This window comes from Monodelphis domestica, chromosome 8 (assembly GCF_027887165.1).
Source record: "Monodelphis domestica isolate mMonDom1 chromosome 8, mMonDom1.pri, whole genome shotgun sequence".
NCBI lineage: Eukaryota > Metazoa > Chordata > Mammalia > Didelphimorphia > Didelphidae > Monodelphis > Monodelphis domestica.
The window spans coordinates 185,802,661-185,916,203 of NC_077234.1; the positions used below are offsets into that span (position 1 = coordinate 185,802,661).

The 113,543-nt window shown below is 37.9% G+C and overlaps 2 protein-coding genes across 9 annotated transcripts; both read right to left on the reverse strand.

Annotated features, from left to right (window-relative positions):
- Positions 1–2,706: 2,706 nt before the first annotated feature.
- On the reverse strand, positions 2,707–64,921 carry LOC100016373 (inactive ADP-ribosyltransferase ARH2). 2 transcript variants are annotated; one of them, XM_001364760.4, is made up of 7 exons: positions 64,618–64,921; positions 41,197–41,361; positions 35,610–35,735; positions 23,897–24,037; positions 13,699–13,826; positions 11,716–11,848; positions 2,707–3,538 (listed from the first exon to the last, which is right to left on the reverse strand). In XM_001364760.4, the coding sequence occupies exons 1-7, from the start codon at positions 64,829–64,831 to the stop codon at positions 3,381–3,383; spliced, it is 1,065 nt and encodes a 354-aa protein (XP_001364797.1). In that variant the 5' UTR covers positions 64,832–64,921; the 3' UTR covers positions 2,707–3,380. The 2 variants fall into 2 exon arrangements, with proteins under 2 accessions (XP_001364797.1, XP_007501308.1); XM_007501246.3 differs by lacking the exon at positions 2,707–3,538 and adding an exon at positions 8,455–11,292.
- A 4,242-nt stretch (positions 64,922–69,163) lies between these two features.
- DCUN1D2 (defective in cullin neddylation 1 domain containing 2) lies at positions 69,164–98,789 on the reverse strand. Of its 7 annotated transcripts, none has more exons than XM_007501241.2 (7): positions 98,461–98,789; positions 94,939–95,155; positions 91,196–91,364; positions 88,779–88,909; positions 76,337–76,419; positions 73,471–73,567; positions 69,164–71,922 (listed from the first exon to the last, which is right to left on the reverse strand). In XM_007501241.2, exons 1-7 carry the CDS (start codon positions 98,488–98,490, stop codon positions 71,843–71,845), a joined length of 807 nt encoding a protein of 268 aa, XP_007501303.1. In that variant the 5' UTR covers positions 98,491–98,789; the 3' UTR covers positions 69,164–71,842. The 7 variants fall into 7 exon arrangements, with proteins under 7 accessions (XP_007501303.1, XP_007501305.1, XP_056663215.1 ...); XM_007501243.3 differs by having other exon boundaries at positions 94,939–95,339; positions 98,461–98,556; XM_056807237.1 differs by having other exon boundaries at positions 94,939–95,339; positions 98,340–98,488.
- Positions 98,790–113,543: the final 14,754 nt, after the last annotated feature.

The window sequence follows — 113,543 nt, forward strand, 5'->3', positions numbered from 1 at the left end:
TGCCATAGCTGCTTCATAGCCTGCCCTCTCATTCAGTTTCAGGATTTCCAGCCTCATTTTTTTATTCTAATATGAAATTAAACTCTAAATACAAAGAGTATCCTCTTAAAACCACCAAACCACCTAGAGCATTGGGCCTGGAGTCAGGAAGACCTGAGTTAAAATGTGGCCTTTGACACTTACTGCCTGTGTGACCTTGGCCAGATCACTTAACTTCTATAACTACTAACATTTTAGGACATTAGAGGGAGATTGCTTGCTCTTTCAAACACCGATTTTGCCTTTGATGCTGTTTGTTCGAGTTCTACATTTCACAGAATTAGGAGCTTGAAGGGCCCTCAGAGATCATCTCATGTGGTGGTTCTCAGTGTGGCCAAGGATCTCAAGGTGTCCCTCAAAGTCTTTCTGAGGGACCATAAGACCAAAACTATTTTCATAATAATACTCAGCAAAAAGAAGTCTTTTTTACATTTGGTTTATAATTAGTAAATTTTCTGGTCCACACAAATCATGAAGTTTAAGATTCAAAGACTTCAGCAGGAACATTTTCCTAAAACTGAAAGCCAATTGCTAATGATAATTTTAATTCTGCTCATTTCCATTTGCTTAAGACCTATCTTTGCATCACAATTTCATAAAGAAATACTCTATTTAGCACCAGATGATCAAATATAACATTTCCAAATTCTGAGCAAAAATATTTTTTATAAATCTAGGTTGTTTCTCTCTGTCCTCTCCTATCCTCCCTTCTCCCCTCCCCTCCACTTCCCTCCCCTCTTCTTCTCTGTCTCTCTCCTCTCTCTGTTTCTCTCTGTCCTCTCCTCTCCTCTCTTCCCTTCTCCCCTCCACTTCCCTCCCCTCCTCTCCTCTCTGTCTGTCTGTCTCTGTCTGTCCTCTCTTCTCTCTTCCCTCCTCTCCTTCACTTCCCTCCTCTTCTTTCTGTCTCTCTCTCCTCTGTCTCTCTCTGTCTTCTCCTCTCCTCTCTTCCCTTCTCTCCTCCACTTCCCTCCTCTCTTCTCTCTGTCTGTCTCTCTCTCCTCTCTGTCTCTCTCTCTTCTCTCTGTCCTCTCCTCTCTTCTCCTCCCTTCTCCCCTCCACCCTCCACTTCCTCCCCTTCTCTTCTCTCTCTCTCTGCCTGTCTCTCTCTCTTCTCTCTGTCTGTCTCTGTCTCTCTCATCCAGGCTTATGATTTCATAGGTCTAAAGAGCACCCATTAAGGAACTTTCTTTGCCAAGACAAACTGGTACCCTCTCTGAAACATAGTCAGGATGTATGATTACATTTTACCTGGCTGCCTACTATTAACTCTTCCTAAGTGGTTTTCCTCCATAATCTTAAGTGATTTGTGTACTTAAGAAAATTATTCTGGGGGCAGGTAGGTGGCTCAGTGGACAGAGAACTGGTCCTAGAGACAGGAAGTCTTGGGCCTGGCCTCAGACACTTCCTAGCTCTGTGACCCTGGCCAAGTCACTTAACCCCAATTGCCTAACCAGTACCACTCTTCTGCCTTGGAACCAATACTTAGCGTAGATTCTAAGACAGAACAACAACATGATTCTGAAAAGAGACCCATAGGCTTCATCATGCAGCCAAAGGCGATTATAACACAAAAATGATTAAGACCCCCTGATTTAAAATACAAACTGACTGTACTTACAATTATATTCATTTTACAGTTCTAAAATACTAGACTCAAATGTCGCTTTGCTTGGATAGCTGTAGGTTTCCAAAGGTGATTTTGAACCCATTTATCATAATTAATCATCATCCCTCTACATTTGTCTACTGACATAAAACAAAACCTAAGGAGAAAAATATGAGTAAGGGGCACTTCTTCTCCCAAGAAAACAATCTTAAACACAGAGACTCTAGAAGGGGTGCGTGACTGCTTTGTGGTATTAGACTGGAAGCCATTTGAAAGTCAGAATCATGCCGGGAGTACCTTCCATGCGCATGCTTAGGTAGGTGCAGCTTTTGATCCCCATATTTCCGGAGGTGATCTGGAACCCCTATTATAATCAATCAATAACTCTCTTCATTGGTCTCCTGACATAAAATAAAGCTCAGAGGGAAACTATGAGTAAAGGGCACTTCTCCCAAGAAAACAATCTCATAGCAGAAAAGTCTAGCCTACGTGTAGGATTGGACCGGAAGCCATCTGAAGGTAGGAGTCGTGCCTGGAGAACTTTGGGGGCTCCACGAATGAATTAAGCAGTGCTTTCTGTGCCTGCCCTACTTTAACTGGAGGGGTGCTATCCCTCTGTCTATGGATCCCGGCTTACAGCTCCTATTCTATTCTGTCTGGAATGCCCACTGGACCACATTCGGTGGGGCAGGCACTTTTAGAGAACCTCCACAGAGTACAGAAAAAGGAACAAGAAAGTACTCAGCCAAGCTGCCCAGGGGAGACGGTGCCAAAGCGAACGTAGCATTAAACATGAAACTGTCTTTTGCTTGTTTTATTCACACCAGATGCTACTTTTTCCCCCTCCTTTTATGTTGTCCAGAGCACAGTTATTTTTAGCCAGGGAGCAACTGCTTTCTTTTCTGGGTCTCTCAGAAAGAGAAATCTCAGTCACGGGGAAGACCTCACTTCCGGCTCAGTGAGCCTGAATGGGGAAAAGCTGCAGAAGACCTAGCCTGCAGATTCTCACGCTGACCTCATCACACGTGACAAGCCCAGACCAAGGAAAAAGAGAAAGAGGCTCGTGAGCAAGGCGAGTCATTTATTTCCTAGTTTGCTTAGGAAGTCGCTTAGAAAAGAGTTTATTCTAGAGATCTAGTGTGATTAAAAACACAGGCGGAAAAGGCTAGCCACGTGTCCTCTGGGCCCAAGGTTTCAGAAACCGGTTTCCCCAGCAGACATCTCCAGCACACCAACAGGGGTGGGCATCTTAGCGGGGAGTACGGCAGAGCGTCAGTTCGCTTGTGTGTGCCTCATCACAATACACATTTAAATGGGCAAAGCCAATGACGGGTCGGACAAAGGCGCGGCGGCTAGCCACGGACGTTAGCAAGGTCGGGCAGAGAGCGTTAGTTTCGCAGTACAAATAAAATACACGGTTGTCCGGGAGTGGGCTGCTTTCTTTGGAGGTTCGAGTGGGGCACGTGATTCATAATCGCCACCATGAGCTCCTTTAAATGGAAGATATTCTCACAGGACAAAGATGTATTTCACACAGCAATCAAGCTGCTGGGACATCCTTGGAGTCGGGCTGGGGGGCAGTGCTGGGGGCCAGTTACGCGCCATCTCTGCTAGCTGAAGGCGGCACGCACACAGTATTACATCTAGAAAAGCTCCTTTAGCCTGCGCGGGAGAACTAAGGGTTACCCATAGGACTTGGAAAGAGGCTACGGAAAGGGGAAGTGCCAAACGCGCTTTACTTTTCTTCTGAGGATAGGCGGTAAAGTGCTTCGCCCAGATGCTCGAGCTTGTCCTTGTGTTCCAGGTCCTGGTACAAGCCTTTGGGGATGGTGGTCAGGCCGTAGAGCAAGCCGTACAAAGAGCCAGCGATGGACCCAGTGGCGCCGCTCTCACCTGAAACGGGAAACGAGAGAGGGCTGAGCCCAGGCGGAAACCAAAGCTGGAGGCAAACCGGAGCGCCTCGCTGCCCGCCCACCGCCCAGTCATTTTTTACAGAGAAGGAAACCGAACTGTCATCAATCGATTACTCCACAAGTGATTACAAAGTACTTATTACAGGTTGAGATCAAGGATACGTGTTAAACCCGGCGGAATGGCGTCTCAGCTACGGTGAGGGTGGGCGAGGGAGGGAGGGAGAGAGTATGATCTTGTAACCAAGGAATAATGCTCTAAACGGACTCCTTACATAAAACTAAAAAAGACAGCCAATTCGTTATTGCGTATCAGGTACTGCCCTAGACGGAGCAAACGCATGGACTGAAGTGAGAATCTGCGCCCCGAAGGAAGATACAAAGAGCACAGACGGCAGTAAACAAAGTAAAGCACATTTTGAGGGCCAGCGTTAGCCACTGGGGTTGTGGTGCGGGATTTTAACAGGGTAATAAGTAAGCTGCCCCGGGGCTCCAAGAGTTCGGTGCGGAATGTTGGCTTGCAGGATCTCTTGTTGTCTGCGTACCCTGTTAAAATCCCTTCCCACAGGGACAGCCGGGTGGCTCCATAGATGGTGCCCCATACCTGGAGTCAGAAAGGCCGGACATGTGCCGTGTGACCTGGGGAAGCCCCCTAACCTCTATTTGCCTTGACTCATTGGAGAAGGAAATGGCAAACCACTCCGGGCTCTGTGCCAAGAAAACCCCACGGACGGCGGGGTCCACTGGGTCAAGAAGAGTCACACGCGAATGGACCACAAATGGGCTGCTAGGGGTCTCAGGAGAGGCTGACTTGCCCCGGAAGGCCTTCCCAAGCCGAAACCTTGGATACGGGCTCCTTAGGCTTGGCAAATGCCCCCGGAGAATGACAACACAGACTCGCCCGGCGGCAGGACTGAGAAATCTGCGGTGTTTGCCCCCCCCCCCCTTTTCTAGCGCTACCCCCTTCACCGCCCCGTCCAAACCTGCCCTCCCTCCAGGAGGACTGCTCGCCCTCCTGGCCGGTTTGGTGCGCCTTTAAAGGCTGAGCGTCTCGTCTTCCCGGGGAATTTCCATTTCTATTTGGATCTTTGGCCGTAGAGCGGCTGCTTCAGAGAGCCCCCGGGAGCCCGGGGTCCTGTTACAGGAGGTGTGTGATGGAGCACCAATGCATTTGCCCTCGGAGTAATATTAGAGCGGGGGATCGGGCAGAGCAAACCCGTGTGTTGTGTTTCCTTCTTGGGAATAAACTATTCTTTCCGGCTCTCCGAGCTCCCTCGGAGTCCGTCTGGCAGCGGCCGCCATATTTGGGAGCGCGCCAGATTTGGCCTCTCCCGTCTCTTTGCTCGTTCCATCTCTTCTCTGGCTGATGTCAACACCTCGGGATCACCTTCCACTTGAGCCGCTGCAGGCCGCTTCTGTCCTCCAGCTCAACTGTTCTCCAGGATTAAGCAGGAGAGCAAGCTGCTGGCATTGTTCCCTGCTTCGATTCCTCGTCTTCTTCCAGTTACTTGCAGAGACCGTCTCTGACAGAAATTTTAGCATTCAGGCTTTGTCCGGTCTCTCCCCACCTCCCCGAGGCCTGAAGAGTCCCACACAGCCATTCCTGTATTTTCAGGTAATACCTATTTCCATAGTGCCCAGTCGTGACTGAAGACACGGATCACACTCCAGGCCTGGAACTCCATCTACTGCACCCCTAACTGCCCTAGAGGTTTTATTCTCTTCCAGGATTCAGTTTTATCTTAACTACTTGTTGGGCTATTCACTTCTTCATCTGCTCTTGCCCTATTAAACAACAGGCCAGATGTCAAAAGCATCTTACCTTCTGTCTTAGAATTAATACTATATTGGCTCCAAGGCAGAAGAGCAATAAGGGCTAGGCAATGGGGGTTAAGTGACTTGCCCGGGGTCCTACAACTAGGAAGTGTTCAAATTTGAATCCAGAACTTCCTGTCTCTCAAACCATTGAGTCACCCAGCTGCCCTCTCAAAAAGCATAATATTAAAAGAGATTTATAGTTTTTCTCTTCCTCTTAGGGGAACCATGATAGACTCTTTTTAATTAATTAATTAATTTAGAATTTTTTTTCCATGGTTACATGATTTAGCGTGATATATGATTGACTGCACCTGTGTTGGCAACACCTTTAAGTGCTACAAACTCATCTAATTTCAAAGAATCAGAGCATCTTGGAATTGTAGAAGGAAGCTCAAAGGTCTTAATATAATTTTTTCTCTATCAAATGTAATTGACTTTGCTACTAGTAGCAATGCAACGATTCAAGACGATCCTGAGGGACTTATAAAAAGGAATACTCTCCACCTCTAGATAAAGAACTGTGGGAGCAGAAACAGAAGAAAACGCTATGATTTATTACTTGTTTATATGGGTATAGGATTTGAGGTTTCAATTTTAAAAGATTATTACAAAAATGAATAATATGGAAATAGGTATCAAATGATAACACATGTATAACACAGTGAAATTGCTTGTCAGCTCCAGGAAGGAGGAGAGAAGAGGGAAGGGAAAGAACATGAATCATGTAACTGTGGAAAAATATTTAAAAATAAATTTTAAAACAAAGTTAGAAAATTTTTAATCTTATGAAAATCTAAAAAATAATAATCATTTCCTGACTTTGTATACCATTCACCTAGATGAAGGACAAGTAATATTGTAATAGGTGATACCACAAAAGTTCAGCTATTGGCCTAAGTCAACTCGAATAAATCTTGCCATAGTTCTGGGTTAGCACTCATAATGATTTCCCACCTGCTCACACATAATACATTTGAGGGGCCTCTGTGTGACCCTGGGCAAGTCACAAACTTTGCCTAGCGCTTGCCCTTCTCTTTTAGAGATGCTATAAGCACAGGAGGTAAGAAATGAAAACAAAAAAATAGTACATTTGATTTTTTTTTCCTACTCAAATTGGAGAAAAGAAGTCAGTATGAAGCCATGTAAGAAAGCATGCCAGCCTTTGGTGTCTCTGATTATTTGAAACCAACAACACCAAAGGAGATAGAATAAGGAACAGTGTATGATTGAAAATCTGTTACTCTAAAAAAAGAACTATATATCCCAAGAGCCCACTGACTTCCTGTCACTACGTACTTCCTGTAGACAGAGGATAAAGGGTGTAGACTTTGGAGGCTCCTCCTCTCGAATGTAGAATCAGCGATGATGGTGAGTGGGAAATGGCTAACCAGCCATGGGCATGTGATCTTTTTTTTGTATCTTCTTTATTTCTTGATTTCTAATGATCATTAATAAATCTCTTAAATATAATATTACTATTAGAGATTTAATTTTTACAACAGGACATAATTATTTACTTTGCTCCAAATTGCTTATTTTGCAGAATATGCAACTTAAGTCACACTAAGACTTTTGGGACATTAAGGACAGACCCACATTTTTTTTTCTATTATGAATCTGTTTTATATTACCAATTACATCTAATAAATTTCCATATAGATTTTCTAAAGTTATATAATCCAAATAGTCTCGCTCTCTCCCTTCCTTTCCTCCCTCTTCCCAGAGATGTCAAGTAATTCGATCTGGGTAATACCATGCAAAACATATTTCCATATTGGTGATTTCTGTAAGAGAATAATCATATAAAACTCCAACCCCCAAATAAACTAAAGTGAACAATTGCATGCTTTGATTGACATTCTGATTCCAACAGTGCTTTATCTGGAGGTGGAGAGCATTCTTGGTCCTAAGTCCCTCGCCACTGTCCTGGATTGTTGTATTGCTGAGAGTAGCTAAGTCTATCATGGTGGATCCTTCCACCATATTGTTGTTACTGTAGACAATGGTCTACTGGTTCTGACTCTTCCACTCAATAGATACATATCTGATGTAGTCAGTGCACCCATATTTTTGCAAGTTCTAAGTTTTTCATTTAATGTGATTTCATGGATAGAAATCGCATACTCATAATTTTAAAGAGTTCCCTAGTATCCTGGCATATTAAATCACCACACTTTACTTTGTTATTCCCTTATTCCTGGACATTGTAGCTGTTTTGTTGTGTGGCTTTTTTATAAAACTGTCAATTCCTCTCTAAACACAGGTATGGCTGGTCTTGGGTGCCTTTGTGTTTGCAAGGGTTTTAAAAAAATTATATAATTACAAAGAAGAGCAGAGTCCCCCCCCCCCCCTTAATAACCATTCCCTTCCATCTTAGAATCAATATTGTGTATTGGTTTCAAGATAGAAGAGTGGTAAATGCTAGGAAATGGGGTTAAGTGACTTGCTCAGGGTCACACAGCTAGGAAGTATCTAAGGTCAGACTTCTCATCTCTAGACCTGACTCTCAATCCACTGAGTCACTTAGCTTCCCCTAAAGAGCAGGTTTTAATGGAGGGATGTAAATATTGAGTTTGAGATGCCAGCATGGTATCCATATAGAGCAGTTTAGGACTCACTTGCAAGCACAGATATGTCCAGTGGTCATTTGCAAACCCAGATCAAGGAGCTCTGGGAAAAGGTATGGAGCTGGAGCTAGAGATTGGGAGTCAGATGCATGAAGGTTAGAGTTGAATGAGTCATTTGTATAAAGGAAGGCTGTTTAGGGCAGGATTGGCAGAGCCAAGAAATATTTTCCAAAAATGGGGAATGGACAGGAAAGGAGGGAGCATACATTTGAAGTGCATTTGATGAATCTAGCTCCTCAAACCTTTGGCAGTATGGATTCTATTGGGTAGAAATCTGGGTCGCTGAGATTGGTGACTCTGGGAGAAGAGTGGAGAAAGGGGCTGTAGGCAGGTGAGGCAGTCTCTGCAAATGCCTCAAGGAGAGAGAGAAAGAAAAGATAGTAGATTGGATTCCGCGGGGGGCGTGACGGAGCCAGGTATGAGATGGCAGAAATGAGTCAGAAACCAGGCCGAATTGATTACAATGGAGCCACAGCAGAACTCCGATCTTTCTGGACAACACAAAGGCATGAACCATCCAGTGATCCAAAATTAACCACCACTCAGGTCGGAGACATGATAGAGAAAAGAAAGTGCCTGGCCGAAGGCCAGGTCCCAGGTGAGAGAGATAGAGAAGGAAAAGAATTAAAGATGGAGTTTGGCCAGAGGCCAAGTTCCAGCAAAGACAGACATAGGCGAGAGGTAAGATCCTAGAGAGGGAGGAGACCGCTGTGGCTGCTTTTAATGTCTTTGATATGCAAATATATACAATACATAGGGATGATTATCATTGGTTAACGACAAGGTATAGGTGTGGTTTTTCTTAGCCAGGTGAACACAAAGAAACCTGTTTTCCGCCTAACCTGGAGGAAGCTGGGATCAAGGGTCAGAGGCTTTCCTAGCCATGAGCAAGACTGAGCATGCTCTCTTCTAAACCACTCTGTACATTCTAACTGTCTGCCTTGTCCATAGCTAGGTGTGGACTGCTACAGCAGGATTCTTCACCATTTCTTGAGCCCTTTGGCAATTTGGTGAAGCCAAAAGTCTCCCTTTTCAGAATATTTTTTTAAAGCATATAATAAAATACTCAAAACTACAAAGGAAGCCAATTATATTGAAGTATTAACATAAATTGTTCATTTGGTCAGCTCAGTTCATTATGTATCAATTCATATGTCTTTTGGAGATAGTCTTATTTCTTATGTTTTATGTGATAATGCAGGTATAACCTAGACTGAATTGCTTGCTAGCTGTGGGAGGGGGAGAGGAAGGGAGGGAGGGAAACAGTTTGGATCATATAACTTTGGAAAGCTTATGTGGAAATTCATTTCATGTAACTGGTAAAATAAATAAATAAAAAGAAATAAATCAAATAACCTATTTCTTTTTTCTCACTACAATAGTACTGCCTATTTCTCCCAGTACAATATTATTCCATAACATTCATATACAACCCATTTAGCCATTCCTTAATTGATACAGGTATCGCCTTCATTTTCCAGGGTTTTTTTTGGGGGGGGTACCACAAAATAAGTAAAATTTATTATTGGTCCTCTAGAATCATGAATGGTTGTATTGTTTGTAGCTCTTACTGCTGTTTTTTTTTTAATAGTGCTATTGTTATTTTTTTTAAAACCCTTACCTTCCGTCTTGGAGTCAATACTGTGTATTGGGCTCCAAGGCAGGAGAGTGGTAAGGGCTAGACAATGGGGGTCAAGTGACTTGCCCAGGGTCACACAGCTGGGAAGTATCTGAGGCCAGATCTGAACCCAGGACCTTCTGTCTCTAGGCCTGACCCTCAATCCACTGAGCTACCCAGCTGCCCCCTTAGTGCTATTGTTATATTGCTATAAATAAAAAATCATCCATATAGAACTTTTTTCTTTTTAGTTGGTTCCTTTTTGGGTAGAGATCTAGCAGTAGTATACCCAGGTCAAAAGTCAGGCACTGTTTAGTGTATATAGTGCACTTTTTATGTATAAATCCAAATTGCTTTCTACATTAGTTGTATACATTCATAGGTCCACTATTGCTGTGTTTGTTTTCCCACAGCCCTCACATTTATCATTTTCCTTTCATGTCATCTTTGCCACTCTGATGGGTACGAGTGGATTCAAAGAATTGCCTTAAATTACATTTTTCTAATTAGTCATGATTTGGAATGTTTGTTTTATTATGACTAGATAGCCTGGGTTTCTTCCCTTGAGAACTGCTTGCTCATGTCCTTAGGTCATTTAACAAATGGGGAATGGCTCTTAATGTTATGAATTTCAGTTAATTCCTTACATATCTTAGAAATGAAACCTTATCAGAGAAATTTGCTGTGAATAATTTTTCAGTTATTTTTCTTTTTCCTTTTAGCTTTATTAGATTTATTTGTGCAAAAAATTTAAATAGTATTTAATCAAAATTATCTATTTTATCCTCTGTGATCCTTTCTATTCCTTATTAGGTCATGAACATTTCTTCTCTTTTTTGATCTGACTGGTGATTTTTTTCCCCCCATGTTTCTCTAATTTGCTTTTGATGTGACCTTTTACATCGAGATCATCTACTATTTAGAACTTATCTTTGCACAATCTATACTAAAACATCAATATTATAAGAATAGACAATTTTGAGGACTTTTACAGACTGATGAAGAATGAAAAGAGTTGAATGAAGAGGGAGGGAACCATTTATTAAGCAACTTCTTTGGGTCAAGCACTGTGCTAAGAGCTTTTACAAAAATATTCTTATGTGGTCCAATAACCTTGGGAGGCAGTGCTATTATTTGTGACCAGTAAGTGTTTGTTTATCGTGACTAGTCAATATTATTTTAATTAGGAAGCATCTGAGGCTGAATTAGAATTCTGGTCATTTCAATTTTAGATCTAGTTTTCTATTTACTGTGTCACCTATCCATTACTTTATACACTAAACACAGCTGTAAGAGCTATGAACAGCTCAGTGACCATTCATGATTCTGGATGACCAACAATGAAATATGCTGTCCTTTGCACAGAGGAGATAAAGACATCACAGTCTATAGTCATTCAGGAAATTTGTTTTGCTTGACTGCATATTTGTTACAAAGTAATTTATCTTTCTTCTTTCTTTCTTTCTTTCTTTCTTTCTTTCTTTCTTTCTTTCTTTCTTTCTTTCTTTCTTTCTTTCTTTCTTTCTTTCTTTCTTTCTTTCTTTCTTTCTTTCTTTCTTTCTTTCTTTCTTTCTTTCTTTCTTTCTTTCTTTCTTTCTTTCTTTCTTTCTTTCTTTCTTTCTTTCTTTCTTTTTCCCAGTGAGGTCAGGGATAGGATGGAGAGAAACTAGATTTCTGTTCATTTTAAAAAGAAAAGGATGAGTGCTACAGATGTGAAGTGTTACATACATTACTTTCAGATGAGTATATCATATTATTATTATTATTTAAACCCTCACCATCCATCTTAGAATCAATTCTGTGCATTGGTTCCAAGGCAGAAGAGTGGTAAGGACTAGGCATTGGGGGTCAAGTGACTTGCCCAGGGTCACCCAGCTGGGAAGTGTCTGAGACCAGGTTAGAACCCAGGACCTCCCATCCCCAAGGCTGGATATCTATCCACTGAGTCATCTAGCTGCCCCTAGCAGGAAATTTCTTGACAAGTAGGAAAAAAGGCACTGGCCATTGGGAAGCTTAGAACCAGAGAATCAGAGAACGCTGAGACCTCGAAGGTCTCAGAGCACCCAAACCCCCAAATATAAAGAAGGAGAAACTGACCTCCGTGGAACATGGCCCGGTTGCAGAGTTCTGTCCAGTTGTCACCTGCTCCCAGAAGAGCATCGTAAGCAATCATCGGTGCATCGTGGCCCCTTCTTCCGCCTCGACCTTCTGAACTCCATTTTCTGTAAGTCTGATGAAATGACCAACATCAGTTATTTGAGCTTTAAAAAAATCATGAAAAAGGTTTAATAGTTTTACTCTGTTTGTTTGTTTGTTTGTTTGTTTGTTTAACTTGAAATGTGAACTTGGCATCTTTTGGAAAGTCATAGTTGGGTATGTCCATAGTGTTTAACTCATGATCAGCATTTGAATAGGTGGGGAAAACTCAACTGGTAAAAACAACGTGGATGATGCTGTAACTAAAAAAATTAAAATCAATTTGATTTAATTGTGGCATTCATGAAATGCAGTCATAGCAGTACCATCTGTCTTTCCTGCATCAGCCTGTGATTTTATTAGGAAAGGGACTAAACCTGTATTTTTTACTGATAATAAGGAATTCCTAGCAAGGAAATTTCCTTTATTAATGCCAGATGGAATCTTTTCCGGAACTTAACTGAGAAGTTAAGTGACTTAGCGAGGGACACAAGGCCAATAAGTGTCGGAGGCAGAACTTAGAGCCAGGCCATCCTGACTTTGAGGCCAGTTCTTTATCCTCCTGGGCACAATACCATATTGCCTTTCGCATTGGCAGCTACTCCTAATTCTATGCCTTTATGCCTATGGATTCTTAATTCTTCCCTAAGTCAGAGACACCACATTTTTAACCTCAGAGCGTCTCTTGGATGGCACACAGATGTAACATCCACAACTTGCAGATGGAACCCTCAAGGGCAGAACTGTATTGGGGAATTTTTGCATCTGGGCAAATACCAGGAATTGTGTCCTTGGGAAAGTAGTGGGAAACAAGACTTCCTTTAAGGAATAGTTAGCGATGATTAGGGCCAAGTAAGTTCGGAAAGGAGCTTACTCCGGCCCATCATCTGGTAGCTTCCTATTTTACCTAATTATTCTCACTAACTAGGTGCTAAGCTCAGTTGTCTCTACACAGCTGAAGGACTGCAAATTCTATCAGCACCCGCTAAATTTAGTACCATGGGGCAAAGCACTCATTCCCCAACTCAGAGTTATGGCTCTGACCAAAGGGCAGAAAAGGTAATAGATGATGATACTGGAAGAAGCTAGGACTAAAATTTAAGTTTCCTGACTTGCCAATGTGCTGTGATGTTCACACCAGACAATTTATCATTTTTCTGATTATTAGTTGAGCAATCTAGGCAGCTAGCAGGTTCAATGGATAAAATGCTGGGTTTGGAGACAGGAAAACTCATCTCCCCAACTTCAAATCTGGCTTCAGACACATAATGGCTGTGTGACCCTGGGCAAGTCACTTAATCCTGTTTGCCTCAGTTTCCTTATATGTAACATGAGTGGGAGAAGGAACTGGCAAATTACTCCTGTGTCTTTGCCAAGAAAACCCTAAAAGGAGTCACAAAAAGTTTGACATGACTAAGCAATAATGATTGAGTGATCTGAACCTGTGGTTATGGTACAGATTTAAAAAAAAAAAGGAAAAGGTAGCTAGAAGGACTGCTGGGATAGTACAACTACACTTGAAGTAGAGTTTGACTATCCAGGGTCTTTTGTTTTGGAAAGAATTCATGTTGAATGAAACTATATTAAAACCATAAAAGGAAATAAACATTTTGTAGACTGCAAGTGTGCGTCTAAAATACTTGATACGTAGTTTGTTTGTTTGTTTGAGTGGGGGAGAGGGGGACTTGTCTGGGACCTAACGTGTTGTTATAAGAGGACAAAAAGCCAGAATTCTCATCCTTGAACCCTTTACCCAGGCTAACAATCTACTCCCTGAAAACCACAGGGTGAGACTTCAGGAATTCTTTCTAGAATGCCATGAAGAAATTTAATATTCTAGGGGTTGTTTATTTTTTTTTCCTAAAGGAGAATCATTAAGGTTACCTTGTCTCTTTCCTCTGCATCATAGCGATCAGGAAAAATGGCTTTATTATCTTGGTCTTCAGCAATTTTTCTCTCCTCCAAATAAAACTGCCACTTGGCTTCAAAGTAAAACCAGTGCTCCTGGTACTCTAAATGTAAAGGAAATCAGCGGTGATATTCAGTCTTGGCAGAGGAATCCTTGTAATATTCATCCTGGTTCATTCAAGGAGCCCTAAGAATAGCTTTGCAGAGCTGTCTTTGGTTCTTACCTCTTCTATACCTGCCAGGACGATCATTTGCCAAATCTCATGGATTCACACTTTGCAATACCTCTTGCCTCCATCCCTTCCCCTCCACTCCCACCATGGACATTGTAAACCTTAAAATTTCTTAGACTTATAAATGTTGGAAATTTCACCATTGGGAAATTTCATACTTGAAAAATTTCCTACTGATAGTCTATTGGAATGTTAACCCCCTTGGCATGGGAGGGTCTTTCTCCTCCCTACTTAAGATTACTTTAGGACAGAAACCTTTTGCTGAACAATGGAAAGGGCTTTGACCTATACTTAAGCATAGAACAGGAAGTTCTTTGAGTCATGATTGATTTTAGAATTGATACAATAGAGATACTTGGAATGACAGAACCAGGTCTTGGAACTTACAATCTCCACCCTACTTAGAGTAACAGGATTTAGGAAGGGCTGCAGCATAGATCAAGATTTAATTATTTGAGAATATGACCTTCAACAGACATGTGCAAAGGGGCAGACCTCTGGGCGGTCCTGGGTTAAGCTAGAGCCACCATTGGCACAGGGAAGACATGGACAGTGATTGGTAGATGTGAGAACTGAGGGGAGGGAACTTAGATGGTTTCCTTAAAGATAGTGGGGTCTGAGGACTGAGGAGGAGGGTTTGGCTCTGAGCGAGGTGGCTCTGAAGGAGGTTGGAGAGGTTTTGCTCTGAGAGGTTTTGCTCTGAGAGGCTTGCTCTGAAGGAAGCTGGAGGTGGAGGCCCCTGAGACTGTTTCTCCATTTTGGTCACGTGAGTGATAGGGACTGATATCTTTTCTTTGCCTCAGCTATCTAAGGGCTTGGGCCTTTTGGCCCAGCCTAAACAGAGGGGGTATTTAAGCCCTATTCCCTTCTCTCTCTCTCTCTCTCTCTCTCTCTCTCTCTCTCTCTCTCTCTCTCTCTCTCTCTGTAATACCTTTCTTCCTCCTGTTTGTAATTACAAATTTGTAATTTGTAATCCATAAAAGGTTGACTGCTGACTTGAGTTTTCATTAAGGATTTACATAGCTGAATTCCTTGGCGACCTTAAATTAATATATTTCAGTCTTTTAAAGTGATTTCCATGTCACACACTGTGGTGTGGCTATTTCTTACTACCTGACTGGACTATTACAAGAGCTTCCTTACTGGTCTTCTAGCTTCAAAACTCTGACTCAGCAACTTGAAGAGGGTGAGGAAGAGAGGGGAAACCCTTATTTTATTTTCTCAGTCTCTTAGATTTTGCTTTTACCTGCTTCTCACTTGAGAAGAATTTGAGGATTCTAATTCCTGCTCATCATTGCCTCTTCTTACCCTAGCCCTTTTTTTCCCTTCTACATTTAAAAAAATTAATATTTCTTGTTTTTATATCACATTCATCTTCTTTTTTAAAAACTTTTACATTCTGTCTTAGAATCAATAGTGTGTATTAGTTCCAAGGCAGAAGAGTGGTAAGGGTTAAACAAGTGGGGGTGAAGTGACTTGCCCAGGGTTGCTCAGCTAGGAAGTATCTGAGGCCAAATTTGAACCCAGGAGCTCCCCTCTCTCTGGCTCTCAATGCACTGAGCCACCTTGCTGTCCCCTATCATATTCATTTTAAAATATATCCTCTTTCTTCTCCCCAGTGAGGCTTGCTTGAAACAAATATTTCAAAAGATAAAATAAAAGCAATTTTTACAAAACCAACAAATATATTGACCAGAACTAACAGCATGTGAGATATAAAATTTCAGATCCCAAATCTCTCACGTTCATATGGGAATAAGTACATTTTCTTAACTATTCTCCATATCTTCTCACATTCACTCTTCATCCCCCCACCCCAGCCCTCAACCTTTACTGAGGTATATCCTTCCACCAACTCTTAGTTGTCTCTGCCATCTCCCCAATTCATCTTCTCCATTTCCCCTAAACTTTGTTTCTTTTATAGTACTTAACCCAGCTAGGTAACTCAGTGGACAGAGTGACAAGCCTGGAGTCAAGAAGATTCAACTTCTTAAATTCAAATATAGCCTCAGACACTTACTAGCTGTGTGACTTTAAGCAAGCTACTTAACTCTGCCTCAGTTTCCTCATCTGTAAATAATCTGGAGAAGGAAATGGCAAACCACCGTATAGGATCTCTGCCGATAAAACACCAAGGGGGTCATGAAGAGTCAGACACAACTGAAAAATGATTGAATAATAATGGCAACACCACCCATTCTCAGTTCCTTCATCTCAGTTCCTTATCTCTTGTCCTTCATCCAGCTCCTTAGCCGATATTCTAATGTTAGCCTTCTTCTCCATCAAATCACTGACCATTAGAGGAAGTGGCCCTTCTAATTAGGCATATTCTGCTCCTGCTGGATTTTATGAATCTACTTACTCTATTCAAAACCCTTTGATGACTTTGTATTGCCTACTGACTACTCTCCAAATTTTCTCACCTGGCATTCAAGATCCATCACAATCTGTTATTACCATAACCTTCTAAGCCTTATCTCAGTTTCCCTTCATTTAAGCCCCAGACACAGAATCATTGGCAATGTTCTATGCCAAGGGTCAACAAACTTCTATCCATAGACCAACTGCACCACTAAGAATGGCTTTTCCTTTTTAAAAGACACTAAATTTTTATTTAAAAAGGTCAAAACCATTTTTAGCTGGGGCCATACAACATCAGACTATGGGAGGACTAAAGTATGCCAACCCTTATTACACTTGCCACTCTGTCCCTCTTCTTTGCTCATTTTGCTTCCCATTCTTGAAATGCTTTTTTCATCCTCTCTGTTGCCCCCTTCTCTGCCCCATGAAATTCTATCCATCTTTCAAGCTCCAGTTCAAAGGCAGCATCCTATGGGTCTTGCCAATTGAAAATGATCTTGTCCCTTCAGTCCTCATGTAACCTTGTTTAAGCCTCTCACATACTCATGTTCCATTTTGTATTAAAATTATTGATGCATGTTGAATTTAGGAGATTGTAAGACCCAAGAGGCTAGTGTTGTTCATGAGGACAAACCTCAAAATCTGAAGTAGTTTTAAACAATTTCTTTTTTCTTTCCAGCTTACCCTTCTCTATCAAACAACCTAATAAATTTATTTCTAGCTGACCCCTTTCTGGCACCCCGCATAATGTTCTGCACATAGCAGATACTTAAATAGATGTTTTTGAAAGGCATGTAGTCACAATTCTGCTTCTTCAATACAGTAAGTCCAGTTCCCAAGAGACATCATGGTTGGGTGAGAAAAAACATTAGATTTGGAAAGAGAAGACCTAGGATTGAACCTTCCCTCTGTTCCTTGTTTAGGTTCTATGACCTTGGGCAAGATCCTTAATCTAGGATTCAGTTCCTCATCTGGAACAGGACATTGAGATTTGTACTAGTTACTTCAGACAGTTTGGTATTGAGAGAACTAAATAAAGTCACATGTGTTAAAGCTCTTTGTTGTATAAAGTGCTATGTAAATAATAACTATATGCTTCTTATTGTTGTTCAGTCTTTTTTTCATCACATCCAGTTCTTAATGACCCCAGTTGGGATTTTCTTGGCAAAGATACTGGAACAGTTTGCCATTTCCTTCTGCAGGTCATTTTATAGATGAGGAAACTGAGGCAAACAGTAGTAAGAGAGTAAGAGTAAGTGTCTGAGACCAGATTTGAACTCAGGAAGGCAAGTCTTCTTGACTGTAGGCCCAGCTCTCTATCCACTGTAGCACCACTATCAATGACAATAATAATAATTACATTACTCTAATTCCAATAAGATCTATCAAACTGGAAAGTCATCAATTATGGACCCAGCAATAGTCTGTTATCCATGTCTAGCTAACTACAGAGGGGTAATCGTAAGATTGGTCATGAGGTGATCAATATTTGATGAACCAAGATGGTAGAACTGAGAAAATACTGGTCATAGAATTCAAGGAGATATGGATTATGATCTTATTTCTGATGTAATTCAAGGAGACATAGATTACAATCTTATTTCTGACGTTTGCTAGTTTTCTGTCTACCACAAATAAATCACTTGTACAAAACTTGTCAGTTTCTTCACCTGCAAAATGGGGATAATAGTATTTTGGTCTCATCAGGCTGTCAGGATTAAATAAGATGATATACTTACAGTGGTGGTTGGCAAACTTTAAAGTGCTATGGAATTTTTAAATATTAATGACGATTTTAATATTCTTGATAATGGCATTGAAAAGCCTCTTTTGGGTTTTGCTGTTTCCAGTTTTAGTGGCTACCTCCTTCGAGAAGTCTTCTCTCATTCCCTCCCTGAGTGATTGCTTTCTCCTTGTCCAAATTGCTGTTATTTATCAGTGCCCACATGACCGTCTCTCAACAGAATATAAACTCCTCATGGACAGCTGTTTTCTTAGTTGTATACTGGCACCAAGCATGTAATATATACAGATAGACTGAATTCAGTTGAGTTTTAGTCATAAAGACAATGTTTTGCTAAGGACATAAACAGGTATACTTTCACTGAAGAAATGACAAATCTTATAAATAAGTAAAAATAATAATATAATGGCACCAAATGGTAGTTAGACTCCTAGGTTAGCCTAGAAAAAAATCTTTTTTTAATGAAAAATAACTGCTACCTTCTGTAATACTAAGTATTAGTTCCAACGTAGAAGAGCAGTAAGAATTAAAAAATTAAGCCCCAGAAAGCTATTGCACTAATAGTACTATAGACTTTTCTCTGGGAACATATATTGAGTCCTAAACTGCAGTATAAGTCAATAAACATTTACTAATTGCCTTCCAGGTCCCAGGCACTATGTAAAGTGCTGGAGAAGAAAGGCAAGACAGTCCCTGCCATTGAAGAGTTACCCGAGTCCCCTCCATATTCCTCTGCAGGTCAATGGGAGCTATGATTTGATGGAGGAGAGAGCTGTCGGTGGATAGGTTCAGGAGCTGAGAAGGAGGATCTAAGAGTAAGTTTAAAAAGCTGGAAAATGAGTGAGGTGGTGGGGCATGGAGCTGGATAGAGATGGGAAAGTGAAAATGGGGAGGTGGAGTAGGGACAGAAGATGGAGATCTGCGATGGGGTGGGATTGGGGATTGAAGAACTGGAATGAGGATCCCGAAAGGGAGGAAGAATGGACAAAGACTAAGGAACTTGGGAAGGACAGTAATAAAGGTCCTCCCTTCCTCCCTCCCCACCTACCATCTTGATGTTGCCAAGAAAGGAAGATGGAACTTTGAAGGGATGGGCTGAGAAGAGTGGCAGTTCCAGAATATAGTAAGGCAGAATCAACAGTGGCTTTTGGCCCCTGGTACACTAGAAACCCTTGGGAAAGCATCAGTTGCAGAAAGGGAGGACTCAAATTCAAATCTTGCCTCTAACTCTTTACTGTGTATCATTGGCCAAACTACATTAACTTCTGAACCTCACTTTCTCATCTGTAAAATGAGGAGATTGGAATAAAGGACTTTCTAAATCTATGACTACAAGAGATGGAGTTCCTTGGACCCTTCTCAACTGGGGCAGTATCGGTATGCCAGAACTATTTATAAATACTAGGTTAATAAATTCAGAGCTGCTTGCATATTTTAATATGATCATATTGTATTTGTAAAATGTGATTGTTATCTGTGTCTACTAAGAAAAAAAGTGGAAAAAATAAAGTCAAAAAGGAAGAAAAGGTGGTAAGAAGGAAAAGGGGAGAAAAACATTACTTCAGAACTGCTTGACTGAATTTTGAAAATAGAAGCATTAGTATATCTTTGCTTAAAAATTTTGCAACATGTTTTCATCAGTGTAATAGAGATAGTAAGAGTCAGATTAGTTGTGAATCCACTAATAGCAGGCTTACAAATCAGAGACAGGAAGTCTCATTTAGCCTGGTTAATCGTCTAAAACATTTTCCCAGAAATGCTTAAGTATCTATTCTAAGATCACTCTACCAAGTGGGAGCAGACTTGGAAAATGAACTGTATATTCCATCTCTTTAAGAAAATCAAACTGGAAGTATGTGTGTGGAGGGGGTGAGAATTCTGTAGTGAAATTTACTTTGCCATCTACTAGCATCCTTAGCATTCCAAATTTGCAATAAGCTCTTTTTGTCATCATTATCCTTTATTATCACCCAAGATTGGATGGCTTCTCTAATACCATTTTTTAGGGTTGAAAAAAGTGAGAAACATGTTAAGCCACTTGTCCAAGGCCATATAAAAAATTAATAGTAGACTCAGAATTCAAAGTTCTTAAATCTATAAAATGTGGAAAATAATAGTGCCAGCACCAATTGCCAAGGGTTATTGTGAGGATGAAATGAGATAACACACATAAATGATTTTGTAATCCTTTTTTGTAATTTTTTTGGTAATTTTGTAAATCTTAAAGACCTGTAAAATGTTATTTATTTATTTATTTCAAACCCTTATAATCAATAATATGTATTGGTTCCAAGGCAGAAGAGTGGTAAGGGCTAGGCAATGGGGGTTAAGTGCCTTGCCCAGGGTCACACAGCTAGGAAGTGTCAAAGTCCAGATTTGAACCTAGGACATCTCATCTTTAAGTATAGCTCTCAATTCACCGAGCCTGCCCCAAGTGCTATTATTATTGCCCAATGTCATACATGTAGTATTAGAAGCACACAAAGTTGAACACATGGTTCATAAGTCAACAGAGTAGCAAGAAAGAAGAGGTGGCAGAAAGAGGGACTGGTGCCACAAGTCCTGGCTGCCTCAAATGAGTAAAACAGTTTTGGGGATGCTTGATTGGTGGGAAAAATTGACAAAAAGAACTGAACTGAACTTCAAGAACTTAAACTGTCTTTAGATGTTATGGATTTGGGAAGCACCAATATGTTGGGTAAGGATTTCCTGGATTTGGGAGAAGTCACTGTTTTAGTATATTTTATTTTATTGCTTTTGCTTCTAGGAGCATGAATAAAGAATCAATTAAACATAACTAATTTATTCAATCAAACATAACTAATTTGTGCAATCAATTCCATTAAAGTATGTCAGTTTGAATGAATGAAAATGCAGCATCAAAGGAAGACAGAAGAATTTTTCTGATGGGTGGGGGCTGAGCCAAGAGACCAATCCAAGCCTAATGAGAAAAACACTGACACTCACAAAAGCAGTCAAGGGATAGAAGTAGTCAGTTTCTGAGAAGCAGAGCATCTGGGTGCTGCAGCTAAGTTATATAATGGATAGAATCCCAGTCTTTGAGATGGAAAGATCTGATTTTGAATTCTGTCTCATGCACTTTGTAGCTTGGTGACTGGCTACTGGCAAGATGCTTAACCTTTCTCAATCTCTTCTACCAAATAGGGATAATAATAGCATCTATTTCATAGAGTTGTAACAAAGATCAAATTAGATGACATATGTAAAGTTTTCCACAAACCTTAAAGAATTATATGAGTATTTGCTACTGAAGCTTAAATACTTTGACCAGATGATGAGAAAACAGGGAAAGATTGAAGGCAAAAGAAGGGGATGACATGGATAGATTGTTATGGGAACAATGAACATGAACTTGGACAGACTTCAAGAGATAATGGTGGCCCCTTCTGGGCCTGGTGTGCCATGGTCCACAGGGTCACAAAGAGTCAGACACAACTGAACAACAACGCCAGGGAGGACCTGATCTTCTAACTGAGTGCTCTCTGATGTTGGGCAGAAGGAATAACATATTGAGTGAGGGTGGAACTACCAGTCCCTGATCCTTATTAGCAAATAAGGTCAGGTATTTTGGCAGCTATGCCTTATGGTACTTGAAAAGATAAATAGTGGCGAAAAGTATAAGCCACTGTGGGGAGAGAGACAAGTTCTTCACAATTCCAAATACATATCAGAAAAACAAGAGTTCAAGACTGAGTAGGTTGTTTTGTTTGTTTGAGTTTTTAATTTTTTTTTTTACTTAGAGGCCACTTAAGAAGGGACTCCTGGTACAACAAAATAAGACTAAAAGAAGAGATTTTGAGGTGATAGAACACAGGATAGTTAGGTAGCAAAGTAGATTGGGAGCCAGGAGCCAGGAGGTCCTGGGTTCAAAATCTGACCTCAGAAGCTAGATTCTTCCTAGCTGTGTGATTTGGGCAAATTATTTAATCCCCATTGCCTAGCCCTTCCCGCTCTTCTGCCTTGGAACCAAAATACAATATTGATTCCAAGGTGAAAGGTAAGAGTATAAAAAAAGGAGGGGGATGGGACAAATACTATAAGGAAGAGGAGGAACTTCATGAATGCTTGTTGAGATGCACTGAATTAATCAAACTAAAGGGTGCTTCATTAGCATTAAAGATAGTATTATTTTAGTTTTTAACTAGGTGTGTAATAAGAAACCAAAATGCAATGTTACTTAGTAAAGGCCAAAATTCAAACAGAACTTCTCACTTAATTAGCTTTAAGTACAACCACAAAAGTAATCAGTAAATTTGTTAATTCTTCATCCCTTTTGCAGACATTGCAATATATGTGTACATTTACGAAAAGAATCCCAAGTTCTCTCTCCTCCTCTTCTTTCTCTTTTTTCCCTCTTTCTCTTCTACCCTCTTTTCTCCCTTCCCTCCTGTTTTTCTTTTTCTTTTCCTCCATTTCTCCTTACATCTTCCTTCCATTCCTTTCTCCTTTTTTTCTCTATATTTCTCTTTCCTTCTATCTTTTGATCTCTCATTCCTTCCCTTTCGCATTCTTTCTCTCTACTTTCCTCCTTCCCTCTCTCTCTGTCTTTTTTGTCTATATATGATACACAAACAAATATACTTCCTTTGAAATTTAGTCACGTCTCCATATTAACAATATTCTGGGCTTTAGCATTTAAAATAAGTCCTGTGATTTTGTCAGAGTACATATTCATTCCACCAATGCATACTGTGACCCTTCTACTCCTTATGAACGAGTCTTCATGAGTTGCTGTAACTGAAAAAAAATTTCATTTGGCTCAACTTATGGCAATACTCCCCTAGATATTTAACTAGGATGGTCCTTAGACAACAAACACCCACTCTGTCACTGGCTGTACTTGAAGCCATTTCAGTGTGGTAGGACCAGATCTTATAGAGGACACTGGAGAATACAGAATCACCTCCATCATATGACGACATGTTAAACTGGCTTTAGGGAAATCTACCCATAGCTATGGAGGCAAAGAAGAGGAATTGCATGAACACAGTGCTAACAAGGACCTCAGGAAATTATCTATGCTCCGACTTCATGGCAGAATCTAGCATGAGTCATATGAGAAAGACCACTAAAAGGGAAAAAAAACACTCATGAAAAAATAATTTAAAATAAACATCAATAAGACTTGTCAATCTTAATACTTCATCTTAGGTATACTGAAATTAGGACAATTTTATTAAATGAAGATTGCCCTGTAATTTTATATGAAGATGTAGCAAACCCATTGAAAGACAGTTTTTCCACAAAAGAAGACTCATTGGATTGAAAGCCAGGTCTGGAGATGGGAGGTCCTGGGTTCAAATCTGTCCTCAGACATTTCCTAGCTGTGTGACCCTGGGCAAATCACTTAACCCCAATGGCAGAGCCCTTACCACTCTTCTGCCTTGGAACCAATCCATTGTATTGATTCTAAGATGGGAGGCAAAAGCTTAAAAAAATGAAAGGTATTGAAATCATATTTGAAACTTGATTGGATCAGAGGAGCTAATGACTCAGACTCTTGTCATCACTTCCTGATCACCCACATACAGCCTCAATGCTCTGTCTGATGCTTGGCAGAAGATGGATAACTCAGAGGGAGGGAGCTTTGTTCCTTCCAATCAATCTGGAGCATTTGCAATGCATGTATTCTCGAATATCCTTCTCCTGCTGTCTGCTAAGCAAATCTCCTTTTGTTAACAGTTGAACAACTTGTAGGTATCTCAGTTCAATCCGGCATGGAACATAAAACTCCAGAAGAGTGCCCAAAGTCATGTCTTGCCCAGCACAATATGAACTATGGTTACAATACAACGGAAAAATAAATCATTCTTACCTGCCATGTGCCGAATCGTTTTTTTACAGAATTCTTCAGCCATTGGTACCACCTTCATCATATCTCTCCCCCACTGCACAAGGGGTTTTCCTTGGATGGCATAAGAAACAAAGAGAGCTGTGCATAGGGAGCCCAGGAAACCTAGACATAGGAAAGTACAGCAATGGGAAGGAGAAAGGGTGACCATTTTGGCATCTAATTAGGAAGTCATAACTAAATGGCATCCTCTTTTGGACATCTCTGAGCTTATTTAACCAAGTTGGCCAACACACATTTATTAAATGCCCAATATTTGTATCCAAATCAGTTCCTAGAAATGTAACCCTATTTGCCTCAGTTTCCTCATCTGTAAAATGAATTGGTGAAAGAAATGGCAAACCACTCCAGGATCCCTGCCTAGAAAACACCAAATGGGTCATAAAGAGTGGGACATAATGAATGGACCAAAAAAAAAAAAGATAGGTGCTGGAGATACAAAGGCAAAAGTGAAACAGTCCCTGGCCTCAAGAGGCTTACATTCTTGTGGAGGAAACAACATATACACATATAAGTATACAAAGAAGAGAAAAGTTGGTTCTGGCAGGGAAGGCATTAATACAAGTGGGAGGATCAGGAAACAAGATGATGTTTGAGCTAAACCTTTTTTTGTTGTTATTTATTTAATTAATTAATTTAAAATATTTTTTCATGGTTACATGATTCATGTTCTTTCCCTTCCCTCCTCCCACCCTCCCACACAATTCCACTGGGTTTTACATGTGTCATTGATCAAGATCTATTTCCATATTATTAATATTTACATTAAGGTGATCATTTACAGTCTATATCTCCAATCCTATCCCCATTGACCCATGTGAACAAGAGTCATGTGTTTCTACTCCCACAGTTCTTCCTCTGGATGTGGAGAGTGTTCTTTTTGTTTGAGCTAAATCTTGAAGGAAACAAAGAAATTCGAAGAGAGATATATAGAGAGAAGAGAGTATATCTTGTCCTAGAGAAGAGTCCCTAAATAGGGAATGTCTAAAGAAGCAGGATGATTTTTCATGCGGTGGGCAGATGCTCCCCGGGCTACTCCTCTTGGATTCATAATAGATGTTGCTTTCCACCCTTATTTCCCAACACTCCACCACATGACTGACTCTATGCTAGGCAGACTAGTGTATTTGCCCTCCCATTTATGTTCTTCCTCTGAGCCTCAGCTGATCCTTGTCCTTGAAATGCTTTACTTACCGCTGAGGGGATTCTTGGCTAGACACAGACTGGACTGGATGTCCTCTAAGATCCCTTCAAACCCTGAGACTCAATGAGACTTTGAAATCCTGCCCATCCCTCAGGGACCATATCAAATGCCCCTGCTGTAATGGACTTGTCCTGGCTCCTTGCCCCATAGCCTGCCCATAAAGATCCTTCCTCTCCAAGACTTTATCTTTACCCTTTGTTTGCATCTCTCATACATGTCTCAAGCTTAAATCCATATTTTAGTTATCTGTGTATTTGACATATCTGTCTTACCAAATTATATATTATATATATACAATAACCCTAAATTATATACCTTTACAGGCAGAACAGTTGGAACAGTGGAGAGAGCAGTAGACCTGGAGTCAGGAAAACCTGAGATCAAATCCAACCTTACTTACTTACTAGCTATGGAGCCCTGGGAAAGTCACGAAACCTCTGTCTGCCTCAGTTTCCTCATCTGTAATGTTAGAATAATAAGAGCACTTGCCTCCCAGTGTTGTTTTGAGGATTAAATAAAATAATAATTATAAAGTACTTATCACAGTGTCTGGCACATAGTAAGTATTATTATTAATGTTAGCTATTATTAGTATTTGACTTGTCTCTCCCCCAGTGCCTAGAACGGTGCTCTACATGCAGCCAGATAAGTGTTTAGAAATCTGTACTACTGGTGGAATAAGGACCATTACTTTACATATATGCTACCTTCTGCACATTGGTTTAATAAGACCAACTGCAATGTAAAATGGCTTTATTCAAATTCTCATAAATAAATATGGTGCTGAAAAGCCAGAAACTATAAATATATAGAATGGTTTGATTCATCTACATCTGATTTAATGTGCATCACCACCATTTGGGTTGGTAAATTAGGCTTTAAGGTGGGATGTTATCGTGTGTGTGTGTGTGTGTGTGTGTGTGTGTGTGTGTAGGGAGAGAGAGAGATCTATAGATATTTATATATATTGCCCTGTGTGAACCCAACTTGTACTAAATTTATCACCTTTGATTTGGACAGGTTCCTGGTCATAAATCAGGAACTTCACAAATGTTCCCTTGTTCTAGTGGAGTTCCTATCTTAGACTTGGTGCTCTAGTCTTTTTTTCTTCTAACTTTCTTGGCTAAATGCTGGGTCACAGTTGGTGAGGTCAATTCTTTTCCTCCATCTGTTGGGATTAAAACTCACGTAAATGTGTGCTTACACAAAATCCATCACATTTATGAAGCATTAATAAGAAATGATAAAAAGTCACTTGGACCAAGAAAAATGTTATTCTCCATCAGATCTATGTGGAGAGGACAAGAGAATGACTAGAAATAGCAAGAAGGTCTGAATTCATGAAAATATGCTTTAAAAAGGATTATTTTTTGCTCTATTGCAAAAATGAATAATATGGAAATAGGTATGAAGTGACAACATTTGTACAAATCAGTGGAATTGCTTGTCAGCTCCGGGAGGGGGGAGGGAAGAGGGGAGAGAAAGAAAATGAATTGTGTAAACATGTAAAAATATTGTAAAAAATAAATTAAAATTTTAAAGGTATTATCTTTCACCAATGTACCGTTTATAGAGTTCTGAATTGATCCAACAATTTTGAAGAGCAATTTGAGATTATGCCCCAAAGGCTATAAAACCATGTTTCACTTTTGACCCAGCAATACCACTTCTAGGTCTATATTCCAAAGAGATTTATAAAACAAAAAAAGGGGGGGACATTATTAACAATAGGCAAGTCACTTAACCCTGTTTGCCTCAGTTTCCTCATCTGTAAAATAAGCTAGAGAAATAAAAGACAAACCACTCCAATATCTTTGCCAAGGAAACCCCCAATGGAGTCATGAGGTGTTAGACATGACTGAAAAACAACTGAACACTTACAATTTAATTTCATTAAGTATTTCTGGCATTGAGTTGGAACAGAAGATAAGAGTGCTAGGCCCGAAGTCAGAAAATTTGGCTTCAGACACTTACTAGCTATGTGACGAGTCACTGAACCCTGTTTGCCTCAGTTTCATCATCTGTAAAATGAGCTGGTCAGGGAAATGGCAAACCACTCCAGTGTCTTTGCCAAGAAATCCCCAAATGGGGTCAGGAAGAGTCAGACGTGCCTGAACAACAACGAGAGAAATTTAATGGAGCAATCAAGAAAGAGCAGACTGATGAATTACAGCCTTACTTGCTAGGTGTTCATACATTCCATTTACTTCTTTATTTCTTGGTTTGTTTTAAAACCCTTCCCTTATGCCTTAAACTTAATACTAAGTATTGGTTCCAAGGCAGGAGATTGGTAAGGGCTAGGAAATTGGGGTTCAATAACCTGTCTGTGGTCACACAGCTAGGAAGTGCCCAAGATTTGCTCTGGATCTTTCAGTCTAGCCCACTGTCTGCTGCACCACCTATGTGCCCAGCTAGAACTAAGGGCAATGGGCTAATGGAGCAAAGAATAGATTATATCTGGGAAAGAACTTTCCAACAGTTATAGGTGACAAAAAAGGGAATGACTTATTTGAGGAAGTAGTGAGTTCCCTGTCATGAGAGGTTTTCAAGCAGAGGCTGGATGACCACATGGTCAAAATGTGTAAAAGAGCATTTCTGCTCAGGTTCAAGTACAAGACTACACGACCTCTATGGTCCCTTCCCATCCTGAAGTTTTAGTATCCTGTTTGTGTAGGTGACAGTATGGATGCCCACTTCTCCTCAGGGGCAAGTGTTTTGAATTGTTTTGCCAAGAGGGGTAATGGATTTACCCAAATTTATCACCAGACTTCTATATTTATAAGATGGGTGTCAGGATTAGTCAATAGTATAGCCAAAGCAGTACTCAAGGGAAAATTTATTTCTCTGAATGCCTTTACCAACAAAATAGAGAGGGAGGAGATCAATGAATTAGAGAACAAATTAAAAATTCCCCCCAAAAAACTAAATTGGAAATCCTAAAAATTAAAGGAGAAATTAATAAAATTGAAAGTAAAAGAACCTTTGAATTAATGACTAGGAGCTGGTCCTTTGAAAAAACAAATAAAATAGAGTACTGCTAAATCTAATTTAAAAAGAAAGAAGAGAATCAAATTAATAGTATCAAAAATAGTATCAAAATAATAGTATCAAAAATAGTATCAAAACAATAGTATCAAAAATTAAAAGGGCAATCTCACCTCTGACAAAGAAGAAATTAAGACAATTATTAAGAGCTACTATGCCCAATTATATGGTAATAAAGATGATAATCTAGGTGAAATGTATGAATATTTACAAAAATATAAAAATGCCTCAATTAACAAAAGAGGAAATCAAATACTTAAATAATTCCATCTCAGAAAAAAGAAATTGAACAAGCCATCAAGGAACTCCCCAAGAAAAAATCCCCAGGGCCAGATGGATTCACAAGTGAATTCTATCAAACAATTAATCCCAATACTACATAAATTTATTACATAAATTTGTCAAATACTACATATTTGACAAAATAAGCAAAGGAGTTCTACCAAATTCATTTTTATGACACAAATATGGTACTAACTCCCAAATTAGGGAGACCCAAAGCAGAGAAAGAAAACTACAGACCAATCTCTGAGATTAACCAGTTGTCATGGATCATAGAGAAGATAATGTCAATGAAGGAATCAAACCTGCAACTTAGGCCTTTGCTTATGTGCAAAGGCATCAGAAATATCCTGTAAGGTTATACCAATTTAAATGAGTCATTCTCAGCCCATTAATAACAAAATCAGTTCTTAATACTATTGGTGCATTTCCCTTAGAAACATACTTATAATTCCATCCAATAAGCATTTATTAAGTACCTTCTATTTGCTGGGTGGCAGGCAGCTAGGTGGCACAGAGGGTAGTGTGCCAGACTTGGAGTAAGGAAGACTCATCTTCCTGAGTTCAAATTTGGCTTTAGACACTTACTAATTGGTCAGCCCTGGGAAAGTCACTTAAATCTGTTTGCCTCAATTTCCTCACTTGTCAAAGGAGCTGGAAAAGGAAATGGTAAACCACTCTAGTATCTTTGCAAAGAAAAGCCCAAATGGGGTCATGATGATTAAAAAAATGCCTGAATAACAACAATTCAATTTCTTTTTTTTTAATTCAAAGATATTTTATTTTTCCAATTACACATAATAACAATTTTCACCACACATTTTCCAAAATTATAAGATCTAGATTGTCTCCCTTCCTCCCTTCCTTCTCCCCCCCACCCCCTTCTCAGAGATGGTAAGTAATATGATTTGGGTTATACATGTAAACAATTCAATTTCAGTAAGTATTTTTGGCAGCTGGTTGGCACAATGGATAGAATGTTGGACCTGGAGTCAGAAAGACCTGAGTTCAGATTTGATCTCTGATACTTACTAGCTGTGTGACAAGTCACTTAACCTTGTTTGCCTCAGTTTCTCAATTTGTAAAATGAGCTGGAGAAGGAAATGGCAAGCCACTTCAGTAGCTTTGTCAAGAAAATTCCAACTGGGGCCACAAATAGTTGGACACAAACTGAAATGACTCAACAATAACAACAAATTTTTTAGGCAAAGGGAATACAAAAAGCGCTTATGCTCTACTGGGATTATCATTCTTCTAGAGAGATTCTTACTAGTTGGGAAAAGTCATTTAATTGGATGGATTTTGTCCAACTGCTTTGGAAAAATGAAACTCTTAGATGACAATAACAGGTTGGTTAAAAGACTCAAATCCCCAAGCACACTGGAGAGCTCTCCTAGGGGGAATTTAAGGGAGGCTATGAATGAGTCTCAGAAGATGAAAAATGAATAACTAGAGTATGATCTGCACTTTTGGACATATGGGAACATAGATCTGCTGAAGTACTGATGTCTGTTGGTATGGCCAATGGAAGGCAAATTTGATAAATACAAACCAGAAATATAGTTTATAACTGGTACGTGGTAGGTACTAGTCAGTCAATAAGCATTTTTTTTTAGTGCCTACTATGTGCCAAGTCCTAGGCTAAGCACTGAAGAGATAAAGAAAGGGAAAAGATTGTCCCTGCTCTCAAGGATTCCACCATCTTGTGAGGGAGATAACACACAAAGAACTAAGTAGAAACAAGCTATAAGAGGTTAAACAGGAAATAACCAACAGAGGAACCATACTAGAAGTAAGAGGGATTGGCTAAGGCTTCCTTTAGAAAGTACTACATACTTGGCTAGGAGACTTTCCTAACTGTTTGTCCTTTCACAAAAGCATGAATTATGGACCATTTCAAGAGACTGGGGTATTATGATCTACTTTGCTTTGTATATCCACCATTCATAATTGTTCTTTTGACTACTGTGATATCACTCTGCTTCCTCTCATGGAATGTCCTAGCTTTAGTGTCTTGTAAGAACATATGTCAATAATGAAAATAGCGACCCTTCTTGCTCAAGTCCATTTTTAAAAAAATTTAAGGGAATCAAAGTTTTAAAAAATGCATAACTGCTCCAATGTCAAACCATAGCATTTCTTTAGAATATTGTCATAAGTGCTGATACAAAATATTAGCTAGTTAAATATATTGGAATGTAAATTCTCTTGAAAAAGAAGAGTTTATAAGATATTAGCAAAATGCTGTAGGAATTTTATTTTGCCCACCAAATTATATTGCCAATTTCTTTCTTTTTTAAAATAGTATTTAGGGGGCAGCTGGGTGACTCAGTGGACTGAGAGCCAGACCTAGAGATGGGAGGTTCTAGGTTCAAATCTGGCCTCAGACACTTCCTAGATGGTGAACCTGGGCAAGTCACTTAACCCCCATTGCCTATCCCTTACCACTCTTCTGCCTCAGAACAAATACACAGTATTTATTCTAAGACAGAAGGTAAGGGTTTTAATTAAAAAAAAAACTTAAATAAAATAAAATAGTATTTAATTTTTAAAAAATGTTTTTAGTAGTTGGACCAATAAGAATGTATACAGCTTCAGAAAAGAAAGAAAAATTTGAATGCTCATCAACTGAAGAATTGAAATTGAGGCTGAAAAAAATCTATGGTATACAAATTCAGTGGAATAGTGTCAAAAGATAAGAAATGATGAATATGAAGATTTTGGAAAAATGTGAAAAGATTTACATGAACTAATATAGGATGAAATAAGCTGAACCAAGAGAACAATATATTCAGTAACTACAAAATGCAAATGAAAAGCTCAGTCAGAAGATTCTGAACTTTGAGAAATGGAAAAAACAAATGAAGGAACTATAGAAGATTTAATAAAATATGGCTTATCTCTCATAGCAGGATCCTGTATATTCTTTCAGACAAGGTTTTCATATGGGATGTTTTTGCTTAAACGTTAAAAGGTTTAATATGTTGGTTAGACATGGAAAGTGACTAGTATTAAGACAAACGGTATCCAACTACAAAACACAAAACACTTTCTACACAATTAAAACTAGATCCAAATAATTGGAAAAAACATGAATTGTTCATGGGTAGGACAAGCTAACATAATAAAAATGACAATCCTATCCAAATTAATTTACTTATTTGGTGCCATACCTATCAAACTACCAAGAAACATTTTTTATTGAATTAGAAAAAAATAACAAAATTCATTTGGAAGAAAAAAAATCAAGAATATTAAGGGAAATAATGAAAAAAAAGAAGTGAAAGATGGGGGCCTAGCAGTACCAGTTCTTAAAGTGTACTATAAAGCAGTGGTCATCAAAACAAAAACTGCTGGGAAAATTGGAAAATAGTATGGTAGAGATTAGGTCTAGATCAACATCTCACACCCTATACCAAGATAAATTAAGAACAGGTAAATGACTTAAATATAAAGAAGGAAATATAAGTAAATTAGGTGAACATAGAATAGTATTCCTGTCAGATCTATGGGAAAGAAAAGAATTTAAAAGCAAGTAAGAGACAGAGAATATTACAAAATGTAAAATGAATAATTTTGATTACATTAAATTTAAAAGGATTTGTACAAACAAAACCAATGCATCCAAAATTAGAAGGGAAGCAAAAAATTAGGAAAAAATCTTTATAACAAAAACCTCTAACAAAGATCTAATTTCTCAAATACATAAGGAACTAAATCAATTGTACAAAAAAAAAATCAAGCCATTCCCCAATTGATAAATGGGCAAGGGACATGAATAGGCAGTTTTCAAATAAAGAAATCAAAACTATCAATAAGCACATGAAAAAGTGTTCTAAATCTCTTATAATCAGAGAGATGCAAATCAAAACAACTCTGAGGTATCACCTCACACCTAGTAGACTGGCTAATATGACAGCAATGGAAAGTAGTGAATGTTGGAGGGGATGTGGGAAAATTGGGACCTTAATACATTGCTGGTGGAGTTGTGAATTGATCCAGCCATTCTGGAGGGCAATTTGGAACTATGCCCAAAGGGTGATAAAAGACTGTCTACCCTTTGATCCAGCTATAGCACTGCTGGGTTTGTACCCCAAAGAGATAATAAGGGAAAAGACTTGTACAAGAATATTCATAGCTGCACTCTTTGTGGTGGCAAAAAATTGGAAAATGAGGGGATGCTCTTCAATTGGGGAATGGCTGAACACATTGTGGTATATGTTGGTGATGGAATACTATTGTGCTAAAAAGAATAATGAACTGGAGGAATTCCATGTGAACTGGAATGACCTCCAGGAATTGATACAGAGTGAGAGGAGCAGAAGCAGGAGAACATTGTATACAGAGATGGATATACTATGGCACAATCAAACATAATGGACTTCTCTACTAGCAGCATTGCAACGGCCCAGGACAATTCTGAGGGATGTATAAGGAACACTATCCAGAGAAAGAACTTTGGGGTTAGAAACACAGAAGAAAAAAACATTTCCTTGATCACATGGTTTGTTGGGGATATGATTGGGGATGTAGACTCTAAATGATCACTCTATTGCAAATATCAATAATATGGAAATAGGTCTTGATCAATGGTACATGTAAAACCCAGTTGAATTTCTCACTGACTACAGGAGGGGGAAAGGAGGAGGGGAGAGAAAGAGTATGAATCATGTAACCTTGGAAAAGTATTCTCAATTAATTAAATAAATAATTTCTTAAAAATTAAAATAAATGAAAGAAAAACAGTATCAATGAAACTTTTTAAAAACTGTAATAAAATGTTATTTAAAATGAAAAAATAAGAGTATGCAAAATGATTGCACCATGTACTTTTATTTTAATTTGGAGAACTTTAGAAACTGGTTTGTTGAGTTCATTATTTAGGTTAACATGAGCAGAAGTGACACATTTAATATTCTGGAATTTGTCTCTATATTTCCTACAGTATTCAATGAATAGAAGTTTTATTGAATGCCATTTCAAATCTTTCTATTTAAATCTGCTGAATGGTATTTTTCAGTCACAACCCCTGTTAATATTATTTTATACAAGTGAAACAAGGTTAAAATGAACATCAAGACTAACTTGGCTCCAAAAAAGAGATATGAGAAGATATCTCTTTCCACTGCTTGACAGAGACAATGGACTGGCCAATCCAAGGTAGAGGAGATGAGTGCAGGCAGAGTCCACTACTGTTGAGCATTATATATATTGTAAGAGTTTTTTTTAATGTGTTGATTGGCTTTCTATTTCTTCCTCCTTTTCTTTTTTTAGAAAGATTCTTTGTTCTAGAGGATGGCTTATTATTATATGAGTAAGATGAGTAGATAAAAGAGAAAATTTAGATTATGTAGAAATGAAATCTATCAGTAAAAATTTAGTTTAAAATGAACATCTAGAGCAATCTTGATTATTAAATAAGAAATAAGTAAATAATTATATAATAAAAATTAAAATTAAAGCTCAGTGACTCACTGGATTGAGAGTCAGGCCTAGAGATAGGAGGTCAAGTCTTGGTTCAAATCTGAAACACTTCCTATCTGGGTAACCCAAAGCAAATCACTCAACCCCATTGCCTTGTTTGATTCCAAGTCAGAAAGTAAGTATTAAAAAAAAACAAACCTGTTAGATACTCAGATGGATTTGCAGTTTGATCAATGTGGCTATTCCCACAATTAACGCAGAATGCATTGCAAACACAACATTTTTGCTATTGATCAGATCTATCCAAGACACATATCTTGGCCAGTTCTTCTGAATCTTTTAGATGAGTGAAAATAAAGAGTCTCTTTACTATTCAAATTGTAAATTAAAAGAGAGGTTGATGATAGATGAGGGAGAAAATGGCAATATAAATTAACCATTCTGTCAGGTGATTAAGAAATAAGTTCTCTCTCTCTTTCTCTCCCTCTTTCTTTCTCTCTTTCTCTCTTTCTTTCTTTCCTTCTTTCTTTCCTTCTTTCTCTCTTTTTTCTTTTGTTCTTTCTTTCTTCCTGCTTCTGTCTTGGAATTAATACTACGAATTGGTTCCAAGACAGAAGAGTAATAAGGGCTAATCAATGAAGGTTAAATGACTTGCCTGGGGGGTCACAGTAAAGAAGTGACTGAGGCCATATTTGACCCCAGGACTTCCTATTTCTCAATCCACTGAGTCACCTAACTGCCCCCAGAAATAATCCTTTTCTAGCTACTAAATAGGTACCAAATTATTCTTTTCTTCCTTTTATACTGTAAGGGTTAAAATAGGGGTTTGACAAAAATTAAAGAGCAGTTTTTAATAATTAATAATTTAGTATTATTGATATATAGATAGAAAAGTAAAGGAGGGAAATATAGGAAAGAGGTAGAGAAAGAAAATTTCCTAATGTCTATACTAGTTATCCTATAACTACCTATAATTACTACCTAAAACTGCCTGTATCTACCTATAACTGCCTATTACTATCGCTAATAACAACCACCCCACAAAGTTCCAACCCAATCCACCCCAATCAAAACCCACCCAATCAGTATTAATCCAACCCTAATTAGATCTGTCAATGAAGACCAACCACCTCCCAAAAAAGTCCAAGAAAGAAAAAAGCCTAACAGCCCAAACCAAAAACCAAAAACCAAAAACCCAACAGCCAAAAAGCCCTCTAAAGGGTAAAGCCAAAAGCTCTTTAAAAGCTAAAGCCAAAAAGCCCTATCAGTAAGCTCAGGCTCACCTTTTACATTCCAGTAACTAAACGCCAACCACCAACCCAACACACTCCCAGCAGCCAACTTCCCTGCAACTACCAGCACCCTAACTGTCAGCAACTGACAGATCGACCAACTGATGCTGGCCCCTTTTATACACTTTTTCTACTTCATGTCCTGTCTCTATGGTTTCTACTTCCTGTCACAGTGGGCTGGTTAATCCCTACACATCTCTATGGTAAGAGGACCTCCAGGTCCCCTGTTAATTTTTTTTTTTAATTCCTTTTTACAACAGAGACTTCAGATTAGGTAAAGTATGATGGTACAGAATTTCTGACCAAATTATGAGGAAGACCTAGAAAATGGGCTCTTTATTAACCTGAATTTAGAAGGTTGTATTTTTTAAAGAATATTTAGCAACATTTAGGCCAATAGATCAGCAATTCATTGTCATACAATCCTTACCTGTCGGGTGATTGTGGGTCATTCGCCCACACTCAATGCTCACTTCGATGAGGGTCTCCAACCTCTCAGGCTTCCAATATCTCATACCGATGCACATGGCTTTGGTAGCAGCTCCAAACCCGGAACCTGCAAAAATACATCATTAAAAAGACTTTATGGCTCCAGAAAAAGAACTGTTGGAGTTGTCTTTCATATCAGTGTATTTATGGTTTTATTTTTGGGTTTTGGTTCTGTATGAGTTTGCTCTTAAAACAATGACCAATATGGAAGTGTGTGTTGCATGATAATAAAAATAAAATTGAAAAAAATGTTGAAGTCTTTATGCATCCACATTGTTTTTATTTCATTTTCCTTATGTCTGTGACTTTGTTCAATCCTGCCTTTATTTCCAAGTGCTGCTCAAAGGCTGACTCAGCTCCTTCATGACCCTTCACAAAAATAGTCTCTCCATTCTCTGAACTTTACCATCCCTTTTTCTACTGTCCATCCCTCCTGGTGCTCTAGCATTCTGTCTTGGTTTATACATGTTTGTTGAATTGAATCTGTGTACATCTTATTTCTCATGCTAGATTCTAAGCTCCAATTCAAAGGGACAGGCACAATATCTTTCGCATATTCTCTCTATCATACATGACATAGTGCCTTGTCCATTTGTAGGCACTCAGGAGCATTCTAGAGTAAATTCTAACTTTAATTTTCACTGTGAGCCTTTACACTTCAGAAATCAGCAATTGTTAAAAACAAACAAACAAACAAACAATAACTAGGTTCTGATATATTGTTTTATTGATTGTCTAGACTTAAAAAAATGTAGAGACAGCTAAGTGGCTCAGCAGATAGAGATGGAGACAGGAAGTCTTGGGTTCAAATCTGTCCTCAGATACATCCTAACTGTGTGACCCTGGGAAAGTCACTTAACTCCAATTGCCTAGCCTTTACTGTTCTTATGCCTTGGAACTTATACTTAGTGTGGACTCTAAGAAGGAAGGTAAGATTTTTTTTTTAAAACAACTAAATAAATAAAGGGAACTGATGCCTGGTATTGTTAGAAATAAAAATATCTGGCCCATCATCCCAAGTTGGAGATCCAACTTTAATTGTGGGAAAACAGAGCTGGAGGTCTCATCATGTCTAGCCTGTGGCAAAGACCTCATTTAGATATAAACAACTTGTTTTAAGGGCTTTTGACAGCCAATTAAGTGATTAATAAGACAAAATGTTCAGAGTATATTAAGACATGTTACAATGTAACAATGTAGAATTTGGTAGCATTTGATAATACTTAATAAATTATTAATTAATTAATAATAAATAAAATTAATAAAATCTTATCTAGTAAGATAAGATCCATCACAAAGCATTTTAATTCATCTTAAAACTACTAGTCCAGAACCATCTTACTAACTCTGGGAGGGGATAAGTCAGAGGAGCCTATCTTTGGTCAGAAGACTCTGAGGAGCCTGCGGCGGGTGGAAATCTTCACAGGATCAAATGACACTTGGGCATGCCAAGGGTATTTTCCCGTTATCTCATTAGGACAACAACTCCAGCTGTGCTCTCACCATTCCTGGTGCACCAGTTACTGCTTCCCTAGATAACTACACAGACCTGAAGTTTTTATTCTTCCTACCGAAGTTCTTAACGTTTTTATAATAGTCTAATCAGCCAAACGATCGCCTTTCTAATTCTATGGCTAATATTATATCATCATAATTTATACCATATATACAGTTGGTTTAATAATTGGCTCTAACTTTTCATGGAAATCACAGTAGCAGTTACCTACCTAAGGGATAATTTGTGATTACTTGATTTAGGATTAATACTATAAAACTAATAAAGGCAATTTCCTTTCGGTATTGATCCTTAGGTGGAAGGTAAGGGTTTTTTAAAAAATGTTAATAGTGCAGATTAAACTTCAAAGCATGTGAATAATATATTTTTCCACCAGAGCCTGGTTGTTAAGGGCAGCCAGGTGGCCCAGTGGATAGAGTAGGGAGTTTAGGGCTTGAAGTCAGGAACACCTGAATTCAAACCTGGCCCTGAAATTTATTATTCTTATACATTTATTAGCTGTGTAAACCTGGACAAGTCACTTAACCCTGTTTCCTTCAATTTTCCCATCTGTAAAATGAGAGCTGGAGATGGAAACAGCAAAGCAGTCTAGTGTTTTTGCCAAGAAAACAACAAATGGGGTCAGAAAGAGTCAGACATGACTAAAACCACTCAACAACAGCACATAAAAAAATGCTTCCTAACAATTCAAGCTATTGCAAAGTGGTATGGGTCCTCCCAACAACAGTTCTTAAACGTTTCCCAGCACATTCCTCTATTGCTCTATAAATATAGCCTGAGCTCAGCAAAAGCTCAATACAAGGCTCAGGGAATGAAGCCCTTAGCAGACTGGAGGCCTGGTGACTGTAGAACAAATAATCATAATAATGACAATAATAATACCTGGTGTTTATAGTTTTAAAGTTCCCAAAATGATTTACATACTTTACAAATATCTGTTAAAGTTAGTCAAATAAGAGTTCATTCATTTATCCCAAGCGTGAAAAAACGAAGAATTTAGGGAACGCATTTCAAGAAACACTGAAGCTATGATTCCAATATGCCTTCCAATCAGCAGCTTGGTAGCACATTGGATAGAGTGATTGGCCTAGAGTAAGGAAAATCCATTTTCCTCAATTCAAGTCTTTCTAGCTGTGTGATCCTGGACAAGTCACTTAACCCAGTTTACCTTGGTTCCCTCATTTGTAAAATGAGTTGGAGAAGGAAGTGGCAAACCACTCTAGAACCTTTGCCTGGAAAATCCCAATTGGGGTCACAAGGAATCAGATATGATTGAAACGACTCAACGACATACACTTGTGTGCTTGGGAGGCTCCAACATGGGAGAGAAGAGGTATTAGGCTGCCTACCTAAGTGAAGGTCCACAGAGTTGTTGGGCAGACCTTGTTGTTATATGCCTGTGAAATCCGAACAATATGCCAGGGCCATGCCAAAAAGCTGAATCTCTTCCGTGTAACTTGGGAAGAATCAGAAGATCACCTGGCCAGAGAAGATGCTGGACACTGAGGTCCTTTCTCTAACTGAATTGCCAACCGTTCAGACTCTACAGCAGAGAGTGCAACTCTGATGGGCTGGCCATGCATGCTATTCAAATGCCAGACATATGTTTGCCTAAAAGATTATTTTATAGAGAATTCAGACAAGACCAGAAATCATGGTAGTCATGGAGAAGCCATGCAAGGACACCCTCAAGGTCTTTCTGAAGAGCATGAGCGATTATTGTGAGACATGGAAGACTCTGGCACAGGATGTCCTGCAAGGTGTGCCCACAGCAAGAAGGCTCTGTGCCCTTTGAGCAAAGCAGAATTGCAGTGGCTCAAAAGAAACCTGTGAAGTGTAGATTTAGAGACATTTCCAACCTAAACGTCCATACAAAAATACCTGATCTGTGGTAGAGTCTTCCAGAGCTCATACTGGTCCAATCACCAGTCAGACACGCTATATATTAATGCCAACAGAGTGGTGTCATTTTGGTCCTCTTTGAGTTGGAAAGGCAACAACCACAAATATTTATGCAAGGATCCCTCTAAAGATCAGAGAGATTCTGGATGCATGGTTTGAAGAATGAACATCCCCATATTATATTGTGAAAACTATTGCTCATTCTTCGTTTTCAAAGACAACCAATGACATCACAGGATGATGTCTTCATCGACCTCACTTGCTCTTCCAGAGTCATCCAAGTCCAGTGACAAGTCAAAAGTCAGGATGCCTGGCCATGGCCTGGGATGCAGGGGTTGACCTTCATGTTGTCAATGTTTCACCAAGCTCCAAGTGCTCCACAGCTCTGTTTCTGCCACTTTCATGGTCATTGGAATGAATTGTTGGAACGAATTTTTCTCATCTGCCCATTCTAGGGAGAAGGAGTCTTCCAATGTGTACACAATAGAATGCAAGTTTCTTTGAGACTCAAATACCCATACAGCACAGAAAAAGCACAAATTGGTGGAAAATGGATATTTACCAGTATTTTTTTAAACCCTTATCTTCTGTCTTAAAATAGATACTAAGAATTGATTCTAAGGCAGCAGAACGGCAAAGGCAATGGGAGTTAAGTGACTTGCACAGCTTCACATAGCTAGGAAGTGTCTGAGGTCACATTTGAATTCAGGAACTCCTGTCTCCAGGCCCAGTTCTTTCTCCATTGAACCACCCAGCTGCTCCATATTTACTAGTATTTTTACAGTGATCTAGAAGCTGCACAGTTGTATAGAAATATTTATTTTCTTCCCTTTCCCCCCATTCATCTGCATATTACTTTATATAATTTCTTTTTTTTAAACCCTCATCTCCATCTTAGAATCAGTACTTTGTATTGGTTCCAAGGCAAAAGAGCCATATATGGTCTAGGCAATGGGGGTTAAGTGACTTGCCCAGGTCAAACAATTAGGAAATCTTAACTTGATGTAATTTCTAAAGAACTTTTGTGGACATATCTGATGTTAGAGCTTCACAATAATTCTCAGAGATAGACAGAGCATGTAGACATTATTATATCCTTTTCAGAGATACAGAACTGCAAAATTTAAGTGACTTGCTCATGGTCACAGAACTAATTAGTGACAGCTGAGACTAGAATCTGTCTCCTGGATGAAGAAGTTTCATAAGGCATTAGAATAGGTAGACTTGAGCTCAGTGTTCTAGTCCAAGCCCCCAAGAACACACGCACAAAATGTTCCCTTCAGAATATCTAACAGCTTTTTTAAAATTATCTCCTATCTGGATGCCACCTTGACTAGGCTATATAAAGCCTAACCTATGGTATTGAAGAGTCAGTCAGAAAAGTCCTAAATAATTTTTATTCCATCCATCTGGGTAGTTTTTTTTTTCTTCCTAAGAAAATCTGGTTCAAGTCTTGTAGGCTGAGAATTCCATTGGAGTGTGGTGGAGAAAATGGAGGGAGGGAAGAGACAACTGCAGCTGTCTTTTTTTAAAATTGCAAGCATCATAAGAATTGCTGCTGCTATTTAACCTTCTATATAAAACCCAGAAGGTGCAAGCCTGCGATCTTTGGAAAGACATATTTAAGAGCACCAAGTCCTTGACCACCTGAGCAATGAATGGTATCTGCTTTCTGCCTCCTGCTAGGAAGAGCTTCTATGGTAGCAAATGCTAAGGGTCAGAGGGAGATTTATGAAGCATGTGCCTTACTGGGGACACAGATAAAAGTGTGAACCTATAGGAACTTCAATGGAAAGGGGTGGAAAACATTCCTTAAAATAAACTGGGGACCCAGTGACAAAAATCTTGTTGGAGATGCCTAGTGCCAAGCAAGAAGACTTTCTTTAAATAGATGCCAAAGAGGGTAGGGTTGACTTACCAAAGGACATACTGCCCTACAAAAGGAATTTTTGGCAGCCTCCTCTCCACCTTCAGGCAAACCTGGAACTATTTTATGGGGCAAGAGAGGAAAGAAGAGATGGGCTGGTGTTTATCATATCCTGAAAATAAGAAACACCCTACTTTGCACATCACAGCAGTCCTGAAATGAGAAGAGATGATTCTTACTCACCCTTTTCATTAAAGGGAGTGTGCCAAGCGAGCAAGTAGTTATCTGGCTTCAGCTGTAAGCAACCTTCAGCAGTGGCTGGATCTGGCCTCCTCCCAGGAAGTTTCTCGACAATTTCCACATAACGTTTTACCATTTCACGGTATAGATCATCCAGGCACCAGTAGTCTGTGGAGGAGAAAGAGGAGGGGAAAGAGTGTCAGGAAAGTTAGCAAAAGAAAATTAAAAAATTCCCAAAGGGCAATCAGGGATGGATATGATTATGTACACATGTTTGGGGATGGGTGTGTGGCACAGGACACAGAATATGTGGCCATTAGGATTATAGACTTAGAGATATAGGACATTAGAGTCATCTGGTCCCCCTCCTTCATGTCCTGGGAAGTTAAAGTGACTTCTCCAAGGCCACACAGCTAGATACAGATGGGATTCCAACCCAAGTTTTCTTACTACAGAGTTGGTGCTTTCCCTTCTGTACCACATCTTTGGGATCTCATCTCCTGGGAAGTACATGTTGCTGGTGCCTAATAAATAACAGGGCAGCCATCTGGTACAGTGGATAGAGGACAAGACATGGAGACAAGAAGACTCATCGTTCTGAGTTCAAATCTAGCCTCAGACATTTAGTAGCTAGATGACCCTGAGCAAGTCACTTAATCTACAATATACTGTCTACAAGAAACACATTTAAAGCAGGATGACACACACACAGAGTAAAGGTAAAGGACTAGAGCAGAATCTATTATGCATCAGCTAAAATTTAAAAAGCAGGGGTAGTCTCCCATCTAACAGATTGGCTAACATGACAGCAATGGAAAGTAATGAATGCTGGAGGGGATGTGGCAAAGTTGAAATATTAATGCATTGCTGGTGGAGTTGTGAACTGATCCAACCATTCTGGAGGGCAATTTGGAACTATGCCCAAAGGGCGATAAAAGACTGTCTGCCCTTTGATTCAGCCATAGCATTGCTGTGTTTATACTCCAAAGAGATAATAAGGAAAAAGACTTGTACGAGAATATTCATAGCTGCCCTCTTTGTGGTGGCAAAAAATTGGAAAATGAGGGGATGTCCTTCAATTGGGGAATAGCTGAACAAATTGTGGTATATGTTGGTGATGGAATACTATTGTGCTCAAAGGAATAATAAAGTGGAGGAATTCCATGTGAACTGGAATGACCTCCAGGAATTGATGCAGAGAGAAAGGAGCAGAACCAGGAGAACATTGTACACAGAGTCTGATACACTGTATAATGTAATGGACTTCTCCATTAGTGGCAATGCAGTGACCCTGAACAACCCAGAGGGATCTATGAGAAAGAACACTATCCACATTCAGAGGAAAAACTGTGGGAGTAGAAACACAGAAGAAAAACAACTACTTGATTACATGGGATGAGGGGATGTGATTGGAGATGTAGACTCTAAAAGATTATCCTAATGCAAACATCAACAACATGGAAATAGGTTCTGATCAAGGACACATGTAATACCCAGTGGAATTGGGTAATACCCAGTGGAATTGGAATCAGCTATGGGAAGGGTGAGTATAGAGGGGAGGGAGGGAAATAATGATTCTTGTAACCAAGGAATAATGTTCTAAATTGACTAAATAAAATTAGAAAAATTTTTTTTATTTTTAACATTATTTTATTTGGTCATTTCCAAACATTATTCACTGGAAACAAAGATCATTTTCTTTTCCTCCCCGCCCCCCCTCCCAGCACCTTTCCCTCTCCCATAGCCGACGGCACGATTCCACTGGTTATCACATGTGTTCTTGACTCGAACCCATTTCCCTGTTGTTGGTATTTGCATTAGAGTGTTCATTTAGAGTCTCTCCTCAGTCATATCCCCTCAACCCCTGTAGTCAAGCAGTTGCTTTTCATCGGTGTTTTCACTCCCACAGTTTATCCTCTGCTTGTGGATAGTATTTTTTAGATTCCTACAGATTGTTCAAGGACACTGCATTGACACTAATGGAGAAGTCCATTACTTTCGATTGTACCACAGTGTTTCAGTCTCTGTGTACAATAATTTTCCTGGTTCTGCTCCTTTCGCTCTGCATCACTTCCTGGAGGTTGTTCCAGTCTCCATGGAATTCCTCCACTTTATTATTCTTTTTAGCACAATAGTATTCCATCACCAACATATACCACAATTTGTTCAGTCATTCCCCAATTGATGGGCATCCCCTCGTTTTCCAATTTTTGGCCACCACAAAGAGTGCAGCTATGAATATTCTTGTACAAGTCTTTTTCCTTATTATCTCTTTGGGGTACAAGCCCAGCAGTGCTATAGCTGGATCAAAGGGCAGACAGTCTTTTAGTGCCCTTTGGGCATAGTTCCAAATTGCCCTCCAGAATGACTGGATCAATTCACAATTCCACCAGCAATGAAAAAAAAATTTTTTAAAGCAGGGGTAGCAATTATGATTTCAGACAAAGCAAAGTGAAAATTGATCTAATTAAAAGGGGTAAGGAAGGAAATTACATCTTTTAAAAAAACGTTTTGTTTTATTTTTAAGATCATGAAAAATACACTTCCATATTGGTCATTGTTGGAAGAGCACACGCATACAGAACCAAAATCCCCCAATAAAACCATAAACACACTGATGTGAAAGATAATATGCTTTGATAGTGTTGATTTCTAAATCAAGGATAAAAAAAAAACAGAAAAAGAAAGGTATAGACCTTCATTCCAGAAGAGGACTGATGACATCAAGGACTGATGTCTTGACTTTTGTGTGAGATGGATGTAAATAAGGCACCATTTCTCAAAGTCATCAGACTCACTCTCTCTTCTAGTGTCATCAAAGTCCAGTGGCAAGAAGAAAGTCAAGATGATTGGCTGTCCAGATGTCCAGAATGCAATGGATGACCTTAGTGTCTTCAGTGTCTGACCAAGCTCTAGGAGATCCACAACCCCTACTTAAATGGCCTAGAACAAACTGTTCTCATTCACCCATTTCCACTGGGGAAAATCTTCACAGGTTTGAGGTACACAAACTCCCCCCACCCCCTACAACTTGCTTGTTGATCAATCTCAATCTGGGTTTAATATATCTACTGGGACAATTTTACTGCTGTGTGTGGAGGGTTCAGGGAGGACTAGCACCTCTGGTGTGAGGTCTTACCAAGTCTTTTTCAGGGTTACTCACTCCCCTTTTCAGTGCAATGCCAATTTTTCAAAATTTACACATATAGAGATAATATATTTTTAAATATATTAAATCACATAAAGAGGAAAAACTGTGGGAGTAGAAACATGGAAGAAAAACAACTGCTTGAAAACATGGGATGAGGGGATATGGCTGGGGATGTAGACTCTAAATGAACATCCTAGTGCAAACATCAACAACATGGAAATAAGTTCTGATCAAGGACACATTGAATACCCAATGAAATTGCGCGTTGGCTGTGGAAAGGGTGGGTGGAGGGGAGGGAGGGAAATAATGTAATTATTGTAACCAAGGAATAATGTTCTAAATTGACTAAATAAATTAATTCAAATAAAAAATATATTAAATCCCTTCTCTTCTGTTTTAGAATCAATACTGTATATTGGTTCCAAGGCAGAAGAGCAGTAAAGGCCAGATAATGGGGGCCAAGTGACTTGCCTAGAGTCACACAGCTAAGAAGTGTTTGGGGCCATATTTGAACCTAGGACCTCCTGTCTTTAGGCTTGGCTCTCAATCTGTTGAGCCACCTAGCTGCTCCCCATAAACTATTTTCTAGATGCAAAAGGGATACCTTGGGAACCAGTGGGGTTCTTCTAAAACTCCTATGTGACAGTAATCAGGAATGTTTCAGCTGGGAGATGGCATACCCTAAATTGTCTAGCCCTTGTATACATAGGAGTTATGGGACAAGGTGTTTCAGGAGAGGGGCGCCATAGTGACAGGGCCTTTTGGATAGGGCCTGGTGGTGGCTGTGCCACAGGATGGGCCAGAGGACAAGTATGAGGCTGGGTGAAGGAGGAAGCACCCAGTCCTGCTAGGTCACCATGCAGTAAGTTATAACCTTAATATACTGACTAGTATAGTAAAGTACTAGTAGCTTAAATGCAAGTAGCCTTAAAGGTGTCTTAACAATTTCAATCCTTGTCAGGGATGTTGTAGAGGAGAATAATATACTAAAGAGTTCCACTGTATGCCCTCAGTGGTCCTTTCCAACTTTGTGGGACAAGAGTAGGACAAGTGGTACAATTGTTCCAAGAACAAGTCAATTTGGGTATTGCCTCCTCTGTCAACTACTCACTTCTAGCAAAGTCAAGAAATCCCTGTCCTGACAACTGACATAGCATCTCAGAATGCTGGGTTGAGACCAATGAATTGCTCTTAACACTCTTCACTTTTGCATAAGGTAGAAACTTGTCCCGTTGCCATCAAATAGGGATGCAAAAATTTCAAGATGTCGAGGCAAGTAGATGATGTAGTGGGAAGAATGGAAGACTTTGAGTCAGGAAAATTTGTTTGTTGAGTTCTTTCAGTCATGTCCAAACTCTTTGGGACTCCATTTTAGGGGCTTCTTGGCAAGAATACTAGAATGGGTTGCCATTTCCTTCTCCAGCTCATTTTACAGGTGAGAAAACTGAGGTAAACAAGGTTAAGTGACTTGTCCAAGTTCACACAGCTAGTAAGTGTTTGAAGTCAGATTTTAACTCAGCAAGATGAGCCAAATCTGGCTGTCTATCTATTATACCACCTAGCTGCCCTGAATCAGGGAGACCTGAGTCTAAATCTTGCTTCCAATGTTTACTGCCTGCCTGTGTGACCCTGGATAAGTGACTACCCCTTTTTCTTAGCCTCAATTTTCTCTTCTGTAAAATGAGAATAATAAGAAAGCCTACCTCATAGGGTTGCTCTTGGATGAACTGAGATCACATATATTATTAACCTTTTGCAAAGTGTTATATACATATTATTTTTTAGTTTCCAGAGGGAAACCTGCCTGCTACAGGGAACACATACAGCATTTAGGGGAAGGGGGAAGAGGACAAATGTTTTTATGTACCTATTATGTACCAGGCATTGTGGCTTTTAAGAATATGATCCCATTGGATCCTCACAACCACTCTGTGAGGTAGGTTAGTAATAATGTAATACATGCCTTTTCAATGAAAACCTATGGGCTCCTTTCTGGGAATGAAAAGGAACCTCGGAATAATAGCTCACCCTTGTTTCTAAAATAGGGAATGTTAGCTGTTAAAAGGAGCCCCTGGATAATATTTTTGTAATTCCCAAATTGGAAAGTATTGGCCCTGTCAGCTGTTACTGTAGGTGGTATTCTCCCTCATGCTTTTAATCAGTAACAGCTGCTATGGATGATTCATTTCCAGAGAAGCAGCTAATTGGTAAGTAACTGAGATCTGTAGCCCTGTATTTTCTCAGCATCCTCCCCAGGAATCTTTGCAGAGTCTTGGGAGACATTGGAAAGAAAGGGAGAGAGAGGAAAAGGAAAAAGAAGAGGAAGAGGGAGAGAAGACAGACAGAAGATGGAGAAGGAGATGGAGAGAGAAAGAGAGAGGCAGACAGAAATACAGAGACAGAGAAAGACAGAGAGGGAGAGAGAGACAGAGAGAGGGAGAGAAAGAAACAGAGTGAGGAAGAGGGAGAAAGAGAAGGAGAGAGGAAGAAGGAGGAGGAGTAAGTCGTGGTGGTAGAGGAGGAAGAGGAGGAGGAGGGAGGGAGGGAAGAGAGGAGAGAAAGAAAGAGACAGGGAAAGAGGGGGAAGAAACAGAAACAGAGAAGGGAAGGAGAGAGATTGAAATAGAGATAGATAGACAGAAAAAGAGAAGGAGAAAGGAGAGAGAGAGAGAGAGAGAGAGAGAGAGAGAGAGAGAGAGAGAGAGAGAGAGAGAGAGAGAGAGAGAGAGAGAGAGAGAGAGAGAGAAACTTCTTTAGACTATATGTCTATCTGGAGCTTTATCCTGAATTAATTTCAATGAATCCACTTTTGTATTTTGAGACATCTCTGAATGCAAGAGAAAGGAAACAACAATGAATTAAATGAGGTTAATACACAAGACAACTAGATAACACAATGAACAGAGTACCAGACTTGTAGTCAGGAAGACCTGAGTTCAGATTTAACCTTACTGTTTCTTCCTCTGTAAAATGAACAGGAGAAGGAAATGTCAAACCACTCTTTGCCAAGAAAACCTCAAGAGGGATCCCAAAGAGTCAGACGTAACTGAAAAGTGCCTGAACAACAATATACCCAGGGATGTGTTCACACAAATATGAACAGCAACAACAACAAAAGAACTCTTATCACTCAAATCCAAGAAACTTGAACCTTTCTTGATATACCAAAGTGAAATAGAAATGGAATGTAGAAAGGTTTTTAATATAAACTAACAGGCATTGCTGAGACTTACTGAGATGTTGTTATAGGACCCCAAACAATGAAAAGAATGCTCAATTTAGAGTCAGATTCCGACTCTGCCATTTACTAGCTATGTGACCTTGGCCAAGTCACTCAGATTCCCTGGGTTTCAGTTTTTCCAATCTTTAACATGAAGTTTCTTTTAGTTCAAATCGACAATCCCAACTTATTATTTCCATTATTCCTTAAATAATATCTGGTGAATAGTTTCCATGTCCTTTCTTACGAGGTGTATAAGAATATGTTTTCTTGGGATTTTGTTACCACAAATTCCCTCTATCAGATGAATTAATTTTATTTGTTACAGAATACGCACATGCACATACACCTTTATACTCAGGAATATACATCATTGAGGCTTTCCCTTTCTCCTGTTGTGATCTTTGTGAATTGAATTTTTATTTTCCCTTCCCTGGAGAAGCTGACTTAGCATTCACATATAGAATCCCAAGGGGAAACAAAATCCAGAAGCAATTCTATTAAAGGGTCTTTGATTCCCATTTGAGAGAATAACCCAAATCCGTCTTCCTGGTGATACCCTGGGATGCAGAGACTGAACTCCCTGGGAAGATTCATATCTCTATTAATTGGATAGTATTCTATATACCTATGTCAATTTATCTGTTTCCTCCTGGATTTTGTCCCTAAAACCAGTGAAGATGATCCCATCTTCCCCATTAAATTTTTGTAAATAAATGTTCTTTTGGATAATAGAGGCCCATCAGAATAGAGAACAATAAGATGTCCTCAAGTAGACAATTCCTATTGTATAACTTTTTTTTCTTTTAAACTCTTACCTTCTGTCTTTTCAATTCTAAGACAGAAGAACAGCAAGGGCTAAGCAAATGGGGTTATGTGACTAGCCCAGAGTCACATAGCTAGGAAGTCTCTAAGGTCAGATTTGAACCCAGCTCCTCTTGATTCCATCTCTGGTGCTCCATCCACTGTGCTACCCAACTGTCTCTCCCCTCCTGTGACTCATTCCTCTTATGTAATTACAGATCTCAAAGCAGAAGTACTAGATTGCATCTTATTTTCCTTTCAATTTCACCTGGGATTGATCAGTCAGGCACCAAACATTTGTGGAACAGTTGCATGCCAGGTGCTGGGTGTACAAGAGGAACAAATGAAATAATCCTGATTTACAAGGAAGCATCCTTAATATTAATCGGAAATGAAACTTTTTGTCTATAAAAGGGGAAGCTGCCATCCCCTCCAACCTCGAACCATATCCAGACTTGGAGGACTTCCTTCCCCAGTGAACTCTACAGAACATCCATTAATAAATCTCATTTTTGATACATGTAAAACCCAGGGGAATTGCTTGTTGACTCCTGGGGTGGGGGAAAGTACATGAATCATGGAACCATGAAAAATTATTCTAAATTATAAATAAATAAATAATTTTTAAAAAATCTCATTTTAACATGAAAGTCTTATAACTAGGTTTTCTCTTTTCTCTTTCTATAGGATGATTGCTGAATCGCCATATAATCACTTATTTGCCAAGGTCTTTGCCACCAAATGTAGGAATCAAAAATGAGTTGTTGTTCAGTGGCCTTTGACCCTTCTTGACCCCATTTTGGGTTTTCTTGGCAAAGATACTGGAACAGCTTGCCATTTCCTTCTCTAGTTGATTTTATAGCTGAGGAAACTGAGGCAAACACAGGTAAGTGACCTGTCCAGGCTCACAAAGCTAGAAAGTAAGATGAGATTTGAAATCAGGTCTTCCTGACTTTACCACCTAGCTGCCCCCATTAAATTTACTAGACCGGTAAAATGGGGACTTCTCTAGACATAGTCGAAGGGAAGGAATAAATACTTAAAAGAGCATCTATTCTATGAAAGGCACTGGGCTATGCACTTAAAAACATTAAATTATGCACTTAAAAATACAAAACATACCTGAATTTTAGCAAGGGGTTAGGGAAAGTTTCATATCAAGAGAAAACATGGAAGAGCAGAAAGAATTCAATGACAATTCAATTCAATAAGAAATTCCCAAGTACCTACTTAAGTCAGGAACTACCAGGTTTAAGATAATAGTAATAGGTTTTTAGGTATATGAAATATTTTATAAATATTTTCTCATTTGATCCTCACAACAATCCTGGGAAATAGGTGTTATTATTCCCATTTTACAGATGAAGAATCTGAGGTCGATAGAACTTAAGTAAGGTAAAGCTGCCCAGGATCACACATCTCATAAGTCTGGAATACAAATGCAAAAATCAAAGAATGTTGAACTTAGAAGTCTGGAGACAAGAGTTCAGTGTCGCACCTGTCACTATTAGTTGTGTCTCCACAGGCCCATCATTTTTTCCATATCCTTAGTTTTCTCATCTATAAAATGGGGTTAATCCTACTTTCTACCATAAAGGATTATTGAAAGGAAAGCATATCATAGAATCACAGAACTTGAGAGCTGAAGAGGATTTCACTGGCCATCTATTCCTGACCATACTCGAATAAGAATCTCCACTATAAATTCCTTGACAATAGGACTTAAAGCCATAACTAGAAAAACTCCTAATGAAAAGGAATCCATTACCTACTTAAGTAATTCATTTCTCTTTTGAATGTCTCTAATCAGAAGGCTCTAATTGTCAGTCATTTTTTATTTGCCTCATTTTAATTTTTTTGCCTAAATTTGCCTTGTTTTCACTTTTTACCCACTAATCACAGTGCAGAACAAGTCTCATCCCTCTTCCACAAAGAAACCCACCAAATATTTGAAGATAGCTATAGGCCCCCAAATTCCCAATTCCAAATCTTTTATTTTTAAGTTAAACACCTCCAGTTCTTTTGACATCAAGACTCAAAAGTCCTTCACCATCCTGGTTGCTTTTCTCTAAACTTTCTAGTTTATAGATATCATTTCAAACATGAGGTGTCCAACCCCAACATAACACTGTAGATATGCTCTGATCAACACGGAAAAAAAGCAGAACTATTACCTCATTAGTTACAATTTTGCATGCCATAAAATGACAAAAATGTGAATCATCATCATTATTGTTATTGCATCCTTGTAGATGAGATAGTGTTGTGGGCTGGATGACAGCAAGGATGAATAGACTTAAAGAAAACTGAATTGAGATCTTAACTATAGTGTTGCAGGATTCTGTCCTTGGCACTGGTTTTAAAAATACTTTTATCACTATCACTCAGAGAATGAGTACATGTCAGGGCAGAAAAGTGCTTTCTCTTGTGGCAGTGAGATAGCATGAAACATTCTGCCACTGCCTGAGGCTACCAAGGACAACTCAAGTGAGTGGTGGTTGATGAGGGCAGCCAGATAATGGGATGTGGACATATCTTGGAATGATCCAGTCTAGGGGAGGTGGTGAGAAAGAGAATGATGTAAGACAATGGAGCCAGGTGCAGAGGGAGAGATGGGCAGAGGAATGTCATTTGCATGCCTCTGCTCTTTGTTCCTGGGCATTTGTCCCTTGGTATTGACCTTGTGGTACAGGGACTAGCATTCACAAATATCTGTGCTGCTCGGTGATCATGACCTGTGTGGTTTCAGAGCCCATAAGAATTTGAGTCAATGATGATGAAAGCCATGTGGTCAGATCCTGCCCAGAGCTCCCCAACTGAATTATACCAGATGAATGTAGTCCAAATTTCCTGTCCCAGCAGCAGCCAGGGGGCATAGAGCAGACTTGGATGAAGGAATGGATGGCACACTATCTAATTTGAATATGACACATAGTTGAGGGGATGGGTAGGGCTTAGGACTCAAGATATCTCAGATGACTAAAATGAGGAGACAAACTAAGAAGAGAACATTTTAAAGGGATAAATGTAATAACATGACACATGTAACCTGATGTATATGTACCATGGCAATAATATGAACATATCTATACCACGACAATTGAAATAGCAAATGTGATCGTAGGCTATGGTTCCAAAACAAGATGGTATTCACATAAGGGCAATCTAGTTCTATTTATCCCATCCTGGTCAGACTTTTGTCATTGCTGTTCAGTTGTTTCAGTCATATCTGGCACTTTGTGACCTATTTGGGGTTTTCTTGGCAAAGATAATGGGAAGGTTTACCATTTCCTTCTCCAGTTTATTTTACAGATGAGGAAACTGAAGCAGAATTAAATGCCTTTCTCGGGGTCACATAGCTAGTGGCTGGGGTCAGATTTGAAATTATGAAGATGAGTCTTCCTGGCTCTAGGTCTGGCACTCTACCCATTGTACCATCTAGCTGCCTTGCTCAAACTACATACGCATTATTATTTTCAGTTACGGGTATCCTGCTTTAAGAAGGACGTTGACAAGTTGGAGAATTATCTAAAGGAGAGCAACCAACATGAGAAAGGGGACAGGGACTGGAGATGTAATTTTATTACTATATAGAAGATTCCCTGGTGAAGGAACTCCTTTTACAATGAAGTTTGGCACCTTTTCTGCCATTTGTAGTCTTGTAGAATCACCTAGAGGCTAGAGACTTAATGTCTCCAGGAACTTGACCAAGATCACAGTCAGGATATGTCAGAGATTTAACTTGACCCCAGATTACCCAGGCTCCAAGGGTGCCTATTCATTCAACATAATGTATTACCTCTCTAACCAATAAAAGCATTCCAGGATGCTCAACCTGGAAAAGGAAAGCTGTATTGGAGGCAATGTCCATTGTTTTCAAGTATTTGATGAGTTGCTTGGCCCCAGAAGGTAAATCTAGAAATGGAAGTTGTAAAGAAGCAAAGTCCAACTCTGTACAAGAAAAAGAGTTTCCTAATGATTAGAACTGTCCAAAAGTGCAATGGAACACCATGGAATATAGCCAGATCCTCATCACAGTAATGTCTTCAAATGGAAGCTGGATGACCCACTTGTTTGAGCTGTTGTTGTCAGTTCTTGCAAAGGTAGGAGTTGAACAAGAAGACTTCGAGGTCATCTTGGGTTCTATGTTCTTGAATTCTATGATTCAATGATCTTCCCCATCCTCTACACTCACAGTCTCCATTTTATTCTTGAATCTGACAATGAGAATAATATAGGTTCTTCGAAGTAGAGATTCTATGATTCTATAATTTTCCCCATTCTCTATAGTTACAGGCTTCATTTTACTCTTGAAAGTGTCAATGAGAATAATATGGATTCTTCAAAGTAGATTCTATGATTTTCCACAGCCTCAACACTCAGAGGCATCATTTTATTCTTGAACATGTCAATGAGAATGATAATAATTTTTCAAGGTAGATTCTATGATCCAATGATTTCCTCTATCTTCTATACTCACTGTCTTGATTTTATTCTTTTTTTTTTTAATAAACCCTTACCTTCTGTCTTAGAATCAATACTGTGTATTGGTTTCAAGGCAGAAGAGTGGTAAGGGCTAGGCAATGGGGGTTAAGGGACTTGACCAGGGTCACAGAGCTGGGAAGTGTCTGAGACCAGATTTGAACCTTGGACCTGGTTCTTGAATCTCTTGAATCTTGAATCTCTAGGCCTGGCTCTCAATCCACTGAGTTACCCAGTTGCCCCCTCTTCGTTTTATTCTTGAATCTGACACTGAGAATGATGTGGATTCTTCAAAGTAGAGATTCTATGATTCTATGATCTTCCCCATCCTCTATAGTCACAAGATTCATCTTATTCTTGAACCTGACAATGACAATGATATGGATTCTTCAAAGTAGATTCTATGATCCAATGATCTTCTCTATCCTCTATACTCACAGGCTTCATTTTATTCTTGAACTTGACAATATGAATGCTACAGGTTTTACAACTTATTAAAACCTATTTTTATTAAAAATCAGATTATCTGAAGAAAAACTCCGCACTCATGAAAAACCAATTATTTACTAAACCATGGTCTAAGGAAGCAACTTTAGACATAGACTAAGTGTAATAGCCCTTTTTCTAAGCTACAGTCATATGCTCAACCCTTTACTTATATCTTTATGATTTCATTTTTCTATATTCCATCTGCTCAGATACCTACAAGGCAGAAAAAAATCTTAGTCCACCAACCTCACAGAACTGGTAACAAAAGTTTAAAATAATCAGTCCAAAGTTTACAGAAAGCAAATCATTTCCCCCTTTTCACTGGCTGGTATCCATCTTCCAGGGAGACAAGAACAAATTATTTCCTATGTTGGGAAGGATCTTCAACTCATAATCTAATAATCACCCTAGGTTCAGATAAGAAATTTTCTTTGTCTGTAGGCAGGGTTCCCTAGTCTATTTGCATACAAGGATTTTTTTTATGAGTTCTTCTAAAATTGGATTATGCTATGATTCAGAAAAAAGACCTGTGCCTTCCTCTAATCTGGCAGCAGCCACACAGGCTAACCTGTTTAGCTATAGCAATGAGATTTGTTAAGCAAAAAACGTCTATAAAGTTATTTATTTATTACTTTATTTTATTTTTTAAGCCACTTGCCTAATTTTATTTTTTCTTTATTTTATTCCAGTAACAAATCTACACATAAGTTTTCCAAGGTTACATAATTCATATTGTCTTCTTCCCCTCTTCTCTCCCAGCTCTCCCAGAGCTGACAAGCAATTCCACTGGGTTTTACATGGATTATCACTCACAACTTATTTCCATATTGTTCATTTTTGTAACAGAATAACCTTTTAAATCCTATACCCATATAAACATATAAAGTTATTTAAAAGCACTTTCAGTGCAGAAAATAAACTCAAGGATGCTTTATTGTCTTTTATAGCTAAACTTGCTGGTCTCATCTTTTTATTTTCTCATCAGACATGATTGATCCTGAGTTTCCCTCAGACTCACATTAACAGGAAAACCAGAAGAGACTTCAGAGGTCATCTAATCCATCATATATACCTTCAAGATTTGACTTTGTATGTATATGCATGCATGTGTGTATACATACAAATTACAGGTGTATGTAGATACACATGTATGTACATCTGTATGGGCATGTACAATGTATATAGATAGATGTGTATGTACATGTAATGGGGAAAGATTTAACAAAAATAAATAAAAATACAGTAAGACAGAGATGTTGTTCAGTCGTGTCTGACTCCTTGTGACCCCCTGGATTATAGCACACCAATATTGTCCTTGGGGTTTTCTTGGCAAGGAAATGAGAGTGTTTAGCCATTTCCTTTTCCAGCTCATTTGCAGATGAGGAAACTGAGGCAAGCAGAGTTAAGTGACTTGCCCAGGGTCACATAACTAGTAAGTGTCTGAGGCTGGATTGTTTTGTCATTGAGTTGTTTTCCTTTTGTGACCCAGTAAACCATAGTATGCCAATATTGTCCATGGAGTTTTCTTGGCAAAGATACTGGAGTGGTTGGCCATTTCCTTCTAAAGCAGATGAAGGCAAATAGAGATTAAGTGACTTGCCTAGGGTCACACAACTAGTAAGTGTCAGATTTGAACTCAGGTCATACTAATTGCAACTCTATTTACTGAGCCACCTATCTGCCTCCAAAAAAGCAGAAATAACATTACTTAAAAAAAAAAAAACCAAACCCTTACCTTCTGTCTTAGAATCAATACTAAGTATTGGTTTTAAGGAAGAAGGGCAGTAAGGGATGGGCAATGGGGTTAAATGACTTGCCCAAGGTCACAGCTAAGAAGGGTCTGAGGCTACATTTGAACCCAACATCTCTACAGGCCTGATTTTCTGTCCACTGAGTCACCCAGCTGTCTTCATGGCATCTCTTTTTGTAGTGGCATTGATTTTTTTTCTTTTTAAAATATTTTTCCATGTTTACATGATTGATTTTCTTTTCCTCCCTCTCCTCCCTCCCCCTCCTGGAGCCAATAAACCCTCCACTGGATTATACAAATGTTATCACTTATACCTAGTTCCATATTATTCATTTAAAAAATCTTTCTTTCTTTCTTTCTTTCTTTCGAATATTTTTCCATGGTTACATGATTCATGTTCTTTCCCTCCCCTTCTCCCACCCTCTCCCATAGCCAACATGCAATTCCACTGGATTTTATATGTGTCATTGATCAAGACTTATTTCCATATTATTGATATTTGCATTAGGGTGATTGCTTAGAGTCTACATCCCCAATCATATCCCTATCAACCCATGTGATCAAGCAGTTGTTTTACTTCTGTGTTTCTACTCCCAGAGTTCTTTCTCTGGGTGTGGATAGTGTTCTTTCTCATAAGTCCCTCAGAATTGTCCTGGATCATTGCATTGCTACTAGCAGAAAAGTCCATTATGTTTGATTGTGCCACAGTGTATCAGTCTGTGTACAATGTTTTCCTGGTTCTGCTCCTTCTCACTCTGCATCACTTCCTGGAGGTTGTTCCAGTCCCCATGGAATTCCTCCAGTTCATTATTTCTTTGAGCACAGTAGTATTCCATCACCAACATGTACCACAATTTTTTCAGCCATTCCCCAATGGAGAGACACCCCCTCATTTTCCAATTTTTTGCCAAGTGATTTCTAAGATTGATTTCTAAGACAAAAGGTAAGGATTTTTTAAAATTAAAATTAAATGACTAATGACTGATAAAATGCTATAAACTAAGAAGGTGCCCATCACTTGGGTAATAGTTGAACAAAAAAATGGCAATGAAATTTTATGGTGCTTTAAGAAATGAAGAGAGAGAATTTTAGAGAAACCTGGGAAGATGAATTTGAAATGATGCAGAATATAGAGAGAATATGCAGCACAATTTGAGAATATTAACATAAAAATGAAAATTTTGAAAGATTTAAGAACCCTGATCAATGGAGTGAGTAATCAACCATAATTTCAGAGTGCTTCCAATGAAGAATGCTCCTACAGAGAATAATAGACTGATAAGCAAAATGAGACACTTGTCTCTGAACATGGGAGATGGGGGAGGGGGGATTTGTTTTGCTTGACAACATTTATTTGTTATGAGGATATTATTTCTGTTTTTTTTTCTTATTTTCTCATTGGGTGAGAAGAAGAAAAATAAATGTTTGACAATTGGGGAAAAAATTAATTTAAACAAAAAATCAGATCCAGAAAAAATAAACTTCTCTACCACATACCAGACAGTCATCCAGATTTTGTTTGAAGACCTTCTCAGAAGAGAAGGTAATTCTGAATGATCTCTAAGGTCCTTTCTGGACCAAAGTATGGAATCCTATGTCCAAATGACTGATGACCAGGGCAGCTAGGTGGCTCAGTTTATTGAGAGCCATACCTAGAGTTGGAGGGTCCTAAATTTAAATCTGTCCTCAGATGCTTCCTATTTGTATGACTTTTTTGTATGCTTCCTAAATGTATGTGAGTCACTTAACCCCACTGTCCAGTCTTAACCACTCTTCTGCCTTCAAATAGATATTATTGATTCTAATACAGAAGGTAGGGATTTTTAAAAAATAAAAATTAAATGACTAATGATTGATAAGAAATGCATTCCGCTTTTGGGCAGTTCTAGTTGTTAAGAAGTTTTTCCTTTACAGCAAACCTAAATTTGTTTCTTTGCAGTGGGAATCATGCATGAAATACTGGATTTGGAGTCAGGAGGAAGTAAGTTAAAATGCAGCTTCAGATATTTATTACTTGTGAGACCCTGAACAAGTCAGCTAATCTCTCTTAGCTTCAGTTTCCTGATCTATAAAATAGGGGTAATAGTATCTAGGTCATAGGATTGCTGTGAGCATCACTATATACATTCTCTCTTCATAATATATCTATAAAATATAGAATCACTATATGGATTTTCTATATATTCATAACAAATTATATATAATCACTACATAGATTATATATGTTCATAATCTATAATCACTATATAGATTCCATATATCCATATAATCACTATATTCTATATATTCATAATACATATAATCACCAGCTAGATTCTACGTATTCATAATATATAACCACTTTATAGATTCTGTGTTCATATTCTATACAATCACTCTATTTGATATATTCATAATATAGAATATAATCACTATGTTCTATATATTCATAGTATATATAACCAGAATATACAACCACTTTTATTTTATATTGATTACAGATTCTATATAGTAATATAGAATCACTACCTATATTTTATATATTCATAATATAATCACTAGAGATTGTATATATTCATTATGTATAATCAATCACTACATAGATTCTCTCCATATATTCATGACATATTATAGAATCACTACAAAGATTCTATAAATATACATTATATATAATCACTATATAGATTCACTCCAAACAATCACTAGAAGATACTCTAGGTAAAGTGCTAACTTTAAAATGCTATAAAAACATTATTACTACAAGAACTACTATTACCACCACCATCACCACCTACTAACCTACTACTACCACTACGACGACGACGACTACTACTACTACCACTACTACCACTACTACCACTACTACTACTACTACTACTACTACTACTACTACTTCACTACTTTCCCCTCTGGGCAGAACCAGAACAAATTCAAACTCTCCAAATCTTTTCTCCAGGCTAAACATCGTCATTTCCTTCCTCTAATGCAACACATGGCATGACCTCAGGACCTCGTGCTCTCCCATCTGCCTGGCATCTAATCACACTGTGCCTCTCTCAAGGACAGGGTCTTCTGCTTTGGTATTCTGTACCGCATTAGCCTTAGAAGAATGCACGTAAAAATTGCTTTCTGAAGGTCTCCGAGAGTCCCTCCAACAGACCACTCATTTCCGCCAGGACACACGCCCCCTTCCGGTTACCTCCTTCCTCTCCCTGTCAGGGCAGAAGCAGGGAAGCGGACAGCCCCCACTCACTTAAACTCCCCCAGGCAGGGGGGCGGGTCTTCTCTCCTCAGCCCCAACCCCCATTTCAAGCCTTGACCGCCTCTCTTTTGTACCACACCCCTCCCCCCCAACCTTCCCCCTACCACGTGCTCCCCACCCGAGGGGCCATAGTGACTGTCGTTTCCATTTTGGGGAATATCAACTACAAGTGCCTGATTACGCGCTCCGGTGACTTAAGGGTGGATCTCGGCGCTGGTATCGCAAATACCGTGTCAGTCTTGTGGAAAATTCCATCCCCTTCCCTGGAGAGAGATAAGGTCACTAAGAATAGCTTATCTTCCAGATAACTAATATGGCCGTGATTCAACTAATAACAGTGATTATTGCCGTTAAGGAATAATAAGAGACTTTATTTAGCGCTTTACAGTTTGCAAAGCCATTTCATTTGTTCCTTGAGTCCACTCTAAGTCTTAGGCGCAAGTCAGGTAAGTCCCGTAGCACAGGAGGCGGGCTTTGAAGTCAGATGTTTCTGGCGCGGGTCTACCAGCTCTCCCACTCTGCTTTGGGCATCCCAGCCACTTAGTGGGTCTCCCTCTGCGACGAGGTAAACCCGAATGAAAGTCTCAGGCTAGGCGTGTTCAGCCGCGGGACTGGGCGGAAAAGATGTTTTTCTGTAAGGCAAGATAGGATTTGTCCAGTCTCTGTGACCTTTGTTGCGTCAGAGAATCCGAGCTGCCTCAGAATGCTGAAGTTCCTGTCACGGCTTATTTTCCAAACACAACCTACCCTCTCAGAGGCCTCAAGGAGGAGCTGGAAGGCATTGAGAAGGGAGATAATAGGAAAAGAAGAATTTCTGGCATCAAAAGGAGCGGTCAAGTAATGCGGGCAAAGAGGTCATTTTCTGACCGCCCCACCTTCATGGGTTTTTTTTTAAGCCCCTACCTTCTCTCTGGGACTTACTACTTAGTATTGGCTCCAAGGCAGAACAGTAAGGCTAGGCAACTGGGATTAAATGACGTGGCCAGCGTCACATAGCTAAGAAGAATCTGAGGACGTCCCATCTCCTGGCCTGGATGTCTGTTCACTGAGCCACCTTCCTGTCCCCTTTCCCACCCATGTTTTTTCCATGAATGTTTCTCATGAGGCTTTCTGCTGCTCCTGAGAGATCTTTTCATGGGTTGCTTGCCTTGTTACTGGCTGCCTTGTTGCTGGTTAAGGTCTTAGAACTTCTTGGTCTCTAGGCTTGCTGTCCACATTTTTAACATGATCAGAGCAAAGATTTAAAGAATGGATTTGATTTTTTTTTTAAACTCTTACCTTCCATCTTGGAATCAACACTGTGTATTGGTTCCAAGGCAGAAGAGTGGTAAGGGCTAGGCAATGGGGGTCAAGCGACTTGCCCAGGGTCACACAGCTGGGAAGTGTTTGAGGCCAGATTTGAACCTAAGACCTCCCTCTAGGTCTGGCTCTCAATCCACTGAGCCATCCAGCTGTCCCCCAAAGAATGGATTTGAGAACACAGACCAGGGGGCAAGACTAGTGAGAAGAATATTACAATAGTCTAAGTGTGAAGAGATGAAAACCTTAAGTAAAGTGACTTAAGAGAATGGAAATTTATGGATCAATGTGAGGTAATGCCAAGAGAGAATCAACTGTTTTTATCAACTAATTGGCCACATGAGGTGAGAGGAAGGGAAGAGCCAAAGAGGGCTACAAGATTAGGAAACCAGACAAAGAGCAGAATGGTAGGATCATGAAAAGAATGACAGTTTTCAGGGTAATGGGGTCAAGGCTTAGGTAGACCTGATCCTATTTGTAGACTGAGAAGATGCCAGTAGAGAAGAGACGGGTGACAGAGCAGGTCGAAAAAAGAACAGAATGGGTTGGAATCTGGGGCAGAGGAATTAGCCCAAGGTTGAGGGAAGGACTGATGAGAACACTAGTTAGAATAGTGGAGGAGGGATTAATGGAATTCATGCCTCAGTCTTCTTAGTAGTGGATAGTCATCTGTCCGAAGAAAGTGTGGGTGTAGGTATAGCTAGAGACTTGAGAAGTTGGGGAACAATTATTGTGGGGAATGGGATAAAATCAATAACAAGTACATAATAACACTTTGAAATTTACAGTATTTTATTCACAAGAACCCTGAGAAGGTAGGGAAGATCTTGCCATCATCCCCATTCTACAGATGAGGAAAATGAGCTTTGGCAGGGCAATCTAAAATCAAACAGTAAGTGGCGGAGGGATTCAGTCCTAAGTTTCCTGACTCTAAAGTCAATTTTTCCATTAATGTGGAGCAATGAGGACTTAGTCCTCCATTTTCTAAATCTGCAAGGGATCCAGGCAGTGTGGCTTCATCATTTTCTCCATCAATGATTGGTCATACAGGAGTAGCACTGGATGAGGTAGATGGTAGTTTGCCCTCAACCAGTGATGGAAGTAGTAGAAGTTTAATTGTCAGGAGGAAGGGATTGGCTCATCGTAAGGGGTCAATTGAGTAAGGAGGGATCCTAAATTAGAATATCTGATAGATTAGGAGAAAATCAAAAGGCTGAATGTCACAGTGATGATGAAAACCAGGTTTTTAAGGAGGAAGACTGTGAAAGAGAGATTCTTGAAGGTCAGACAGTTACCAATGTGGCAGGATTTTGTATTACTGTATGAATTTACTGTGCAAATATATTAAGTGCTTATTTGGTTCTGAGCTAAAATTTTCTCTTAAGTAATAAATGATAAGCAGCAATATCCCTTAAAACAAAGAGAAAAAAGCAATTTATTAAAATTATTCAACATCTTGGGGACAGGTGGTCTAGAGATGGGAAGTCCTGGTTCAAATCTGGCCTCAGACACTTCCCAGCTGTGTGACCCTGGGCAAGTCACTTAACCCCCATTGCCTAGCCCTTACTACTCTTCTGCCTTGGAACCAATGCACAGTATTGACTCCAAGACAGAAGGTAAGGGTTTAAAAAATAAAATAATTCAACATCTTAACAGAATCTGCTGTATATATAATTTGCCACACTTAGAGTGCCCCTCCCCTTCAACCTGTTCAACAAGAGGGGCCAAGAGTACATTTTCTTAAATAAAAGAATTAACATTTAAGATCATTCAAAGGGCAGTGAGCAGGCTGTAACATATTACCATTCAAGTACTGAGAAGCAGCATCAGGACAAAAGATGCCATCAGTGACATGTATAACTCTCATAGTGAGACTGAGGGATAATGAGCGAACACTGGGATTCGTCATTCAATGTCAAGAATTGGAGAAAGGCACATCACACATGGTAGACCTCCAGTGGAGGGCATGGGCGTGAGTCAAACGGGACAGGCAACGTGGATGGACTGTGATCTGTATCCCTGAAAAGAGAGCCCATCCCAGTGAGCTCACATACTTATCAAAGTATTGGAGAAGCCAGTGTTTGGCTTTTGTGCCGGGCATCCAGTGAGTATGCATCTCTGTTTTTGAGGGGAAATCTATGATTTGCTCAGAACAATAAGCCACGAGTCACCCTTGTCAATATTTGAAAGATCACAGTGGTAAGCACAAGCCCAGTTCTGTTGGAACTTTGGGATTAGCCTCATTAACACTAGGACAGCTCAAGCCCCAGAATTTGGAAGACTATATAGATGTAGATATAAACATGCATACATGCATATACTATAGAAATAATTTATATATACAGGGAGACTGTATATGCATGTATTATCCATAAGCTATGCACATATGTGTGTGTATGTGTTATCCATAAGAATCAGAAAAATTGGAACAAATCCGTTTCCCATCAATTAGCAGTTAGGAAATGGAACTACATATTGAGAATGCTACCGTTGAGGATGTCTTCATGAATTTTATTTCATCCAAGGCTCCACACAGTGTTTTCTGTACTGGACAGCCCTCAGTCACTTTAGCTATTGAGAGAGCAGGCAGAAAAGTGGAAAGAAAATAGTGTGGTACTTCAGGTATTTTCTGGCTTAAGCAGATGCTTTGAGTGCCCATCCAGGAATGAAAGAGCCACCATTTATAACATTGCTATTTATATATTAAGAAAATTATTGCTCTGAAATCAATGACAATGGATAAAAATGACAACTTCAGATTATAAAGCAATATTTTTTCAAAGGCAAGAAATAAAATTCACTGAAGTTTCCAGTCCTTTTAGCTTACCCTCTCAATAAAATTCAGATGTATTATAAAGATCAGTGAAAACTTAATAATTTTGTTCTTAGGTTTGGCTTAGGGAAGAAAAAAAATTCTATTTCAAAATACCACATTATTTCATCACTTTGTATAATGGCTGATGATAAGAGTGCTAAGCCTAATTTTATTTTTTTTTTCATAAAACCAGATTATAGAAATCACAGTTTGTACATAACTGATAAAACTAATCATTTGAATGAACTACAGTAAGCAGAGTAAAAATTCCTTAATGACTACAGTATACTTCTTAAAGAGGACCGCCTATTTGGAGAACAACTTCTCCATGAGAAATCCTGAGAGTGAATTTCCAGGAGGAAGAAGATAATCTTCCAGGACTACTTTTATTTTTTCTCCATAGAGCAATAAAACAAACATTAAGTGACACTGTATAAGAGAATGGGCTAGTCTTAGGGGGGAAAGGGAGATGCAAAGTACAGATAAGACAAAGTTTCAGTTCTACGGGAGCTTTCAGTCAAGAGAACAAAAAAAGATATCCACTCAGAACTATAATACGCAAAAGCCACCATACCACTGAATTGAGAGAGCTATCAAATGAAATGCGAGGGGAGGTGTAATCACTGGAGGAGTAAAGGCAATTCTCCTTTTAATGTCAGAAGGCAGTATCATATATAGAAAACAATCTTCACCCTTAAAGAACACTAAGAAAATTGCTGAAATGTTGCAATTCTGTATTTCACTTTCTCAAGCAAGCATTTTGTTACAAAAAGGAGTTTAACTTCATCAGCTTCAAGTGGAAAGTTATTGCCAATAAAAAGCACCTAGAGGGCATTCAGGTGTGTCCCAAGCACCAGAAAAATGAGCTAACATAGCCCTGTTTTCTACAGCCTAAGAGAACTTCCAAAACGAAAGCATTAGTATCAATAATGAAAATATGTATGTGGACACTGACACATATTCAATTCTATGACAAACAGTGCAAATGACCTACAAATTTACAATATTTACAAAAATGTGATGTAAATAATATAATTGTACTGCCCAGGAATTTGGTCACTATTGTCAAAGTTCTATTAATAGTCTCAGGTCAATTACGTGCTGTTTAATTATGTAAAGCTTACAGACAAGCAAAATATAGGTGAATATTCAAGAACCAGGAATCATGTTCATTTCATCATTGCACAAACTGAGAACTATGTATCAGCATTCCCACACAATGACCCTTTGGACTAAATTTAACATGTCAGCAGCAGATACAATCATGAAGTCAATTGCTTAATTGAGATTTCAATGGCTTAGTACTTGCTCTAAAATTTTAATTTGTAAAGCTGTTCTAATTTAATTATTTAATTAAGTTGCTTATAAAAAGGAAAAAGACTTTTGAGAAATTCATTTGACATTTATCGACACATTTTTCTCTATCTGCTTGTGTAAATAGTTTGTGATTCTAGAATCTGTAGTGCTGCTGACTATTTGTTCAGAGGCAAAAAAGAACTTTGGAAATTCTGCCCAAGAAGACAAGTTAGTCAACAGCCACCTGACATTTCAAGGCATTTTCCTGATTAATGGCAAACAATTACCCAAGTTGGTATCCATTTTGGCAAATGTTTTTGATATGGTAAATTATATCCCTCCTCCACTGGGAATTTTATAATGCTACATCCTTTGGGTGAGAAATAACCTCTCCATGTAGTTTGACTAGTTCTACTCCCACTTTCTTTAGTTTTTCTTGTTCTGAAACAAATTCATATCCAGAAAGCTAATTTTCTACAGAGGAAAATTAAAAAAAAAAGATTTTGTTGGAGCTCTGACAGTTTTCTGCCTTTATACAAACTATTTTGGTTAACCTTAGAGAAGGAAAAAAGGCAAGAAAGATGCTGTGTTTAAAAACATGTTTTTTTGCTTTTGGCTAATTAAAAAAATACTCAGGCTATCCAACGAAAGACTACATGAGAAATACAATACTCCACATATATAACTTGTCGCGGGGCACTGGTGTATATTAAACTGCCACTTTTAGCAGCGGCATCAGGTAACACCACCAGATGAAAGGCAATTTAGGCTTTTAACTGCACTCAGTTCCCAAGGCTTGTTTTGAGCAATCCACTATCAACGTGGATATTTTTTTTCTGTTTTCTTACCAGCCCAGGTTGGATAGTTCCAACCTTACCTGTGATGAGAGCCTCTGCTGTCGCCACATGCATGAAGGTGTTGTCACTCACTGGCCATTTTTCTGCTGAAAGCACCAGTTTGTCTAGTCCTCCAAGTTCTTTCAATTCTTCCTGGATCTTTGGGCCTAAAACACTGTTTTCCCGGCTGATATTCCTGTAACCAAGAGCATCCCCCACAGCTCCCAGGAGCAGAGCTGCCTTAAATTTGTCCATCTTGAGGTCTGTGATCTGGCTAACTTTTTTTTTCCTTTTCCAGCTGCTGAATCTAAGCCTTTGCTTTCTGTCTGCTCATCTGACATTTATATTGGTCATTGTATCACTGTCAGGAGCTTCCTCTATATGGCAAGGCACTCCTTTTCTGGATTTGCAGGTGCCACCTCTTACACATCAACCAATGAGAAAATGTGGCTAAATCCTAGCATCTTTTCTTTTAAAGAATGAGAAGACTGAAGTGCCAGGGTCTTTCTTGTAAACTTCCCCCAGCGATTCTCTCTCAACCACACTGAGGAAGAACTCTGCTAAGCAATTCTTAGTTAATCAACCCCCAGAAAGAGCCCAGAGGGTCTTTTAAAAAATGTCTTTTCATACTCCTGATTTGCTTCCCCTCTGTACATATTACAGAAGTTTCCCTCTTTGGAAACTGTTGTTGTAGCAAAGCCACTGAATGATTTATACCTTTATGGGGTTACAGTGAATTAGAGACTACCCTGAATTTGTTGAAGTCATACTGAACCTTCATGAATTCACTCAATTTTCAAATCAATAATTGAAACTTTAACCATTTGCTGGAGGATTTAAGTCAAGAGTAATACCTTGTCAACAGTATTAAAAATGTTATGTGTCTACAAATGTTTATTGCCTGCAGTTACCTCAAAGCAATGATCAATAATGTTTTATTTCTCTAAGCTGAGTTCAGGCTAAGTCTCCAGACCTCGAGACTTAAATCAGATCTTGTAAGAAACTTAGTTGAAATGGAGAAATATTCACTGTTCATGGGGAGGCCAAGCCAATATAATAAAAATGACAACTCTACCTAAATTAATTTACTTATTCAGTGCCATGCCAATCAAACTACTTAAGAATTACTTTATAGGCTATAGGAGAGGTGGTGGGAGGGGGGGAGGAAAAGAAAATGATCTTTGTTTCCAATGAATAATGTTTGGAAATGACCAAATAAAATATTGTTAAAAAATATAAATGAACTATAGAGTAATTAATTTATTAAAAGTCAATATATTAACAATTTTTAAAAAAGCAGTACTTTATAGAACTTGGAAAAATAATACAATTCATCTGGAGGAAGAAAAAAAGGTCAAGAATATCAAGGGAATCAATGAAAAAAATGTGAAGAAAGGTAGCCTAGCAGTACCAGATTTTGAATTATATTACAAGGTAAACACTAAAGCAATCTGATACTGGCAAAGAAATAGAAAGGTGGATTAGTGGAAGAGATTCAGCATGTAATACACAGTAGTAAAGGATCATAATAGTCTTTGATAAAGCCAAACATCAAAGTTTTTTGGGGGGGAAGTCACCATTTTACCAAAATTGCTAGGAAGACTAGAAAGCAATTTGGCAGAAAGTAGGCACAGACCAACATCTCACATTGTATGCTTTCAAAAGAAGTTCAAAATGGGTACATAATTTAGACATAAAGGACAGCATAAGGAAATTAGGGAAGCATAGAAAAGTGTGCCTGTCGGATCCCAAAGATAAGAGAAGAGTTTATGACCAAACAAGAGATAGAGAGGACCACGTAAAGTAAAGCAGATCATTTTGATTACATGAAATTAAAGAATTTTTTTTAAACCTTTACCTTCCATCTCAGAAGCAATACTGTGTATTGGCTCCAAGGCAGAAGAATGGATGGTAAAGTATGAGCAATGGGGGTAAGTGATTTGCCCAGGGTCACACAGTTAGGAAATATCTGAGGACAGATTTGAAACCAGAAGCTCCATCTCTAGGTCTGGCTCTCAATCCACTGAGCTACTCAGCTGCACCCATGAAATATAAGTTTTCAAACCAAAACAAATGCAGTCAAAATTAGAAGGAAAACAGGAAATTGAGAAAAAAAATTATAGCAAGTTTCTCTGATAAAAGTTTCATTTTTCAAATATATCAGGAACAGAGTCAAATTTATAAAAATAAGTGCCGCTCTCCACTTAATAAGCAGGCAGTTTTCAGAAGATGTCAAAACTATCAATACTCACATGAAAAATGTTCAAAATCATTGGATTAAATGCAAGTTATTTTAAATATATATTTTATTTTACCAGTGACACGGAATAACAATAAAAAGTTTTCTAAAGTTATAAGATCCACATTGTCTCCCTTCTTTCCATTCTCTCCCCCTTTCTGAAGATGGTAAATAATTTGATCTGGGTTATATATGTATGATATTGCAAAACTTATTTCCATATCATTCAATGTTGTAAGAAAATACTCATATAAAACAAAAACCCCCAAATAAAATTCCAAATAAACTAAAGGGAAAATAGTAATAGTTGGATCTGCATTGACTCCAACAGTTCTTTCTCTGGAGGTGGAGAGCAAAGAAATGCAAATTAAAACAGCTCTAAGATCTCATCCCTATCAAATTAGCTAACATGACAGAAAAAGCCAATGGTAAATGCTGGAGGAGATGGGGGAAAATAGGGACCTTTGGGCATTGCTATTGGAGTTGTGAACCAATATGGAACTATGCCCAAAGGGGTATAAAATTGTGCATACCTTTTGACCCAGTAATATCATTTTTTCCCAAAGAAATCAGAAAAGGAATTTTTAAAAACATTTTTAAACATAAGTATTAAACATTAAAATTTTAAATATAAATTTTAATTAGTTTAATTTTTTAAATTTAATTAATTTTGAAAAACTTAAAGCATTAAGAGTAAGCTAATTACATATGGGAATAATCCGTCACATTTGTCTGCTTCAGTCCTAAAATGACCTAGAGAAGTGGAATATATGATTAGATGTTCCTCCCCCCCCCCCCCAACCACATTATCTATATCTACCCTCTCAAAACTCTTGGTTATTGTTAGAAGAGCTTTTGTCAAAACCAGTTTTTGCTACTCTACCCTAGAAATTCACTATAAACATAGCCCTTAAGTTTGGGAGAAAGGAAAAGAACAAGCGTTTATTAAGGTGTTCTGTGCCAGGCACCATGCTAAGCACTTTAAAATTATCTCATTTATCTTCACGATTCTTGGAGGTAGGCCCTATTGTGATCCCCATCTTACAGTTGAGGAAGCTGAGGCAAACAGAAATTAATTGACTTGCCCAGCGGTTACATAGCCACTAAGTATATGAGGCTGATTTTAAACTCTGGTCTTTCTGTTTCCAGGCCTTCTAGGGTTTGTTTTGCTACCTGGCTCCCTCAGAGACAAAGGTGGATAGCAAAAAAGGACCCAGGAGGAAGTGGCAGCTCACCATTAACATATACCAGTTTGCTTTCAGGGACGTTTCTCTTCCATTAACCCTGCTATAACTCCTTCCAACACCCCAGCTGGAGAAATATCACTTTAGACGTGTTCCTTTGCATCCAGAACATTAAGTTTGATTCCCCTTCGGATGCTTCCACATTCAAAGAATTTGAGTTAGAAGGGCCCAGAGGCCACCCAATTCAGTCCATACCTCCAAAAGAATTTCCCTAAAGCAGGTGTCAAACTTGAGGTACAGTATGAATCAATGTAAAACATAATTGGGAAATATCAAACAAAAATGAATAAAAGTATAATAAATAGAATATAGAATGTTTATTTGTGCCTTTATAACATGCCACAATGAAGAGATCTGTTTCTATTTAGGTTTGACACTACTGCCCTATAAACAATCATTGAATGGCCATTCAAGCTTTTGAGAAGACCCCCTGTGGGGGGGGAGCCATTACCTACCAAGGCCACGGATACCACCTAACCCTATGTTCAGGAGAATATTAGTATTTGCTTTTAGAGATAGGATACTATCCAATATAGATCCCCTTTCCTTTCTGTCTAAATGTTCCTAAAAGCAGCCTTAGGATCAACTTACCAATTTCATAGTACAACATTCAAATATCCCAAATCAAGGCTTGAAGTGAGGTCTGAAGGGGAGGGGAGAAATGGTCATCTGCAACCAATTCCTTTGAGTTCTAGGTGGTAGGTGGTGTTGGAAAGAGGTGAGAATTTTCCAGGACAGTTGGTACTAATTCAGAAGTCAGGGACCAGGATCAAAACTGCCAAAAGAAACTCCTGGAGGGAAGGAACTATTTCAGTGTTCCTTTTGTAAAAAAGAAAAAAAAAATAAGTTTTTTAAAAAGTTTTGAATAGAACACTGGCTTTCCTCCAGGACTGCCCCAAACTTGTTCTCATCCTCAAGATATAGTTCATTCTAAAGAGAGGAATTGTATTCTTGTCATCTGGGCTTAGAAGCACATCTAACTACTATGGGAAGTCCTCTTAAATGTTCTTGACTTTGATGTTTACAACATCACACATCATCTGAGAAATGGGTTTAAAACAAGAATGGTTTGTGGGTTGCCAAAAACAAAGACAAAACAAAATCTTACAGCCAAATATTTTTATTACTATTAAATGTTTTTCTTTTAAAAATACATTTTACTGACATATTTTGTTTTTACATAACCAACATTTTCCCTTGTCATTTCTCTCCCACCCTCTAAGAGACATCTCTTATTTTAAAGGTTTTAATGGTTGGCAAAATCAATATATTGAAAAATTTGACCTATGAAATGTGTCTTTAAACAGTGGTAAGAAAAAATTTTTGTGAAACAAGTAACTCAATGACAATGAGGACTTGTAGCTCATACTAGTGACAATTTGGAATACATCAAAATACTTAATGCATCTAATTAAAGGAAGGCCATAAACCTCAAACTTTCAACAACCACTTTTAATAATACAAAGTCTCTATGATAGTTTTGCTAAATCTGTGAAAGTATTTTTATATTAAAAGAAAATTATTAAACTGTATTTTTACATGATTGAAAGAGGTCCGATAAATTAGATACATTAAAAGGTATTTAAGGAAATTTGTTGTTTTCTTGTATTCTCAGTTCTTCCTCACTCCCATTACTAAAGACAGAAATACTGACATCTAGTGGTAAATATCTAAGCAAGTAATATGTAAAGAGTAACCAAAAGCATAAAGAATGCTAGAGCTAGAGGTGTATGAAAGGTTCACTAGGCCAACCCCATACCAGAAGTTTGATCTCCTCTATGTGGAACTTTGAAAACAAAAAGACTCGCAAAAACAAATACACACAATGATTTATTTGGATGTTTCTTAAGGACTCAGCACAGGAAATCTGTACAAATGAGACAAATAAATACAAGCTCTTCCCTCTTTCCCCTCCCCCAAGTCACCACTTTAATAGCATGCATGATTTAAACTCATACAGTGGAAGTGAGGATAATGGGTATAATCCTTTTAATATCGTCCAATATAATTGATATTCTAATAATTATTGTAGGGGGAAAACTCACAACTGAAGAATATTTCTTTTAAAGGGAGGCTGAGAATTATGTGAATTGCATAGCAGAACAAACTGAAAGAGATGAGAATGTCAGAGCTGGAAGAAACTTTACTAATCATCTCCTTTGATCCCTTCATTTTGTAAAGTTCAGAGGAATTAAATGACTTGCCCTGGGTCACAAAGCTCTCACGTAGCTGCTAGGAATCCTGTTCCAGTGTTCTTTCAGTGTGGAATCAAACTGCCTTTCTTAGAAGAATTCTAATCCAAATCACAGTTCACACTTTAGCAAACAGAAAGGTGGGCCTTGCTTTTGTCTACAGATTGGCCAAGTTTTTCAGGAAGAATCTAGTTTCACAAGTCAATTTGCATTGAATATGTGGTACGGAAGCTAAAGGAAACCTGCCTTACATCCTTTAAAAAGGCCAATCCCCAGCACTGTTTAAGGTCAAATTGCAGAGTCAAGCAAGGTGAGAACTGTGCTGTGCAGGTCAGGGGCTAATAACATGGATCCTCTGTTCCCAGCTGAGGTAGGACAGTCCTACATACCGAGATTCCACAGTTACGCAGAAGCTCTTTACCAACCCGGGAGTAAGAGAAACTCAGGCTTCATTTATGCTTTGAGGAAATACCTAATTCATCTTGGTACCACACTGCCGTGGTCATGGTAACAAAGTGAAAAACAGAAATAGTTACATAGTGCAAAGATAAATCTGTCCACTCAAATCAGGGGGATTTTCCCCCTGGACTATTATGTTCCAGCCTATCATAATATTTTAGTTTTCAAATACGTACAATCTATAAAAATGACTGCAATTGAGATACATTAGACATATTATAGATGGTTGCAAGAAATCAGATTACTTGATCTTGGAATTCAAAATTCACAACTTACAAAGAAATATTTTTAAAATGGAAAAATACCATTTTTAAATGTAAAGAAAAATAATTTGTGAGCAAAACAAAAATAATTTGTGAACTTCTCAGGAAGTTCAAGAAGCTTTTCACAAAGTAAAGGATGCCCACTGATTTGTAAACAATCTGAAGATTTTTCTTTAAGTCACAGACTGAAGTGTGGCCATCACTGTGCAAATTGAAATGAGGGTATTCAAACCATTCAATGATTTTCAGGTGAACGTTAAGAAAATGAAAACAAAAAATAGATCTGGCAAATTGATATAAAAAATATAATCTAGTGTACTGGCACTGAGTATAAAAGTGTCAGTAAGAGTCCATTACAAGAACATGATCATTAGGGTAAATACTTTGAACAATGCTGACTTGTATAAAAATATAACGTACTACTTCAGGTTTATATGGGGACTTAATTCATACCACAAATACTGCTTTTAAATATGTCAGTACACTATAATCTCTAATTACAGTAGGAACTGCTGGTGTTCACCCTAGATCATGAGCTGAATGACATGCTGTGCAGCTTTAATTAAAATGGGCTCTAGTTAAGTTCTCCTAAGTATAAATCATGCAATTCTCTCTCACCAAATGACAAAAACAATACAGTAACCAAACCCCAATATATCCCAAAGCATCCTGGTATCTTCTGAGCAACTTTTACAATGTCCTTGAATCAGCATCATTTTCTTGAAGAAAAGGAGAAGTGGTGATTTCAGGTAGGTCAGTGGCATGCCACGGTGACTGAAATCAGGAACCATGGCATGGTTATTGGCCAAAATGTCTTCATTACCTGATACAATTAAGGTTGTCATTTCAGTCCAGTTTTATAATCGGGGTTAGAAGGTACTGCGCTTCCCTTTTGTGACGACTGGTCGTGCATATTCCACAAAATCGTCTATAAGAACCGGCCACGCTCCTAAAAGAAAATCAAATAATCTTTAAGGACGACAGTCACAGAAGCAGCTTTCGCTGTCCTACTATTTAAATATCAAGAATTGAAGGGATCGTGCATTAATGGATCTTATGAATCACAGAATCAATAAACGAGGGCCACAGTTGATCCGGAAGACAGTGAGACCCAAATTCAAGTCCTGCCTCTGACATGTGCTGACTATATGACTTGGAGAAGTCCTTTAACTTCTCAGTGATCTGGGCAACTCTGAAACTAAGCTGCAGAGAAGGGGCCAAGCTGCAGTGGTGGGAGTTTCCTCCACGAGGAGTTCTCTATATCCATATATATCACCCCTTATGTCAGAAAGATATGAGGCACTAGGAGTGGTACAAATGAACATACCTCAGCATTACACAATATAATTCTGAACACTGTAGTATAAAGCAATGTAAAAATAGATTTATTCTCACTGTTGCCCACAAGAGAAATCTAAGTTCCTTACTTGGCATTCAAAGCCTTCCCTAGCCTAGAACTCTAGCCCACTTTCCTAACCTCCTCTTCCATCACAGCCTCTCCCCTAATCTCCGCCTGGGCTGGCGATGTGCCACAAGGGATGCTGTGTTCCTTCTGCCTCCACTCTGCAGTTAGCACACGTACATTTATGGTGGAATGCCTTCTTCACTTCTTTCCACCAATCTGAATCCTGTTTATCTATCAAGGTCCAGTTCATGTGGAGTCTCATGAGCTAATCTTATAATCCTTCATAGTTTTCCTAAACACAATACAGATTAGAAGAAGGCATTTATTGCACATTCACACTGCACAATTACTTGACGAGTGTTTACATTCCGGCTCCCCTGGGAAGCCTCCCCAGTCCACCCTGGTCCAAGGTCAATTCCGCCAAGCCCTTCAGGCTGCAATATGCTACCAGACAGCTCTTCAGGTTCTCTTTTCTCCGTAAGGGTGACAAGTTCCTAGAGCACTGGACCCAGCCCTCAGACCTGTGTTGGCAAAGATGTAGCATACGTGGCATGGGGGGGGGGGGGGCATGCGACATTGGGCCACTCTCCTCCCCACTGAGCCTGGGGAGGATGTTCACATGCCCCGCCCCTCCATCCAATGAGAGCACTTCCTCCCTCAGCTGTCTAGACTAATGCAGGAGGCTCACAGGCGGCTTGAGGGTGCTGTTTGGGCACGCACTCTCTAAAAGGTTCATCAATGCTGCCTTAGACTGTGTATTTTATAAAGTGCCTACTTGCTCAGAGTAGAGGACTTGATGAGTTTTGTTTACTTACTTTACCATACTATTAATTTAAAAGGGCGAATCTGAAAACAAGATCTCAAATATAGGTAGCGTATGATAAAATTTTAAAATGTCCTATTCAAATAGAGAAGAATACAACATAAGAACAAAATGCCAAAATATTTTTTGTTGCTAGCTTAGACATTAAACTTTAGGCATTTTTTGGGGTAGGGATATAAAGCTTGAAAGTAAAAAGTTAATTTTGCACTAATGAAATGTTAGATTTGTGAAATGTTCAAAACACATCTCTGAAATCTTCATGTCTTTACCTTCTTCATCATAGTTAGACATATCATCTGCAATCATATTTCCAAAATCTAGTAGAAGGTTCCAAGTGTCCTTTGGAATTGATCTTTTGTGATGTTCCTAATATATAGAAATAAATGTTGATATCTAAGAATTACATAGTTATCCCTAGAAAGATAGCATAATAGGTTGTCAAAGCCATTTGCCATAGTAAAAAAAAAGAATTTCTAGAATTTAAAAGCAGAATTGTATTTGATTTTAAAAAATCTTAATTAAAAAGGCAAAATTTGTAGCAATCAAATCCATTGTTCAAATATGGATACTACTACTTACCTGCCAAGCCAGAAGGGGATGACTTTTTGCTTCATCCTTTTGAGGTTTCCCTCCCAAATCTACTCTTAGCCCTTGGGAAAAAGATGGCTGATTTATGTTCTACCATTTGATTGAATATGCTTATTCTAGAGGATCTTAAGATAACAATAGCAGACTTCGTTTTCTGAAAGACAGCTAGGTAAATGATTTATACAGAAGTTCTAGTGTGCCTTTACTTATTTATTTTTTTTAACCCTTACCTTCTGTGTTAGTATCAATGTCTAGCAAGGGCTAGATAATTGGGGTTAAGTGACTTGCCCAGGATTACACTGCTCTAGGAAATACCTGAGACCAAATTTGAACCCAGGTTCTCCTGAAACCAGGCCTGGAACTCTTATCCAATGTGCTACCTAGTTTCCCTAGTGTACCTTTTAAAAAAAGTAAACCAAAATAAGAGTAAGAAGTTTATAGCCATTTTAAGACTAGCCCTATAGAGACTTTTTATTTCGGTGCTGAGGAATATGTTTGCAAATTTAGGTTGTTTCTTTCAGGTGAACTTGTGTCCTGGGCTTACTGCTGCATGGTTGGCCTACCTTTTCCAGGTGGGGAACAAAGTTCAGATTGGTGTATGATCCAGTAAATACGCTTATTACCCTTACATAAGAAATTAATAAAATTATAGCTCAAGTTACAAATGAATCTCTTGTTACTAACTTCTGCATTTATTTTGTAAGGAAAGATCTTAAAAAAGAAAAATCAAGATTTAAAGAAACAGGAGTGGCCAGGTGGCACAGCAGCTAGAGTGCCAGGCCTGGAGTCAGGAAGATCTGGGTTCAAATCTGACCTTAGATACTTCCTAGCTGTATGACATGGTGGACAAGTCTCTTGAACCCAATTGCTTGGCCCCTCCTACTTTTCTGCCTTGGAATTTACTCTTAGTATTAATCCTAAAACAGAAGTTAAGGATTTGAAAAAGAAAAAAAGATTTAAATAAACACAAAAGCCTGTGGGCAAATTAAGTAGCATTAACTTCTACACAAGGTTCGACTATTCCTATAATGGCTTAATCTAACCCTGGCTCTTCTTTTTCTGCATTAAGAAAGCAAATGGCTTTCTGTCACCATGTCTTTTTTAAAAAGATAAATGAGTCAGAGGCCTGTGGCAAACTTTAAAAACACCTTTGATTTTGACTGTTTCAGTTTGATTCAACATTAAGACCTTATTGAAAGCAGGTTTTTTTCCTGTCATTCTTTCCAACTCCCAATTCTTCCTTCTTTCTAAAAAAAAGTTTATATTAATAGGATTATTTTTACTTTAAAAACAAACAGTTAAAAGTCTAGAGCAGAATTTGAATTCAACTAGTCTTCTAACCTGTCTTAGGGAGCCCTTCCTAATCTCTCCCTTCTTCTATAGTTCTAGGTGACTTTGAATCTCTTTTTGGTCCTTATAACACTTCACTTTGTATTGTTTGTTACTGTCTATCTAGTGCTCTCTCCATGGCCCTGTGATATTCTTGCAGGGAGAACTCACTTACTGGCTTTTATCCTGTAATACCCACCACAGAATACACTGCCTTACATACATAAGGTGCTTAATAAATTTTTGTGGAATGGAGTCAAGGCTAGCAGACTTTCTGAGTTTTTACAAATTGTCACAGGCCTCTGGTACAAATGATATCTCTTTTAAAAGGTGACAAATCTTTTTGTCTCCTTTGATACTTTAAAAATACATTTAAACAAAACAACCTAAAAATAGAAATACAAATTGTTTTTCTAATAAGGAAAAAGTAAAGATAGCTGTTATTATTTAATTTCTAGTGAATGAATATGATGAAACTAATAATTTTTAATAAAGACTAATTTGTAATGGTAAATAGCTTTAGCTTTAAAAATAAAATGCTGAAAAGAACTGAATGACAATCTTCAAATATATAATAATAGCTGGTCTTTACATAGCATTTGAAAATTTGCAAAGCACTTTACAAACATTCTCAGCTTATCTCAGTTTCCCTTCAAGATAGGTACATGCCCATTTTACAGCTGAGGAAACTGAGAAACAGAAAGGCAAGTGATTTTCCCAGAATCACACAGCTAGTTAAATATCTAAAGAGGAGTTGAACTCAGGTCTTCTTGACTATCTATATGCCACCTAGCTGAATAGAAAACGTCATAAGAATGAAGAAAAGTGTAACCAAAAAAAAATTTTACTTAAAAAAATATGAGAAAACCAAGACCTTAGAACAAGTCCTATTAACTGAAGGGTCAGACCAAGATGGAGGCTCTACTAGGCCAACTCTAGACTAGAGCAGCCCTGATGTATCTGTCCTAGGAACTCCTTCTCTAAAAACAGACTTAAACTCACGTTTGTCCCAATTCTGGCAAGCAGCGTGACTGCTTTTCTAGGCAATGGATTCTCCAATGTGCAGTGGAACATCCTGGTGTTCCTAATGCCTGTTTACAGTTGCTAAAAAGATTAGACAATTATTTTTAGAGGAAAGCACCATCTTATAATCTAGAGATCTGACTGTGGCATTTGAGTATTTGCAGTAATAAATGTGGGAACGGGGAGAATACTTACCAATAAAAACTTATTCCAAAGATCTAAAAATTTAAACCTTCCAGATAAGACTAAATTCCAATAAGCAACAGCCATTTCTAAATCTGCAAAAGACAGAAAATATCAGTTAATAAGAACTTCCTGAATTCAAAATTCATTGTGCAGTACTCAAATTACCTTTTTACCAGAGCTATAATAAGTTTGAGAAATACTCCATATTTGTTTATCTGGCCTAGAAATTTATGAAACTTTCCGGTATGTGACTTAAAAATGTACATAATTAATTTCTATAAAACTAGCCTTTTAATATCAAGAAGCTATTAAAAGGATGTGAATTCTTTTACAAAATGTGTACAATTAATCACACCCAATCAAAATGTTTGCAAGTCTTTTCATACATCAAAGTTTCTTTGAGCTGGACATATTTACATTGATATATGATAATATCCATAGGCATAAAATTTAGAAAGTGAGTTTTTCTAAGGGAGATGTCAAATAATTTCAATAAAGAATTTACATGCTATTTTCTAGACAAATTTGCTGATGTACTAGGAATCCTGCTTAGGACAAAGTAATGAATGTTGTCTTAAGAAATTATACAAAATAGAAAGGAGTTCCAATTTCACATCATAAAGGGGAGAGCAAAAGCACTAGGCTGTGGAGTGAATAGTCTTCACTATTAAGAGGAATGTTTTAAAATCTGTGGAATACTTAAAGACAGACCCTAAATTTTTCCCACCAACATGGAAACACACAATAACTTTCTAACTTATAAACCGTAAAGTTGAATCTTTAGAAATTTGAGACTAGGTTTTCCTCTCTGACTCAGGCTTGAAGGGACAACGGTGACTTAAGATATTTGATTGATTCTCTTGTGGCCTGGCACAGAAGGTTTGATCTCCTCTACTTCTACCTGGATGATGGTTCGCCCCTTCCTGGGCAGCCTAAACCCCTCCTTCCTTACTCCCCCCTCCCACAAAAGGCTCACTATATTGAGGAGACACTTGAGTAACACTAACCCTAATGTAGCCATTCACCAGTATAGTCTCCCCAGTAGAAGGGATTAGATGTACCCCAACACACACAGCTGCAGGGCTGAGATGTTAAGAAAATGTATCTTACATGGGATAGAAAGGCTGAATTTTTAAAAATGCCTTAGATTATCCCCAAATCATGATATTCAGAAATGATGTATCTCAAGAGTATATGATATTCAACTATCTAATCTTTTTTTCAGTGTGATTGAAAAAGTAGATGAGGAGATAGAAATCTTCTCTCTATGTCAAGCTGACAATCCTTACTGAGGTGGAGCACTGCTCACCCCTTGAGAAATTAAAACTTTTGTTAGGGGTTATTTTCCTGTTCACAAATCTACAAATGCATATAAGGTAAACCATAATACAAAATACAGATGAGTAGAGGCAGGCTTAAATATTATGGAATATCTCACCACAAGGCAACAAACTGCATTAACTTTCAAAGGATTCTCATCTTAGTTTTTAGTTCCACTATGAAGTTTGATTAATTTTGGAACACTACTGAAGACTTCCAGGGTCAGTCTTTATAAAGAGCTGTTGAACTAAAAAACTATGACTGGCTACAACCTTCAAATTCTGATGTTTCAACTCTCTAGTCACTAAAAGGAAGAAGGGTCCATTATATTATCCCTCGATCTTAAATTCCCAGGCCTTGGAGTTTTCATCTGGAAGAAATAATTAAAACCAAAGTTATAACCAACTGAGAAGGATAGAACTGCTCTCTCAACCTTACCTATAGGACCCGTAGTACAATGCTAAGTAGATGATTAGTCTTGTCCTGCGTCTAAGTCTACATTGCTTATCACTTAGGAAGAGCATTAATTGTAATCTACATTCAACTCTCCCAGCTGGAATGATCATAATGATATAAAGCACACAGAGAGAGAAATGGAGGTTTACCTAGGGGGAAAAAGAAAAAATAAAGTTTTATGAAAAATGATGCTTAATGTGGATAATTTCTGGTCATTTTAACCCTTGACTGGATTAAAGTCCCTTGGAAGGAACTTGACTTGGATGTTTGTATTGCCAGAGGGTAAAAGCAAACTTATCTTCAGTATTAATTTATATAAAAGAGCCCAAAATAGATAAAAATACTTATGTGAAATCTGTTACATTTGCAGGTCAGGCAGCTTGCATAGGACAATAAATAAGTTAAAAGTTGTCTTAAGGTAAAATGAAGGAAGATGTGATAAAAAAAAGTGAAAAGGAATAATAAATCATATTCAGCAAACCCTGTGATTCATAGGATAAAATGGATGTTTAGAGCAGTTATATCCCAAAATTAGAGCCTGAAACCAACATGAGATGGGAAAAAAATCCTTTAAAATACTCTGCTGTTTCACTAGCTTTATGTTTGTTATATTGTTTCAGGTAAAGAGAAAATAAACTGCTCATTTTCAAAATATTATTTTAGTATATCAACAATAGCAAGTGTTATGAATAAGATTCCATCCTATACCCTCTTTCCCAACCCCCTTACAGTTTTCTCAAAATGTCTTTATTTCGGGCTCCAGCAAACACAAACTCAAGATTCTTATAAAATTTTAACAAATAGGAATTAGACTTGCTTAAATTATTTTAAGTTCACATGCAGTCATGCACAGACAAAAGAAAATAAAACATTGTGCTGTAGGTAAACTTCAGAAAATAATGGAATTGAGGAAAAATGTTCAAAGTATTAGTGTTCATTTTTTTTCTATTTTCCCACACTTTGTTTATATTTTTAGAAAGATATTAGGTTCTTTTTCACATCAATTGTACCATGGACCTGATAGAACCTGGAGATCTCCTTAAAATCTTTTAAATGCATAAAATAAAATACAGAATTACAAAGGAAAACAACATACTAAAATAATTATCAAAAAAACCTTTAAAATTCACAGCCCCCAAGTTAAGAGCTTTTACATTAATTATAGTATTTTCACATTCATAATAGCATTCCTCTGCTTAGTGTTCTAAACGATGTCCCTGAGCAATTATGGATATCACAAGTCTTCATTTTTTTAGTTATGTAAAATCACATTCCTAATATTTAAGGGAAAAAAAACATTCTAAATGGACACACTGGTGAAAGCATGGAGAATAATTCAGGAAAATAAAAGGAATTGGGTTCAAATTCTGGTTCTGCTATTTCTGTGTCACTTCCCTGAACCTCAGTTTTTTCATTTACAAAATAAGAAAGCTGAACTTGGTGATCTCTAAGGTAAGGTTCAGCTCCAAGACTATGATTCTGGGTGTCTTTTTTTTTTAAGCTTCAAAAATAACAAAAGATAATTTTTAAAGGGTATTCTTTTATTATTGATTTATTTTCTTTTTTATTCTTTACTCAAGAAACAAAATTAATACATGTTCCATATAAACTCCTTGAGGGTAATTAGCTCAGTGCCAGGCATACAATAACTACTTAATATTTGGTGAATTGAATGAAATCCTCTTTAGCAGGGCATTAAATTAATTGTTTAAATGCATTCTGAGTTTTTCTTTAATAAAGAAAATATCTTGAGCATTATGATCAAAATATTTTTTAAAAAAATCAAACAGTATTTGAGGAAATTTAGTTCTTTTATTAACTGCCAGAAATGTGTCTTCTGAACAATGCCTTTCTTGAGCAGACCAAAATTTCCTTACCGTTTCTACAAAGTCACATGTAATAGAATGACTTGAGAGCTGACTGCATAAAATCCATATGTGGGAAAAGAAACAATTCTGATTAGATCTGATCTAATCAGTTATCATAAAATACTTTCTATCTAATAAGCAGAATGAATTCAAGACTTCTGGAAGGCTACAAACAGGATTTTGAAGGCTTAGAATATAGTAAAAAAAAAGAATGAAAAATTCATAGCAACCAAATGATAGTTTAATTATAGGATAAGAAGAAGGATTCTAAGGACATTTTCAGTCTAAAAACTAACTTACCTAGAATGAAAGTTTCACTGGCAGAAACTTTTATCACCAGCAAATTGATTTAAATGGCAGACTAATGTCAGAGGAGTTCATTTAATTTCCTGATTTATATCCCTGTTTCATTTGATGCCAATTGAATAAAATGAATTTTTGCAAAAAAAGTAATGAATCAACATACCTATTGAAAAATGTCACAATAGAATTCTAGGTTTTTGTACTCATTGGTTATTAGTTCATCAAGTAATTTGATAATGATATTAATATTAAGCCTCCAAATAACTTCCATCTAGCCACCTTCACTGAGAAAATCATCAGCTCTCAAAGGATTGGAATGAAATATTTAGAACTTTGCAAATATTTAAGGTTATCAAGAAATGAAATAGAAAATGTTAACCAAATTTATTATACTCCTGAATTTCGAGCAATGTTAGACACTAAATCACTGAAAACAGTCAGAAAATCTTTTGAAAGAAATGAAATATTTTATGTTAGAACACACAAATGAGCTTTTCCATAAAGGAAGGTATTTCTTTTCAAATCAAACTTAAGCGGTTACTTTGCAATAAATGAAACTACATTAAATTAATGATTTTTTAAAAACTATTTAAAATAAAGTTTTCAATGCTATTCTAAACAACGCACTAGTTTTTCCTCTGAATTTAAGTAACTTTTTTGAGTATATCAGCACTATTTAGCGCAAACAAGATTCAACAAAAAAAATAATTTCACTTAATCATCACTATATTTGCCAACTAACAAGTCATTTTTAGGATAGAAATGTCTCAAGCATGTTCATGTAAAAGAAAAGAGAAAATCTTGTCATTTCAAATAAGGTAAAATTAATACTTTCACATACTAGGCATCAATTACTAAACATTTCTCTTGATATGAAATTCAGAAATTTGCTAAATAGGGAACATATGAAATCAAATTAACAAAAATGTAGTGAACTATTGCTAAAAGTCTAACAAACCAACAAAAATAAATAAGTAACCATGCTTGTGCTTGCTTCATTCCAAGCTTCCCCTATGCTTCAACTGCTTAGCAGCCTCACCCCCCCCCCCAGCTTGATTACCCAAATCCTACCCCAACCCCCTTTTCTGGCTCCCGTTTAGGTGCTATATTCCAGCATTAGGATGTAACCAACTTGAGAGAAGGAACTGATTTGTATAGTAGTGTCTAGTCTGTAAGTAAATCTAGCAATTAAAAAAATAAATAAGCTCAAGGGTAAAATATAATCTTTTAATTCACATAACTGTATCTGAATATTGTATTATAATTGGGTACAGCTGCATAGAAATGTTCCCTCCTCCCCCCCAGTATTACTACCCTTCACTCCATCTAGTTCATAAGGCTGAGGTCAACCAATTTTCTACTACTACATGACAGCTCTTTCTAAAATACCCTTTTCTATCCTCTTCCATTTTCTTGCTCCTATTATTCCTTCTTTGTCTTTATAAACCTTAAGGCTTATTAAGGACATCCGAGGATTTGGGTTTAAGAAGTTGCAGACCCAAACTTGCATTTGCTTGGTAGCATAGTCGGTAGGACCTGGATTCAAATCTGACCTCAGAGGCTTCCTGTGTGACCCTGGCCAAGTCACTTTAACCCCAATTACCTAGCTTTTCTGCCTTGGAATCTTAGTATCAATTCTAAGAGAAAAGGTAAGGGTTTAAAACATTTTTTAAAAAGAAGTTACAGACCCACCTGATCTATTTCCTTTCCACAATACCAAGTCAGAACCAAAACAGACAAAAAGCCTATACCATAATCAATATCTGACCTACTTATATAATCAGTAAATTCTAATCTCTAAAGTAGAAACCATCATTGGAATAAAATTTATTATGAAGAGTTCAGTGCTCTGTACACAGTAAGATTACTGACAGTGCCAGATCATAAAATAATTGCTAATATTTTCAGTTACTCACTAAGATTACATTGTTTCCATTTATCCCTCAAAGTACCTAAGTTCTGCAAATAGCTTTAACACTGATAAATGAAGCACTGAATTATGAATATTTTATATTATTCCTAAATTTCTAAAAGTTTACCATAACATGAAATCGACAATTTTACTAAGAGCTTTTCATTATTAGACACATGATATATGCCATCCAAAATGCTCTGATAAAATATAACATGGGGGCAGTTAGGTGGTTCTGTGGATAGTCAGGCCTGGAGTTGAGAGGTTCTAGGTTCAAATCTGGCCTCAGACACTTCTTAGCTATGTGACCCTGGGCAAGTCACTTTACCCCAGTTGCCTAGCCCTTACTGATACTTGGTATGAATTCGAAAACAGAAGGTAAAGGTTTAAAAATCCAATCTCTTTCTGTGTCTCTCTCATAATGAGCTTCTAGTTATGTCTTTTTATATTTAGGATCCCTTCCTGCTCTAAGCCTATGCTTCCTACTAATAAGAGGAACCCAACTGGATGAAGGAATGAAAGAGCAATAGGACTCATTTTTTGTGTGTGTGTGTGTGTGTGCCCCATCACTCCAATGGCTCAATTCTCTGAGAGCAGTTCCGAGAAGCAGCAGCAAAGGCAGGGGGCTAGGCTGAGACCTAAACCTACATCAAGGACATATTTTGAGAATATTGCTGAGAAGCTTCCATTAAAGTTCTATTCTGCGGCCGCATGAGAGTGTGGTAATAACTTGAACTCTTGAGGATTATGCAGTGAATAAAAAGGTCTGGAAGATTCTTCCTAAGAAGGACAAAACGGATAACTAACTGTGTCTCTGTCATTATCGACCTAGCGATTCCTCACCAGACCCCCAACCCATCTACAACAATTTATAAAAGCAGAGCATCATTGATTTAAGGCTAGAAAGGCTTGTAGGGTTATATAGAATTCCTAAAAGGCCATGTGGCAGAGTAGAAGAAGCAGTGGTCTAGGAGTATGGGAACCAGGGTTCTAAAATTCAACTTACTATGTACTAGTTATATTGTCAAATTACAAGCTCTCTGGCCCAGTTCTCATCTGCAAAAATGAAGGCTATCATTTAGAATTCTTCCTTGTTCTGTTTCTATATCCTATGTATTTATGTAATCATAATTCTGGACTGTATTATTGCCTTGAAAGAAGTAAGGGAAGTGTATGAGACACGAGCAATACCTTAAGATAGGAGAGTGATCACAGTCAGTAACTCAGTAACTGAGAGCAAGGTGGCAATGTAGTATATATTGACTCAAAGGAGTCTGTCCTTTCAGTTCAATCGATATGAAATATCTTATGGAAGGGTCAGAACCTGAGCAGGAGCCAGGCTCAGGCAGAGAGTGGAAGAAATCTATTCTTATAGTTAAATGCCACAAGGATTAATGTTATTTGAAATCATGAAATGGAAGTAAATTTCACCCCCAAGGTCAGTCATCTGCTACAATCTTGTTAAGATAGAAAGGATGAATGTAAGGTGAAGAGGGAAGGCAAGAAAGTTCTCAGGGCTAAAGCATCAAAATCTACAGGGAAAAGACAAAGTAAGAGACACAAAATCTGAAGCCCCAAGGCAGCTAACTTTGGAGGCTAGAAATGGAAGAATCTCTCTTATTTAATGAAACCAGTGAATAGGAATATTGCTTCTCCAAAGCCATGGCCAGCAAGTCTTAGTAAAACAAACAAGTGAGGAGCAGTAAATTATGAGGTCTTAAAGACCCTAAGGACCTTAAAGAAGGAAGAAGGGAAGAAGGGGCAGTAGAGAAAGAGATGCTTGCTAGAAGAAAAAATCTGACAGGAACCCTTGTTCCCTAGGACCTAAAAATAAAGATTTAGAAAGCAAATTTCAAAAGATCAAGTTACCAGAACAGCCTTACCAACCAAATCTACCATCCAGAGACTTGGAAGTACTTTTTTTTTGGGGGGGGGAGGGTTTAGAACATTGATCAGGAAGAAAAGAGAGCAAGAAATATTACAAATCTAAAAAGACTAAGGCTCTGAGTTTCCTCCTCATGGCATGTAGAACCAAGATTAATTCTTAAGACCACCACAATCTTCTAAATTTAACTTATATTTGTAACTCCCCTCCTAGTACATAGTAATAAACCCTTAATAGTCCTATATTCTTTTCAGATAGGGAAGGGGAGAAAGTTTCAAAATGAGAAAGTCAAATATGGACAATAAGAAATCCAGCCCCAAAAGAAGTGATGGTAGTATCAATGGTAAGTAGTAGTGGGAGGGAAGGGAATAGGTGATAGCAAGCCAGGTATCTCCAGATTGTTGTTATTGTTCAGTCATTTCAGTCATACAGACATGACTCTTCATGACCCCATTTGGGGTTTTCTTGGCAGAGATCCTGGAGTGGTTTGCCATTTCCTTCTCCAGCTCATTGTACAGATGAAGAAACTGTAAGGAAGGTCCATGGTAGTAGTCAAACTTTTTCTCACCTACGTTAAAATTATCAGTAGGTGGTGTCAGCAAATCAAGTTCATCTTATTTTATGAATTAATGTTTTAAAAGGAGCCTTGCTTATCCCATCACATGATATTCTCTCTCATTGCTTACCCTGTGAAATTCAGACCTAACCTTTGAAACCTTAATTCAACTGCTATCTTCTCCATGAAGCCTTTCTTGCTCTCCTGTTGGAGAGCAGCTTTCTATTTTCTCCCTGGATATTCCAACTGTTCTGTTTTATACCTCTATTAATTCAACAAATTTTAAGCATCTGCTATATTTGAAGCTCTATTTGTTTATATCTTCTTTATAATTTTATATTATATTCAATCCATATTATATCCTACTAGACTCTTAAGTTTCATGAGGGTAGGAGGGCCAAGGCTTATTTAAAATTTTCATTTCCTCTACTGCAGTATTTTGCACACACTAGGCTATTAATAAATAAAATATTGAATAATAAAAGTGTAAGCAGATGAAAGCCCAACTCCTTCCCTTCCATGAGTGAAAATAAGTGACCCTTGAAAATGTGAAAGACTTCAAGGCAAAAAAAAAAAGAATATTGTCATTAAGTTGGACTAACATATGTTGGGGTTTTATACTTTAAGACAAAAAGCTACTTGCACTGCCTAGCTGTAAAACCAACCTTCAAACTAGTGGCTAGTGTTATGAAAGGTATGATTTTGAAGGGGAGGAGGGAAAAGGAGAATGAAAGTAAAACCCTCCATCTGGTTTTCCTTTTCTTCTATTATCAGGAAGAACAGTTTTAATGATTAGTTTTATGTCCTCATAAAGGAATAAATAAAAGAAAACTTATTTGCTTACCCTTGCTATAGAAAAATAAAGAAGCAATACTAAAGAAAACAGCCCTCTCCATCCAGGGTAAACAATGGGTGGAGTTTTAGGGAAACATTATCTAGGGTAGAGTGTCAACTGCCAGCAAAACTTGGGAATGGCCTGAACCAGATAAGTGTCAGTGAATAAATAAAAATACAATAGAATGCAAATTAATTTCTGGTTTGCTAAGTCAGCATAGGAATTTACTTCCATTTGAGTGTGATGTCATTGATCTATAGCACTGAGAAATGTTCATAAGTATAGATTTAGAATTGGAAGCAACATTTAAAAATGAACTAATCCATCTCCCTCATTTTAAAGATAAGAAAAACTGAGGCACAGGGAGGAGGCTGTAAAGATGAAAATTTAGGGGAGACTGAGGCAGGTAGAAATTAGGTGAAATTTTCACTACAACAAGGCTAAGTGACTTGCTTACACAGATAGTAGTAAGTGGTGGAACTAGAATTTGAACCCAGGTTCTCTGACTCCCAATCTAGCACTCTCCCTACTGCACAAATATGTTATAGGCACATTATTTTTCATAAAGGCAACAAATCTATACAGGGTTGCTTAAAAATACAAATGCATATTAATGTGTCAGGCTGAAATGTCTTCTCTTTCTAGGGTAATACTAATACTAATATATTTTTTCCCTTTCAAAGATCTCATTTTAGGGTGCAGCTTAAAATTTGGGGCAGACCAATATAGTAGTTAACAATTAATTAGCTGGGTAAATAGGATAAAATGATATGTTACATCTGGGCCAACTATAACAAATGACCTCTGGACCAAGTACACATAAAAGAGTAGGTATTATAGTTGTCAAAAAGAACATTAAAGGAAGAGAAAGGAAGAAAGAAGGGCAGGGAAGCATTGAGGCCCCTGGAGGGAGAAATGGATGACAGTTTCAAGGTAGAGGAAGAGCTACCAGCTACCAGGGTACTGGAGTAGGCTAATATAACCCTTCTGTTCTTCCATGCTGATATGTATAATAACAATAAATATTTTAAAATAAACATGTCATTCAATATTTCAAAACATCTCCACAGGAATGAAAACTATAAGCCAAATTATTCCTCATGTACCAATATTACAAGAACTCAATCCAACAAGGTCCAGTTGTCAGTTTTTGCAGGCCTCTTCTTTATAGCCACCTTTATCGCAGCCTCTTACATTTTCTGGAATAATCATTTATTGTAGTCTTTTTATCCCTCTCCAGGTGATATGTTGATGTTTCTTACAAGAAGCAATTTGCTTGGTAGGCTATGGAGACACCTGCAGATATATCCACGGTCAGGAAGGCTAACATTCAAATCCTTTCTTCACCTAAGTTATACGTTAACTGAGGTAGACACAAAAGGGGGAAGGGAAACCCAGTTTGACTTCAGTTTTTTCTTCTTATTTCCTAAGAACTGCAGTCTTTCCAGTTCCTTTTTGTTTCTGAAGCTTCTTATGAAAAATAATCAGGTCATCCTTTGAAGTCAGGCCAAGTGAAACAGTAATTATTTTCTTCATAAAGAAACTATACCACAATCTTCTTCCCCTGGGGATCCCAAGAATTTGATTATGTGGCCTCAGCTGGCTTTCAAGAATTCTAATGAAGAAGAATACTATGCTGTTAAAATTTTAATAAATATGAAATCTGCAAGACCCTTTGCTTTTAGAGCTAGTTGCTGCACTTTAACATAATTCACATGACTCTCAGCTTTGCTCACCCGCTTTCCCTGGTTAGGGAAAAAGACATCCATACTTTCCCAATTGTTCTCCCACAGGAGTCAACGATACTTCCATCTTTTCATGTTTTAAGTAGATCGACTCAAGTGGTTTCCTTTATAGGACCCTCTTGCTGAGACCTGGCTGTGCTCCTGAGGTGTCAGGCACGAGATCTGCAAAGCAGTGGCATGCAGGGTAAAAAAAGCTCTTTGGGATGTGATGGAGCAGCCTAAAGGCAACGGGAACGCTGACAACAGACTCACTGCAGTTCAAGAACATGAACAATTAAAAACCAAAAGAGCAATTCCAAAATATATAGGTGAGAAACAAGAAGGAGAAAAGGAAGAAAATTGAAAATCGCCCTTGCAGTAGCAGTTATGGTAACAGGCAATTCTACACTTATTTAATTGTGAGGCATTAAAAACACCCTTTGTACTTTTATAGCTACTACTTGACTCCAGTGCAAAAACAGAATATGCAAATAAAAATGTATTTGTATGAAAACGGTGGGTAGGGGAGATGGAGAGGTTAGGATTGTCTGTATGAAAGACTATTCCCTTCATTCTTCAAACCACTGTCTTATTTCTTCAAGTTTTATTGGTTTCTTCAAAGTTTAGAAATATTTGTGAATTCAAAATACTTTTTCTAATGTTTCTTATTATACTAACAAAGCATAACATGCTTTCAAGTTTGTAGGTAGGATCTTACTGAGACAAACCAGTCATAATTTTACCTTAAGTTGTGGGTTAATGTGGGTTGCTAGATATTTAAAGTCATACTAACCTGTCTTGTTGCCTAAGAAAAAAATAAACTTTAGAATGTCAATTCTTCAACAATATCATTCATATTCTTAAAGCTATTTGGACTACTAAGGCCATTCCACAAAAACATGAAGTATTCAAATGTAGTTTGATTTAGATTTAGGTTGATACATTGCATTCATATTAGACATGACTTTAATATTTTGCTATTACTTTAGATGTTAAACAAGTTATATAGAGTTTAACTAGCTAATCTCAATACTAGCCAAAAGAAGCTAAGAACTGACACTATAAAAGATAGGAAAATAAGTTTCAATAACTAGACAGATGTTAAATATTAACTGCTGATCTCCCTAATATATTGTTCAGTCTATTTTTCAATAACGTCCAACTCTTCAGTCCAGTTGGGATTTTCTTGGCAAAGAAACTGGAGTGGTTTATAATTTCTTTCTAATATACTGGATGTAGTTAATATCAATGTCAGGCTAATATCAATATCTTGTGGTGCTGTCATGCAAGGGAATAGAGACGTCTTAAGTTTACATGTATCAAAAGGTATTTTACAGAATAAAATTTGTTAATTAAGAGTTTTCCAAAACCTTTGAGAATACCTGAAAGTCAAAAATATCATCCATTTACTCTTGAAATTATAAGCTATCCCAGTTTAGCTTACTGAGTAAAATCTCAAAAAAAAAAAGGACAAAAACTTGTTGAAATTTCTAGTATTATTATTAGAAAAACTGAAGAATCAGTGATCACATCAATTATAAAACCACTAGAAATTTAAAAAGCATTATATATTTCGTATTTAACATACTCACCTAAACCTTTTTGTCCAGGGTTCTTAGCAAAGTTAAAGGTAAACTGATAAAAATCTTTGAATTTTATCGCATCCTTTAGCTCTTGTTCTATTCTTGGTAAAAGAGCTTTTAATTTTTCTGTGGTATCACACCTATTGTAAAAAAGTTAATCAGTGAATACTATTTTCAATAGAAAAATTGTATAAAACACATTTATTAACAGAAGTGCATTAGCACTTAATTTGGCTCCAAAAGTTACGCTTAGTAACATTACTGATAAAATGTCATTTGTCTTTTTCTTCATGATATAATATATAAGGACCTTTAAAAAGAAATCATAGTGAAATACAATGAACTTAAGGTTTTTTAAGTATATAACAAAAAAAAATTGTCCTGCCTCACATTTTTTTCAGTAACATCAACTAAATGGAAAATAGTTTTAAAAAATGAAAAAGATCCTTAAAAAAAGTTTTTAAGGAATTGCTCTGCTGATAAAAAATCCATAAACGAGTGAAAAACATTTTATTAAGCACTTCCTATATATGTGCCAAGCATGCACTAAAGCTTATGCAGTCTATTAAGCCTTGTGACTTCCCTTAGTGTCCACTTATTTTTATTTTATAAACAACACTAAAAACCTTTGTCAGCTGCTTTCCCAAACCATAAGAATAGAAATAGCAAACAACTCCTATACAACTCAATAGGCTCGAAGGGCATTCATGTCTGATAGTACAGTATACTCATTGGAGTTGTTAATGACTAAATTAGACTATCAAAAAAAGATTAAATTATGTTTGGCATATAATCTCAAAAGACTGGGAAATATGTCATACTAATTTAGTAAGATTTCTTTACACCCAAAATAGATAAAGCAAAGTATTGATGCTTATTTAAATGAATAAAGGTTCATTATCTGAAAAATTACCTTATAGGAAACATTTAATTCCTGAACAAAGTCCAATAACTGTTTTTCTAATAGTTGCTTCAGGGAAAGTTTTCCATGCTAGCTAGCAAACTAAAAATAATATTAAAAATTATTTCCAAAAAGTATCATTTATGATTATAAACCACTGCTGGGATATCAGAAACTACTAATAGGAAAGTTCTGTAATGGGTCTCTTTTGTTCTGTATTTAGAGCTTCATATTTTTCATATATATATATATATATATATAATTGAATTTTTAAATCCTGAAAAAGTATAGCAAGTCTCCTATCATTATAATTAATATTTCTTAAGCATCTACCAAGAACATGGCACATTACAGGACTGAAGAGTCACATTCCAAATACTTATGCTTTTTTATGCTTTCCCTCTGTTTCAAGAGAATTCTTTTATTTCAAAAGTTATAAAGCTTCCTTTTGTTGTTCTCCCAAAACAATTTTTCCTGTAAGAGGGTCAAAACTTATAGCAAAACAGGTTAGCATTTCCATTACCACATGAAATAGTTCAATATTTCATTCATTTCAATGTAGTTATATAATTCCACCTATTTTCATTAGTATCAAGGATTTGCTAAATCACAATAGCAAAATATTAAATTAAATATTAAATGAAAGCAATCCCTCCCCCTATCTTTATAACCCTGAAGTATTACAGGATGCTTAAAGGACTATAATTCAGTGGTAGGAAGTACCATTCTAGTTAACAGATAAGTGAAATTTATTTTTGTATATTTTATTTTATATAAAATAATACAGTAATAAAATAACAGTGAATAACAGAATAACAAAGTATTCCTCAGTGCTGGTTGTAAGGATTTGAAATTAGGAAAAAAGAATTGATATGTCCGAGAGTGATTTAAGGTATTAATAAGAAGGACTAATCTAAACAAAAAGGCTTGATTAAAAGAATTGGTTTTAAACTTCATTTCTAACACTTATGAGCTATGTGACCAAAGGAAAACTACCTCTCTGAAGATAGGTTTCCTCATATAAAAATAGGAACTTATATGTACTCACAGTATCTATCTCCCAGGGTTATAGTGAGTCTCATTTGAGTTTTAGTAGCACAGCCTACTACTTGGAGAGTTGGTTTCAGTCTGTAAAGCCTAGCTAGTCTCAGTCTATAGTTTGGCTATGACTTTGGTAGTCACTTAATCTCTCCCTAAACAACTCTCTAAGACCATAAAAGGGAGAGAAAATTTCTTTTACCAGGAGTTCCCTTACCAATGAAGTCACAGGTTCAGATGAAAAAAAGAGTAATAACATGTACAAATGTACAAATCATTAGAGTGGAATTGAAAAAGAAATCAGTTAAATCACTTGAAAGGGACAGATAGCTAGCTATAGGAAGACACAAAGACATCCACAGGAATGATATAAGAATGTGATGTGCATGGGCTGATTTTTTTAAAAATGGTAAAAATATCTGATGAAAAAAATACAATGAAAAGATAGCAATTCTGCATTGTAGAAGTCACCCATTTATTCACTCACCCCAGCTCTGTCATGCCATCCATAAATTCCTTTTTACTGAATTCACATTGAGTAGCTGCCCTGAATTTCCATGCTATGACAAGAACACTGATATGGGCAGGATCCAGACCTAAATCATCACAAAACTGTTGAATTCCATCAATGCCAATTTTATTCTCATCTTGTGGATCTGAATTTAAAATGACAAGACAGAAGAATTATATCATTGTAAACTGCAAGCATAAAGGAATAAACAGTCTAATGGTGCTTTGCATTCCATATTTATAGTATAGTTTGTCATATTCAGGAAGCAATAAACCTAGCAATCATGGTAAATCAAAAACAACTTTTACTTAATAAAATTATATTTACTAGCCTAGATAAGTGGAATCTTTTTCAAAAAATATTCTACTTGCTTTGAAGCAAAAAAGAGGAAAATAAAACAAATTAACTGCTACAGAATAAAACAAGAATAGCAAAGGTGGCAAAAAAGCAACCCATCAGTAGGAAACTGCCACTACTAATGACAAGTATAACTGAGGTATAGAACAATCTAACTTTTATTTCCGTAACAGAGTAAGATGAAGAAAATTTCATTTAAATGCCACTGTATAAAATATATTCTTCACTTTCAATAGCTTTCTCTTTTCATACATATGAACTTAGTAGTTCAGATGTTTTTTCTTAATTCCAATTTGGAAAAAAAATTAAATATTAGTTTACTCATTCATAGTATGAAAACCAAAAATGAGTCAGTTTTCTTGGCTTTAATTAGAAACAATATTGTTTAGTAACTATCACACAACATCAGCGTAAGCAGCTTGGCATGACTAAACCAAATGAGGTTACTATCTTCAAAAATATATTACTTATAATCTGACATTATAATACAAGTTTATATTTCTGTTAGTCTAAATAGCTAAAGTTGAAAGAAAGATGACAGTAGAAATTCATTCAGGGAGCAGCGAGGTAGAACAGTGGATAGAATGCCAGGCCTGGGAATCAGGAGGCCCTGGGTTCATATCTGGCCTTTGACACGTCCTAGTTGTATGACCCTGGCAAGTGACTTAAGCCCAACGGCATAGCTCTTACCACTCTTCTGTCTAAGAGAGAAGATAAGGGCTTAAAAGAAATAAGTTCTGCATTGCCTGTTCTGCTTCAAGACACAACCTGTGCGATCAAAGACAAAGCATAACCTACATATACAGAGTAAAAATTCTTGACAATATTTATGTATAAATGATCTACTGACAGTCCAGTAGTGGCTAAGAAGATAAATAAGGTAAGTTTTCAAAAACTTATTCACACGCACATTTGTTCTGTTGTAAAGGGTGGGGAGAGGGGCAATGTGATTAAAAGGCAAAATTTTACTTTGGTCATCTAACTATATTCTGGTTTACTTAGTTATTATGCCTGTGTTATTGATGTTGGCATAAATGTAATTATTATATCACAATTTCCTACAAATGCAATCTTCCTTATGTAGGAGGCCATGTAAACACAACTATGCAAGATGAGCCAAAGCCAAAGGTGTACACACACACACACACACACACAATTTCTATGAGCTGATTTATGATGCTCTGATCTCACAAAACACCAAGTCTGACTTTGCATATGGAATGGAATGGAAATAGAAATATGGGCTAAGATGTTACCTGAGCAATGAAATAATTTTATACAAGTATCTAACAACATTTAATGAAACTTTAAAGTGGCTTAATTGCAGTGGCATGTCTACCTAATTATGTTTTTTACATTTTTTTTTAGGATAAGACCTGTTTGTGGATAAGATATGTTTGTGAACATATATGTACATATATATAAACACATTTACTTTATAAAAATAGATAAATGCAATACTGAACAGTCATTTGAAATTAGTAGAATCTATTATTATTTGTTGGATTTATACAGTGTCTTCTGGTTTCATTACTTAAAGGGAATGAGTTTAAATTAAAATGCTTAATATAAAGACTTGTTATTTGTACTTATTAAAAAATATTTGAAAGGCATATCAACTAGCTCTAGGAAGTGAATTCAAGGAGCAGCTAGGTGGATTAACAGATAGGCCTCGAGATGGGAGATCTTGGGTTCAGCTGTGGCCTCAGACACTTCCTAGCTGTTTGACCCTGGACAAGTCAGTTAATCCCCATTGGCCACCCCTTATAACTCTTCTGCTTTGGAACCAATAAACTAATAATGCTAAGACAGAAGGTTAAAGGTCATTAAAAATAACTCTAACAATTATGTAAATGTAGCTCCAAAAACATTTTTAAATTGTTTATTTTTTAGAGCTCCATTAAGTGCAAACCTATGATTCTATCTCAAAATGTTTTTAAGTTGTTTTTTTTTAAGGGGCATATATGTACAATACGAAGTATTTTTTTAATCATATGCAAAGAGAATAAGCAAAATTGTCAATCAGAAAAGTATTTGTTCTGGTCTAAAACATAGTTCTTACAATATAAACCACAGTTGTTTTAGTATGGGAAATACAAAGTTAAGCAAGGGAACAATTTACATGATCATTGTAACAAGGGAAAGGAAAACAACTTTGAAAGATTTCAGAACTCTGATGCAATGACCAGTGATGACTTCAGAGGCCTGATGATGAGAGATGGCTTCTTCCTCTTGGCAGAGATAAAATAGAGGGCAGGTGTGGTTTGAGTCATACATTTTTGGGCTTGTGTCAATCTATTGATTTGTTTTGTACTTGATTATACTAATTTGTTACAAGGATGTGCTTCTATTTGGGAGTGGGAAAGTGTTTGGGGAGTTAGTAGACAGTGTTAGTTAAACATAAAAAAAAGAAGCATCCAAGAAACATTAAAAAATATACTTCAGGAAGCAAAATTTTGTTCAAAATGGGACACAAATAGAACAATTTTAGTATTGTCATGTTTAAGATACACTTTTAAAACTATGTAACAGTTTACAGTTTCATATACAATTCTCTTTTATTCTTTGTATACTGAGCTGTTCATGCTAGATGAATTTTGTCAAAAAATTAAAATAAAATGTTAAGAAAAAATCCTCTCCAAAGAAATCCATTGCAATAAAAACAAAAAGGAATTTTATTTAATATTTTTGTTTCAGATGCTATCAATAAATCTTAGCATAGATATGGCAAGTTATATAGATTTTGGAAATCATTGAGCTGTTTTTGTGAAGATATAATGAATTCTTTCAAACTATTAAAAGCTCTGTCAAGGGAGAGGCATAGATAATAATTGTTATAGCCATATGTGAGCTGGAAAAGTTTTGTTCTAAACATCAATTGATTTTTAAACAATAATTAATAAAAGCAAGCAAAAAAAAAACAACCACAGACTGATTACAAATTCAAATAATTTCTTTTCAAAGTTTCTTTGTCCAATATTCAAACAGTGAGTATCAATATTAAAACCTCTTCTGAAACAATGTGCATACTTAATTCTGAATTAGTTTTATGTCTTGAATTTTTAAAAGCATCTTTAACAAGAACTGAAGAAAAAAATACTTTGTGACAAAATTATATCCAAGTCATGATTACAATAAACTATATGTCAAAGAAGAAAAAAATGCCTCTCTACTTTGAATAAACTGTTTTAGTAAAGTTGTTGAACTAAATTGGGTGTTGTGTATTGAATATTAGGAGATAAGAGGAACAATACCTTAAAAAATGGTTTTACATAATACTATATGAACTAAAAACACATCCTTATAAGAGATGCTAAAAGTTTTAGCAATGTTTATGCAAATGTTTTAAAAGCAAGTCTTACCTTTATACCTGTTATACAGTTGTTCTAACTTCTTTTTATCTACTGAATTTTTCATGGATTCTTTGTAGTACAAGTCTGGGTTCTGGAAGTAGTTGTCAGTTGCCACTTCTAGTTTCCACTCATTCTGCATTAAACAGTATATAGCAGTCTTTTCACCAGCCTGGGTAAATGTCATAAACTGACGGATCTTGTCCTTCTGAGATGATTTAAACTTATGCTTTGGGATGCAAAAGAAGCAGGAAAGCCAATGAAGCTAATCCAGAAGTTTGGTTCAGCATTCTATTACTAATGCCTATATTTTAAGTGGATTTATTTTTCTTGTATGGTGACTCAACTTTCACTTCAGAATTACAGGAAGACAAAGCCTTGTTCTTCATCAGTTAAAAAGACTGCATATTCTTCTGAAAATTGAAATGACAGCATCTATATAGTAACAAATATGTAAAATCTACCTTTTAAAATTACTTTTATCAAGAATTATCAAAAATTATTTTAATTAACCATTTTTTCACAAAATGTATTTTGATTTTCACACATTCCATTTTAGAAAGTTACTTTAAAAATGTAAAATAGGCCTATTAGAAAGATGATATTCTTAACTTAATGCAGGTATGAACATATTTTTTCTTAATGAATATCAAGCTTTCTAGTTTAAAAATATTACTGAAGTTTATTAATCTAATATTCACTGTTACAGCTGTCTTGAGGAGAAATTAATGAAAAAGAAACATTAAAGCACAAAGGTAGCTTTCTAAATAGGTTTTTAAAACACAAATGCTTCCAGAAAGTGGGCACAGAAAGAACTTATACATAGTTAAAAAAAAAAACCCAACTAATCAAACAACAATAGAGCCCATTGAGACAGGATAAGGACTTTTAAGCTAGAGTAAATAAAATTAAGTTCTTCAATGCCATAGAATTGCATTAAAATAATATATTAGAACTAGTTTTTAATATAATTAAGTTCACAACTAGTTCAAATCATGCTGATGCAGCAGCATATTTAGAAGTTGGAAGAGAGTGGGAATGGCTCACTGACCCCTTAGTTCATGGAATGTATGGGCAGTTAGGTGGCACAGTGGATAGAGCACCAGGCCTGGAGTTCAGAGAATCTGGGTTAAAATCTAACTTCAGATACTCAGAAGCTGTGTGATCCTGGACAAGTCATTTAACTCTGCCTAGCCTTTGCCTTTCTGTCTTGGAGTTGTTACTAAGACAAAGAGTAAGGGTTAAAAAACAAACAAACAATATGATCACTGAACCTGTTCAATGTACTAAAGGAATAAATAAGAACTAAGTCGTTTCTTTCAGATATTCTCTCTGGATTTTAAAAAAAATACTAAGAAATGTAAAGATATATATGTCAGGTAATTTAATTATGGCCTCTATAGAAAGTAAATATTTAGCAGCATTTATGTATATATATATTTTAAAACCCTTACCTTTTTTTTTGTTATCAATACTGTGTATTGGTTCCAAGGCAGAAGAGTGGTAAGGGCTAGGCAATGGGGGTTAAGTGACTTGCCCAGGGTCACACAGCTGGGAGGTATCTGAGGGCCACTTTTGAACTGAGGACCTCCTATCTCTGGGCCTGACTCTCAATTCACTGAGCTACCTAGCTGCCCCCTATCAACATTTTTAAAAGTGTAAGCAGATCATTTTCCACATAATGTTTTTCACTTTACTGAATTTTAGATTTAGACTTAGAGGATTTGGCTCTGCTACCTATCACCTATATGGTCTTAAATTAAATAATTTCTCAGCTTCAGTGCTCCTCACTCTGAAATGAGGAAAGCATAGAAGACTAACCTCTAAGGTTTCCCTTCCAATTCTAAATCTGTGATACTGAGATAGGAGACTCCAGTACAAAATTCTTGAAATAGTCAAGAGATTTGATCCTGGAAACAGAATTATGTAACCCTGTCCAGGCCACTTAACTTCCCAGTGCCTCAAAATTTCCCATGAATAAAATGCAAAAGTGTGTCTTCAGTAGAAATACTTAAGAACACTTAAGCCACTTAAGTACAATTGGGCATCACTGAGAATTCTCAATTCAACAAATTGAACAACTAAATTGAACTCAACCTGTTGGATCATTTTCATTAGTGATTTTTTTAAAATTAAATACACAAACTCAAAAACCACAATATGTGTATGACCTGAAAGGAGTGTCAGCATTTATTTCTTTAAAAAGCAAAGTCTACAAATGAAAAATCCTGATTTATATAGAAAATATGAATGGGAAAAATATATATGCTTTACAAACGATTCACAAGATTTTAAAATAATAAACTGTGGTTTTACAATGACCTGACTTAAAATGATCCCCTTCGCATACAACTTTTTATGACATCTATTTGCAATAAAGGCACACACACACACACACACACACACACACACACACACACACACACACACATCCCAGTGTGCAATCTCTGGAAATCGAAGGTTTACGTCATTTAAATAACTTTACTTCTCCCTGACACTTTATCTAGGTTTTTTAATTATGCTATTGCCCGGAAAATGGATCCCGTTTGTACACAGGTTTCCTTTTCTTTTTAATCACACAGGCGTCAGATTTTCCCCATTCTCCCAGAGCACTGACTTAAGATATTGGAAGCATCGAGGCCAGGATTAGCCATGAAGGCAAAGAATTTTTTTTCTTTTTGGATGGTTCTTAAAAGTCTAGAGGGTTCCAAATTTGGTAGATGAAAAGGTATTTAAATGAACCAACAAAAAGCCCGTCGTGCTCTACCTTACAATAAATTTGTGGTGGAGTTAGAATAGAATTAAGTAGATGCAATACAATTTACAATTGGGGTGGGGTGAGAGCCACCAGATACTTTCACAATGGACTCTATTGTATATGTGTATATGTACACACACACATAATATATATACATATACTATATAATCTACTATACGATCTTCTCTACCTCTCTCCTTTAACACTAAGGTGTTAAGTTTACTTACATTTACACACACACACACACACACACACACACACACACACACACACACGCCACAAAGCAGCGACCTCCCCAGACAGCTCACCTCAACGTCAAGTCAAACCCATTAAATGGACAAATTGGAGAATTAGAAAACGTCTCAACCACCGGCACTTCAAATTCCTTGGGAAAGTTCCGATCTACGCCCCCCAGGCCCAAGAGAAAAGAGACCCCAAGAGGGGAGGAGCGGGGGAGCTGTCCAACCAGCCTGGGGGGAAAACCGAAGCCCAAAAAAGGCGAAGGCAGCAGCTGGTGTCAGGTCTCCACATCCCTGGCCCGTAGGGGCACCCACCCCCTCGCCCCGCCCCGCACCTCCCCTCCTGCCAGCAGAGCGCTCCCCCCCCTCTCCCGCCCCTCCCGATGACCTTCCCTCCTCTCCTCCGCTCTCCTCACCGCTCCCGGCCGCAGCCCCAACTCCACCCTCGCCGCCGTCTCCCGAAGGAAGGGGAAGTAAGGAGATAACAGATAAGATGGAAGAAGATCCGCGGCAGGGGGCGACCCGAGGTCCACCTACCATTTTAACATCAGCGCTCAGCCCTAACATCTCCGCCCAGCCAGTCGCCGCTAGCGCCTTCCGCGCAGGCGTAGCCTCTCCCCGCCCCGCCCCCTCCCGCCAGCGGAGGCGCGGAGGCCCAGACTTCTTGGCCCAGCGGAGCCTGACGGCCCCTCTGAAAAATAGCTGGGTCACTAGTGACACATTGCTAGGAAGAGGTGAAAATGGGGGACTCAGGTTTTGGAGCCTTGGGTAGGGGCTGTGTTTTGGGGCTCTGTGGCATCTCTAGGTGTCTCCGGGATTAGAGGGGCGCCACACGAGCTCTGTGAGGAGAACTTCAGGGAATGCGAAGATCTCTAGGGAATGCGGAGATCTCTGGAGCTAGTGGAGAAAGGGGTGGGCCTGAGTGGTGTGGAACTACAATTCCCGACATGCTTCGGATCTGCTGTAGCCGAGGTGCCTGACACCCAACTGGCTGCTACAGGGACCCAAGCTAGAGGGAATCGCTTCTCCTCAAGTACCAGCTAACCAGTTTTTTGTTGTTGTTGTTGTTTTTAACTTTAGGAAGCCTTAGAGAACAGAGAAGCAACTTCAGAAACAAAGGGAAAACTATCTTAACTCCTAAAATATGGGTAATTTTGCTACTAAAGGGCATCTTATTCTTTTATGAACAGGTGTACAAATCCCCCACAAAATACCAATTTTATTCATACTCTTAAAATGTAGTTGGAGAAAAATGTTAATTTTCCCAAAATCTCATAGTTGTAAGGGACCTCAGAGAAAACCTCTGGGCAAACCTGTGGCTGAAGATTACTTTTTAAAATTCTATTTTATTTTCAGTAGCAAATTCACTTCCTTAACCTTCCCCCTCCCTCAACCATTGAGAAGGCAAGAAAATAAAAGCCATTACAAGTTATGTATAGTCATGCAAAACAGATTCCCTCATTAAACATGTCCGAAAAAAATAGAAGAAAAGAAAATATGATTTGTTCTGCATTCTTGGGTCCATCTATTTCATATTCCTATGTCTACAGGTGGATAGCAGTTTCATCATGAGCTAGTTGGAATTGTGATGTTACTGGATTATGTATTAATTACTAAATTTTTCAGAGTTCATTTTTACAACATTATGGTTATACAAATTGTTCAGGTTCTGCTCACTTCACTGCATCAGTTCATACAAATCTTCCAAGTTTTTTCTAAAAAAATTTTCCCCTTCTGATAGCACAATAGTATTCCATCACATTCATAAATCATAACTTGTTCAGCCATTCCTCAAATGATGAATATTCCCTCATTTTCCAATTTTTTTCAGTTTAGCTAAAAGGGCTGCTATATTTTTATATATGTGTGTCCTTTCCCCTCTTTCCTATTCTTTTGGGTCAAAGAATATGCACAATTTAATAACTTTGGGGGCATAATTCCAAATTCCAAAATGACTAGACCAGGTTATAGTTCCAACAATAATACCTCTTTCTCCAGGGCCCCATTAGCATTTTTTACTTTCCTTTTTGTTAACTTAGTTAATTTAAGGAGGAGATGGTGGTTTTTAAAAGTTGCATTTATTTGTATTCATCTAATTATTCGTGATATAGAGAATTATTTTATATATTTAATTGGTAGTTTGGATTTCTCTGAAAACTGCCTTTTCATATCTTGACCACTGGGAAATAAGTTCTTGTTCTTATAAATTTGCCTCAGTTTCCTATAGAACAGAGCAGCAATATACATATATATATATATATTCCTATATATATTAAAAATGACAAACCTGCTGCAAATTTTTTGTTTCCATTTTTGCAAAATCTTTTTAATTTTATACAACCAAAAATTAACTATTTTACTTCCTAATGACCTCCCTAACTCTTGTTTAGTCATGAACTCTTCCCTTATTCATAGAAATGATAGTTAATTTCTTCCAGGGTCTTTTAATTTGCTTATGATGTCATCTTTTATGTTCAAATTGTATACCCAGTTTGAATTTATCTTAGTATATGATATGAGATGCCGGGCTTTTCTATTGTCAGTAAAGGTGAATTTACAATTTCTGCTTTTCTAAGATTGACACCATTTTCTGCTTCTCCCAACAATTTTCACTGAAGAGTGGGTACTTGTCCCCCATTGCTGATATCTTTGGGTTTATCAAACACTAGGGTTACTCTGCATTTGCTTTGGTGTGTTGCTATGATGACAAACCTTTATCACATATGCCAAACATGATACACAGAGACCTCTCTGTGGGCATATGGGCCATACCTCACAAGAGTTAGTTACCAGAAAGGTGGAGGGACTCTGGCAGAGCTGCTCCTTTCCCCTCTCCACCATATCTCCCCCTCCCTTCTGCCCAGCAGTCCAATGGAAGCAATTACTCCTTCTCCTCACCTGTATGCAGTGTTATAAGGAAGAGAGGGTTAGAGCAAGTTTGCAGAGGCATGAGACTAACAGGGAGAGAATTCTAGAATGGGAAAGTACAGAGAGACAGTTAACTGAGGTTTAGGGGTCTTTTTCTGGTTTTGACCTGGAGAGACAGGCTGCTTTTCCTTAATGGTTGATACTATCCTATACTATCCTGAATTCCCTATCCTGTCATGCTATCTGGATACCCTCCTGCCCTTCTTGCTTTGCTGATCTATTTTATCTACTGCAGTTCCTGGTGATCCTGAACCATCTGGCATCTGATTGTGAGACTAGGCGTGAGTCCATTTTGGATCTAGGACCTTCCCTGGGCCCTATCAGGCTTACACAGACCCTTTCCTCAAAATCAGCTAAGGAGGGTTTAGTTTAGCTTAGCCAAGACCAGGAACCCGGAATTTAGGCAGTGAAGAGAGGATTAGAGTAGGAAAAATCACTCTGAAGAAATCTCTGTGAAGAGATATTAGATCCTGGGAGGGTGTGTGTGGGGGTATTAGTTAGAAAAATTAGCTTTAGGTTGTCCCCCACCCTTCTACCTTATTTCTTTTATTAAACCTACTTCCCATTTCATTGAGACTGTATGGGTCATCTTAAAAGTCAGGCTCAGCCTGCACTGGGCTCTGTTGACCTTCCTAAACCTGTTAATCTTCTGATACTGGCCCAAACCTATCCATCTGGTCCTAACCCCTAAATCACCCTCCTAACTGAAAGCCACTCACAATCAGACTTGAAAATTCCCTTCAGGCCTTTAGGTTCAGACCCTCTGACTCAGCCAAAATTGTTAGGATTAATAAAAGAAAAAAGGTAGAAGGGTATGAGATAACCTAAAGCTAATTTATCTAACTAATTACCCCCCTCTGCCCCCCAGGATCTAATATCTCTTCACAGAGATTTCTTCAGAGTGATTTTTCCTACTCTAATCCTCTCTTCACTGCCTAAATTCCGGGTTCCTGGTCTTGGCTAAGCTAAACTAAACCCCCCTTAGCTGATTTTGAGGAAAGGGTCTGTGTAAGCCTGATAGGGCCCAGGGAAGGTCCTAGATCCAAAATGGACTCACGCCTAGTCTCACAATCAGATGCCAGATGGTTCAGGATCACCAGGAACTGCAGTAGATAAAATAGATCAGCAAAGCAAGAAGGGCAGGAGGGTATCCAGATAGCATGACAGGATAGGGAATTCAGGATAGTATAGGATAGTATCAACCATTAAGGAAAAGCAGCCTGTCTCTCCAGGTCAAAACCAGAAAAAGACCCCTAAACCTCAGTTAACTGTCTCTCTGTACTTTCCCATTCTAGAATTCTCTCCCTGTTAGTCTCATGCCTCTGCAAACTTGCTCTAATCCTCTCTTCCTTATGACAGCAGTAAGGCTGCTTTGGGAGGTGGTGTGACAGTACTAGGTCTGGAGAGTGGCAGGGCACAGCATACATTCTGAGGGGTGGGGCATATAGTCTAAAAGGTTCACCATCACTGGTATGTTGTGTACTAGTCTACTCCAGTAATTGACCTACTACCAAATTGCTATTTAATACCAAATTGTTTAGATAATCAAGATCTGATACTTCTCATTTTTTACCCTATTTCAAGGCCTGGTTGTTTTGTTTTTTTTTTCAATTATTTTCTTGATATTCTTAGCCTTTTTGTTCCTTCAGATGAACTTTATTATTTTTTCCTAGGCTTATAGTCTTTTGATAGTAGGATTGGTCTGGCTCTAAATAAGCAAGTTAATTTAAGGAATCTCATTTTTATTATATTGGCTCTACCTACCCATGATCAATGACTATTTCTCCATTCATTTACATTTATTTTGTGTAATGTGTTTTTGTGTGTGTGTCTTGGTAGGCAAGTATTTTATACTGTTTATAATTATTTTAAATGGGATTTTTCTCTCCCTTCCTGATAGATTTTGATACTAATATATGGAAATGAAAATTATTTCTGTGGGCATATTTTATAACCTGAAGCTTTGCCGAAGTTGTTATTGCTTCAGTTAGTTTTTTATTTATTCTCTAGGGTTTTCTAAGCAAATCATCATATTATTGTTTCCCCTGCCTCTGCATATTCTTTTTTTTTCTCTAGTACAATATTGAATATTAATGGTGATAATGAATAAGCTTGTTTCACTCCACTTTTATTAGAAAGTCTTCTAGCTTGTACCCATTACAGATACCTTTTCATTTTAGATGGATATTATCATTTTTAAGGAAGGCTTTAATTATTCCTTAATTTTTTAGTGTTGTTTTAGTGTTGTTTTTTTAAACCCTTACCTTCCGTCTTGGAGCCAATACTGTGTATTGGTTCCAAGGCAGAAGAGTGGTAAGGGCTAGGCAATGGGAGTTAAATGACTTGCCCAGGGTCACACAGCTTAGAAGTATCTGAGGTCAGATTTGAACCTAGGAGACCTCCTGTCTCTAGGCCTGGCTCTCAAGCCACTGAGCTACCCAGCTTCCCCCTTTTAATGTTTTTAAAAAGCAAGAATGGGTGTTGTATTTTGTTTAAAAATTTTTTTCTGCATCTGTTGAGATAATCACGTAATTTTTTTGTTTTTCATAGAATCTTATAGACCCTTTCTTTATCCCCTTGTTTTGTATTGGAATCATTTTTCTTTACATATTTGGTATTTTGCTTATAAACCCATCTGGTCCTATTCGCCTACTTTGGGAGTTCATTTTGTTCACTCCCCGCCTCCCCTCCCCAAAATAGGCCTACTTAATTTTTTTCCCTTGTTTTGTTAATCTGGGCAGTTTATATTTTTGTAAATATTCCTCCATTTCATTTAGATTCTCATTTTTATTGGCATATAATTAAGCAAACTATCTCCATGTAATTGTATTTATTCTTGATTGGTTGTGAATTTACCTTTTTCATTTTTGATACTTGTAACTTGGTTTCTTTTTTTAAAAATCAAACTAGCTAATGGTTTACCTAAGGTTTTTTTTTCCCCCCTCCAAAAACCCAGGTTCTGCCCTTTTAATTTAAATTTTTTCTTTCTAATTTTGTTAATATTTCCTTTGATTTTTAGGATTTCTATTTTAATTTGTTGGTTTTCTAATTTTTAAAGTTGAATTCCCAATTTGTTGATATATTATCTCTCCTTCTTATTAATATGTATTTAGGGGAAAAACAAAAAAAATGTATTTAGAGATATAAATTTCTCCCCCAAGTACTGCTTTGGTTATATCTCACAAATTTTAGAATGCTGTCTCATTTTTGTTATTATCTTTAATGAAATTATTATTTCTATGATTTGTTCTTTGAACCACCCATTCTTTAGGATTACTTAAGTTTATAATTAATTTTTAATATTTTCTTCAAAGGTCTTTTACTGAGTGTAATTTTTTTTTGCATTATGATCAGTAAAAGATTAATTTACCATTTCTGCTTTTTTGCATATTTGTGAGGTTTTTAATGTCCTAATAGTGAATTTTTATGTAGGTGCCATACACAGCTATGTACAGACATACTCTTTTTCTATTGTCATTCAAAATTCTCTAACTTTGCTAAAATCCTATTAAAATTCTAACTTATTTTATGGTTAGAATTATCTATGTCTAATAAAGGTAAATTGAGGGACCTCACTGTTATAGTTTTACTGTCATTTAAATGTAACTCATTTAACGTTTCCTTTAAGAATTTAAATGCTATGCCATTTGGTACATATGTGTTTAGTATTGATATTGTCTCTAGTATGTTATTTTAACTTTGTATGTATCTTTGTTTCAAATCTGTTTGTGTATTGGATGCTGGTTTCTAATGCATTTTGCTATCCTCTTTTATGAATGAGTTCATCCTATTCACATTCATAGTTATGATTGTCTTTGTATTTCCCTTTATTCTATTCTCTTATATCTCTTCTCTTTTGTCTTTCCTCTCCTGAAGAGTCAGTTTTGCTTCTGACTACTGACTCCCTTAACCTACTCTCCTTCTCTTTTCTCTTTTCCTTAGCCCTTTTCCCTCCTATTTCCCAATTGGGCAAGATGCATTTCTATACTCAAATGGATGTATATTATTTCCTCCTTTAGCCAGTTCAGATGAGAGTGAAGTTCAAGTATATCTCACTCCCCTCCAGCTGCTCCCTCAGTTGCACATGCATTTATGTGACAGAACTTTTTCCATTCTTCTTCTAATATATTCCTCTTCCTTACCCTTGAATTCTTTTTTTTAAGATTATCTAAACACAACAGAAGTATGTCCAGGCCTACTTTCTAATTGGACTTGCTCTAAGACATTTAGTTATGACACAGTTCAGAGGGATCACATATACCATCTCCCCATATAAGAATATAAACATTTTATTTTTGTTTAACCCTCATGGTTTCTTAAGCCTCATGGCTCTTGTTAACCTTTTTTTTTTTAATCCATACTTTCCATTTTAGGATCAGTACTGTGTATTGGTTCTCAGGCAGAGTGGTAAGGGGTAGGAATGGGGTTAAGTGATTTGTCCAGGCTCCCACAGATAGGAAGTGTCAGGGGTGGGGGAACATGGGGATCTTCCTTCTCCAGGCCTGGCTTTCTATACATTGAGCCATGAACCTCTACCTCTTACTTACCTTTTTATGAATTTTTTTTTACTCCTGTTTTGCTATATTAGATTTTCTACTCCTCTAGTCTTTTCATCAGGAATGTTTAGAATTCTTCTGTTTCATAAAGATTCATTTCCCACCTGCAGTAGGTTATTCTTGATTGTAAACCTAGGTCCTTTTCCTTCTAGAATGTCATATTCCAGTTTCTTTGCTTCTTTATAGTGATAGCTGCTAAATCTTGTATGATCCTGACTATAGCTCCTCAGTACTTGAATTCTTACTTTCTGGTGTTTGTAGTATTTTTTCCTCTGGATCTTATTTATCATATTCCTGGGAATTTTTATTTTGGGGTTTCATTCAGGAGATAACGAATAGATTTGTTCAGTTTCTACTTTGCCTTTTTGGTTCTAAGGCATCTGAGCAGTTTTCTTTTATGATTTATTGAAATATGTCTTTTCTTTTTGCTTATGAGTTTCAAGTAACCTGATGATTCTTGAATTATGTCTCCTCAAACTATTTTCTAGGTTAGGTGCTTTTCCAAGTAGTGAAAGGGAACTAGGCCCACGAACCTGGTGTAGATAAGCACCCTTCCTAGGCCAACGAACCCTGGGGGATAGCCTCTCCACCCTGAATGATAGCCACATTGACTTCTCCACCCGTGTGATAACCATATGGACCCTCGGTGAGCTCCAAGGGTATATAAGCCTGCCTTAAAGTTTGGTGGGGGGGGGAACCCCCTTTGGGCTCCTCCCCACGCGTGTGAAGTGAGTTACAATAAACCACCTCTCTGTGCTGATTGCAGCGTCTGTTCTGTTCCTTTGGCCCCTAAACGGACCCTAACATATGGGGGCTCGTCCCAAGGGTGTCCAGGAACCACAGACGGAGAGCAGGAGACCTACGCCGAGCAGGTAAGCCTCCGGGACCCCTATTGGCTTTATTTTGAAACCGAAACTTGGGTTATGGTCTGAGTGTGTGAGTGAATGAGGGAGCGTGACATTCTTTCTGGCTGGAGGGAAACCCCGTGAAACGCATACAGGCAAAGGGTGGCACATTGTGCTCCAGGTCGGGGTTTATACGACACACCTGTCCTAAGCGTCACGGGTCCATCCCGTTCCGGGGTGAGGGCTTGCCCGCGACTCGGTTGAACTCCAGACCTGTTTCTGAGTGTGGACTTGGCGGTACCGCGGTTCTGTCTCCCCAGCAGGGGCCCAGCCGGGAAACCGAGGAAGCGAATGCCATCCCATTCACCCCTTCCCGCCACCCCTCTCCCTACCCTATCCTCTCCCAACCCTACCCACTAGTTTCGGTTTCTACCAAATCTAGGTTCGAGTCCTTTCGCAGTGTCCTGAGTTCGAGTCTCAGCTCGACACTACGATAAACGGGGTGTTGGACACGGGAAGAGGCGCCCTTCCCTCCCCAACGCATACCCCACAAAATCCTGCAGGTACTGGCCCCAGGTTCGAGTCCTGAGGCTACCAGTGGGTTACAGTCCCGCTACTGGCCCCAGGTTCGAGTCCTGAGGCCATAGTCTTTCAGTGGGTTACAAATCCCACTGGCCGTTAGGTGGGCTAGGGTCCCACTTGTTGTTAGGTGGGTTTGAGTCCCATCCGTGTGGGTTTGAGTCCCGCGCCGGTGCACCGACTGAGGGACGCCTCACTCGGCCACCGGCACATGGGTAGGCCCAAATTTAACCTTAATTTGTTTGGGCTATCCCCCCGTCGCAGGCACACCAACTCGGCTGACGGTCCCCTTGATTTCTTCCTCACCACGCGTGGCCTTATTTTTCTTACCTTCCTTTCTCTCCTTATCTGTCTTCTCATCTTTCTTCCTACTTTCACTAAACAAGAATAGGAAACTCTCAAAGCCAGCCTATCGACCTGGTCCTCCAGCATTTTGGGGATTTTAAAAGGAGGCAGGCGGGCATGGGATTAGAAGTCACTCACCCTAGACCAACGAGCCACTGGGGGCAAACAGCCGGACCCCTCGGCACCCTCCCCCCCATCCTCCCACGCCTCCTCCGCTAGTTAGAGGCCTCCTCTCCCCGCCCTGGATCTCCGGAGGTTAAGAAACACCAGAGGAGCGGTCTGAGGGGGAGGGGAAGAAAAAAAAAGAAAATTTGACCTAGCAAAACCCTCACTATTGAGAACTTGAGATCTCTCAGTCTGAAACAGACAGTTGCTAGAGCATAGTGGATATCGAAAGGAGCAAGCTAATCTTCACAGGCAGATTCCTGGGATGCATTTGAAAGGCTTATCAGGAAGTAATTGCTTTGACTCAAAGCTGGGCACTTAAAGGCAAAAAAACTTTTTCTAATAAAACCGCAGGTCTCAGCAAAATTAATGAATCAAGGTAATAATCCTGAATTAGGTTAAATTCGGAACAGCCTAAGTTGTAAAAAGATATATTGCCATTCTGTAACCAAAGGCAGAAGATTTTTTTAAAAAAGACAAGCCTCTGCACTCAGTTAGCATGTGAAAAAGGTCCTAGGAACCCTTTTGTTTGAGGTCCAGCCAGGTAAAGGCAGGCTTTACCTGGGTGATTGCAAATGATAAGAAGCACAGTGAGATGAGATCTGGGAATTTGAATCGTTTTAATTTAGGTTGGATACAGGCAAAATTATAAAGGAATGTCTACTTATATTTTTGATAAAGGAAGTCAAAAAAGGAGAATTAAAAATCTTTCTCTGACTTTTGTTATATGCCACAGAATATCAGGACTAGAAATGTTTTCTCTGTAGAGAAATATTGGTATAAAGCACGAGGTAATTAAAGTGCTAACAGAAAAATTTAAGGTTTGGGCTTAAATCTGAAGCAGCTTGAATTTTTTTCTCTACCGGCCACATGGCTTGAGCCACGTGGAAGATAGCATCAGAGCAACTGCGGTTGCAAGTTTTATCACTAATGCTGTAATTGGCTAGAAGAAAAATTTAATACTGAGATATAATAAGCATGAATTGGAATATGATTTAAAGGAATTTATAAGGCTTTCTAATTTTAACTATGGAGGAATTATTAACAATTTTCTAAGCAGGTGATATTGCTTATCAATGCAAACTGTTGTGGGTTAATTTCACCTCTGATAGATATCCACTGTATATTTTGGAGCAAAAGGTGCATTTCAGCATGCTCCTGGCACAAAGGTTGAGCTGTGAAAAGTAATGGGAGATACTTACTCTCCTGGTTTAGGGTTCAAGCTCAAATGAAGAAGTAAGCAAAGTGATTACAGATAACGGTGCACTGCTATCTATTCCACACAGCTTGGAATAGCAGGGCTTTTAACAGTAATGCAAGGGCTAAATTGCATAGCTCATGGCTTACATGCAAGCTATGGTAAATAGAGATCAAGGGAATTCATGAGCCTCAAGGTTCAAAAACTGAAAGTATAGATGTTCTGTCACTTTCTAACTTTCTGAGACCCAATGAGGCTTTCATTTGGGGTCGAGGTTTTCTGTTTACTTTCCCAGATACATGAAGTCATGGACAGATATTCTGCTCTATGAATATATGGGTATTTGGTAAGAGATCTAACTATTACATGCCTGAAAATTTTGAATGGTACTGGTACAATGTGTAACTTGAAATCATTTTATTGGAATTGTTCCATGTTAGCCAAATTTGATCAAATATCAAAAGGGTATAATTGGGAATGTTATGACAGTATAAGGAATGCTGTCCACTTGCAGCACAAATGGGTATTACTATCCAACATGTAATGATGATTATTGTCTTAAAAGGTACATTATATTTGCAAACAACATGTTTTTATTAGAATCAGACTTATCTAGAAGTCAATTTTGTTAAGCTGTGACTGTTCCACTTTCATAAGGAAAGAGGTGGATATGGTATCACTAATCATCTATCTCTTCTATATAAGTTAAAGCTTTGTAATAATCAATATTGAATGTAATGATAAAGATCACATTGTGTGAGATACCTGAATTGGGTTGAATATCATCGAGATATTAAGACTGTAAGGGACCCAAGGGGATGATAATGTTGGGCCGAGGTCTTGTTTGTATGTTCACAGATGATGAAAACATCTGGTCACCCAAGTCATGCTTCATGCCAGCTGACACAGACCAGGAAGAGAAGCAGACGAACGCTGTTGTCATCAGTTATCTACATGCCAGCCACAATCCAGGCACGCTGGAGAGACACTTCTTTTGGTAACTAATATCACTCCAGAACAATGACATTACACTATTAGAGACGTTTGCTATTAGACCACTGATGGACACTTGTCATGCTGACATCCATTGAGATGTGGTACCCAGAGCAACATCGAGTATGCTAACTCAGAAGGACTGAAAGACACACTCATTTCAGTACACTCCAAAGACTTTGCTATGGGATTGAGATGAATTAGCTACAAATTGTCTAGCTACTAATGTATATCCTGTATTTTGTATATGATACTGTCAAAAGAAATGTATATTGTATGCATTGTGAATCTACCACTTGTATTGTAAGAAATGCTGTTATCCAACAAGGGTATAGACCTTGGTATGACTCTCCAGAGAGTAGGAGATAGAAAACTTTCATTCATAGCATAGATCTGATACCTCTGACAACAAAAATGAGGTGCTAAGCAGAAAATGCTGCTCACTCATGGTTAATGGACAGATGACACTGATGTTACTCTCAAGAAAGGATGAGAGATCAGGCAAAAGACACTAGGAAATCTTTAATCAGGAACCTGAGTTATTGTCACATTGAATATTATACACTAACAACTAGGTATGAAAAAGCTATGTCAAATTCTATAGGTACAAGAAACTATAGAAATTGTTTTTTAAGCTTCTATTTACCCAAACATTGGTTTGGTGGAATGAATTTTGCAAATATTGGTAATGGTATAAGCTTGGTTATCATATTGATGGGTTTATTTATACAAGCAGAGATTTAAGGAATATGCAGTCAGAACTTGAAATATTACTTCATTGTCACCATCGTGGCCATTTAAGCTACAAATCAGAATGTAAAGTGTATGGGAATATTGGTATTTGTTAAAAATTGCACTGTGATTATTGTATTAATGTTTTTGAAAAGCCTGTAATGGTGCAAAATTATGTTCATATACAAGGTGAATTTTGATCTTTTTAGATCAGGAATTAGGAATCATTGGGAATATAAATTCTGATATTTTACATTGGCTCAGTAGAGCCAAGAGAATTTTGTATTAATTTTGGGATCAGGTTCCCAGGATCAATTTTCTAAGATCATTTGACATGTGATAACATGATCCTCCAGAATTGTTCAGAGAGGTTGTTTTTCTTTGAAGGGATCTCTCCCAACACACAAACAAAAAGAAAAGGGAGAGGAATCATATAGAGATCAGTATGTTCATTTGAGAGAACACTTTTGATTCATTTTCAAGTATTCAACTTTGATTTTTCTGTTGCACAATTATTGCCAGACCTTTTAAGTACAAGGAAAGTACTGTTAATGCTCTGATCCAGAATTATGAAGGTGCAAAGATTTCTAGAATTACAGTCACCTGACAGTCGGTGAACATGAGAACATGACAGCAATTGTTAATTTTCAGATGACCATTCTGGAGAGTAATGTCTGATTGCATGTAAGGGGAATCATAATGAAGCTTTCATTATGGACCAGACAGCCTCAGCCACGATTACACACTTTCCATATGAAATGGATGTTTGAGGTTGGGAAATGCAGAGACGTGGCGTACTGACACCCTCAGTCGCTGAATGTCCTGGCATCGGGCTACCAACCAGTTTCCTATGTGGCGGGCATCTGACAGTGAGCACGGAGAGATCCCCAAGATGCAGTATCAGTACGAGAGAAAGGAAGGACTTATCCTTCATCTCCAGAGATAGTATTTTGCTAATTGTTGAAAAAGGCGGACAACTTCTGATGGTCCAGACTGTGAAAGGTGGCGTGTTTGATTATTGCACCTGTCATGTGAACCATAGAATTCTACCTCATTAGACCAGGATCAGTAGCGTGGAAATTATTTTCTTAACATTTTTATATCTACTAAGACTGTTGCATTGATTGTGAAATGCAGACAGGCAGATAGAAAGATCAGTTTGGGATTTTTAAGATTGATCACTAAATCAGTTTATGCTAAGGTTCACTCTTGATTGGTATATCTAAGTTATACAATCAGGGTGGGTTTTTCATCTCTGTATCAGAATATGATTATGCACCAGAGTGTTTGTATTTGTTAATGCTGTGATGTTGCTACACTATTCATTTGTGTGTCAAACAAACAGGGGGAGATGTAGCAGCCCACGCCTAGCTATGGGCGAGGGGAACAGTTGGTATGTGCAGATTGCCTTGGTATTGCTCATGGCTGCGAAGGCCTCTGACCTTTGACCCCAGCCATGATAATCACCCAACAACCACGGACCCCAGGGACTCCAAGCCGCTGAGGAAAAAAAAAAAAAAGTGGGGAATGAAAGGGAACTAGGCCCACGAACCTGGTGTAGATAAGCACCCTTCCTAGGCCAACGAACCCTGGGGGATAGCCTCTCCACCCTGAATGATAGCCACATTGACTTCTCCACCCGTGTGATAACCATATGGACCCTCGGTGAGCTCCAAGGGTATATAAGCCTGCCTTAAAGTTTGGTGGGGGGGGGAACCCCCTTTGGGCTCCTCCCCACGCGTGTGAAGTGAGTTACAATAAACCACCTCTCTGTGCTGATTGCAGCGTCTGTTCTGTTCCTTTGGCCCCTAAACGGACCCTAACAGTAGATATTTTACATTTTCTTATAATATATAAGATCTTATACATTTCAGACTTTTGACTTTATTTCTTGATGTCTCATGAAGTCACTAACTTCCAATTCTAATTTTCATAGTTATTTTTTTCACCAAGTTTTATTTTAAATTATTTTCAATAATTTTATACTTGCTAAGCTGCTGATTACCTTTTCATCTCTTAGATACATCTCCTTTCTTTTCATAAATTTTCTTCTGTTAAATTTATTTGGTTTTAAAAATCTTTTTCTAAGCTTTAAAAAAAACTGTTGCCTTAATTCTCCTAGGAAATCTTGTTGGCTTTGTGTCCAATCTGCATTTTTTCCTTTGATACTTTAATTGTAGATGTTTTCAAGTCAGCCTTTTCTTCTATATGTATTGTGGGAAGACACACCAAAATTTGTACCATGATCTTCCTTAAATAATTGGAGGCTCAAAACTCCATTCTGTCCAGTCATGAAAGTATTTATTGAAAAAGAGGTTTTTTAAGGTAGTGAAATAGCCAAGGCCAGTGATGGCAAACCTTATAGAGAAAGAGTACCCAAACTGCAGCCCTTACACACTGCATTTGAGCCTCCCACCTTACCCCAGAGGGGGGGAAGAAGGGGTGAAGCACTCCCATAGAATTGCAGGGCAGAGGGGTGGGTGATAGGAGAAATGTCCTCAAATGTGCTTGGAGAGGGGGAGGGGAGCAGCCCACTTCAGCACAAGTGCCATAGGATGGCCAAAACAGTCTGGGCTGTTTTGGAATAGCCTAAGGCAGTGATTGGGAAAGATTTTGAGTGGCCAGAGGCAAATTCAAGCTCTCCCTCTCCCTCCTTCTACCCCTCCCCCCCCCCCCCCCATTACTGAAGATAGCTGAGGGAGGAAGTGCTTGCTTTGGGCTGCTGGACAGAGGGGAGGAACATGCAAAAAATGAACTCAGGGGCTGGGAAAAACTAGAAGGGAGCAGCTGAAGCAGCCAGGAATTTGCTGGCCTAAGGTATGGATCAGGGTTTGCATATTTATTGAGGGTTTGGGAGCTTGTAAACCACTTCCTATTCTGGGGAAATCTCCACTTTTCCCCATAATAGCCCACTCCTGGGCATTCTGGGATGTTCCAGACAGAAATTCCCAGAAAATGGTTATAGACAAGGAGGGTGCAAATCCAGATACAGGTGTGTTTTGGGGTCTGACCCATTACAGGTGAATTTAAGGACACCAAAAAGAGAATAAGAGGCATGCACAGTTTGGGGGGATTCCCCTGGCCTGCAAGAGTCTTTAGTGCTCGTGTCTTGTGTTCCCTCCATTTGTTTGGTCTTCTTATCCTCCTGGAATGCCCTTATCTAGGGAGGGTACAGAACAGTACAAGAACAGTAAAAACCGTATAAGACCAATATAGATGATTAATGATACAGAACAGTACAAGCCTAATATAAATGATTAATAATGCAGATTTTGCCAT

Bases quoted from the DNA above. Each gene is read 5' to 3' on its own strand.
- LOC100016373 (XM_001364760.4), bottom strand. From the start codon at position 64,831: ATGGACAAATTTAAGGCAGCTCTGCTCCTGGGAGCTGTGGGGGATGCT. The intron at 11,849-13,698 runs GTAACCTTAATG...TCATTTCATCAG, and splicing joins ATGCAGAGGAAAGAGACAAG to ACTTACAGAAAATGGAGTTC. The intron at 3,539-11,715 runs GTCAGTTTCTCC...TTCCCGTTTCAG, and splicing joins CCGGGCCATGTTCCACGGAG to GTGAGAGCGGCGCCACTGGG.
- DCUN1D2 (XM_007501241.2), bottom strand. From the start codon at position 98,490: ATGTTAGGGCTGAGCGCTGATGTTAAAATG. The intron at 88,910-91,195 runs GTGAGTGAATAA...TTTTTACAATAG, and splicing joins GATGGCATGACAGAGCTGGG to GTGTGATACCACAGAAAAAT. The intron at 71,923-73,470 runs GTAAAGACATGA...ATTTTCTTTTAG, and splicing joins GTCTAACTATGATGAAGAAG to GAGCGTGGCCGGTTCTTATA.